This window comes from Brassica napus, chromosome C8 (assembly GCF_020379485.1).
Source record: "Brassica napus cultivar Da-Ae chromosome C8, Da-Ae, whole genome shotgun sequence".
Taxonomy (NCBI): domain Eukaryota; kingdom Viridiplantae; phylum Streptophyta; class Magnoliopsida; order Brassicales; family Brassicaceae; genus Brassica; species Brassica napus.
This window is the reverse complement of record NC_063451.1, coordinates 20,703,028-20,819,279: the sequence shown is the minus strand read 5'-3', so window position 1 is coordinate 20,819,279 and position 116,252 is coordinate 20,703,028. Positions and strand designations below refer to the sequence as shown.

The following is a 116,252-nucleotide window of genomic DNA, read 5'->3' as shown; positions in this document are numbered from 1 at the left end:
CCTGAGGTCACTGAAGCTGTCTTGGAATTCTTTACGTCAGGAAAGCTTTTGAAGCAATGGAACTCCGCAAATCTGGTTCTGATACCGAAGAAGACCAACGCCTCATTAACAACGGACTTCAGACCTATCTCTTGCCTTAATACTGTGTACAAAGTCATCTCCAATCTTTTGGCATCTCGTCTGAAAGAGATTCTCCCTCTCATGATATCCAAGTCACAGTCAGCGTTCCTGCCAGGACGCCTATTAGCGGAGAATGTGTTGCTTGCTACTGACCTTGTTAATGGCTACAACACCCAGTCGCTATCTCCAAGAGGCATGTTGAAAGTGGATCTTCGGAAAGCAATCGACTGTGTGCGCTGGGACTTTATTTTAGCCTCTCTTAAGGCTCTTGCGATACCGGACAGTTACATAAGACTCACATCAGAATGCTTATCAACAGCATCTTTCTCTGTCTCGTTTAACGGTGGGTCTGGCGGGTTCTTCAAGAGTACCAAGGGGATCCGACAAGGCGATCCCCTATCACCGTATCTATTTGTGCTAGCAATGGAATGTCTATCTCGACTGCTCTTCTCGCAGTATGAAGCAGGCACCATCGGCTACCACCCTAGAACGGCAGAGTTGGAGATCTCACACCTCATGTTCGCAGACGACGTCATGGTCTTCTTCGACGGAACTAGCAACAGTCTGCATGGAATCTCTGAATGTCTAGACGACTTCGCTTCCTGGTCTGGTCTCCACATGAACACAGCAAAAACGGAGCTATTCACCTCAGGAGTTGACCAGAGTGAAACCGCTGCTATCACTAGCTATGGTTTTCCATCTGGTCAGTTCCCGATCAGGTACCTAGGCCTTCCTCTAATGAGCCGGAAGCTAAAAATATCGGAGTATGCTCCTCTAATGACCAAGATTAATCAGAGAATCCAGTCCTGGTCAGCGAAACTACTTTCTTTTGCGGGGAGACTTCATCTTCTCAAGACGGTTATCCTTGGAACGGTTGATTTTTGGATCTCCGCCTTCGTGCTGCCTAAGGGTTGTATCGGGAACATTGAATCTCTCTGCTCCCGGTTTCTGTGGTCTGGTAACATAGAGAAGCGAAGCATAGCGAAAGTAGCCTGGAAAACTGTCTGTCTCCTTAAAGAAGAAGGCGGTCTAGGCCTTAGAAGCTTCTCCACCTGGAACCAGGTGCTATGCCTCAAGTTCATCTGGATTTTACTCTCTAGAGCTCCCTCTCTGTGGGCGGATTGGCACTGCATGGAGAAAGCTACTCGCCCTGAGACCCCTTGCGCTTCAGTTTTGTAAAACGAGACTGGGTAACGGCCGCAAAGAAAGCTTCTGGTATGATCAGTGGACTCCTATGGGCCAACTGATTGATCACATTGGTCCGACGGGGCCTAGAGCCTCGCGTGCTATGAGCAATGCCGTTGTCGCCGATGCTATAGCAGGATCTTCCTGATCCCTTCCTCACCCACGATCTCAAGAGGAAGTTGATTTACATGCTCACCTTACAACTATTGATTTGCCTTTAAATGTTGATGATTGTGATGAATATGAATGGGTGGCTGGTGATTCTTCTTTGCGTGTTTTCAGGTCTTCGACAACTTGGGAAATGCTCATGGCGCGACAACAGATCAAGAACTGGGTTGATGTGGTCTGGTTCAAAGGAGCCATCCCGAAACATAGCTTCACCATGTGGATCGCAAACTACGATAGGTTGCCTACACGATCAAGGCTTGCAGCATGGGGACTACTGGTCTCTGCCTCCTGCCCGTTCTGTTCCAACTATGAAGAGACTAGGGACCACCTCATGCTTTCATGCGAATACAGTCGAGACATGTGGTCTGGTTCAACTGCATCGTCGTCTTCATCGAAGATGATTCCAAACACATAGCCTGGGCCTCCTCTCAACTCATATACTCTCGTCAACTACAAAGTTTCTGAGCTGTGTTTCTTTTAAAAACACTGGGTCGAGCCCAATTCTAAACTTAGTCTCTTTAGGCTTGGAAGAGCAAGTCTATTGGTTAGAGACTATGGGCTCAAATAAATAAATTAATAGTTAATTTTGTGATTTGAAAAGTTTAGAACCATTTTCTCATCGTCCAATGGGAGAAAAAGTTCTTAATTTTTTTTTTTTTTGTAAGTTGAATTATTGAATTTCATATCATGAAAGAAAATCATACATAAAAATTCAAATAAAAATGACATAAAAGCATATTAAAAATACAAATACAAATCGTAAACGAGAAAAATCCGATTAGTTGAAATCTTGATTTGTTCCAAATTTTTGCCATATATTCTCAACCAAATCATCTTTCAATTGTTGATGTATTGTTTTATCACAAACTCGATTCCGAATGCTCATCATATTGCCGAAATTTGAAGGCATATCTGTAGAATACGTGAAATCCACTTGTGAACTTTGGTTTGATTCCAGTTGTGCGAAAATTGATACATCAATCTGAGTGTACCCATCTCGTTCGTCTTCTACTATCATATTATGCATAATGTTACATGCTCTCATTATCTTTCCAATTTTTATTTTATCCCATAAAAGAGCTGGATATTTTACTATGGCAAATCAAGCTTGCAAGACCCCAAAAGCACACTCGACATCTTTACGTACAACTTCTAACTTCTTGATATGTAGCGAATAAGGATGCTTTCGGATCTTGTGGAAGTGGAATAGATTGGACAAAAGTAGCCCATTTTGGTTAGCTACCATCCGTGAGATAGTAAGCCAAATGGTACTCGTGTCCGTTGACAATGTAATTCACTTTTAGAGCTCGACCTTGTAATATATCATCAAGGCGGAGTAATGGTTATAGCTAAAAAGAACTCAGATTTTGAATTTTGCTTTACATAGGTAAAATATTGTACATAGGGGAATATATAAACGTCCAAACTTGGCTCTTCGTGGAGATATTAAAGCTTTTTTTTTCTTAACTTTTCAAGGGATTACTTAATGTATTTGCATGCTGGGTTTTTGCCAAAGAATCAGTCTCTTTGGTAGTGACTGAAACAGAAAAAAAAAAAGATTAAAGAGCGCTAGAAAAACGAGAAACACCTCTAATGTAAAAAAAGACCGGCCTCTCTTTGCCTATACTAGAAAATAACCCGCGCTCCGCCGCGGGATGTTTTGGTTCTTTCAATTGTTTAAAAATATATATTATATCTTTGATAAAAGAAAAATAGATAAAATATATATTTAAATAAGATATAAATATAGTCAATTTGGTATTAAATATTAAAATAAATATTTAAAATGGATATCATCAAAGCTTAAATATATAGTTTATATGCTTCCATAACATCAAAATACATTTTTAATTATTTTGCATATGGTCTTAGCTTTTGTGTATATTTCTCTTTTATGTTTTCAAATTGAAAATACCACTTTACTTTTAAATTTATCTCATATATATTATATTATGTTTTATATTTATTATAAAGAACAGATATACACCCGACTTATTATAGTATTGATGTATGTTTTATATTTATTCTACTCTTTTGCTCGCTACTTTTTTTTTGTAACACCTAATTTTTTTTTGTGATCACTACCATTTTCCAACGTTTTGTCAGACCAATGGGAAATATTTGTTCCTTCGGATCCATTATTATTTTTGGCTGGGGGTTTTACCATTTTGTTAAAACTAAATGCTGAGTTTATATATATTTATATAAACTCAAACTTGTGTTCCAAAAAAAAACTTGTTATTAGTGGAAAAATAACAAAAGCCACACCGCTCCTTCTTGCTCTAGGTCTGCCACCTCTCTTTTCTAATCCTTATACCTTTGTAAGGTAACCATAGTTTGAAAAATTGTTGATAGTTTCATTTAAACCATTAAGTAATTTATTTATCTTGGGCTGACATTGAATGCAAAGTAAGTTTGAATAAATTATCCCCTCTCAACTTTTAATTTTAACCTAAGACACAATAATTCCAGCATATGCATTTTACATTGTTTGATCGGTTTAAAGCTTGACTAAGACACAAAAGGGGAGAAAGAAGAGCATGTGTGATGTATCTAACTATAACTAATGTTATTAGAGTTATTAACACTGCAAGGCAGTTTCCATGTTTTAATTAGACAGTGGGGCAGTTGTGGCTACTGAGGCAGTTTATGTGTGAAAAGTCTCAACTTGCCCCCGATAAAGTATAACTGATGGGGTAGTTTGGTAAAGGCGTTTTTTATTTCTGGTTACGCTTTTGAAAATTAAAATTCGGAGTGGCCCCTACAACATTTTTAGAGATTGTGTTAATTAACCGGAGGTAAAAAAATTATATTTCTTACTTTTTGTTGCTTTTACCGAGGTGAGAAAGGGAAACCCGAGAGGCGACGGAGAAGACGATAGCGACGAAGGCACGATTTCAAAAAAAGATGGCGAAGAAGTGCAACAGCCGTGGAAAAGATATATCAGACGGTGAGTTTTGATTTGAGGTGATAGACGATTGGCTGTTGTTGTTGTTTGTGGACTTATTTTCTTGGTTTTTTTATTGGGTTTTCAGAACAGCAGAGGTGGAGGATGTTAAAGCAGCGCTATCGGAGAGGCTTTTCGCGACTGACCGGTATCCATGCGAGAGGGTGAATATGTACTCGACCATTGACAATCTGTTGTGGGTGAGGAACAAACTTGATGGCACGCCGGAGATGGAGAAGTTAATGGGGTCCTGCTTTGGTAGTCTCTTCAAGATTCCGGTACGAAGACTTTTGATGGGAAAAGTTGTGTACATATTGTGTACATGTACATGTGTACATATTGTATGTGTACATGTACATGTGTTAAAAATTGTTTAAATGTTTCAGTATCATATTACAATGAGATATTTCAAATGGTTTCTATACTGATGGTGACGATGAAAAACACTTGTGATAGTTGTTGTATGTGAGAAATGAAACACATCGTGTTTGTGGTGAGGTTGTAAGCATGTGGGTGAATTAGCGGTTGTTAGATTAAAAGGGTATATGTTGGAAGTCATGTGTCTTTATCGTTGACATCAATAAGGTTTATGAGGGTAAGGGGATGGTTAGGAGAGCGAGGATTGTGTTTTAGTAATGTTGTACATCGAATATAGTGTACACGTGGATGGAGAAGTCTGTACACACAGGGGCGTATACATAGTAAAACACATTCTATACTTTTTAAACGTAAACATGTTTAAAAAAATAAAATTAAATTACATACTTGATTACATTAATGTAGATTTCTTCAGCTTAAAAAGTATTTTGATTTTCTACAAATTTCAATTATTCAATAGAAATAAGCATGAAAACATTTTGAGATGTTCTTCGGCATATGGAGTTGCTTCACAACTAGTTGAATGCATGTAATAAAAAATTTGACGTATACAATGGTTATTAAAATATCCAAAAATAGAATTGACATGTACACCTATTTCCTATGTTTAAAGGTAAATGTTTTAACGATGTCCACATGTACACCGTTGTAACGATAGCCATGTGTACACTATATCTGGGAATCTCCTCATGTCACAATTATTTTTGGTAAAGGTATGTTACTATACCAAGCAGCCGAACAAACTTTTTTTAAACTTGATTCAAGATCGAAACTTTACGAGAAGTATAAAGAGTTTTCAAGTATAAACTCAAAAGATGTGACAAACATCAATAGTATCATCTATCATATAAAAGAGGAATAACTTGATTACAATATCAAAATTTGTACACTTGTTTATGAATATTGACATGTACATTTTACCATGGTGTAACATTCAATTAGACATTTACGAATTTGTAACATGGATTTACAATTTTCAAAATTGTATAATTAATTGGTGAATATATGTACACAAAATTTATGCTACATAATAATTCAAAGCAAAGTCTAAATTATTTTAATTATGTAAATTTTGATTTTTTCAGATTGAGTTAGAGATGTATCATGTTCATGTTAAATTTTGATTCTTTCGGATAAAGTAAACAAACTCCATGTAGCATTTTTTGTTTTTATGTACATCAGGTTCTTGTACACGAGTATATTGAGTAACCATGTGGATATGTACGTCATGTACACTGCACACCAATTGTACACAGTTTTTAAACAACCATGTACTCTAACACACCCAAACTTGTACACAAATTAATGAACATCGTCAGTTAATATTATCTTTACTAATATGTCCCCATAATTTATGTACACAGCTCAGAAATACACATCGGTTATATTGTACACCGTTTAACACATAACCATGTACACCGATACACAAAATACATGTACACAGTTATGTATACTACACAACAAATGTACACCATTTCCCACGAAACCACTCTTCGGTTCTATTACATGTTCATTACATAGGCCATCACACCCCTTGTCATTTGTTAAACGATACATGTACCCATGGACGTCTTCATTAGTAGGTGTCATGTACACTGGATCACAACCTGCTTTTACGCACCCTGCCTACTAATTGTATACAATTTCTAATCAACCATGTACTCGCGTTCTCCCAAACTTGTCCACAATTTAATTAACATCATCGGTTAATAACGTTTTCACTAATGTGTACACGAGGATATTGAGTAACCACGTGGATATGTAGATGATCTTGGTTCGACATGTCCAGGTGTACACAATCTTGGTTTGACATGTACATCGGTTTTAAAAAAAATGTGTACACCGATTGCAAAACATCTACTTGGAAACTTCTTACAAACATTTTTATGAATACTTTTTACTAACGTCCAATTTACAAATCACATTCCAACCAAATCAACGATTTGTGTAATTCACAAAGACATATATCTATATTCAAAAATTACAAATTTTTACACTTTCATCATGAGACCTAACGCAAGAACAACCAAAGTCATTGTTCCATCACCAGCTATGTTATTAGTTTGAAAGCAGCTGGTCTCACTATCTTCTCTCCAATGTTCTCAATTGAATTCTCAACCTCAATCTAAACAAAGGACACAACAAATTCTTAAAATCTACTAAAGCAAAAAGAAATTAAAAAAAGAAGAAGAAAAAGGCTACCACAAAGACTACCACCATTACCTCTCTAAAATAATACACCGGCATGTCGCCATTTGCACCGCCGCACGGTTCCTTGTTATTCTATTAGGCTCCGTTGATATCTCAGGAGCTATACAAATTTTTGTGCTGTCTTATAATCAAACATTCATACCTCATCTTCGATGTCTTCATCCTCGTCGCCATCGTCTCTGTAATATCAGTGGCAATGCTTGAATTTGAAAAAAAAACTCAGCTAAGAAGAAAAAGATGATGAAATAGAAAAGAATAAGAAAATTAATAAAATTTTCTCAATCTGGAACGTTAAGCAGCAGTAATCCGAGAGAGATGAAGTTAAGAATGATTAGAATTTTTTAAAGTTTCGATTTCAGAACTCTTTCAGAACAACCGAGTAAAAACACAAAAAAATGAAATGATGAATTTGGCTTTATCCAATAGAGTAGATCTGGACCGTTAAAATAAAAAGTGTAAAAGCAAATCTAATGGGTAGGAAAAGAGACATATATAAGTCTTGTCAAGAGAGCCAAATTTAATCTGAGCCGTCAATTTAGATAAGGGATGTGTGGTGGAAGTTTATTCCCGCTTAAATAATGGTTTGGTTGGTCAGCTACTTAGTTACATGTCGACTAATTCATTATGAAAAAGGGAAGTTGTTGACAGAAAGTGTCTTAGTAGAAGAAAGTGATCTATCTTTATATATAAAGTTGAGTTTGATTCCCTCCTAGGCTGTCCACATAGGCGGACACGTCACTAATTCGAATCTTGAGAAGCCAACACGTGTCCGCATTTAAAACGAGGCGTTTCATTAACTTGGAGTTAAAGATCGTGTGGGCTTTTGGTGTAACTCATAAACATGCGGAAATATTATCGTGTGGGTCTAGATCAAATTAAAAATAATACTTTTAACAATATACTTTTATATTTTAGTAAACAAATAATGTCTTGTTCTTAGTCTTATGAATACATCATAAAAACAGCTCTTATGATATTGTTGATATTCAGTCCGATCATACCAGTATGACAAATTAATGTAAATCAACAGAACCGAGTACAATGATTTTAATTTGATTTACATGTGTCGAAAATACAATAAAATGTTTTTATTTATTTTAATGTGTAAAATAGCCCATAAAAACCAAAAAAACTAGATGAACCAATAGGTTTATAGTATATTAGTGAGCGTACATATAAAATGTATAATATTATATAGTGAATGCAAAATTGAATTTACTAATTTGATATACATATACTAAGCATTTAACATATGAATAATGTTTTAGCAAAAAAAACATATGAATAATTATTTTCTTTACCCATTTATATCAATTTATTTTTTAAAGTCCATAATTTCACGATAAATAGTGCTCCTATAATTATTTGCTTTACCCATTTACATCAATTTATTTTTTAAGGTCCATGATTTCACGATAAATAGTGCTCCTAACTTCTTCTTCTTTTTTCATACAATAGCGCAAACATATTATTATATATTACTCCTACTTAGCTATTTGAATAAACGAGCACTCTGATATTTGAAAATTTTGAATGATTCCTTTTGTACGGAAAACAGTTTTATTTCAAAGTATTAATACATCAATGCAAAAATATATTTTGCAAGATAATTACACGCATCTTCAGCATAAACTATTTATTACATACGAGCATGAAATCTATAAAAAAAGGTCCATGCAATATTATCATTTAATTTGAATATATTTTTAATTCATAGCGCAAGTTTCCACAACATTAATAACTTCTAAATTAATAGTAAAACCTATCTAATAAATTCTAAACTTATTTAATAACGATATACCATATTTAATTTAAAGAGTAACAAGGAAGTTGAAGTATGATTTTCATTAATAGAAAACTATCACATTTTAATTAAAACATATACATACCAAGCTACTCACATTAACAAAAGGTTGTTTTGGTTTAGATAATATAAGTTTTTCCTTAACATATTTCTTTGGGATGATCATTGCATAATTGTACGTGGACATCATTAATTTATTATATTAGTTTTTTCTTTATAGAATAATGAAAGTTACTGTCATTATAATTCAGTCCAAAATATTTATTAAAAAGAAGAACATGATCTCTGAATTCTATTTATTTATTTTTGTTTATAATATCGTTTTCAATCTACAATTTTTTTCAAAAATGCTTTATAAAATTAATGTAAATTCATATAAAATAGTTTTTTTAACTCCCGTCCGTAGGGCGGGCCGACCCTAGTTGTGTTATATATAAACATAAAACTGTTTTTCAGTGTAATTGTTTCTTATTACGACCAAATTTTTTCTTTAAAAACAATATGTGACGCGATACACTTTCTGTCTAGGAAAAGTTCTAACAGCAATGTGACGTGATACATCTTGTTAACTGCAAAAATAACTCGTTTTTTTTTCTTTATGCCATATGTGTAGAACCAAACTAGAAAATACATTTGTTGACTGCAAAAACAATTCATTATTTTTTCTTTATGCCAACTGTGTAGAACCAAGCTAGAATAATAATCCATGAAATCTCGAGAATCAGTAGATACACAACTGAACAACAACACCCAACCTTAAGTAACCTCTCAACTTTGATTCAAAAATCAAGCTTACGAAACTTGGATGTGTTTTCCTTCTCGTAGTTGATGATGAGACCACTAATATGGTAAGACCAAGTAGTAAAGATAGAACTCGATAAGTCATATTCATGGCTGATGAGTTATTTGTGACTTCAAGAACAGAAGTTGTTGGAGAATTAAACTCAGACGCAGTAGACGAAACAACCAATTGTTGAAAATGACGTGTAAGATGATATGTAAATTTAAAATGTTTTGATTGGTTTTTCTAACTTTTTTCATTTATTGACATGGCACTCTGTAGTCATCTAAAAATCTGATGTTTCAATCCGCGAAAATAACTTTGTGTTATTATTGTGTTGACTAGGGCCGGTCCGCCCTACGGACGGGATGAAGATTTGAAAATTATTTAAATAGTTAAAATAATTTTTCTAATATAAATTTTTATGAATTAAATATACATATTAGTTTATTTTGGAAGGGTTTTTTTTAAGACTAAAATAATCATGCAATCTTGATAATTAGTTTTTTTTCCTGGGGTGGCATTATTAGCATTTTAGATTAGGTAAATATATCTGAGAAAAGTTAGTATTTGGACGGTTTATTATTAGTCATATGTGAATAAGTTTGTACGATATATTCCATAGATATTTTTAACCGGTGGAACACATAATATACATATTTGAGTCTCTGTATTTGAAACCAATAATTTGACTTAAGTGTAAGTTTTACTATGATGTTTCTACGGGGAATATAAATCTCTAAGACAATGCTCTAAGATAAGATAGAGTAGTATGCTGACAAAATTTAAAATAAAACAGAATCAAGCGCCTTAAACTAATTAGCATTTGTAGTTTTGAAAACGATGTTTTCGTCGAAGCTTAAAGCAAATATTGGCTTGTTGATTTTTTTACGTTAATGTAAAGTGTTTTGTTTTTTTAAGTGAATAAATTAATTCCGTATTGGTAATATATACGAAGAAGACCGGTTTTATTGGTTCACAGACTAACCCATGACTTCTACATTTATATTCTACAATCGTGTTTTGCGTGTGTATGACGTAACCGACCCTAGACAAATTAAAATTAGCAAATAGCAACTTTATAAGCTTAAAACATTATTTAAACTTTAAAATAAAGTAATAAATTTTAAACTTTATAAGTTAACATAAAACTCACCAAATTCAATTGTCAAAACATAATTTTTAAAAATTTGACCAATACCAAAAATAATCTCACCGTTAATATCCCAAACACAAAGTGACTTGGTTGTTTAAGTAAGAAATGGTAGTCTTTAAATATGGTCAGTCAAATTATAACAGAATTTCACCTTCGTCGATAAGATCTGTATTAAGAACAATTTATACTGGAATGCTAAATAGACTTCATAATATAAAAGTGAATAAAGACTGAAACAAACTTAAAGTACCCATATAATTGGAAATATCTAAAACATAAATATACAAATACTTGAAATTAAACAAAGATGCGTAAGCATTATAAAAACTGAGATTCTGATCAAAAATTTGTTACTGCTACATCCTAAGCAACACGCGCCTTCTTGACCACCTTAGAGGATGAGACGTCCGGATTCTTACGCGCAGTACCGTATAGACCCATCTGATCCATTACCAGTGGCCCTTCCAGATGCAAACCCAACAGGAGCTGGCTTGCCATTAGGCATGTTGTCATCATCATCCTCGTTACCTCCCTGATCCATTGAGATTATTATACATATACGTATTTGTAAACATCGATAAGACAATGAGATAACGTATTACACATTATACTTACATTGTCATCCACGTCATCGTCTCGCACACGACCAAGCTCATCAACAATGCTGAATATCAATCTAAAGAAGTATACAAAACGTTAGTGGAATGCCGTCAATAAACTAACACTATTACACATTATACTTACATTGTTGTTTCTTTCTGAAACGTTGCTTCATATATAATGTTATGGTGAACGTCTTATGATTGCTGGTGAAGTTATAAGCAGTGACCCTCACCTGGAAAGTGTATGACTTTCCTTCCATATCTGCAATGAACGGAGGTATCCTAGAGTCGTCAGGGTTCACTCCATCTTCAGCCTAATTGACAGGAAACCAAATACAAATTAAGCTTTTACTTAATAGGCGATAAAAACGCAAGTAGACAGAGGTGTTTTTTACCAGCATCTGAACAGCCTCACTTGCTCTGAGATTATGTAGTTTCGTCATCACACCATCAAACCAAACAAATGTTCCTTCAGCAGTATCATCAGCAATAGCCATCTCAACACGATAGCTGAAAGGAGATGGTAATGAGGAAGCCAAATTATTACACTTGTATACGTCTAGATGTATTACATACATAGATATAGTAGGGACGTAACTCACCGAAGTTTGAAATATACGTCATAGATATATATATGGGTCACCTGAAACATAGTTTGAAATAGATCAGTGTTGATTAACAGAGGAAAGTTAACTGGAAATAAATATCAATGTTAATTAACAGAAAATCAAAATCAATGATAACAATCAGGATAAGTTTTACCAGAAAATAACTATCGGTGCTAATAAACAGGAAGAGGAACTATCAAAATCTGGAAAAAGGAACTTACATTCACGTCAACCATTAACATATCGACCCACACCAGTTCACCACCACGCTTAACATTTCTGGCCTCCCCAGAATCGAAACCGCCAGGGGCGGACGGAGGTGACGACCAACGGGGTCACGTGCCCCCTACTAAAACTTAATTTTTCATAGGTAATTAGCTCAGAATCTTAATTTTCTGTAAGAAATGAGTTCAAATTTTACACATGTGCTCCCAATTAATTTAAAATTTATGAAAGTGCCCCCGACAAAAAGTTATTCTAGATCCGCCCCTGGAAACCGCAGGAGCCTCGCCTCGACGACGGAGGAGCACTTGTCGAACTTCAGATCAGAGAAAAAAACCCTTGAGTTAGCCATAACACGATCTATTAGTATGAGATTTAAGAGACACGAAGATATGATGAGATCAACGAAAGGAAATCTCACACGTATTTATACCGAAACCACAACATCTCAGATCGTAAAGCATTGAAGAAGACGGAGTGGGGGTGTGAATCAATGGGACGGAGTGGGGGTGTGAATCAATGGGAGTAATCAAGTAGCCTTTACTCAGACCGTTTCAGATGGTGAGAAATCCCAAACATCGCCGCAGCACCGTCGCACGTAGAGGCTAGACAGACTTCGTTTCATCACTGCAGCGGATTAGGGTTAGAGGGTCTCCTTCACGCCGGGCCCGGATTATTTCCAATTTAAAGCCCAATTACACAATATTTACGAACTAAACCCAAGACGACAGATCTTTAAAGAACTGATGCGTTTACAAACGAACCTTTAATGAACCGCTGCGTTTTTGTTAAAGCAGCCACGTGTCGGCTCGACAGCATCTGAATTAGTGACATGGCATCATAGCTGGACATTGTGGGAGAGATTCAAGGTATACTTTATATATAAAGATTTACATTAAAAAAACTTCTAGAATCTGTACACAACAGCCAAAATCTTCTCTCATCTAAAACCGGTGATTCAGTACTTCGGTAGAGTATCATCTTCCCTGTTTTAAAAATGATAGTAAGAGTGAGAGAAGAAGCAAGAACAAGGGATTTGGATGTTGTATGGTTCAGAGAATATACCAAAACTCATGTTCGAAATGATCAGATGAATCATATTCCTCCTCTTCACGATCGTAGAACTGTGTGAAGTAGTAGCAAGATTTGTGAGTATTTACGCAAAAAGTGGAATACAAGGTTAAAAACAAGACACTGACCTTGTCAACATCATTTGAATCTGCCTCATCATCTGCCTGAAATTGGTTAATCACACAGATACGTGTTAAACAACCTCAGCAAGTTTTAAACTTTTGCAAAGGGTCGAGCTCATGATTCCCGAGAAGCTGGACACGAGGGTTCTGCGAAGCGAGAGGGAGCTACCGAGCATGAATAAGGACCAGCCAGGGAGGTTAAGGCACAAGGGTCTGGTCTAGGATCATTTGGGTTTGGGGATTAATAAAAGAGAATTGATGTATCATATAGCCTCTGGGACTTGGATCTCTGACTGAGTTTTAACTTTTTTAAGTAATTAAGGTCATTGCCGCAGCAACAATTCAGTATTCTGTATAACCCCTGAGTAGCCATATTATATATAATGAGAATCTGAAAGCACTCTTTCTTATCAGGTGAAGGCGAACAAACTGTAGGAACCGAAATTCGCACTGTCAATTTCCGTTTAAATAAGAAAATTAGGAAAACCCTAATTTCTCAGAGGTCCCGGATATTTGCTAATACCACACGCCAAGATATCAGAACACAATAATGACAACGATAAAGTATAAGAAATCGAAAAGAGAGCAAAGTAGATCTTATTCCGAATTCGCGTTTGAGCGTTACAACAAGGTAAGAGCCTGGGCTACGAGAGCTGTCGGCGAGATTCCTAGTTCTAAAACACTAAGACGGCAATAACCTAGTTGAGTCGCAGCTCGAATAACAAAAACGGAAATATGCCTAATTGCTCTAAGTGCTAAGTTTGCTCTGAAAAAAAGTCCTCCTCATGCCTCTCGCCTAGGACTCCTTATATACTGGCTCCTAGGTTGGTGTACGCTTTTCCTCTTCTGTCCTTAAGCCGCCATAGCATAAAAATGGAGATATTCCATTTTTTCTGATCTTCGTAATTATCTTCAAAATTTCGTATTTATCCGCGGAGACTTGAAATTTATCTTTCCTTGCGAACCAAGCGTAAACCGTCATGCGGCTTACGGGCTGTTGGTTTAGAAATCGTAAGTTGGACCTCGAGTCATGACTTAGGTCCCTTTGGGCCGTCTTCTGACTCGAAGCGTTTATTACGGCTTCTTTCGATAAAGAGTGAACTTTCCGCGGTTTTTACCGTAAAGTTTGATCGATGACTTAGAATGGCGGGAAACATGAAATGGGTTAGCTACGGTCTTCGGGAGATAGCATCGAAAGATAGACGAGAATGCATGGACTAATGTCGTGTCGACGTTTCGGAAGAGCTTGGTCGCTACATAGCGACCGAGCGGAATGGACGCTCGGTCGCTACGTAGCGACCGAGCGGAATTGACGCTTGGTCGCTACGTAGCGACCGAGCTTTTGCTCGAGCTCGGTCGCTACGTAGAAACCGAGCGGAACACGCGTTTGGTCGCTGTGTAGCGACCATTTTCGAGCTCTTGTCAGATGTCAAGTGTTTCCTCCGCAAAGCTTTTTGTAAGGAAAAATCTATTTAGAAAAAGTATTTGACGAAGAAGGTTTTTTGTTTTCATCTTCGGGGATTTGGACGTTAACTTCGTCGTAACCGTTTTCGACCCCAATAGTTAGCCCCCCAGCTCGTTAGGATCGGGGATCGTGGATTTGGACGTTAACTTCGTCTTAACCGTTTTCGATCCCAACTTGCGGTATGGCGAGTTCGGACGAGATTGGTGTATTTGGGCGAAGTTTGTGTCCGAAAATTCGCAAGTAAATAGTAATTTCTCATGCCTATAAGAAGGGACGTAATTTCTTCACAATCTTTACACTTACTCATTCTCATAGAGAGGTTTCTTGAAAAATTCTTTCTTCTTCTCTTTCTCTCTATCATTTCCTTCTTGATAAAAAAAAAAGAAAAACACGAGATGTCGAGTAAGAAGAGGAGTTCGAAGAAAGGGTCCTTGCCCGTGAACATTTCTGAAGAGCTCCGTGTGCCAAAGATGGAATTCGTTCCTCATTCGGTAGACCCGGCCGAGAACGAGGCATGGTAGGTGGCGTGTTATGGTTCGATCACGCTTCCCAAAGAGAAATCGTTCCCGATCATGAACCGTCGCCCGGTGGAGGAAGGTGCACCAAGTAGGAGTACTAGCGAATTCCTCGAGGTCATGCGGTTGTTCTACCATATTTTGGATGCAGTAGACTTCAGGGTTCCTCGTCAAGGAGAGCGCGCTAGTAGTCCCCCGGAGGGTTACTTTACTTGTTATGAAGCATTCGTAGTGCGCTGTCGTTTGTGGTTCCCGATTCCCAAAATTATCGTCCGTGTGTTGGATTGTTTCGGGGTGACGATAAGCCAACTGAATCCTCTTGGCATCCAGCACCTCATTGGAGTCCTGATCCTGAGCTACGAGCATGGTCTCTCCCTCACCGTCGATCACTTCGAAGCGCTTCTTCGGTTACAGATCATCAAGGATACGAACACGTACAGGCTGGTTCCTTGGAACTTCATGTCAGTGGTAAAGGGGTTTACTTCTAACTTCAACTCGTAGAAGAAGTTTTTCTTCTTCGTTCGTGCAGACGCCGCGTCCGTTGAGGAGAGTTGTATCCCATTGTTCTGGAGGTTGCCGAACGATCGTCCCTTCATCAATCCTCTTGCTCCGTTTCCTGAGGACATTATTGCGGTGAGGGATCTGCTCAATAATGGTCCTTTTTTCTGGACTTCCTTTACACCGAAGAGAGTTCGAAAGGCGCTGAGATTTGTGCATCCTAGTCCTGCTTTGGGCGGAGAAACAAGGAGTGATTCTGAGCCTTATGACCAGGGTCCCGACGCTGCTCCCACGATTGCGACGGGGCTGAACTCTTCGAAGGGGAACGATATTGACCTCGGTGACCTGGAGTTTTTGGTGGACGATTGCATGCATCCAGGATGGGATCCGGACCTTGCTTTCGGCGATGGAAGCGGTACGAGCGAGGTCCCTATTTTGGACTTCGATGATTTCTTCGCTGGTCTTCCGTCGGGCCTTGATGCTCCTCCAGCCACGAACGAGTCGGGGAGGCCGAAAGTCGTCGCGGAAGTATCTCGTATCATCAACGGGGTATAAGCTTTAAGAATTTTGACAATCGTTATTATTATTATTATTTTTTTTTTGCTTATAACGTGTCAATCGGTTTTACATGGCTTGAACTTGCTTGGAGCGGCCATTGAGGCGACCAAAGAGAGGCCATGATCTATCGCTTTAAAGCGGAGAAGGCGGAGAAGGATCTTGCTCGCATGCGAGACGAGATGCTGGCGCGAGATGCTCAACTCGCTCGTGATCATGCCAGGGCTGTTCGTAGGGCGGAACGGAAGGGCAAGAGGGAAATTGTCGAGGTGATGAAGACTCGCGCTTCTCAATTCCAGGTTGAGTATGGGAACCTCAAGGACGCTTTCAACTCGCTGGGCGACTTCCGTGAGTATCGCGGCTCAGTCGGGAGCCTTTGGAGTTAATGAAGGGTGGCATGAAGGATCATGCTCACGCTGAGATGCTCATTTCTCCGATCGATGGGAAGATTCAGGGATTTTGGGATCCCATCCCGGTTTCTCCTGATACCGTAGAAACTACGACTGATTTTGCCGGTGACGATGAGGAAGTGAACTATCCCGCGGATGCATTCAGAGCTTCCTTGTCCGAGAATTTTAACTTTGATTTGTGAGTGTTTGACGGGAAAAAGTTTTTCCTTTATCTAGTATTTTGCGGCCAAGTGTTGCCTTTGTTCATATATGTCCGGCCGAGTGTGGCCTTCGAACTTTGTATGGGCTTGTTTTGGCCGTTTTTATTTTTATCGGGACTGGCCGTTGGTAGCTTTGAACCCCTACCGCTATGCGGTTTATATAATGGATGTTTGTTTGAGTTACTTTGTTTCGAGTGGGTTTTGAAGTAAACATGAGTTGTCTTTTCATATTTAACTTCGTTGAGGCGTTCAATCTGTTAGGTTGTTCAAGAGTTTTTTCGCAAAAATTATTTATTCTTACGGACTTTCGGAAACGTCAAGATATAAACGGAGATACATGTTTTAAGATCTCTTATCGTTTAGATATCATGTCTTGAGATGTCTGAGACCAATGCGATGGGTTTAGGGCAAGACCTAGGTTTACTCTCGGTTTTAAGGTTTGTACGGTGACTAGCCGGCTATCGATTTTCCTGTTGCGATTTCTACCTGATTCGTACCGTTTTAAAGTCCGCAATAGGTTCTCGGCTTATATGACTTGTATGGCATGAACCGAGCATCTTTCGAGAGACAATTTTTAAGCCAACTGGAAGTGCTAGACCAAAATTTCAGATTTTTTTTTGTAGCGCGCTTTCGTCCTTGTGTTGGACGTTCGAAGATCAAAAGAGTGATCAAGTTGCGTTTATTTAAGATGGCTCATGTGTTCGTCGGGGCCAATCGACGAACGGAGTGTAAGGTTTTTGTGGTTGCGTTCGGACAATTTGTTCGTATCGTCTCGACTTTTAACTTGGTGACGTCTTGCAGTTATTTCGAAGACTATACGTATATTTTCAGTGCTGAAGAGAGATTCTTTTGCGATTTTGGGCCGTACGAGGCTGCTGACAAGAGTATTAACGTTTTTAGATTTTCTAAGCGTGTTCTGAGACTTTTGCGTTAATTGAAGCGCAAGTGTCTTAAAAAAGAGCGACGCATATTGTAGTAAAATTTTTCGAAATCTCTAAAAAACTCGATTACAATAACGCATCTTTTCCAATGTGGGAGTATACGAGTATACGCACCCACTCCCCCCCCCCCCTTTTGAGAGGGGAATAGCTGAACTCGTCTTTCGACGAGCTGCCTACGTACCTCTTTCGAGGATCAAGCCATCTCGTAGTTCTATTTTGTCGGGAGCGTTTTCACTCGGCGATGGTCGCCGTGCTGACCGTCTTGATCGTGATGACCGTGGCTGGGTCAGTGTTCTTTTCCGGATGTTCCGGTTGAGTCGTAGTGTCGGCATCGAACGCGTTCTGAGTTTCGACACCCGAAGTGTTTGCGTCAGCAGACGACGTTAAATCGCCTTTTCTTGAAACGTTTTTGGTCGAAGATTTATCTATCTTCGTGCATTTTCGATTTGCCGTTGCAGAGGTCGTCATCTGCCTTAACTTGTGCTCTGCGAGAAAGCACAGTCGCGACTGTTTCTGACATCCCCAGATAGCTGCGACTCCGTTTGGGGTCGGGAATTTGATACCCAGGTGATACGTTGATGGAATGGCATGCATGGAGTTGAGCCATGGGGTTCCCATGATCACGTTGTAGATGGCAGGATGATCGACTACCGCAAATTCGACGATTTTTGTGATCTCCTTGGCTATGACTGATAGCTGAATCTACCCGAGGGTCATCGATACTTCGCCTGAAAAGCCTGTGAGCGGTTTCGGCGTTGGAGTTACTTCTCCGAGTTTGATGCTCATCCGATTGAGAGTGTCGCGGAAGATTACATTGACCGTGCTACCCGTGTCAATGAGTACTCTTCCAACTTCCAGATCTCGTATGACGAGGTCTATGACGAGCGGATCGCAGTGAGGTTGATCGATCCCGCCGGCTTCCTCCTTCGTGAAGGTGATTGAGAAATTCTGATCATCTCGGGTAGGATTGCGCTCGACTCCGCCTTCCGCTGGTAAGCAATGATGGCCGAAACCGTATCGTTGCAGAATTGCGATCCTCCAATGATCATGTTGACTCTGCGACGATTGTTATCGTTCCCCTTGTCGTCTGGCCCCCTGCCGCGTTTATCCCCAGATTGGTTTCTTTGAGGAGATATCTCCGCGAGAGGATTTCTGTCCGGCTTCGAGGGGCGATCGGTTTCCAGGATGAGATCTTTCACGCTGGTCACTTCCGAGAGCTCTCCAGCTAGTAGCTTCGCGGCTAGCCTTGCTCCCAAGACTTTGCAGTTAGTCGTGGAGTGTCCTCGGGACTGGTGGAACTCGCAGAAGGTGTTTTCATCATATCCTTGGTTGTGAGTCCACGTATTACCCGTGGTTCGGCCCTGGTCCGAGCCGATCGCGTAATTGTACGCTCCTTGGAGATCTTCCCCCTCGTGATGGACGTACTTGTCGTTACGAGGGTTCTTCTTCTTTGTTTTTTGATCTACATCTTTCGAGGATGGCCTTGACGACATATGTTTTTGCGATAAGAGTTTCGTTTCTTCCTCGATCATGATGTAGTCCGTCGCCTTGTGGAGGGCGACCTGGATCGTCCGCAGTTTGTCGAGGGATATCCATTTTCTGAATTTCGACTTGTACCAGAGTGCCTTTCTGAGCGCATCGATGGCCACCTTGTCGCTTATCCTGCTGACCCTGGACATTACCAACTTGAATCGGCTGATGAACTCGCGGAGGGGTTCGTCTTCCCTCTGGGACAGACTCCAGAGATCGACATCGGAAGTTTCTCTATCTATGAACATAGAGTATTGCTTGAAAAATTCCGATGCGAGCTGTCGGAAACTTTCGATAGAGTTTCGCTTAAGGCGTGCGAACCATTTGAGGGCTGCTCCTTCTAGATTCTCGACGAACAGGCGGCAGTAGCCGGCGTCTTTTTCGCCGTCCTTCAGCTTCGCTCTTCCCATCGTGCTGTGGAAAGCCTGAAGGTGCGCTCTCGGATCGGTTGTACCATCATACTTTGGTACTTTGATTTTTCCTGGATCGGATACCCTCATATCTGAGATGCGAGTGGTGAAGGGGGTCTTCCGAGCCCCTTCCAGCAGCCTGTCGATCTCGGTGGCCGCGCTGGTAGCGTGATGGATTTGGGATTTTACGGCTCTTACTTCTGCCGCAGTCTTGGTGATATAGTCGCGAAGATCGCGGATATCCGACGTCTCGCCAGCAGATTTTCGTGCTTGTCGGCGTTTACTGCGAGTGAGCTCGGTTTGCTTTTCAGCCATCTCTTCTTGTTCGTTCCAATAGAGGATTTCCTCCTCTTCTGTCATTGGTTTGTCGAACGGAGAGCTTTCCCGAGCAAATCGGCTTCTGGTCCTCCTTGGATGTCTGTCGACGTCCTCATCAGTATCGTTGGAGACATCGCTAGGATCCAGGTCGACTTGCTCGACTCCGTTGCCTCCGAAGCCTTCATGGGAGGCGGAGGACTTTCAGGGTTTCCCTTTTCGTTAGGAAATTTCTCGCTAGGGTTTTGACCCGAAAGTCGTTCCTGCGCGGCTCCAGGCCTGTCGAGTGGGGTTGCGAAGTCGAGTCTTTTCCCGTGGACTTTGGTGGTTCCGCGGGGGGCGGATTGCTCGAGTCCTTGCTGTTAAAGTTTCAACTTGTTTGGTCAAGGTGCTCACGAGCTTATCCTGTTCTTCCGACCTTTTTTCGTAGGTGGCGAACATCTTTTTAAACTCCTCGAGCGCCGCGGCGTTGGCTGGTGCGTTGGCCGCGGATACGTCCGCTGCGGGAGTGTGGAGGTCAGTGCCACTGCTTCCGTTAAGAGGAGTTTGCACGTTATCCGCGTCGTCAGTTGACATGTCTGGTTGAGCGTGATGTGGTTGAGAGTTAGATTGATCCGTACCCCCCTCCTTCTAGCGCCAAACTGTGGGAACCGAAATTTGCACTGTCAATTTCCGTTTAAATAAGGAAATTAGGAAAACCCTAATTTTCCAGAGGTCCCGGATATCTGCTAATACCACACGCCAAGCAATCAGAACACAATAACGACAACGATAAAGTATAAGAAATCGAAAAGAGAGCAAAGTAGATCTTATTCCGAATTCGCATTTGAGCGTTACAACAAGGTAAGAGCCTAGGCTACGAGAGCTGTCGGCGAGATTCCTAGTTCTAAAACCCTAAGACGGCAATAACCTAGTTGAGTCGCAGCTCGAATAACAAAAATGAAAATATGCCTAATTGCTCTAAGTGCTAAGTTTGCTCTGAAAAAAATTCCTCCTCATGCCTCTCGCCTAGGACTCCTTATATTCTGGCTCCTAGGTCGGTTTACGCTTTTCCTCTTTTGTCCTTAAGCCGCCATAGCATAAAAAATGGAGATATTCCATTTTTTCCGATCTTCGTAATTATCTTCAAAATTTTGTATTTATCTGCGGAAACTTGAAATTTATCTTTCCTTACGAACCAAGCGTAAACCGTCATGCGGCTTACGAGCTGTTGGTTAAGAAATCGTAAGTTGGGCCTCGAGTCATGTCTTAGGTCCACTTGGGCCGTCTTCTGACTCGAAGCGTTTATTACGGCTTCTTTCGATAAAGAGTGAACTTTCCGCAGTTTTTACCGTAAAGTTTGATCGATGACTTAGAATGGCGGGAAACATGAAATGGGTTCGCTACGGTCTTCGGGAGATAGCATCGAAGGGTAGATGAGAATGCATGGACTAATGTCGTGTCGACGTTTCGGAAGAGCTCGGTCGCTACGTAGCAACCGAGCGGACGAACGCTCGGTCGCTACGTATTTCTTCAAACCAACTCAAATCAATTTCTTCAATGGTTTAATGTAAACCGTGTAGTTTACATATTATTAATACAGTACGCAACTTCCTCTTCTAAACCTAAGAACGTGTGCCATCAATGGAGACGCAGCCGTTATTCACCATCGTCTTCTACCTCTCCACCACGCCTTCAGACCCACCATGATCATCGCCAACCACCACGGCTCAAAGCCTTGAGTCATCTCAGTCCACCGGAGATCCATGCCTTGATCATCGCCGGTTCTTCACCACCGTCATGATCATCTCACCGGAGGAGGGTCTGAGATCCTTACCGCGCCAGAGCCGTCACGTTCATCACAACTAGCCACATATTTGCACCGCCATGATCCGCTTGCTGCCGTAGTTATCATAAACCACCGTCAGGATCCAAGCTAGAGAGATCGTGATCTCACACCTGCTTGCACCACTGTCGCTACTCACACCCGATCACCAACCGTTACCATCAGATACATGGCTAAAGAGTGGTTTTGCGAGAGGTTTCTAGTACGATCCAGAGGATTCTAGGGTGCGAGCCATGTCTCTTGGGATAGATCTGACTTCCAGGAATATGTATCAGCAAACGGAATCGAGATCAGAGTTGTGCAGCAAAAGTTATTGCTGTTGCTTCTTGTGCAAGAATAAGCTTAAGATGTTGCACTGCAGAGACAGTTCCGACCAGTCTCAGCGTAAAGGTGAAATGGTCGACCTAATCAAAATATTTCAGTCTGGAATTTTGTCAGTAAGTAGTTAACTCTTTTATCTATCATCTCCGAGTTATATTCTGAGTGTTTTGCTTGTTTTCGCGAGGGGATCTGCTGCAGTCTTTCTTTACGACCAGCCTGGACCTGCAGCCATTTTGGCAGATCAAATGACGTCCGATCAGAGTAAACTCAGTGGCTACGGACAGTGGACATATAGGACTACTTTCTGACCTGAAAATTTAAACGGTCGGTTCTTGAGTTATTCATCTGCTTTCTCTAGGGTTTAGTTTTGCCAGAATAATCATATTTATTTATTTTCAGAGAGTTCTGGAGTTGCTCTATTTTAGAGCCGTCAAGATCAATTAGGTGTTTTGTCAAATTATCTTCAGAACCCGTGACAAAGGTGAGGGTCTATTCCGTAAATCTCGTACCAGTGTAGAATTCTCTCTATCGTAGTTTAGATTTCGAATCATGATCCGTCTGTTTGAATTGAGTTTTGATTGTTAGTTAGTTCATTCATTGTAAACTGGAACTAGGGGTCTAGAGGATTCAACCTTTTATTGGATTGTGTGATGTTAAGAGATGTGATATATATATATATATATATATATATATATATATATATGTATGTATACATAGTTATTAGTAGGGACTATGCGCACGGGCGGGGGCTCAGAGATGTCTAGGCTAGCGACGCTACTTTGATTGTGCAGGCAGGGGTTCAGAGACGTCTGGACTTGCGATGCTACTTGTGTGGGCGTGTGGTGCAGAGACGTTTGTACCATAGACGCTACTTGAGAGGGCGGAGTACAGAGACAGAATGTACTAGCGATGCTACGTATTATATATCCATATGAGGAGATGCGGGGTGTATGGACTAACTATATGCTATCATTGCATTGTTTGGTTTGTGTGATGCGCTAGGCGTCGTGTGTGTTCATATTAAAGCTAAACTTCCATAGTGGGAGTTCTATTTACTCAAGCCAGTGGTTTGCGTGTTTAGCATCCCATACCTCACGGAGTAACTCCCCTGTTTATCACCCCTCCTATTCCTTCCTCTTTCAGATGAGAGTGACGAGCAGGAGTGATTGTTATCGGGCTGGTTCTTTGGGAGTTTTATTTCCTTTCTTTTTCAGACTTACGGTTTTTATGCTTTTACCGATATTTTCGAGACTTATTATGCTATTTGGAATTATGCCTATTTATTGGATTTACGACTTTGGAGTTGACTTTTGAGAAGTAATAAATGGAGATTTTATATTTTTTATTTATTTAAGTTATTTTGGAAAATACCGGTGTTACAGGCATATGGGTGGGAGAATTTTTTTTTAAGACAAAACAAAAGTTCATCAAAATGTAAGCTTTCACCTTTTTCTGTCCACTTGATATGTGTCTTCTCTCATGCTCTCGATCTCAGAGGGTAGTATGGTTTTCTGTCTAACCGTGTGGAGCCACATGATCGAAGACTGAGATGAACAAATTAGAAAAGTGTTGTGTAAAATAGTCAAGTAAATGGTATAGTATATGGCAGATACGTTTCCTTCACATCCCTCGCTTTTTTTCTTACTTGATGTATCAATGACCTCATGATCAAATCATCATTAGTACTGTTTTTATTGTAGATGCATGATGTGTTGCACCATATAGAAATGCGTGATGATACTTAAACATATTATATAGATATCGTATCATCAAAGAGACAAAGACACTGCACAAAACAATTTTTTTACAAGTTTGACTATAGGAAAAAATTGCAAACGCGCACGACAAGTTTTTTTTTAACCGAGCAAGTTATTTTTCTACTAACAATATGGAAAATATTGCAGTTTACCTTGATAACAACTTCTCCACTAACAATGCAAGTTTGAATATGATGAGTATATAACAAAGGGAAGAGTAATGGTGTTGGACCGTTGGTAATAAAGAACATAAAGAAAAGAGAGTAACCGTGTTTGGTGGGCCTCCATGATTATTGGTTATACATACTACGTCTCCTGCTCTTACGTAAGCGTTTCTTTTTGTGGGCCAGTGGCATCTCTACAAAGAAAAGGAACGACAATTGGTTTTCTTTCCATCGCATCGCATCATCATCTCCTTTACCCTTTTTACTTATTTTGAAAACGCAAGAAAGCAGGAGAAAAGGTTTTAAAAGGATTTGTTTCTATATTTATAGTTTGTTTCCTCACCTTTTATATGCCAAAACACAATCTGTTGGCATACTGATTTCCATGCAAATCACATAGATTTGTATCCATATCTCTTTTACTTTTTTTTTAACACTCATATCTCTCTTTCTATTTCTTTTTTTACATTAAGTGACTTAAACAAAACAAAATAAAAAAGTTAAAAGAGAAAAAGAAATGTGTCGGAGAGTGAGAGGAGATTGGGATGTTCCAGGAACTCCCTTGATCCCCTCGACCTTTTTCCTACGCATTGCGTGTGATGTGACGCAAACGCGTTCTCTTTTGCCCTTCACATTCGTCTTTTTTTGCTATTTTGCCATCACACCTCCGTACAAAGGATAAAATCCATTCGATCTGAATAATATTTTAAGAATTTTCTTACAAGTTGTGTAAAAACATCTAAGGAGATGTAACAAAAGTCCGCATGTTGAATATTAGTATGTAGTAGACGAATATGTATATTTACAAGACGAGTGAGTAGAAAAGCCAGTGCTACAAAAAAAAATGAGTAGAAAAGCCACCGCGAATCTCAATAAGAATGGCAAAAAGAATCAATGGTTTTGCTGTAGACTTGTAGTACACACTTTATTCTCTAAGGGCCAATGTCAACTATAAACCTAGATTTGATGCACATTCTATTTTGTTGCTCCCTTTTTTTCTCTTGGAAAGCTTGTTTCTCCCTTTTGCTTGCATTGCTGGTTACTCTTCATCCGTGTGATTTTTTTTTTTTTTTTAGGTTTTTAATATGTTTATGAAGATTTTCAAGCATTTTCCTTGCTATGCGACTTTACTTATGCATACATCTAACCTCTAACCGTCCATAGTTTATGGATTTTATGTCCGCTCTTTCGGCATGTAGATTTCATCTTGTGTAACGGGTAGAATATTAAGTTCGAGAAGTTCAAAAGATTTATTTACTTATACTACAATCACCCAGTGTTTTTTTTTTGTATTTTAGTCTGGAAAAACATTGAAAATGATTTTCCAATAAATCATCTATCTTTCTATTATTTCAGATTAATTAATCATGCTTAATTAATTCTAAATTTTTATGGAAAAATATTCAGAAAATAAATACATTAATAATATAAATAATCAAATAATTCTGGTAAAAACATTTTCAAGTACATAAAAACTCGGAATGTCACAAAATCTTGTCGAAGATCTCCAAAAATTTTTTATTTCTTTTGATATTTTTGTTTATTAAATTAGAGATATTTCAAATTTATAGAAAAATCCAAATTAATATCCATAATGAAGTATAATAAATAGATTCTTTCTCTAGATATTTGATGAGATTTATGGCTATAAGGGGTCAACTTTTCAACATTGTTTCCTTTTTTACTTACTCTTTCACGTCGTTTTGAGAAAAAATGCCTCTCCGATGGTGAAACAGCCATCTTGCGATGTAGCAGCCAAAGTCAAAGTTTCACTCTAGCGATGTTGCTTTCTTCTGCAGTTTCATATCAGCTTGTAGTAGTCAGTTTGGATAGATCCGGTTAACTTGGGTTTAGAGCTATGCTTGTATCAATTTTTTTAAAAATCGTGTATTCTTTATATATCATACATTTTAAATTAATAAGATCAGATTCTATAATTTGGCTATTTTCTTATCAATCATGAAACATACTTATTAGAAATTAATAAATTTACAATGGCAAAAGTGACAGATAGTAGATAAATAACATCAAAAGAGTAATAAAAAAAGACAGTGGTAAGTGCTAGCTACTACTGCCGTCCAAAAGTCAATGGTCAGAGTGGCATATTAAGTGAATAAAAGGAATAAAAGGGACATTTAATAGGTCCAAGAGGGTCATGACATTTTGCACTTTTTATATCCTCTTCTTCCTCATCAAGCCTTTGATTCTTGAGTATGCAATCAAACCTTCTGCTTCCTCTCTGTTCCCTTCCAGCAATATCCACCCCAATCCCTCCAGGGTCTCTCCTTAAGGTTAGCTTTTGTGGTAATCTATGCACAACCCCCTTTCTCCTTTATTTGTCATGCCAACACTTTTCAGTTCCATTTACTCTTTTTTTCTTCCTTATACCATGAAACTATTTTCTTCTTATCTATTTTAACTCTGTTTTAGGCCTTTGATCATAGGGTTTTTGAATCCTAGGTGTTATGTGCCTTTTGGTTGTTTTAGGTGTGAAGGATATGAGATTATATAAGTAGCCAAAATCAATTTGTCTATGTCTTGTCTTGTGTTATCAAAAGTGCAGAATGTATAAAAATCATGACTTTTAGCGTCAAATTTAATATTTTCAATCCAATAGTTGAATCCCTGATTTTAGGGTTTGACTCTTAACCTTCGAACTGATTTAATTTTTGTAGAGAGAGATTAGGCTTCTATTTTTGGTAATAGGGATCTTGAGGCAGTACCAAAAACCGAACTTTGTATTCCTGAAAGATGATAGATCTCTTTTTTTTTTTTTTTTATGACCCCTTTGATTGATTGATTTTGCAAATGGGTTTTTGACTTTTGACTACATTCTTGTCGGATACGTCTGGAAAAATTGTTCACAAGAACTGGACTCTTTATTTTCTTCTGTCACAAATAATATTGTCTGTATTTAAGTTGCTTGTACGCTGCTGTAGCCTCACTTGTCCTTCTCTTCCTTTCCATGGAGACAGGTCGGTTCAGTCAAACAAAAGAGACAGACTTAAAAGACTATCTACTAGAGGGTTATAATGCAAACATCTCAGAAACATCACAGTGCAGCTGGACTTCACATGCTGTATCCTCAACCACACTGTTCACCTCAGTTTCAAATGATAGACAACAACAACAACAATGGCTCCTCCAAAGAAAGCTTCTTCACCCTCGAATCATCAACTGCTTCCGGTACTACTCTTCCTTCCTATGACTCACCTTCTTCTGTGAGCATCACATCTGGTAGGAGCCCGTTTTCTCCTCAGGGCTCTCACTCATGCATCTCTGATCCACATCCTTCCCCTGAAAACGTCTATGAATCACCCTTGAGCGCAGCGTCTTCCTATGTCTACGACGAAGCCGGGGTCAAGAGCAAGATCCGTGAACTCGAGGAGACGCTGCTGAGTTCTGACCCCAAAGTTGAAGAATACTCAGGCTTCAGCCCAGCTGCTGGGAAGTCATGGAACTGGGACGAGCTCTTGGCGTTGACTCCACAGCTAGACTTGAAAGAGGTGCTACTAGAGGGAGCTCGTGCGGTCGCTGACGGGGACTTCGCTACAGCGTGTGGGTTCATCGACGTCTTGGAACAGATGGTGTCGGTCTCAGGAAGTCCTATCCAACGTCTTGGCGCTTACATGGCGGAAGGGCTTAGAGCGAGGCTTGAAGGCTCTGGAGGGAATATATACAGAGCCTTGAAGTGCAACGAGCCAACGGGAAGGGAGCTCATGTCTTACATGGGAGTTCTCTATGAGATCTGCCCTTATTGGAAGTTCGCGTACATGTCTGCAAACGCTGCTATCTTGGAAGCAACGGCTGGTGATAACAGAATCCACGTCATCGATTTCCAGATCGCGCAGGGATCGCAGTACATGTTCCTCATCCACGAGCTTGCTAAACGACCCGGTGGGCCCCCTTTGCTGCGTGTCACAGGCGTGGACGATTCGCAGTCTTACTACGCCCGTGGGGGAGGACTCACCTTGGTAGGTGAGAAGCTCGCCAACATGGCGAAGTCGTGCGGCGTGCCGTTTGAGTTTCACGACGCGATCATGTCCGGGTGCGAGGTCCACAGGGAACACTTAGGGGTGGAGCCTGGGTTCGCCGTCGTGGTGAACTTCCCTTTCGTGTTGCACCACATGCCCGACGAGAGCGTGAGCGTCGAGAATCATAGAGACAGGCTGCTCCATCTGATCAAGAGCCTCGGACCGAGGCTCGTGACGCTTGTGGAGCAAGAATCCAACACGAACACCTCGCCTTTCCTGTCGAGGTTTGTGCAGACGCTTGATTACTACACGGCGATGTTTGAGTCGATCGATGCGGCGAGGCCGAGGGATGAGAAGCAGAGGATCAGCGCGGAGCAGCACTGCGTGGCGAGGGATATAGTGAACATGATAGCGTGCGAGGAGAGGGAGAGGGTTGAGAGGCACGAGGTGCTGGGGAAGTGGAGGGTGAGAATGATGATGGCAGGGTTCGTGGGATGGCCGGTTGGCGGATCCGCGGCGTTTGCGGCGAGTGAGATGCTTAAAGGTTACGACAAAAACTATAAACTAGGAGGGAGTGAAGGAGCGTTGTATCTGTTCTGGAAGAGGAGACCCATGGCTACATGTTCCGCTTGGAAACCAAACCCAAATCAGATTGTGTAGGACATGGTGGTGAACTGAGAGTGGATGAAGCAGAAGAAGATGAGCACACAACACACATCTGCCAGCCTGTAAATTTTTGAGGATGTGTAATGATGTTTTAAGTTGTAACACATACTATAAGTCAACTAGTTTATATATTGTGTATTTGTATACAAAGCAAACCTGGTGGTGGTTGTTTTTTTTCCCTGTAATTTTGCTGTTGTTGTGGGGGTGGGTGCTACTGATGAAATATAACCAAAGCATTATTAGGTTATTGCTCTATAATCTTGTATAATAACTGTATGAGTCAACTGGCGGCTGAGCCAAAAGGTTTGAAGTAAAAGTATTAAGACCAAATCTACAGGTCAGATTGTGGTTGTGTCTGATAATCCTTAAAAGAAGTAACCAACCAACCCACAAAACCAAGTTATATCACCTTCACTTTATTTTTTTACTTTTATAAGGGTTCAAGATTTCCTTTGCCTTTTAAGTCTCCATAAAATAAAAATGTAGAACTCTTGCCAACTGTTGTTTGTTTGTCTAATGCTCTTGTCACTCTTTCTTGTTTCATCGAATAAGTTTATAAGAAGGCAAAAGGAAACATGAGGGAGATGGAAATGTAGATTCTGAAGAGGAGGTTTCAGGGTTTTTGTATGGACAGGCTTCAGAAGGAAGTAATTGCTCTAAGGAAGATTTGTGAGAGTGAAGACGGTATTATAATGCCAAAAAATGACGAAAGCAACGTAAGCTTCATCTCTTCAACTATAAAAAAACCTTACTTAATAAGTTAATATGACTATGTACACAGATGTTGTTGAAGAAAGTGGATAACGAAGGCCATTAAAGTGAAACAAGAATGCAAAGAGGGAAGCTGCAGCGAGAGAAAAGGAAAAAACGTGTTGGCAGTGTTGAACAAAGAGTCAAAAACGATGTAGAAAGGCAAACTTTCCGAGAAGGTTTGGTCATCGTTTCCTTTATTGTTTGTCTATGTCTTTTGAGAAAAATAATCAGTCAAACTTGAAGACAAATCTGCTATTTATATGTCTACTAATTCTATGATGTGCAGCCGCCTACATATTCACGTTGAAAATCCTGTCTAATAGAGGAAGAAGAAGAAGCTTATTAGAATGAAGATATTCAAGAACATTGGTCTTCGTTTAGGTGTACATATTGAGTAGGTGGGGGATTACAAGAACCTCGAACTCAAGAAGACGTCTGCGTGTGTTTATACCGTCTGGATTGCAAAATGTGTTTTAAATGTTGAAATAAAACTTGCATCTCTTAGCCTATCTTTTAGTTGAGATACTAGCAATTATCATGAGAATCTAAAGGTAAGTCAGAATCTGGTCAACACAAAAAAAAAAAAAACAGGGGAATACTAATGTTCTCTGTAGTAAGCAAAAAAGATATGAGCATGAAGTTAACATTTAAATACAAAAAGACTATCTCTCTCTTTCTCTCAGGAAGTGAGAAGGAACCGAACCATATAGCAAAATGAAAGGCATGGTTGATCTTCGTAGCAAGATCAATTTAAAGAGGGAGGATCTCCATGGTGCTCTATGTAAGATGATGTTTCCTGCTGTGTAGACGTGCAAGCGTTGGAGGAGGAAATGAGTTGAATACCTCTGTGAATGTTGGGAGAGCAATGATACGTATACATACCAAAAGGTAATATTAATTTTGCTATCTATCAATATTACTTTTCCTGTCAGTTTCAAAAAAAAAAAAATGTATTGCTTTTGGTGTATTCAAAAAAATAATATTATTTATAAATACTTTTAAGGTTTCTCATATCAGGATTTGATGTCTAAAGATAGAAGAATGGATTTAGAGTTGACAAAAGACAAGAGAGCGCAAAACATGGCGACCCTCTGGTCCATTATTTGGAAGACCAAAGATCCACAGGATCAACATCAAACCCTCTCTATCTGCTTAATCACGTAAAACAAGACAAAAACATATGGCGAAGAACCGAGCGGATGCTCCGGTGGAGACTCCTCCTCGGATGAGTGAGGTGGTGGGAGAGATTGACACTCGTTCTCCCTTCCAATCCGTTAGAGACGCCGTTAGTTTATTCCGTCAAGCTAGCTTCTCTAAGCAACAACAACAACCGCGTCTCTCCTCTCCATCCTCCTCACAGGTACATTCATTCATTCTTCTCTCATTCCCAACTCTTCATTTCTCTGAAATAGCTTCCCTTTCTTAAGGACGCAACGGATGTGTCGGAGAAAGAGACGCAGCTTCTGTTAGCAGAACAAGAAATGGACAGAGTCCAGCTCTGTCTCGATACCTCTGTCAAAGCCAAAGCAAGAGCTCTCTCTGATCTCGACTCTGCTCAGCGAAAGGCCTTTGACTTGAGGGCTAAACTAGAAGCCACCAAACATTCCAAAAAATCTGCCATCCTAACCAAACACACAATGAACCAACGGTTAGAAAAACTCCAATCTCGAAGCCAAGAAACAGAGCGCGCAAGAGAGAACTACATTTTAGCTACCGCGGGGCTACTCATGGCGAGGCAAAAGCTCGCGGAGATAAAACAAGAATTCAGCATTTCCGTGGAAGAGAGGCTATCAGAGCTTCATAGAGCAGAGGAAGCAGAGTGCGCAACAGTGGTTAACTCCCAAAAGATCAGAGACATGACACATGAGATATCCGAGATGCGTGACGCTGCTGAGAGGCTGAAGTCAGGTGCTGATAGGATAAAAAAAGAAGAGGAAAAGATCAACGAGGAGAGAGTGGACATGGGAGAAACTTACGGGGATATGAAACAAGAGGCTGAGCTGAGGCTGGAGGATCTGAGACGAGGTTGTGACCCTGAGCTGAGGAAAGATATAGATGAGCTGGAGGAGATATCTGCAGAGAACGAGCTTTTACAAGAGGAGATCAAACTTGCTAGGGAGCTCAAAGAGGCCAAGAGCGCGATGCGTGAGATTTTTGATGAAGAAAGATCATACAAAAGCTTGGTGGGATCTCTCACGGTGGAGTTGGACGGTGTGCAGAGAGAGAACAGAGATCTGAAGGGAAAGGAAAACGAGAGAAAAGCTTTTGAAGAAGTAGAATGGGTTGAAGTGAGTCGAAAGGTCGATGAAATCATCAGTGAAGCTGAGAGGACAAGACAAGAAGCGGAAGAGATGAGGATGCAGGTGGATGAACTCAGGAGAGAAGCAGCAGGCAGGCGTACAGTGATGGGTGAAGCAGTGAAGCAGCTAGAGATAGTTGGAAGAGCTGTGGTGAAGGCGAAAACCGCAGAGAGGAGAGCTGTAGAAGACATGAGAGTACTTACTGATAAGAAGGAGAGTTTGACTCACGATGAGCCTGATAAGAAGATTAGAATATCATTGAAAGAGTACGAGGAGTTGAGAGGGAAGCATGAAGAGTCAGAGAGAATGGTTCAGTACAAGGCCAAAACGGTTGCTGTTCAGCTGGAAGAGATCAAGGAGAGCAGAGTAGAAGGGGAGATAATGCTGGAGGAGAAGATGAAAGAGATGGAAGAAGTAGAGGAGGCTATTGATTCTGCGTTGAGAAACGCAGAGATCGCAGAGGAAGCACACTGCATCGTCGATGCTGAACTTAGAAAATGGAAACCACAAGAGTTGTAGCATATGCTATTGATGTTTAGGTATTTAGAGAAGTACTAGAATATGTCCATATATGTTTTTTTGGATAAATTGATAATTACTCAGAGTTGTTCATTAGTGCTATAACACTGGAACAAAGACTTGAAAGATAGATTTTCAAGGGCATCTTTGTTTTCTTCATGTCAGAATGTGAAACTGGACACCATACCATAGTGGACAACCACATGCATACATGATACAACCGTCATTTCTAGGTTAATTTTTTTTTTTCATATGTTCATTTCTAATTTTTCAGATTCCATTTTGCATGGTTTGAACGTAAACATTTAGAAAAATGTTTAGATGGGATTTAAACCATTACATCACAACTAACATCTAAAACTTGATATAGCTAATTTTATTATAAAGTATATTTAGCACATTGAACAATTGTTTATGGAATTTAAATTGGTCCTAGTCGTGTAACATTAAAATCATATCCTCAAAATCTTGCAAAAATTGGTCTCTTAATCTTTTACAAATGTAAATAATACGTTTATATTGATGTAGCTCTCTTTGTTCTCAAATGTAACAACAATTTGTGTATTATTTACGTATAAAGGAAGTTTAATTAGCGGTGAAAATTACAAAACTTTGATCTAGTATAGTGTGAGAGCTTTAAACCTTACACACTGATGAAGGTAATGTGACGTTCACAAAAAGATGACTTCTCGGATGCAAGATTGTATATATGAAAGATGTTTTTAACTTGCTAACGGTAAGATATACTGACACAATTAACCAAAAGAAAATAGAAAACATGATTGTGTATTATATCACAATAGAGATGTACATGCATTGCACACTTAAGGAACATGATTGTGGGCTTGGATGAGCATGATAATGACTAGATGTTAAGGCTTAAACGTGAAGCAAGGTTGATGAAGATTGCAGCTAAGTAGCTGGCTATGCTGATGACTCGGAGAGTAGTCAGAGCAATGAAGAAATTAAGCCAAAGAGGTGAATGGTTAGTATTTACACTGGTTAGTTCTTATGTAATGCTTCTTTTATGTTCTTTTTAGATATGACAAGGTTGAATTAAGAAGTTTTAGGCTGACTTCGATAAATAAGATTTGGTTGGCAACTTGTTTACTTCAACATTTCTTTAACTAAAGAGCTTACTATGTGTTGAAAAAATGGTTTATAAAATAATTTAAAAGAGTATAAAAGTTTAAATAATTTTAGCAATAACCATTTCATTCTCCAATACAAAACCATGATGAAGCTGAAGCCTTTGTGTAATCATTATTATGGTGGCCGCGGGATATCTTATATATTAAAACAGAAGTCACAACTTTGATTCATGTGTGATTTTTTTTAAAAATAGACTCTCACTAGAAATCAGTTATCATTCATTTATTACTAATAATATGGATTAATAATATATCATTCATAATATAACATCGACTCCTAAAAATCCGGATTGGTTAACAAACTCACTTTGATTCATGTGTGATATTTTTATTTGGATCATCATTTAAATTTTTTATTAAATGTATTTCCTTAATGCTAATATATAATTTTTTAACTACTTAAATCATAATATAATTTGATATCTTTTAATTTAAAATATAAATATATATATTTAATTTTCTTAACAAATGTGTTGAAAAACATTATAACAATATCTTAATTATCAAAAATTGTATATAAATATTTTCACTAATTTTGTAATTAGTAATGAAATTAATGTTATTATACATTAATATATATATATACTCAATTATCTTTTATAAACATTATATTTAACTAATTTTACTATTTTATAGTTATATCTATCATTTTAAAATAAAACATTGTATTTAACTAAATATGATAAAATTATTTAAACTGATAAATTAATATATTTTATTTTCACAAACATTAAAATTTATGCTAGAAATATAATACATTAGTAAATTAGATAATTTATGCATAAAATTAACTTATCTTAAATTTTTTTATATATATAGTTATCTTAAATGAATAAACATAAAAAATATTGATAAAAAATAATCTAGCGCTTTGAATTGCGGATCAGGATCATAATAATTGAATAAAAAATAATTTTAAAATATATATAATAAAAATACCAAATATATGTGATGATTTGAAATAATCAATTAATTGAAAACTATTAAATTGTTATATTTAAAATAATTATATATAAGCATTTAAATATGTAAGTAACTTAAAAAATATATTCTAATTATGTAAAATATATATAAACATAAAAATTAATACCCGCACGGTTGTGCGAATCCAAATCTAGTGTCTATTATTACAGTAAAGGATATGTCTAAAGGGAGACTTATTTGATTTTAGTCACAATGAATATCTCTTTCGCAGCCGGGAAAACGAAGCATGTAATACCGATCTCTTCATGTCTTCTGTGGGTGGTGACGCAGGCTTGTAGAGCTTTCAAGAGCACTATGTCGGAGTACCGTCGCAGGAGAATCACGGTGCATTCTCAAAAAAAATGCACAGCTTAGGTAAGGATGAGCATAGAAAATCTCAAACAATTCAGAATTAATATCTTCATCAAAGTCGGAGTTCAAGCGCTTAATTCCATGTAGTGTCTTCACATGTATCAATAGAAAATAATTAAAATATATATCTTATATACTAAAACAGAAGTAACAACATTGATTTGTGTGATTTTTTAAAAAATAGATCTAATGGACATATTCCTAAAAAATCATGTTACATTTAATCTCTAATCTTATCATTTAAATTTTGGGTCTACCAGAAATTTTTATGGGCTTTTTGCAAAATTAACCTACAACTTAAAGTCAAACACAAAACTAACCTCCTTTTTTTTTGAAAATTGGTTTTGCCCTATTCACTCCACAAGTTCATATAATTTACGAAAATGTCATTAATTTTTTTTATTTTTTTTTTTCGAAAATGACATTTTTACTCTCTCACCCTCATCATCTTCAAGTAATTACAAGATTGTCATTGTCATCAATACCACAACCACCATGAACAACCAATTTGAAGCTCTTAATGCTCCCAAAATCGATTCCTCATCATCTTCAAGTAATTACAAGATTGTCATTGTCATCAATACCACAACCACCATGAACAACCAATTTGAAGCTCTTAATGCTCCCAAAATCGATTTACCCTTCTTCTTTTTCCATTCTTGTGAACTAAACACAACATATCTCTCACTTTCTCTCCACAATGAGCTAAAAAAATCCAAGATTTTGATTCTAAAATTTTTATGGTTCATAGAGTCATAGAAGCTAACGATTCTAGGTGGGTGACTTTCGTTTGTGATTCTGTGTGCTTGGAGAAGCCTTATGTATGCTAAGGAACTTATCTCACCAATTTAAGGTATGACATCGAGTTTTTTTCCAGATCTGTTCATCAGACGACTTACTTGGGAAGTCGTCTGGCTGTAGACGACTTACCTGGAAGTCGTCTGGCTGTAGACGACTTACCTGGAAGTCGTCTGGTCAACGCAAAGGTTATTTTTGCAATTGACTTTGAAATCTGTAACCTGAGACGACTGAAAGTTAAGTCGTCTACTATTGTTTGGTTTCAAAAAAAATTCCAAAGAACCTAGACGACTTACATTTCAGTCGTCATAGGTTAGTTTTGCATTTGACTGGATAATTACAGAAGTTTGACTTCCCCAGACGACTTACATTTCAGTCGTCTGTCAAAAATTAAAATAATAATATTTTTTTAAAAGTAAACGACTTACAATTAAGTAGTCATAGGTTAGTTTTGCAATTGAAAAAAAAAACTTCAAGATTTAATTATACACAAACGACTTATAATTCAGTCGTCCACCAGACGACTTACTTGTAAGTCGTCGAGGATTTTTTTCCGAGATTCTAGTCAAACCTCGTAAATCCTGGACGACTTACATTTCAGTCGTCTCGTGGACGACTGAATTATAAGTCGTCTGTATATAATTAAATCTTGAAGTTTTTTTTTTCAATTGCAAAACCAACCTATGACAACTTAACTGTAAGTCGTCTACTTTTAAAAAAATATTATTATTTTAATTTTCACTAGACGACTGAAATGTAAGTCGTCCAGAAAAGTCAAACTTCTGAAATAATCCAGTCAAATGCAAAACTAACCTATGACGACTGAAATGTAAGTCGTCTAGCTTTTTTGGAGTTTTTTTTTAACCAAACAATTGTAGACGACTTATTTTTCAGTCGTCCGAAATAACAGATTTCAAAGTCAATTGCAAAAATAACCTCTGCGTTGACCAGACGACGTATAGTTTAGTCGTCTCGACAACTTAGATTGAAGTCGTCCGCGTCTTCTCCGCTAGTTTTTAAGTCTTCTACATTAGTTTTTGAATAACTTGTATTTTTAAGAGTGATAAGTAACTTCAAGATATGTAAAACTCATATTTACAAAATATGTTCTCTCCCTTAGTTTTACTAAATTTGACTAAGTTTTTCAACACAAACTTATAAAAAATATGATATGCTTTGACTAGTTACTATTGTTTGTTTCCATCTCTTAAGTATTATTGTTATAGACAATAATGATAACTATTGTTATGAGTTGGAAGAAGGGTTAAATGCTTCTTAAAATGTTGTATCAATATGAAGCTACCAACATTCTTGTTTATTAAGATGAGAAAAGGCCACTGGAGTTTATTATTGCATATGAGAGATCCAAAGATAAGAAAAAGGCTACTGAAGTCTATTATTTCATTGATTTGTAAATATGTAAACACATTGTTAGCACATTTAATACATCTTGGAAAACATTATTACTGATTTTACAAAAAATTCACAACTAAAAGAGTAGACATGCAATTCACAAAACAGACCACAAACAAAACTATTATAGATCATTCCTCTACAAAGACAAGCTTGGATTCCACTTGAGTAGACAAGACCAGACGACTTTTAAGAAGTCCAGACGACTTCTAAGAAGTCCAGACGACTTCCAGGAAGTTCAGACGACTTTGTCAGAAGACTTTTAGGAAGTTCAGACGACTTCCAGACGACTTTACAGGAAGTCCAGACGACTTTTAGGAAGTCCAGACGACTTTCAGACGACTTCCAGAAGACTTCCAGACGACTAACAAGTAAGTCGTCCCAGAAGTCTTCCAGATCTGAAAAACCTGCATATTAAATCCAGATCTGAAAAACCTGCATATTCAAAAACGTTCAAATGGCTTAAAAACAGAAAAAATGAGTGGAAGATTAGATAAATCTACCTTTACAGAACACACAAAAATACATATCTAAAAATAATAGATCTACCTTTAAATTAGTGGAAGATGAGTACCATCTAATTAAAAACCTGCAAAAAAGATAGATTAGTAAGAAATACATGAGACAAAACTGAAAAATTCATATAAAGTTTGGTGTTTTCAAGTCAAAGAGATTAGAGTGGGTTTGGAGAGTTTTAGTTTGGGAAAAAAGTAAGAACTTTATACAACAAGAAGTTACCAAATGAAGAAAAATCAGACATAAGAACTTACCAAAACGCTCAGAAAAATCCAGACGACTTCCTGGAAGTCCAGACGACTTCCTGGAAGTCCAGACGACTTCCTGGAAGTCCAGACGACTTCCTGGAAGTCCAGACGACTTTGTCATAAGACTTCCAAGAAGTCCAGACGACTTCCAGACGACTAACAAGTAAGTCGTCTCAGAAGTCTTCCAGATCTGAAAAACCTGCATATCAAATCCAGATCTGAAAAACCTGCATATCCAAAAACATTCAAATGACTTAAAAATAGAGAAAATGAGTGGAAGATTAGATAAATCTACATTTATAGAACACACAAAAATACATATCTAAAATTAATAGATCTACCTTTAAATTAGTGGAAGATGAGTAACATTTGATTAAAAACCTGCAAAAGAGATATATTAGTAAGAAATACATGAGACAAAACTGAAAAATTCATATAAAGTTTAGTGTTTTCAAGTCAAAGAGATTAGAGAGAGGTTGGAGAGTTTTAGAATGATGAACATTACATTTTTGTTGCAGCCATTTGAGAGGAGGAGAGAGAATGTGTAAATTTTTCTTTATATAGGGAGACAAAAAATCCAATTAGGTTAAATATTTTTGACTCAGACGACTTACATTTCACTCGTCTGTTGAAGAAATTAAAACAGACGACTTACATGTAAGTCGTCCAGAAGAGTTTAATATTTTTAGTGGGAAATTAAATATTTTTAGCGGGAAACTAAAATAGAAGTGGTTTAAATTATTTAAGCGGGAAAATAATTTTTTTAAAAAAAATTAGGCGGGAATATTTGGACTACTTACATGTAAGTCGTCTGTTTTAATTTCTTCACCAGACGACTGAAATGTAAGTCGTCCGAGTAAAATGATCCGGTTAGGTTAAAACGTACATTGGTAAAATTAAAGGTTCGGTACGATGTGGACGACTGAAATATACGTCGTCCGGGTAAATTATTCAACAGACGACTGAAATATAAGTCGTCCACACCCTAAACATAACCCCTAAACTTAATTATCTAATTAAATACTTCATAAAACCAAATCAAACTTGAAAAGTGTTTACTATACACAGAAATAAACACATATAGTTGAAAACTAATTTTTGAAAAAAACATTTTAGTTTTCCAAAATCTAACCCTAACAATACATACAATACTACAACATATGTTTGTCAAACTCCTAAACCAAAGTATTTCATGATTCACTACTTCCACTCATCTATCTTCAAAACAAATCAATTTTATCATATCTTAATTTATATCACTTAAAACTGTTTATAATTACTTGATTTTTATTTTTCACGCATCAAAATATTTTTTTAAAAGATTTATAAATTATTTTTAAAATAAACTGGTACCAGACGACTTACACTTCAGTCGTCCAGACGACTTCCAACATCTCAGACGACTCAGACGATTTACTGGGGCTATATTCGTAAAAATGGCTTCTGTTTTTTTGTTTGGTCACAAGGGGTTGAGCTGTAATTTCACTAGGCTTTTAGGTTAGTTTTGCATTTGATTCAAGTTTGGGTATAGGTTTGGGATTAAAATCAAGTTGTGGGTTAGTTTTGGCAAAAACCTCAATTTTTATTGGGCTATCAATAATTAGATTTAAAGATTAAATGATCCATTAGATTTATAGATAGTATAAAATAAATATATATAATTTAATATTGTAATACTATACCACCATATTTTAAATATTTAAATATTGTTGATGTTAACTTTCAAAATTATAAAGATTTTTTTTTAAATAGCAAAAATAATATTATCTAACAATGATTAATCTTTACTACCTTAAACCAATGAAAACAAATTTTAAACTATATATTTTGTTTTAAAAAATTAACAAAAACTAAATGTTTACTTATTTACTCGATAATATAAATCTATGAAGCGAAAAGTTTATTTTTTTAAAAACTTTCTAAATTTGTGAAATGTTACAGTATCTTTGAATATGACAATAAAACAATATTTTACTAATCTTTATATATATAGTTACGATTTTAATAATTAAATAATAATCTGAAAATATATATATAGAAGATGATACAACTACATGTGAAAGTTTAAGACAATCTATTCAATGAAGAAAATATACCGTAAACTTATTATGTTTTAAAATTGATAGACACATATATTATAATATATACTAATTTAGAATTGAAAACAAAATATTTATATAAAAATAAATGAAAACAAAAATCTGCGCGGTTGCGCGGTTCGAGATATAGTTTATATTAATAAGAAAAGAATAGAAAACATATTGTACTGAGATGTGTCCGCATCATCTCGCAACTGGAATGACCATGTTTCATTAATATTTGGACCCATTCTTCTAGTTGTATATTATATCTCAAATAGAGAAGTACAAGCATTACACACTTCATATTTTCAAAGTCCGGAACATTATTATCGGATTAGATGAGCATGATAATGAGGAGATGTTGAGGCTTAAACGTGAAGCGAGGCTTAGGAAGATTGCAACTAAGCAGTTGGTTATACTGTATTGAGATGTGTTCGCATCATTTCGCAACTGGAATGACCATGTTTCATTAATACTTGGACTCATTCTTCTAGTTGTATATTATTATCAAAGTATACAAGCATTGCACACTTCATATTTTCAAATTAAGTTAGGAACATTATATCGGTTTAGGTGAGCATGATAAGGAGGAGATGTTGAGGCTTAAACGTGAAGTGAGGCTGAGGAAGATTGCAACTAAGCAGTTGGTCATACTGTATTGAGATGTGTCCGCATCATCTCGCAACTGGAATGACCATGTTTCATTAATATCTGGACCCATACTTCTAGTTGTATATTATATCTCAAATAGAGAAGTACAAGCATTACACACTTCATATTTTCAAAGCCAGGAACATTATTATCGGCTTAAGTGAGCATGATAAGGAGGAGATGTTGAGGCTTAAACGTGAGAGAGGTTGAGGAAGATTGCAACTAAGCGGTTGGTTATGCCGATAACTCACTTGGAGGGAAGTCAGAGCAATGAAGAAGGGTAAGCCAAAGGAGGTGAGCGATTAGTTTATTGTGTGTTAAAAAAAATGGTTTATAAAACAATTAAAAAGAGTATAGATAAATTCATATATGTTATTTTTTCTATTTTTTTTAAAAGGGTGCACTACACTATTCACTTATAATATGATTGCACCAAGTTACCAATTACAATTTCTATGAACCCACATCAATCGACTTGAGCTCACTGCATTATGCACCAATGAAAAATCCAATTCTACAATCTGAATTCTTAAAAGATAACTGCATAAAGCTTCAACGCAAACAATTCACCATTTTACGTGCATCTAATCTATTAATTTAGGGATCTATTTTTATCTACTACTTGAAGTTGTCATTTAAGTTTTGGTCTCTTTCATAAATGTTACTAGAATATATCACACTACTTTATAAATGAAACATACCTACTTAAACTTAACTGAAATAATCAGTATCATATTTAAAAAAGTTATTCTTAGGTTCACCCCCTAGGGTAAACCTAGAGGTTCACCAACCAATAGGATTTCATTATTTTAAATTCGATATCTTTTAAAAAAGAAAACAAAATATTGTCAAGTTATATTATGTTTTTAAAATAAAAAAATAAAAAAATGGTAGTTACAGAAAAAAAAATTAAAAAAAAATTTTTTAACGTCGTCAGCGAAACACTAAACCCTAAATCCTAATTCCTAAACCCTAAACCCTTGGATAAACCCTAAATCCTTGGGTAAACTCTAAACCCTTGGGTAAACCCTAAATCCTTGGATAAATCTTAAACTCTAAATAAAAACACTAAACCCTAAAACTCTAAACCCTAAACCTCTAAACCCTAAATCCTAAACGCTAAACCCTGAGTGTTTTAATGTTTAGTGATTTTTATTTAGAGTTTAAGATTTACCCTAGAATTTAGGGTTTACCCAATGATTTAGGGTTTAGGATTTAGGGTTTTAGGGATTAGGATTTAGGGTTTAATGTTTTGCTGACGACGTTAAAAATATTTTTTTTTGTAATTACTACTATTTTTATTTATTTTTACCTTTTAATTTTAAAAAGATAATATAATTTGACAATATTTTGTTTTTTTTTTAAAAGATATCGAATATGAAATAACATAATATTGGTTGGTGAACCGAGAAGTTCACCCTAGGGGGTGAACCCAAAAATAAGTCTATTTAAAATAACTTTGGTTCTCTTAATAACAATTAGGGCTGAGCAAAAAACTCGGATCCGAAAAACCGAACCGAATCTAATCTCAAAAAGTAGTATCGAACCCGAACCGAAATTGATTAAATATCCGAATGAGTTCAAAATTTTGGTATTTAGAGAACTGAAACCGAACCCGATCCGAACCGAAATATTTCGGGTACCCGATTATATCTGAAATTGATTTATATACCTATATATATTAATTATTTTTAGGCTTAATATATATTAAAAACATCAAAATATATAAAATACTTTTAAGTTGTCCAAAATACTTATAAATATATACAAATAGTCAAAAGTACATGTCTAAAATAGTTAAAGTATACTCAAAACACCAACAATACTTAAAATATCTATTGATTCGCAATCCAAATATTCAAACCAAACCAATTTATATGTTAGTTTTAGGTACTTTGACATATGCTGTTCAAATTTATATGTATGATATTGTTTTGTTTATAGATTTTGAAAAAAATAAATTATATAATGAATTTTAGAAATTTTAAAATAATTTAAATGGGTTATCCGAACCCAAACCGAATCCGAAAAGATCCGAACCGAACCCGAACCGAAATTTAGAAATACCCGAATGAGACTGAAATCTTTGAACCCGAAAATCCGAAACCCGAATAGACCCGAACCGAACCCGAATGCCCACCCTAATAGAGGGATATCATACAAAACAGAACCACCCTTATACTAATCAATACACGACTAATTTATAATTGTGTCTTCAGTACAAAACCGTGTATGCTTATGTTCATATCACTAATTTCACCTGCATCTAGCCTTTAGTCATATATATTAGATGTTTTTTCAATACTCATTCTATATGGACGTCATGTTTGTAGACAAAACTGTGTTTGCTTCTATTCATATCATATCACTAACTTCACTTTCATCTAAAATTGAATCATTAATACTCTTCACATGCATCATATCACAGAATACGATTCATACATGTATACAATTCATACATGTTTCTCCAAGATTACGTGTCTTGCAAACAAGAAATCCACCAAGAACAACATATTTTTTGTTACTTTTCCTTAATCTATTTTTTTTAATAGATGATATTCTCTAACAAATATCATGTTATTTCGACCTTAATATCTATCAACTTCCCAACCACATTCAGATTCCATATCTATTATTCAAATCATATATAGATTAGATTTAATCAAATCTATATGTATATGTTAATATTCTTAACAAACTAATTATGATTAGTATAAGCATATCGTATAAAGTTGTTAAAATTATATATAATTTTTTTAAAAAAAAAAATTGAATATTTTAAATTTAACAAATGTAAGTTTAAAGTGATCCAAGTCAAACTATTATACTAAAAATGACACAAGATTCAATACAAGCTAACAACATGTACAACACAAATTATAACACCATTAAGAAATTAGATATACTATATATATAAACATTGCACAAAAAAAATATATATATAAATTATATACACATATATGTACAAAAAAATAAAAATAAAAATTTTACAAATCAATTTCCGCGCTTTAGCGCATGTTAGAATCTAGACTTAGTTTAAACTACGCTTTTTCCTTGAGAGTTTTATATTTTTGACCTGTGAGTGTTTGACCCCTCACAGCTTCTATTCAACCCTCAAAATTCTTTTCTTTTCTTTTTTTTGGTGAAGAGACTGCATGATGTCTTTCATTCAAAATAACGTCACGCAGTGCGATTACTAAATTCGGAAACGCTATAAAGTTTGTATAGAGCGGGTAATACACAGGTTGATGCTTCGTTGGATTTGCTGGAAATTTAACAAATTCCCGTCTGTACAGAGAGAGAAGAAAGAGATTCTCTACAACTCTCGTCTTCATCGGGATCTTAGGGGTTTCGATTTATTGAGCTCCAATGTCTTACGCTTATCTCTTCAAGTATATCATCATCGGCGATACTGGTAACGTAACTCCTTCGTCTTCCTTTCGTTTCAAATCCATTGAGATGACTGTGACCTATTCAATGATTGATCTGAATCTAGTTGAATAGGAATTGAGATGAAGAGTGATTGATTGATTTTTGATTTTAAAAAACAAAATATCAGGAGTAGGGAAATCATGCCTTCTGCTTCAGTTCACGGACAAGAGGTTTCAGCCGGTGCATGATCTCACCATCGGTGTTGAGTTTGGGGCTAGGATGATCACCATCGACAACAAGCCCCTCAAACTCCAGATCTGGGACACGGTCTCTCTCTCCTCTTTAAGCCTTGAATCTCGTTTTCATGAAATATCATTGGTGTTTGATTTGTTCCCATCATCTAATATCGCTATTGCAGGCTGGTCAAGAATCCTTTAGGTCTATTACAAGGTCCTACTACAGAGGTGCTGCAGGGGCATTGCTTGTCTACGATATCACTAGGTCAGTTTTTAATCTTCTTCTTATCATGAACTGACTTGATTATGAAAGCATTTTTGTACTAACTACAAGTTGAGCATGATCTCTTGACATAATAATGACTTCAGCTGTATTTTTTGGAACCTATTATAACTTCTCTGTAACGCCTAAAGATAGGAACTAGATTTGTGTTTTGTCTAGTGTGTGACAAAATACAATATTGTTCTTCGTTTGTTTTGCAGGAGGGAGACATTTAACCATCTAGCCAGCTGGCTAGAGGATGCAAGGCAGCATGCTAACGCTAATATGACCATTATGCTCATTGGGAATAAGTGTGATCTTTCCAGCCGAAGGGCAGTCACCACAGAGGAAGGTGAGCAGTTTGCAAAGGAGCACGGTCTTATTTTCATGGAGGCCTCTGCCAAGACTGCTCAGAACGTCGAAGAGGTAAACATATACGAGCGTTTTGTGACCCACATGCTTTCTCTAGTGTCCAATGTAACCTTCTCATATATGAGAAATATCAACTGGGTTACAAATTGAACATTTAATACCAGAATTAGATTTAGGCATAACTTATAGAATAACGCTCCCTACTTGTCCTACTATTCACACACGAGTAGAACTACTAATCATGATTTGTTGTGCTTTTAAAATTTTGCCAGGCATTTATTAAGACAGCGGCAACAATATACAAGAAGATTGAAGATGGTGTGTTTGATGTGTCAAATGAGTCGTATGGAATAAAAGTGGGATACGGAGGAATCCCTGGGCCATCAGGTGGTAGAGACGGTTCCACACCGCAAGGAGGTTGCTGCGGCTAATATATTAATAATGGTGTCTATATCATCACGTAAAAAACAATCATCACATGATGATTTAAGCAAAAACTTCTCTGATTCTTTTTTCTACAGTTGTAAATCCATTTTGATGTTTGATTTGGTGACTTGTGTTCTGGTGAATCTCGGAACGGATTATTAATTTATCTAAAAGAAGTGTGTTTGATTATCTAAGGATATGATTAGGAATGTAGTCCATTTGCATTGACAATCGATACAGTAGTACAGATATGATTTGCTGCATGTGTACATGGCAAGATGCAGAGAACATATACAACAAAATTATTGTATTTTCTTGAACTTTGTTGTTAAGGTTGCGAAGAACGGTGTCTTCCATGGTTTACTCGCTTTATGATGCCAAGCCTGAGTCTTTTGCTGAAAGCCTCTAACCTTTCCAGTTTCTCTCGTTTAGGCTTCTTTGCATCTGTTTCAACTCCTTTCTTCATTTTCTTCTCCTTCCTCTCTTCTTTTTCTTCTTGTTGTTGTCTAGTGGACTCTATTGGCTTATGTTCTGTGTCTCCAATATCAGCTTTCTCGACCTGGAAGGCATGAATCAGAAACTATCCAAACATCTAACAGTTTCGTATAAGATTCAAAGAACATTAACCTGATCACCCTCGCCGACAGTCAAGCTCTCATCTTCTTCAGAGCCTCCTAGTGAAGAGCATCTACCCCAGCTTTCCCGGTTAGAGCTTGTAAATGAACATCCTTCTTCAAACTGATCAATAGGCATCCCCTGCCAAATAACAACAGTCGAAACCTATAATGTCAGCAAGGCTCATAAAGGCTAACACTTGAGGGACTCCATTTAAATGGAGCTCAAAGTCATCATATATATTTAATGTATGTTTCCACATGCTCCAGTTACCTCAGGTTCATCAATGCTCTGATCATTGTCTGCTACAAGCAAGTCATCCTGTTTCATTAATGATTTGATTTATCAAAAGGAACAATCCAAGAAACAGAAAATAAAAATTCATGCGAGGAGATATACAGTATCCATAATGGGCATGGCTTCTGAAATGAGCTCATTAGTTGGCTTTGTGGTTAGAGAGGCGGGAGGTGCAGAAGAAGAAGAACTTGCAACATCTATACATGCCGAACGAAGCCCAGAGATGATCTCATACAGAAAATTCTGGCAGTACAAAGGAAAAACCCAAGCAGTTAGATTCGTGTGCATCATATTTCACCATGCTAACTGTAATTGAGACTAATCCATAATGCCGTGTGACCACAAGTTCTTAACCCTCATCTATTTTGAGCTACCTTGTAAGTGACTCGAGTAGAATGTCTAGGTAAGATCTTTATGTTTATATACTATCTAAGTGTAGACACATAAACAGACATGATATTTGGATTACTTGATCCAGGGGAGTGCAAACTACCTCGTCCAAACCAGCACCGCTATAACTTTCAAGTTTAGATGAGCAAGCTGAAGAAACTTGAGGCGGGCGAAGAACATTGTAGAAGAATATTAACACTGAATCATAATAAAACTGCGGCCGTGAGGAGTTGTGATCACCATCAAACTTGATGATGTTTTTGTCTCCCTGCATTATAAGATTACTACATAACATTAAAAACAACACTGACATGAATGCAAAAAAGATAGCAACTTTGTTCTAACCGCATAGCACTTGAGAATGTGGTCAGAGTGATGAGGTTGGATGAATTTGTCTCCGCTTGCATGCCCAAACAAAGCTGGAATAAAAGTCTTTGGTGAAACCTGGGGGAACAAAAATCGAAAGGCTCATGCTAAGATTATTTGGAGGAATAAGAATATAGAAAGAGGTAACTAAATAACACCTTGAGACAATTGAGATCCATGATATTAAACTTGGCCTTTTTCTGAATTACTCGCCGCATGTACTGTACAGCCACTTTAACCTGATTGAAAAGTGAGATTAGAGTTTCAGAATGTCTACAGTATGCTATCATCATTGGAAGGGATAAGAGAGGGAACTATCTTCTTGGACTCTTGTAGCCATGTGAAGATATAAGCAATGAAGAATATGACAGACTTGGGGGAAAAAGAGAGCATACTGTGAATTTAGGAAGTCGGATCTTGTAGACATCCACTAGTTCCATCATGAGATCAAATAAGTTTGAGAATGCACTGTCTAAGACCATTCCAGCAATTGAAGGATCTTCTGCTCCATAAAGAAGGCTGCACATTGTATTAACCACTTCGTTAAATGACAAAAGAGAACAACATGAAGAATGTGGGAGAGGTGACACACATTCCAGATCACAGACATTAAGAGCTAGTTCAAGAAGTAACCTGGTAACTGCGCCCATAGATCGTCCCCAAAGTCCAATACGAGACACCTGATTGCTGCTTCTCAGGTAAGAAACCACAGTCTTGAGATCATCTTTCTAGCTTAAGTTTAACACGCAAAAGGTTAGTGTAACTATTTGGAAGAGAAATAGAAGGCTATGAAAGTAAGTAAGAACAAGGAAAACACACCTCATGCCAGCCAAGGCTAACATAATCCCCATCAGATAAGCCAGAGCCGGAGAAGTCAAGTGTGAAAACAGTAATGTTAGATGGAAGAAGAACCATAGCTGCCTCATTTGCGTCTGCCCTACATCCACTGATTCAGATGGAAGTTCTTATTCATCAAATATTAATTCATTTCCAAGAAGAGGAGTGTGCAAAGTCTGTAGTTATGTACCTATTACCATGGCAGTATATAACACAAGGAAGAGGAGTAGTATTCTCCAAAGAAGATGAAGGAATGTAGTGACTGCAACGCAAGGTGTGACCCCTTGAATTTGTAAGCTACTTCAGAGAAAAACATAAGACCCTGTAAGATTAGCCACATGAGGAAACCACTAATTGAAGAGGACAGTAACTGGTTTTGCCCATCATACTTGCCTCCAAGTCTTGTCTTTTACACTTAGTGCCACCGATGCTAAACTCCTTCTCCCACAAATACTGATCAGGATCATACTCAGCCCTGTTCCAACAGCTATCAATCAGTTGAATGCAAGAAAAGGTTGAGACTTTAGAGAAGTAAAAGGTACCTGGGAGGGCGAATAACAAAGTTGATGAACTGATCAATCATCTTGAGTCCTCCAAGTACCAATGAACTCATGAGCTACCTAACTATGACTACTCTGCATCCTACCTACACATTGATTCGTCTTCAGCGAAATCACTAAGAGATTACAAGTGGCAGCGAAAGCATCATGCTTTCGAGAAACCCATTTCCTATATAAGCTTCTGAGATGCTCAGATCCCCAAAGACAAGAAGAAAGTTGACAGCTTTTTTTGCTGAAAAGCAAGTAAGACCACCCAAAAGTTACCTACTACGGTAGTACTAGCTGGAAGGGATTAAAAAAGAAAGAAAGAAGAAAGCTTTATAAAGGGAATGACATCATAAGCCAGATCTTGAAATGAGTCAACATTTGAGAGAGGAACACTATTCAAAGGCCGCGACTTTTGAGAAGGGGAAATAAAAAAGGTAAATAAAGGATCAGGTTTCAGATCTCGAGATGTTGTCGAGAAAGTAACAAAGAAACGATGTTTATTTTGAGGGATTTCGAACACGGGTCCTTCTGGTCACTGCCACTAATGCGTGCCTTTCGTCTCCAGCTCATCATAAGTGATGTGTGGATCTGTAAAGCTTAGATTATGTGTTTAGGAAAAGTCGTCGTGAGGTTGCTGCTCCTTTCCTCCCCAGCTCACTAAGTGACAGTGATATATGGACATGTCTCTTGCTCTATAAATGTTTAATCAAATTAAGAAAGTATCTAATTTTTTTTTAAGTTTAGGGGTGATATTAATGTGACGACGTCTAACAATCAAATATACATCATTTTAAGCCTCATGTAATAATCATCTATATTTGAGTTCTGAGATAACCATCTAAATCGTATTTCACAGTTACTAAATATATAGCTCCAAAATAATTCTTCTTGTAGATAAATAGTGGCGGAGCCATAATGTTTTCGTACAGGGGTCGGTCATAAACCTATATATATATAATTATTTATAAATAGCTAAAATAATATTACAAAAATTATTTTCTATAGCTTAAAATATTTTTGTTATGATTTAATTTTAAATCTTTAAATATTTTTTAACCAAAAAAATGAGAGAATCATTTAAAAAATAGTCACCGACATAATTTTGTAATACTATTTTCATAATTTTATTTCTATCAAATTTTCACAGTTATTTAATAAAATTTTAAATTAAAACTCTCCAAAATCTTTAAAAAATAAATAATTTACAAAAGCTTGTGAATACATTAGTAGCTTTCATGTTTTATCAAATTCTAAATAAAATCCAAAGCAAAATATACAAAATTAAATTAATGTAAAAGAAAATAACTTGAACATACATGATGTTTTATATTTTCTACCTCACAAAAAGCAGAGATGAAACAGTAGGCTAAGGAAGAGTTTTTGCCTATTTCAAAATCTGATTTTTATGTTTTGCTAAAAATAACTAATAATTATATAACTTTTTAAAATTGTAATTATTACTTGCTTAATTAAATTAAGCTTTCCTTTTCATTGTTTTCATTTTTGTGGGGTCAACCCATAAAATTTGGTGGGATCATTATATTTTTTCTTGAAAAACAAAACTTGTATTTTATAAATAAGGTGGGGTCAGCTGACCCCCCTCCAACCTCTATGGCTCCGCTCCTGTAGATAAATCAGCTGACCCTAAACTAAACTCATGAACACCGGATTTATGCGTCAACATTTATAAAATAATATTAAAAATATAAAAACATCAAAATCTATTTGAGTAGTTCATGAGCAATTTTTTGTTTTTGTGTATGCGATCAAAACACAAGACTGGATCATAAATGAAAGAGATTATTATTATTATTTCACTAAAGGATTTTATTCTAAAAAACGTAGAATTAGTATATAATTTGGTGAATCTACACCTTGTCATTTTAACTCTAAAAATCTACTATTTAATTAATTAATTAATTAATAGAATCATTATTTTATCTATTGTTGACAAATTATAAATGAAAGAGATATTATTATTATTTCACTAAAATAGAATCGCTATTTTTATCTATTGTTGACAAGTCACAGTAGAACTATTTAATTAATTAATCAATATGACATATTTGATTGTTTATATTAATCAATCAAATATATAATCATTTTAAAAAATATTAATAATCAAAAAGATATTAATATCAAATCAATTTTAATTATAGATTTGAATTTCATTTTTAGTTATAACAAAACTTGTGCATTCTTGAGCACTATCTTTGACTACCTCAGCATGAGAATCACTGTGCATTCTTTCTTGACTTTGACTTTGGAAGATAATTTGTGCATTCTTGAGCATTATCTCCGACTACCTCCGCATGAGAATCACAGTGGATTATTTCTTGACTTTGGCAGATGCAGCCCAACTCAGTCATCTTACCCACCGTAGCTAACAATTTTAAATCGAAATACCCTCACAGTTTTTGTGAGCTCTCTTTTGCCATTGAGCGATCTGAAAAAAAAAACAGAAGCAGATATTCAAGCAAGAAAAAAGCCTAACGATAATTTTCAAATTTGTATGTGTTCATTGTTTAGATAACCAAAACATTAAAGGAGAATGCTCCAGGAATTTGCTGAAAGTCCTAACGATAATTTTCAAATTTGTATGTGTTCATTGTTTAGATAGCCAGAACATTAAAGGAGAATGCTCCAGGAATTTGCTGAAAGTCGATACCACTTCAGAGACCACAAAGTACACTGGTAACTTCAAATCCGATTTGTATGTGTTTATCATGGGTTCAATGTTAACTCGGCCAGAACATTAACATTTATCCTATCTCAGAGGAAGGAGATTGTGATTGCTCCAAAAATCTGCTGAAAGGAGAATATAAAATTATTAAAAACATCAAAATTTATTCGAATAGCTTATGAGCAATTTTTTGTTTTTGTGTATGCGATCAAATACACAAGACTAGATCATAAAAAAGATTATTATTATTATTTCACTAAACAAGTTTATTCTAAAAAATGTAAAATTGATATTATATAATTTCGCAAATCCACGCCTCTTTTCCGCAACTTGTCATTTTAACTGTAAAGAATAACATTGTTAAATCACCAACTTAGACAAAATGATGGCATAGTGATTCCCACTCGAAGATATACCGAAGTTATGACATGTGAAGCTGATATTGGTGCACGAGAGGCTGCATACGTCATTAATATCCTTCATGTTACAGAGGAAAGGAAATTGGATTATATATATTTTCTTAAAAAGATCTTGGTATTATTATTCTAGCTGGAGAAAATTTTAGGAGAAGAGACGAAGAGAACGATGTATATGTAAGATTTGCAATGTATAAAAAGAAGATTTTGAAGAGAAATCAAACGAAAAAATCTACTGCAAACAAGACTAATAAAAAGAATGCAAATAGGAAGTAAACTTGCAAAGTAATTAGTAATCAGCCACAACAAACTCTGAATCTAAAAAAACTAAGGCGAGCAACCAAGAGCATTAATAGTCTTTGAGCTGAGTCTAAAATCAGCTATAAAGTGGAATCATATCCTAGAAAAATTCTCTTCCTAAAGAGGAAACATTGCACACATACCTGTCATATGTGGAATATCTGTAGTTCCATATCATGGAGTTGAAAGACACTCTTGTACTTCGGCAAGTACATTTATCCATGATATTTTGGTTCAGAATTTATTTTGTTAAAAAAATAATCTTTTAAAACAGATTATATGTATTTTAATAAGACTAATAATATATAGAATCTTTGAACTACTTTAATTATAATATCTGTTGATATCTTTTCATTTAATAATATCTTAAAATTTTGAAAAAATTGCTTAAGAAGATTTTTAAAAAATCTTAATTTTCAAAATTATATGTAAATATTCTCACTAATTTTGTAATTAGTTTTGAAATATTATTATACATTAATATATTCAGTTATCGTTTATAAAATAAAAATAAAATTATATCATATTCTTATCTATTATATAATCACAATCAATCATATTAAAAAAAATATTATTATGTTGATCTAAATATTTTAACAATATCTTAATTTTCAAAAAATTTATATAAATATTTTCATTAATTTCATAATTAGCAATGAACTATTATTATGCATTAATATGTATTCAGTTATTGTTTATAAAATTAAAGATAAAATTATATCTTACTTTTATCTATTCTATAATGATAATCAATCATGTTAAATTATTATATTGAACTAAATATGATAAATTATATTAAATTGATAAATTTTATTTTCATATTTATGTTAAAAATCTAATATGATGACAAAACGACTTAGCATTAGCATAATATATAATATATGTATAAAAATTAACATATATTAGATGTTAGTATATACAATAATATATTATGTAAAATGAATAAACGTAAGAAATATTGCTAAAAAGAAATCCATTTTGAAGGGGGGGGGGGTAAAAATAAAACATAAATTAAATAAAAAATAATTTTCAAATATGATTTTTTCAGGCACATATTATTTTGTTTAATAACTTAATGCAAATACAATACGATAAATATATAATAAAAACAACAATTACATGTGAAGATTTTAAACAATCAGTTATTTACAACATGTAAACTATAAATTATTGTATTTGAAATAGTTTTAAAAACATTTAAGTATATGATTAAAATTAAAAATGTATACCACTAATTATCTAAAATAAATAAATATATATATATATATATATATGCATATAAAACTTACAATAACACCCGTGTGGTTGCGCGGGTCAAGATCTAGTAACACTGTTAAATCACCAACTTAGACAAAAATGATGGCATAGTGGTTCCCACTCGAAGATATACCGAAGTTATGACCTGTGAAGCTGATATTGGTGCACGAGGGGCTGCATACGTCGTCATTAATATCCTTCATGTTATAGAGGAACGGACATTGGATTATATATGTTTTTTTTTAAGATCCTGGTATTATCATTCTAGCTGGAGAAAATTTTAGGAGAAGAGACGAAGAAAACGATGCATATGTAAGATTTGCAGTGTATAAAAAGAAGATTTTGAAGATAAATCAAACGGAAAAACCTACTGCAAACCAGACTAATAAAAAGAATGCAAATAGGAAGTGAACTTGCAAAGTAAGGAAAACAACCAAGAACGTTAATAGTCTTTGAGCTAAGTCTAAAATCAGCTAAGTGGGATCATACTTTGGAAAAACTCTTTTCCTAAAGAGCAAACATTGCACACACATATGTCATATGTGGAGTATTTGTAGTTCCATATCATGGAGTTGGAAAGACACTCTTGTACTTCAGCAAGTATATTTATCCAACAAGTAAGAACCACTTAGTTAGTGTACACTAAAACTAAGATAGTACAAAGATTTTTTTTTTTGTTTTTTGAAACACAAAAGAGTTTAAACTACAATGCTCGTTAGAAAATGTGACAAAAGTTAGATATTTATGTTAGGATAAATAAACAATGCAAGTTTCACATCTCTTATTGAAACATAAACATTCCTTTGTACCTAACGTTTTTGGCAAATATGACCCATAGCTTGATTTTAAACACAAAAGTATATCCCAATTTGAATCGAATGCAAAACTAACCCAAAAGACTAGTGAAATTAAAAATAGCTCCTTATGACAAAAAAAAACAGAATGTACTTTTACGAATATAACCCATGTAAGTTTTATGGGGCTTTGTAAGTCTTTTGGGAGAAGACTTCCACGAAGTTGAAATGACTAAAAATTCAATCAATAATTTATACAAAATAACTTCAATCAGTATCAAATCAATGAAATTGATGGATTATTTTATTCATATTTTCATAAATAAATAATTACATTCATATAAATTTAAATAAACTTTTATATGAAATTAAATCTATATAAATAAGATGCAATACATTGACATAAAATAAGTGTTAGAATCATTTTTCATATTTATCATACAATTAATCAAATAAATTACAGAGGTTTTATTAAATATTCATAACAAAACGAGTTGAAATGACTAAAAATTAAATTAAATGATATCTCATACAATTTAATATTTAACAAAAACAAAATAATATAATTATATATATATATCTTTAAATACACTAAAATAAAATGTTTAAACATTTTGATTTCGTAAATCATATTTTGTTAAAAGATATTTTAGCGCTTTAAAAGTTTATCAAAACAGTTTATGATTGTAACAACAAATATTCAAATGGTCGTGCGGATCCGACATAAACAAAAATAACACAAAAGAATTATACGAACGTTTATTTGTTGTTCCAGGTTAAAAATTTGTTAGACGTTGGGTTTCAATTTAGAAATGAATAATTAACAAAACCCATTGAGCCAAATATCTACTTATGTTCATATATGTTTTTTTGGGTCAGTTCTTTAAAATAAATCAGAAAGATTTTTTAAAACAAAATTGTATACGAAAATAAAGCTATAAAATATTATATAGCTAACTGAACAAAATTTACATACATTTTAATCAATTAAAAATCTTAATTTTGAGATTTAATTGAAAAATATATAGAGCATCATAGTATCTATATGAAGTGTAATTAATATGATATATATGAACACAAAAATGTATTCATATTCATATTTTTCATAAAAAAAAAAGTATTCATATTTGTATATGTTAGCAACATCAGTTATTTTTGTATACACTAATCTACAATCTAATAAAACATTATATAATTTATTTAAGTAACATAATTATTCCATAATATCCATTACATAAAAATATAAATATATACAAAACATTATACGCTGAAAATAACTACACTGTATAGTAAATATAAGAACAAAAATAATTATGAAAATGTTCAAAATATATATTATTTGAAGATAAATGCTTAACACTAATTATAAACAACAAATTTAAACAGATTATAATATGAACCAAATTATCACTAAGATAAAAATTACACAAATAAAAATTATACAACTAAAATCTCCTGACTGTAGACAATATTTAATTAATTTATAAAATTTTTTTGATCAATTTAAAATAAAGTCTGCGTTTTTGCGCGGATCATGATCTAGTTAGTTTTTAGAAAAAAATTAATATTTAAGGTCTCAGCTTCATTTTATATGAAATATTTTGGAGAATAACCGACCCAAAAATAAATCCGTGAGTGATTAGGTCCACAAAAAATAATATCATATTGTGTGAGGAGATGGATATATCTGCTGATGTCCAACTCCATTTAGAATAATTTTTTTTGGGAAGCAACCAACCCAAAAACATATTTACGAAGACTTAGTTCCAAAGCAAATCTATATATATAAAAATATGTTCGCCTCCCTCCCTTATGGGAGTGACACGTATCCCATTTTATATTTGGGGCTAAAATAAAACAAAAAGCTGTCAGGGGTAATTGAACCCAGCACCTCCACCACTGGTAATTTTTCTTAGAACAACTAGACTAAAGTCACTTTTTATAAATATGTGGCCGCAAAAATACTTATTATCGTGTTGGCTGGAAGTCCATGCTTCTTCTGTTTGTGGGCAGGGCCGGCACTGAACTGACGTCAAGATGAAGATTATGAAGTTAAAAGCTTTGCTCCAAACAGTTTTGCAATGTTTCCAGCCTTTATAACTTGATGCATATAATATATATCAAAATACATTTGTTGTACACGCTTTTATTAGTTTTGCTTTTAAAAGAAGGTATTTGCAGTTATAAATATTTTGTGTCAGTGAAGTAATGGTTGAAAAACCTCTATACATATGTCATTTTAAAATAACACTCAACTTCTATATATAGTCAATACATATATCCATGTTATATTCTAGACTAAATATTTTCTCTTTTAAAAATATAGAAAATAATTTTTTTAGTCTACAAACAAATGTTGTAGAGCAAGTATGCATTATACAAAATAATAAATATATATATTTATAATTCATACGCAAAAACATAAAAGTTGATATTGACCTCTTTCTTACACATGCACACTCCACTATGAATAAGAATTAAAAAAAACAGTATTGTCATCAAACTTTATCACAAATCCACATTTGTACATCTATAATTATGAGTTGGACAATTAGTTAATTTGATACAATACCAAAGCAAGAATAATCGAAAAACAACTATACCACCGCATACTAATAAGTAACACATAACAGATAACTAAATTCTTGAATCTTAAAACAAATTTCAACTCAAGCATTTAGTGAATATCAAATTAACTAATATCCCGCCTGTAGAGCGGACCGACCCTAGTAATAATATAATAAATACAGGATTGGACATCTGTTCTAGTAGAGCGTTTGACCCGAAAGGGCATTTGGTCTATCACAACAACAAGGCATCTAAGGTGCAAATGTGAACATCATGCCACACAAACACATCTACGATGAGTCTCCGAAGGCTACAACAAGAGCCATCATAGACAGGCGAACGCGCACGATGTAAATTGGGTGGGACCATACATGCAAGACATTCCATGTGGCATGTACCCAAGAACAAGTTAATGAAACCACACTGTACACAGGCCCGCAACAATTGGATCTGAAGCGTTACAGCGTGCAGTTATACACGTGCAAATGTGTGCGTTTCCTCTTCATCGTTAATATAAGGCATTGACTTATGGACTATGGTTTTCAGTCTTGGTCTGAACCATAAGAATATTTTATTTTGTTTGGGTTCAGATATAAATAAAATAACATAATAAAGTTAAAAATAATTTGAAAATAATTTTAGCTTAGAAATTTGATTAGTTATTAAAAGTTAGTCTATATAAAGTAATTTGAAATTCGAATCATAGATTTTTTTCCATCTAACATTTATTTTGTTTTTTTGGGTGTAAAACATTTATTTTGTTGTTTAAAAGAATTTTATATAAATGTATTATATAACCATAATGGAAGATACAATTTCGAAGAATGAAAACTTACAGTTTGATCATTTTACTTAGCTTAATATACTGGAGAACCGTGAAGTAACTCTTTACTCTCCACACATAGATTAATGAAAAAGTTTTATAACTTTTAACATCATATGAATAAAATTATCGGACATATATTTTTAATTTTTGTGACACACATAAAGTTATTGATTGAAAATTCATCGAAATATTATTTTTATAATCTATACTATTATTTGAGAATTGAATTTTCTTTTTGCTTATTTTTCATGTACTCCATAATTTTAGTCTGAGTCATTAGTTTTAATAATAAATTTAATTAGACTGATTAAAGTCTTAGTACATGATTATATAATTTATTATTTGACTGATTAAAAATTAATATTATAAAAATTATCTCAGAAAATAAATGGAGAACATGTTTGAAAAAAGAAAAGATAATTCCATGTATTTATTTTGTGTTTTTATACATATTTATTTCTTATATATTAATTTTTATAATTAGGTAGTACAGTATATATACATATAATAATTTGATTTATCATTATATTAAAATAATAAAAAATAGTTTTATGAAGAAAAAAATATTTATATTTGTTTGTAAATGTAATATGTCATGTCATATATTTTTTTAAATATTAAAATTTATTTTAGTACTAAAATAGGTATGTAACCAATAACAATAAATTTGATTTATATTTGTTTGTTAACGTGATTTTTGTGGTATTTTTATTTTTATTCTTATTATTCAGTTGCAAGAATAACATTTATTTGTTATTTAAGTTGAAAAAACTAATATTTATTTGTTTTTGTTGTTCTAAATATTTTTTTTATTGGGAATGGAATTATCATTTTTAAATAGTTCCAAATATCTGCTTCCAAAAGTGAATATTTTCAAAATATTAATTTTATATTACAACAAGTATCTTATATTTATAATTTTTTTTAAATTAACTCTGTTTACTTTTAATTTTTTCAAGAGTTTCAGAGAATTATAACTTTTTAAATTAAAATTTGTTTAAAAGACTATAAAGTAAAAAAAAAATGTGATTTTTATATTATCAAAACTGTATTTTCTAAAATGATATGTCTTATTTATAATTATTAAAGTTTGAAAGTTAAAAGACGATTTGAAAATAACAAATTATAATTTTATAATAAGAGGAATACTATTTTATAGAGAAATAGCAATATCTACTTCAAAGTAAAAAAATATAGATCGACTATAGCTTATTTTTTCTCTATTATAATATTTAGAAATGAAGATAAAAATAGATTGGAAATGTTTTTGTCTTATACATTATTAATATTTTGTTTGACAACATCATTGATATGTTTGAATGTTTATTTAGTTATTATGGAAGATACTTTACAATATAACTATACATATATCCATAGTTTTATTTACTTTGATTAATATAATATTTAATTAATATAATATGTAAAGTTGAGTTCAGTTTAACATTCTTGTGCTTTTGATTTATTTTGAGATTTTGTAGGTTTTGGTAATTTCAAAAATTTAGTTTAACAATATCACTTTATATTAACAATTATGTATTTGTTTATTTAATTAGATCATTGTGTATAAATTAATATAATAAAAACTGGTTAAAAATAACAACATATTTTAAAATAAAATATTAATGTTGTTATCTAAAATAATGTTTTAAATCAATAAAAATTAAAATTAAGAAATTGAAAGATTCATAAAATAATATAAATATAATGTTTACCCCTTTATTTTATTTTTTTGATCTTTAAACTAATAATACACTTATTAATAATTATCTATAAAAGAATTATGTCCACATGTGCAGACAAAACACCTAGTTTATATTAATTTAAGGGCAATTCTCTCAAATATTCATTTTTAAGTTTTTATCACAAAAAGCCTTAAAAAATGACCAAAATAGCCATTTTTGTTTTGAAAATTTTAATTTTTAATTTTTTGAAATTTGAAACGCATCCCCAAAATCCACCATTTAACTCTAAACCCTAAGTCAAGATTAGTTAACCCAAGGAGTATAAATGCATATTTTACCTTTTTTGTTCACTTTTCTCCTTGATAGGCTATTTTTGTGAAAATAAACTAAAAATGGTTATCCATTGGAATTTCTCCTAATTTAATGTTCATAACTAGATCTCGACCCGCGCAACCGCGCAAATTTTTGTTTTCATTTATTTTTATATAAATATTTTATTTTCAATTCTAAATTTGTATATATTATAATATATATGTGTCTATCAATTTTTAAAACATAATAAGTTTACGGTATATTTTTTCATTGAATAGATTGTTTCAAAATTTCACATGTATTTGTATCTTCTTCTATATATATATTTCTGGATTATTATTCCTTTGTTAAAATCGTAACTATATATATAAAGAATAGTAAAATATTGTGTTATTGTCATATTCAAAGATATTGTAACATTTCACAAATTTAGAAAGTTTTTAAAAAGTTAAACTTTTCGCTTCATAGATTTATATTATCGAGTAAATAATTAAACATTTAGTTTTTGTTTAATTTTTAAAATAAACTATATAGTTTAAAATTTGTTTTCATTGGTTTAAAGTAGTAAAGATTAATCATTGTTAGATAATATAATTTTTGTTATTTAAAAAAAATTCTTTATAATTTTAAAAGTTAACATCGATAAATATTTAACATAAGGAGGTATTACAACATTAAATTATATATATTTAATTTATACTATCTATAAATCCAATGGATCATCTATTGTTTAAATCCAATTATTGATAGCCCAATAAAAATTTTTGGTAGGCCCAAAATTTAAATGATAAGATTAAATATTAAATGTAACATAATTTTCTAAGAATAGATCCATTAGGTATTTTTAAAAAAAATCACACATAAATCAAAGTTGTGACTTCTGTTTTAATATATAAAGATATTAAAGAAAATATTCAGAATATTGTTTTTGTAAATTTGAATGTATGATGACAAAAATATATTTGGTACATATATCGAATTAAAAATGTTTTAATTTTCTTGTTTAGGCAACAATTGATAAGCAGCACCGCCAAGAATCGGAGAGGATATTTTTAATACTCCATTTAACGGAGCCGTAACTCCTCTCCAAGTCATGACTAATTCACAATTCCAACTCCTCCTTGCGTGTTCTTGAGGAAAAGATCATCTTCCTCCTCATGTGCCTCCTCCTCTTTTCAATCCGCTCTCTACTCCGATCCAAATCGAACCCACTCCACGCGTTTTCTTCTCTATTCACGCATCGTCTCCGATAGATTGCTTGATTTTGTTTTTTTCCCAGTTTTTGATTTGTAGGATACGAAGATGTTGGAAGATCAAGTAGCCTACTTGTTGCAGCGGTACTTGGGGAACTACGTTAGGGGATTGAGTAAGGAAGCCCTTAAGATCAGTGTCTGGCAAGGTCAGATTGGTTTCTTAAACTTTCTCGTTTAATTTGTGTTAGTCTCAACTGTGTAGCGAATTTGATTGATTGAGCTGGTTAGGTTTTGTGTTGTGTTGTAGTTGGATAAACATAGTTTCGACTATTCGAAGAGCTTTAATATTCGTATAGCTCTATTAAACGGCAAAGTCAATACCCAATAGTCATGCTTCTTTGATTTTGGAACACGGGTGGGAGTATTTTTTTACTTGGTTGGAACTCTTCAAAGATGATCGAGAATATCGGCTTGCTTGCATTCTTCATCGTTTACATTGATTGTTCACTTCGTAAATGCTTAGTTGGTTTTCCCATTTGCCACTAAGAACAGATCGAGTGAATAAAAGGAAGGATTTTTAGTTTTCTCATTTGTTAATTAGCTCTTGGCTCTACTTAATTTCGCAGGAGATGTGGAGCTGAAGAATATGCAACTAAAGCCAGAAGCGCTTAATGCTTTGAAATTACCTGTCAAGGTTAAAGCTGGATTTCTTGGATCAGTCAAACTCAAGGTGTGTTGTGTTTTTTCTTCTGTCTATTGTATCTAAGCTAAAGTATGTCTGCTTGAGTGCGTTAATCTTCTTCCCGTTTTTCTACACATTTGCTCACAAATTGTATTTCAACTGCTGTGGTAGTCTCTGTAAGTGACGCAATATCATACATTAGTATATATTTTTTTTCGGGGTGATATCGATTTTTTTTTTCTGGGCATGGATCTTCTCAGTGAATTTACCTTCCTGTTTACAGATTTTTCTACACTCGGTTACACCCATTTACTGATACGTTTCAAATCATTTTAGGTACCATGGAGCAGGCTTGGCCAGGAACCTGTAGTGGTTTATCTTGACCGAATTTTTTTATTAGCCGAACCCGCAACTGATGTTGAAGGATGTAGTGAGGATTCTATCCAAGAGAAAAAAAGAAAGCTAATACTGGTGAGATAGGTCGCTCATGTTATGATTATTTTCATTATCTGATTTGAGTCATTGAATCACTTTTATGTTTGCAATATACAGGAAATGGAAACGAAACTAGTAGAAAGAGCTCGTCGACTACATACGGAAATGGTGTGGCTAGTGCTACTCATCAAAGTAGATAGTGTGTGTTCAGAAATTGTATTAAACTAACTACCATATTTTTCGTGTTCTCTTATAAGAACAAATCATGGGTAGGATCATTGGTCGACACAGTCATGGGAAACTTGAAGCTGTCAATATCAAATATTCACATAAGATACGAGGATCTAGAGAGGTAAATAGAATATGACAATTTTGTTCTTCTTGTTTTTGATTGTCTTCCCATTGTGATTAAAGCTTACATTATAAGTGCAGCAATCCCGGCCACCCATTTTCAGCTGGTTTTACACTAGAAAAACTCTTAGCTGTAACAGTTGATGAGAATGGGAAGGAGACCTTTATTACTGGCGGCACTCTGGCTTCCATCCAAAAGGTATAAATTTGTTCATTAATATCTTTCTGGCACAAGCTTTTCTGGTCTTATGGAAAACATTGTATAAAGGTCTCTGTCCCTCGGTTTTATACTTTTGGGAAGGTGTTTTGTTAAGATCTTTGCGCTTATGCTTGCTTGTAGTAAGTAGCTAGGTAGTTTGTTTTTAATAATCTAGTTCAAATAGTTATGTGGGTATTGTAAGAAGCACCCGAGGAAGATTGACTTAGGGTGCTCTCCAGAAGGGTTAGTGATATAGAGCAAAACTTTATGTGGAATTCATATATGGATTAATTGCATGGTGAAAGGAACACCCCTGCCAAGAAAGAAAACAAAGGCACTTTACATTCCTGTTATAATTATGTTTGCCTTTTTGCAGTCTGTTGAACTTGATCGGCTTGCATTCTATCTTGATTCTGACATGTCTCCGTGGTATATTGACAAACCATGGGAGGATTTACTTCCTTCTGAGTGGGATCAGGTATTCATAAGCAAAGTTATGTATATAGTGGAACATAATTTGTCTCTTACCCCAAAATCTAATTTTTTGGTGCATGCATATTTCTAGATTTTTAGATTCGGAACCAAAGATGGTAAGCCAGCTGAAGACCTCACGAGAAAACATTTCTATATTCTGCAACCTGTCTCAGGGAATGCAAAGTACATTAAGTCCCAAGCAAATGGTTCTTCCAATACTGATCAACCTTTGCAGAAGGCATATGTTAACTTGGACGATGTGACACTTTGTTTATCAAAGGTTAAGCCAAAATTTGAGGCTCCTGCTCTTTCTTTTTTTATTTGGATGTCTGCGGAGGTCTTGATTGTGTGTGTGTGTTTTTTTTTGTCTCAGGGAGGATACAGGGATGTCATGAAACTTGCTGATAATTTTTCTGCTTTTAATCAGCGTTTGAAATATGCACATTACCGTCCATCTGTTTCAGTTAAAAGTGACGCACGGTCTTGGTGGAATTATGCTTTCAGAGTTGTTTCAGAACAAATTAAGATAGCAAGGTATCGAATTAGAAATATTCGTTTCTGTCGTCTTGCTACTGCCGTATTTCTCTATAATTTGCATTCGTTTTGGAAACCGTTTCCTTGCGGTTCCTAACTTCACTTCTCTTCTGTTTACGTTTTCTGAGATTGTTACCTTTATGACAGCGGGAGAATGTCATGGGAGCACGTTTTAAAGTACACTAGTTTACGCAAGAGATACATTACGCGTTATGCTTCGTTGCTGAAATCTGATGTCAGTAAGACAGTGGTTGATGATGATGAAGAAATCAAGGCCCTTGATCGGGGACTTGATACCGAAGTCATTTTGCAATGGAGGTAAAATATTATTGTTTAGTTGCATCTTAGCAGATCAATTAGCTTTCTCAAACGTTTGGTCTTGTGTAGTTCTATAAATTTTCATTAGGACTAATTCGTTATTTCTTTCTCTATTTGTATCTATGATGCTTCTCTGTTTTCTTTTCATTTGTCGATACATGAGTAGGATGTCGAAAGTAAGGGTAATTTACAAACCATTTCTAATTGTGAATATTATCCTTGATTTTATTATGAAGGATGTTGGCCCACAAGTTTGTTGAGAGATCGGTGCAAGCAGAAAATTACTCGAAGGCACAACAGGCTAAAAGTTCATGGTGGCCGTTTGGAGGGTGAATGCTCCCCTGGTTGCTTCCAAATTCCCAACTCCTTTTCCCAATTTTTTTCTAAAGTATTTTGTATGTATGCCTTCAGGAAGAGTCAAGTGTCTGAAGGTGAAGGAGAATCTGTTCAATTCACTGATGAAGATTGGGAACGGTTAAATAAAGTCATAGGGTACAAAGAAGGTGATGAGCAGTCAATTATCAACAATGCAAAACCTGATGCTCTCCATACATTCTTGGATGTACACATGAGGCGTAATGCTTCAAAACTTTATGATGGGGATAAGGAATGCCTTGCTGAGTTATCATGTGAAGATCTTAATTGCTCCATTAAGCTTTTCCCCGAGACAAAGATTGCCGACATTAAATTGGGAAGATATCGCTTGTCATCGCCAAGTGGTCCGCTTGCTGAGGTTTGTTGGTGGAATTTGTTTTTTCAGGCTACAAAACATTGTCAGTGATTTCTTAAAATCCCTTAAAAATGTCTCTTCTCTTGCAGAGTGCCCCTGCCTCTCACTCTGTACTTGCGTCCTTCTGTTATAAGCCTTTTGATGCTAAAGTTGACTGGAGTCTTGTTGCAAAAGCTTCTCCGTGTTATATGACTGTGCGTGCCCTCTCTCTAAGAAAATTTTGTATAAGCAGTTCTTTCTAAAAATTATGTGGCTTATTGCGGTGCCGCCTGCAGTATCTGAAGGACTCTATTGATGGAATTGTCAACTTCTTCGAAAGCAGTACTGCTGTGAGCCAGACAATAGCTTTAGAGACTGCAGCTGCTGTACAGGTGTGTCTAATATTTGCTGTGGTGTGAAAAGTTGACAAAAATGAGTGCATATTGAGTTTATATAGCCTGGTAATGGTATCTCATTATTAACTGTATATCTAATCTAAGGAATGGTAATATGGGATCTAATAAGTATGCATTTCTGTTTGTTGTCAGTATTTCTGTTCGAACTTTCCAATTTGTAGAGCTTGATCCTTGCAGTGTATTCAAAAATTGTTCGAATTAGGTTTCTGTTCCTTACTTATATTCAACTGCCCGTGGGAACCACTTTAATCATTATAATTCACTTGCTTACCGTCTCAGTCAACTATTAATGAAGTTAGACGCACTGCTCAACAAGGAATGAATAGAGCATTGAAAGATCATGCAAGGTCTGTTCGTACTCTCATGAGCTCGTGGTCAAATTTATGCCCATGCTTGTTTTAGTAAATGACGTTTTACAAAACAACCAGGTTTCTGCTCGACTTAGACCTTGCAGCACCCAAAATCACAATTCCAACCGAATTTCGTCCTGATAACCATCGTTGTACAAAGCTTCTTCTGGACTTGGGTAACCTGGTCATCCGTTCCCAGGTAAATAGAAAAGTGTCAGCTGTCAACTTTTTTAACAATATGATTTGAATTTTCTAAATGCACATTCCCTAAATTCTATGCATGCAAATTTTGCAGGACGACTATAAGCGTGAACTGTCAGAGGAAATGGATATGTATCTACAGTTTGATTTAGTTTTGAGTGATGTGTCTGCATTACTTGTTGATGGTGACTACTCCTGGAAACAGTTATCCTCGAAAAGATCTTCTGGTAAGGAAAGCAGTGTTACTTTCTTGCCAGTTATTGACAAGTGTGGGGTACTCTTAAAACTACAACAGGTAAAATTCTGGACATCTGGCATTTACATTTTGGTAAAAGAGTTATGCTTCAAACTATAGATATTTAGCACTATTGTTTCCTGTTTTGGTTTGTAGATTCGTCGGCCAAACCCATCGTACCCGTCAACCAGACTTGCCGTGCGGCTACCGTCACTAGGTTTTCACTTCTCACCAGCTCGATATCATAGGTTGATGCAAGTTGCACAGATCTTTCAAACTAAGGATGATGAGGGCTCTCACATTCTTCGTCCATGGGAAGAAGCTGATTTTGAGGGTTGGTTGTCTTTACTTAGCTGGAAGGTCAGTACCGTTCTACGTACCATAATCACTTTTGTGGTTGCAAGCTCTCTTATCTTCTTGGACACTAGTTATTTATTCGATTGTCAAATCCATGAATAGGGCAGAGAAGCTACATGGCAGCGGCGGTACTTATGTTTAGTTGGTCCTTTTATATACGTGCTGGAAAGTCCTAACTCAAAATCTTATAAGCAGTATACCAGGTATGATTCGAACTCTTGCAATTTCGTTATAGTAGTGATAGGCTTTATAGATTAGACTTTAGATAAAATGGATGAGGCTTTATGGATTAGACTTTAGATAAAATGGATGGTCTGTACAAACTCGATGAAGTGCAGTACTCTTATATGTAATGTTTGCGTGTGTTTACAATGAATAAGATACGAGGATTGACATGTGGAAAGACTTTGGCAAGACTGCCTTTTTTGCTCAATGTTTATGTTATCGTAGCCATTTGTAAATTAAACCAATGCTATGCATTGTATTATATAACTAGTGAAGTCACGGTGAAAAAGACACGGAAGAAATGAATTTCTCTCGGTTGTGCTATTTAAGGGGCTTATTAAGTTTCATTGTCTAACTAAAGACCCACTAAAAGTCCAGTTATCTAGGTTCATAAATCTAGTGTAAGAATTCATTACCTAAAATTTTATGCTGTTTCGCCCAGTAGTTAAAGTTACTAGTTGTTTTGATATTTTCCTATATCTGTTCGTTCTAGTTGGTATTTGTCATATATCTAAGGATTTGTATCTTTTGTAGCTTACGTGGGAAGCATATATACAAAGTCCCTGTAGAACTCGCGGGAGGAGTAGAGCACGTCTTGTCCATTCGCAATGCTTCTCGAATCAATGAGAAGGTTTACATCTCATTTAGTTGAATTAATAAATGTAGGCGGAGTTTGGTCGTGACTTTTATGTTTTTATTGTGTGTTCATCAATGAGGGTTCAAGGATCTTGATTGTAAACTTCAATGAATTTTGGCGCTGAATATTTTAATTTTATGGTCTCTAGGTTATGGAGGATGTGAATGCACTCATATTAATGTTTGATTCTGAAGAGTCCAGAAAGACTTGGCACAGCCGTTTGCAGAGCGCTGTCTACCGGGCCTCGGTAAATTTAATTTTGAACCTTGCTTCCAGTTATTAATAGGACGTCTTACCGTGAGACAGTTCCATTGATGATCTACCTGTTTATATAGATGATTTAAGTTTAAATTTCACTTTAATGTACAGGGTTCTGCTCCCATAGCCGGTCTTTCTGATACGTCATCTGACAGTGAGGAATCAGAAACAGAACATAAAGACGATATTTGGGATTTGTCTAAGTTGGAGAGTTTATATGTAACCGGTGTGCTTGATGAACTCAAAATATGTTTCAGCTATGGTCAACAGGTAAATATAGATTATTTCTGCGTGTGAAATTCCACTGCTTGTTGTTATTTTGGGACATGCTTTGACTGAGTATATTTTAATATAGCACGATGCTTCCTTCATGGCGGTGCTTCTTGCAAGAGAGAGTAAACTGTTTGAATTTAGGGCCATAGGTGGGAAGGTAAATGATCTGCTTCTTAATTATCTTTGTCATTTCTTATTCCTTTTTATGAATGTCTGTTTGTCTTTGTCGAACCAGGTTGAAGTCTCGGTGAGAGGGAGTGATATGTTTATTGGGACTGTTCTAAAATCTTTGGAAATAGAAGATTTGGTGAGCCGTTCTGGTTCAAATGAATCTTGTTATTTAGCAAGATCTTTTATTCAGTCTTCTGTGGTGCTTCCATCCTTTAAAGATGCTGAGATTAAGAACCCTGAAGGAAATGATCTTTCTTCTAGCGAAGGGGAGGAAAAATTTTATGAAGCACCAGAGATCTTGGTTGACTCCGTTGACTATACATCTCTTAGGACCCCCAGTTTTAGTCGAATGGATGGATTGCTCCCTGTCGACAACAGGAATATCACTATGCCAAGCAGTGAGAGAATTGAGTCTCTGGATAGTTTTGTTAAGGCTCAAATAGTCATATACCATCAGACGTCACCTCAATATAATAATATTGATAATCAGGTCAAGAGATTTCTGTTTATACATCTTTCAGTCCGGAGATGTTAGTTTTTTTCGTTGTTTTAAAGTCAAGGCTTACTATCTTTTGTGGCTGATGTTTCACACATTGTAGGTGACCGTAAGCCTAGCCACATTATCATTTTACTGCCGGAGGCCAACAATTCTTGCTATTTTGGAGTTTGTAAATGCTATCAATGTTGAAGATCCAAGCTGTGAATCTTTTGAGGACAGCTCTCCTGTCGCTGGAGAGCAAAGTTCACCGAAAAGAAATGGATTTGAAGATTCCAGGGATGCAGCTGTTAAGGGTTTGTTAGGGAAGGGGAAATCTAGAATCATTTTCAACTTGGCATTGAACATGGCTCGGGCGCAGATATTCCTAATGAATGAGAATGGAACTAAGTTTGCGACATTGTCACAAGACAATTTGCTAACAGATATTAAGGTTAGATTATACTTTTTGAATTGCATTCCAAACTTTATTTATGATTCTCTTTGCTTCAGAACTATCAATATCCAAGGTATTCCGTACTGATTCCCATTTGTTTGAAGGTCTTCCCGAACTCGTTCAGTATTACAGCAAGTCTTGGAAATTTACGAATCAGTGATGACAGCCTCCCAGACAACCATATGTACTTTTGGATCTGTGATATGCGAGACCCTGGAGGAACTTCTTTTGTTGAGGTATTCGTTGTTTGTTTCTTTTTTTCGTTGAATATGAATTGATGTGTAGATGAGATGCATGAGTTTTTTTCCGTATTAATTTAATTTCTTTGATTCCGTTCCTAGTTGGCATTCACATCATTCAGTGTCATTGATGAAGACCATGAGGGTTTTGACTACTGCCTCTCTGGACAACTTTCTGAAGTGCGCATTGTTTATCTGAATCGCTTTATTCAAGAGGTAGTTCATTCTCTCTGCATAGATGCGAGTAAATTTGTCTTGCTTCCTACAATCAGTCTCTGCAATGTAGGTTGCTGAATACTTTATGGGGCTTGTGCCAAGCGATTCAAAAGGGGTTGTCAAGATGAAGGATCAAATTACGGACTCCGAGAAGTGGTTTACGACTAGCGAAATTGAAGGATCTCCTGCTCTTAAGTTGGATCTATCTCTTAAGAAGCCTATAATTGTTATGCCTCGACATACTGAGAGCCCTGAGTAAGTTCATGCTTGGATTTTGATTTCGCCCTCCCCACCCATTTTTTTTCTCCATGACACATTTTTGTTATATTAGTTACTGGTCCCATGAATTCTCTGGACTTATCAGAGTAGTTGATTTACCCTTCTCTACTTTTCGGGTTTTCTTTTCTTTGCAGTTACCTGAAGCTTGATGTTGTGCATATAACTGTGAACAATACCTTTCAGTGGTTTGCTGGAGATAAAAACGAGCTGAATGCAGTTCACATGGAGACTATGAAAGTGATGGTGAGAACTCTCGTTGTTTGGCTGTTGGGTTGAGCATATTTCATTCTGGTTGATATCACTTTAAATTCATACTACCTTATCGTACAATTAGTTTTTTTCTACGACCTTTTGACGAAAACAACCTTAACTTAGGTCATGGATATCAACCTTAATGTTGGTTCTGGAGCTGAAATAGGTGAAAGCATAATTCAAGATGTGAATGGGGTTTCTGTAACCATTAACAGGTCTCTGCGAGACTTGTTGCATCAGATACCGAGCATTGAAGCCTCTGTAGAGGTAAAGGATAATGTCTTATATCCAGTCTGTAGCATGATACTTTCTTACTCATACGTTCTTTAAATTTCTGCTTTATCAGATAGACGAACTAAGAGCAGCCCTCTCGAATAGGGAATACCAGATCTTGACAGAGTGTGCACAGTCTAATATTTCTGAGATTCCGCATACCGTGCCACCATTGAGTGGTGATATTGTGGCATCGTCAAGAAACTTACCTGAAACTCTTACTTCTGAGGATCCTAATGCTGCTCAAACTGAAAAAAGTGATGCTTGGATATCAATGAAGGTTTCTGTTGTCATCAATCTGGTTGAGTTGTGTTTGTATGCTGGGACAGCAAGAGATGCGCCGTTGGCTGCTGTACAGGTCCGCTTTCCATGTACCATTCATTTCAATTGTCATGGACTCATATTTATCTAGGAGTATATAGTATTCTTATGTCCCTTGGACCTGTCATAACTGATAGATTTTGGGGATAAAAGTGATTGACCAAATATTGTTTGATGTCAAACTTCTGACTAAGAATTTGGGCCTATGCATTTGTGAAGTTTAATCTTGAATAAGACTTTGACTCAGTCCGGAATTGGTTCTCCAGAAAGACTTCAGTAATTTGATTTCTGCTTTATTGTAATTTCTCTTTAACATTATCAAATCAGGCTTCTGTTTAAATTCCTTTCTAGTTCTGTGGATCAGCAATTTTATTGTTCTTATAGGACTCTACTCTTCCCCCTCTTTGTTCCCACTTTTTCTTCTCATGTTTGTTGCTTCGTAGAGATTTTATGTTACAATCTCAATGGGAATTTTACAGCAGAGTTAACATCTTAAATTTATGTTAACAATCTCATGGCACATTGAGTTAACATCTCTTAAATTTATGTTAACAATCTCATGGCACATTGAGTTAACATCTTAAACCTATCGTGTTTGGTTTACAGATCTCTGGTGGCTGGCTTCTCTACAAATCCAATACACACGATGAGGGTTTCCTTACAGCAACGTTGAAGGGATTTAGTGTTATTGACAACCGTGAAGGAACTGAAAAAGAGTTTAGACTTGCTGTAGGAAGACCTGCAGACTTAGATTTTGGTGACTCACATTCTCTGACTGATGGAGATCAGGGATTAACTCACTCCCGTGTAACCAAAGGGAGTGATGTTAGGCCGCTTCCTTCGATGCTCACTCTTGATGCACAATTCGGTCAGTCGTCAACTTTTATTTCCGTCTGTATCCAAAGGCCACAGCTGCTTGTAGCTTTGGATTTTCTACTGGCCGTAGTAGAGTTTTTTGTCCCTACTATTGGAAGTGTCCTATCAAGTGAAGAGGATAAAAACCTTAATATGGTCGACGCAATCATCATGGATCAGTCTATCTACAAGCAACAAACTGCTGAAGCGTTTCTTTCTCCTCTGGGTCCTTTAATTGTTGAAGATGAGAAATTTGATGATTTTGTTTATGATGGTAATGGTGGAACGTTGTACCTGAAAGATAGACATGGAGGCATCCTTTCTTCTCCCAGTAAAGAGCCTGTTATATATGTGGGAAGTGGAAAAAAGTTGCATTTCAGAAATGTAATCTTCAAGGTACAACAGAAGTCCTTACATTATTTCTTTGTCAAATCTGAACTTTATTATTTCTGTCGTCCTTATAATTTCTCACTTTTCTTTCTATTATGATCAAGAATGGCCAATTTTTGGATTCCTGTATCTCTTTGGGAGCCTACAGCAGCTATTCTGTTTCGAGAGAGGAAGGGGTTGTGTTGGAAGTATATCATAAAGCCCCCAAACAAGACTCTGAGAGCAAGGAAGATCCGGTTTCCCAATCTCCTAGCATCACAACGGAGAAGTCCACGGAAATGATCATTGAGTTTCAGGTTCTTATTGTTGCTAACATTCTTCTTTGTATGGGCATGATAAGCCAAGAAAAGTTCCATTTTAAATGTTCGAAGCTCGTTTCCGCTGCTGCAGGCTATCGGCCCAGAACTTACATTCTACAACACATCAAAAGACGTTGTTAAAACGCCACTACTCTCCAACAAACTTTTGCATGCTCAGCTGGATGCTTATGGCAGGTCAATGGCTTCTCCGTGATATTACTGTTAGAGCTGAAATTTAAGCATATGATTCGTTGCTTAAAGCTTGATGAAGTTTTTGCACATCTGTTGTTCATAGTTTTATCGTCTTTCCTTCTGTTTTTTTTTTTCTGGTGCAGGGTAATCATAAAGAATGATGAAATTGAAATGAGTGCTCATACATTGGGTCTGACCATGGAGAGTAATGGAGTGAAAATTCTGGAACCGTTCGACACCTCTGTAAAGTATTCAAGTGTTTCTGGGACGACTAACATAGAGCTTTCAGTTTCAAACATATTTATGAACTTCTCATTCAGCATCTTGAGATTGTTTATAGCTGTTGAAGAAGACATTTTATCATTTCTAAGGATGACATCCAGAAAAATGACTGTCGTCTGCACAGAGTTTGATAAAGTCGGGATCATCAGAAGTATGTCCAATTATTGCTGAAATTTATCGGTTCATTTAAGGTTTGTTACGTGGTACTTACTTACATTTCATGCAGATCCCTGTACAGATCAAAAATATGCATTCTGGAGACCCCATCCGCCTCCTGGTTTTGCAAGTCTTGGCGACTATTTGACACCATTGTTAGTCATCCATCCTAAATTATACTTTTAAATAGGTTGCGCAAGAGCCTTTGTGAATCAACTAATTTATTTTGACATGGCAGGGACAAACCACCTACTAAAGGGGTTCTTGTTGTCAACACCAATTTGATGAGAGTGAAGAGGCCTTTATCTTTCAGATTGATTTGGTCACCTTTAGCTTCCAACGGGTTAGGTGATCCTTCAACGGATGACAAAGATGAAAGAGACAATTTGTGTTCCATTTGGTTCCCTGAAGCACCAAAGGGTTATGTGGCGTTAAGCTGTGTTGTATCCAGTGGATGTACACCGCCTCCACTGGCCTCTGTCTTCTGCATTCTAGCTTCTTCCGTCTCCCCTTGTTCTCTCAGAGATTGTGTAGCAATCAGCTCAACAGATATGTATGCTGCAACGAACCTCTCACTTTTAGTAGTTGCTCACTTTCTGAATACATGGATACAATGCTGCATGTTCCCTTGTGTAGAGATGTGCCAACATGCTTAATGTCTTTTTTCCTGACATTTCGTATGTGTTTTGCCATGTGTCTATGTGATTTATATTGGTTTCATGCGCTTGTTTCAAACGAACTGGAATTTAGTTGGTAGTATCCGTTTTTGCAGATGCAGAAATTTGTTTTTTTTTTGTCAGATTTTGGTTAATATTAATAAATGATTCCATTTTAGTACTTCAGTGTACGTCTGTGCTGGTCACCTCAGTGTGGTTTATCTTCCTTCATTGATGATTTGACATTTTAGGCTTGCTTTTGTATTCAATGCAGTTCTCAATCAAGTTTAGCATTCTGGCGGGTGGATAATTCTGTTGGCAGTTTCTTACCTGCGGATCCGTCTTCTCTCAGCTTATCAGGAAGACCATACGAGCTACGTCATATATTATTTGGATCCACTGGAGTCTTGCCAAAAGAATCCAGCTACGTGGATGTTCGTACTACTGATAATATTCAGCCTATACAGCGACAGTCACAGCCACTGAGTTCTGTTAGATCTGGTCAGCGATTTGAAGCTGTTGCTTCCTTTCAGTTGATATGGTGGAATAGGGGCTCAGGCTCGCAGAAGAAAGTTTCAGTATGGAGACCAATCATTACTGAGGGGATGGCGTATTTCGGAGACATTGCTGTTAGTGGGTAAGTCATAATGATGTACTATATCATTTTAGTATATTCTATTCTGGTGGCAAGGCGCATGTTAATTACTTTCGGGGGTTAATTTGTAGGTATGAACCTCCAAACTCTTGTGTGGTTCTTCGTGATGATGGTGAGCAAGATATCCTTAAAGCCGCTGTTGATTTCCAACTTGTTGGACGTGTCAAGAAACACAGAGGAGTAGAAAGTATATCTTTCTGGATGCCTCAAGCTCCACCGGGTTTTGTTTCCTTGGGTTGTGTTGCATCTAAAGGCTCAGCAAAACCATACGAATTAACCAAATTGAAATGCGCTCGTAGCGATATGGTAGCTGGTGATCGTTTTGCTGAAGATAGTTTGTGGGATACCTCTGATGTGTGGCAGAGGGTAGAACCGTTTAGTATATGGGGCATAGGCAATGAGTTGAAGACCTTTATCGTCCGTAGTGGTTTGAAAAAACCACCAAGGAGATTTGCTTTAAAGCTAGCAGACCAGGATTTGCCTGGGGGAATTGATAACATGGTCATTCGTGCAGAAATTGGGACATTTTCTGCTGCGCTTTTTGATGACTACGGGGGACTGGTAAGAAAAAACAAATAAACGTATGTGGCGTACTTATCTGCGTGAAAATAATGGCGTATCTATGTACTTTGCAGATGGTTCCATTGGTTAATGTATCTTTGAGTAATATATGTTTTGGATTACTTGGCAAAACCAACTACACAAAGTCAACCATCAACTTCTCCTTAGCGGCAAGGTCATACAATGATAAGTATGAAGCGTGGGAGCCTCTCATCGAGCCTGCAGATGGATTCTTAAGGTATTTTTTTTGTTCTAATTTTGTGTTACTTTAAAGCTCATTATTACAGAAATGTGTAGGTCTAAACACCTGTGGCTGCGGGTGATTTGCTCTGTTTATTTTGTTTGTTATTTACTCCAACTAATGTCGAGCATATTCTATATAATGGCTACGCTCCATTGGGCTGTAGGTACCAGTTCAACCCTAGATCCTTTGGTGCGGTTTCTGAGTTACGCTTGACATCTACAACGGACTTGAATGTGAATTTCTCAGTTTCAAATGCTAATACAATTATCCAGGCGTACTCTAGTTGGAACAACCTTAGCAACGTCCATGAATACCATAAAGAGAGAGTGAGAACTTCTCCTTTGGTTCCTATGTGCCACATGGTGACGCAGTCTTCTTTCTCTCTTGATTTATGTTTGCTACGTCTTACAGGGCGCATTTCCTCTAGTTGACAATGGAAAATCTGTCATTGAGGTGCATCAGAAGAAAACCTATTTCATAATTCCACAAAACAAGCTTGGGCAGGATATATATATTAGACCCACCGAAATCAAAGGATTTAAAGATATTGTAAAGATGCCATCTGGGGACATGAGACCTGTAAAAGTTCCCGTCTTGACCAATATGTTGGATTCTCACCTCAGAGGAGAACTATGCAGTAACCCTAGAATAATGGTTACAGTTATTGTGGTGGATGCACAGGTACCTTTCTGCCTAAAACAAAGGTCACATTTTTCGTGATGCCTTTTCTTTCATATACTTCTACCGCTCAGGCTCTCATGCATCTCCTTTTATTTCCTTTTTTTTTTAACTTTTCTATGGTAATAAAGCAAGGAAGTGATTTCATTTGATGCCATGCGACTCTTTCTACTAAGTTTATGATATTCGTTTTTCATAGACTCTTTGGAGAATGTATTATATGGAATAACCTTTTTTTGTAGCTTCCAAGAATTTCTGGATTGTCTTCTCATCAATACACTGGAGTTATACGTCTCTCTCCCAAACAGACCTCCCGAACGGAGCCAGTGCTTTGCCAGCAATGTGCACGTACTTGTGGAAGTGTTTCAAATATGTTTTCCTCTGAGCTGGAAGTCGTTGACTGGAGTGAAATATTTTTCTTCAAAATTGACTCGCTGGTATTCTCTCTTTTCCACTATGTCTAACATTCTTTTGTTGGCCTAACGTTTATTTTATCCCCTGAATACTGCTGGCAGTTCTGTTTCTTTTCAAACGAGCGTGTTCCTAGTCTCTGTGGATTCTTATGTCCATCACCATTTTATTTGTATCTCTACTACTTAAGTTCTTCAGATTGATTCAGAAACAGTTTATGCATTGCTATAACTTTGGCAAATCTTAGTTACTAATCTTGGTGCATGTACCTCTCTTGCACAAGAACTTAAGAATAAATTGTATTAAGAGCATTTCTTTCTCTTTGTTATTTTTTGGTCTTCAAGATCAAGGTTGCTGCGGCTTTGATATTTTATTGTTTTTTTATTTTTCCAGGATGACTATCTCTTGGAATTAATAGTGTCGGACGTCGGAAATGGTTTGTTTCCTTCATTCTTTCGTCCTATCTCAAGCACTAATAAATCTGAGTTAAGTGTTTCTTTCATTTTTGGTATATAAATTAGGTGCACCTGTTGGCGCATTTTCAGCTCCATTGAAGCAGGTAGCACGATATATGAAGGACAACCAATACGAGCACAATTATGCCAATGACCTTGTCTGGTTAGACTTGTCTACCATGGTAAAAAACCTCAACTTGAATGCCTTTCGCCTATGTAGACTTCATTGTCCAAATATGATATTAAAAATGCAAATGTCACGGCTTTTTGGGTTCAAAGATTGCAAAAGATAAATGCAATAGTTTTCTTACCTTTTTCAGTTTTCTTACCTTTTTCATGTTTTCTGCAGAGCATGAACCAAGGGGATCAAAGAAAGAACTGTGGAAAAATAAGATGTGCTGTGCTGTTGCCAGCTAAATCGAAAATGGTGGAGCAAGGAAAATCCTCAAGTGAAAAGAAATCTGGATTTATTCAAGTAAGTCCTAGTATTGAGGGTCCTTGGACGACGGTGAGGCTGAATTACGCTTCACCTGCTGCTTGCTGGCGGTTGGGAAATGATGTTGTTGCTAGTGAAGTTAGTATGGAGGATGGAAACAGATACGTAAATGTCAGGTCTCTAGTTTCGGTGGAAAACAATACTGAGTACCTTCTTGACCTCTGCCTGGAGGCTAAAGTACACTCGTTTCCAAATATATCAATTGGGTTGCTGAAGCCTGGCGATATATTACCGGTTCCCTTGGCAGGATTGACACAGTCTGCATCGTATGTCCTGAAGCTGAAGTGTGTAATGATTGATGGTTCTGAATATTCTTGGAGTTGTGTGGTGTCAAGGCCTGGGGAACCAGAGGTTGCTTGTGAATCAGAGTCTGAAATATGTATATCGTCTCTTACTGAATCTGAGCACTTGCTATGCTGTACTCAGATAAGCAGTACTTCTCCCGGACATAATAAAATTTATTGGTTCTGTTTGAAAACCCAAGCAACAGAGATCGCTAAAGATATACGTTCGGACCCTATTCAGGATTGGACTCTTGTGGTCAAATCACCGTTTTCTATAGCAAATTATCTTCCATTTGGAGCTGAGTACTCAGTGCTAGAGAAGCAAGACAATGGTGATTTGATTTGTCATTCTCAGAGCAGAGAATTCATTGGTTCTGGAGAAACTGTGAAGGTGCATACTGTCGATATAAGGAAGCCTTTATACTTTTCCTTGCTGCCGCAAAGAGTATGGCTACCAATGCGTGTAAGTTTGGAAATCGAACCTAGATTCACATCAGCTAGGAACACATTTTGTTCCATTTCTTTTATTCTCCCTTGTTTAGTTATTTGGTTTATCGAATTTGGCAGGAAGCTGTCCTTGTATCTCACCCAAATGGTGTCCCTGCGAAGACAATTGATCTGAGAAGTTCTGCCACTGGAAGGTCTTCTTCTTTCTGCTAAAGTGTTACAATTTTTTAGCTGTTCTGGTTTATTTGGTCTCATACTGTTGAATGTATGCGAACAGGGTTGCTCAAATAACACTGGAGCAAACTTATGATGACCAGCAGAAAGTTTTGACGAAGATGATCAGAATCTATGCTCCGTTCTGGTTTTCGATTGCAAGATGTCCCTCGCTTACACTTAGACTTTTAGATCTGCCAGGGAATAAGAAAACAAAAAAGTTTGGTCTTCCATTTCGAAATAAGAAAAATGACGAAGTAGTCCGGGAGATAACTGAAGAAGATATATATGAAGGTCATACAATTGCTTCTACTTTGAATTTCAAACTTATGGGCATGTCAGTGTCTATATCTCAGTTTGGCAATCAGCAACATGGTCCTGCAAAAGATCTTTCTGCCCTTGGTGACATGGTCAGTTGTATGCTATTTTATTTGTTCGATAGACTAGTTTCCTCTAAAATTGAGCTTTGCTTACCCTATCATTCATATGATTCGTACTTATTTTGATAGGATGGATCTTTGGATGTTGATGCGTATGATCCCGATGGAAAATGCATGCGGCTATTTCTGTCTACAAAACCTTGCGGTTATCAGTCAGTTCCTACAAAGGTAATAAGCAGTTTATTTTCTACACCTTCTCTATTATTACTTGCTGACTCGAATTTACTTCGCAGATCATATCTGTTCGACCATTCATGACTTTCACCAACAGGATCGGTGAAGATATATATATTAAATTTAACAGTGACGATGAACCAAAAGTACTCAATGCATATGATTCGCGGGTCTCCTTTGTTTTCCAACCAAGTGGGAGAGATGAACTCCAGGTGAGCTGTTAATGTTGCAGATTTTTTTTAATTTTTATTCCTATTATCTTTGCTTTAGTCAATGAGTTGCAAAACTGCGAGAGAAAAAAATGAATAAGGCTGTTGTTTAGGATGTCCACTGGAAGCATGTAGTATGATATGTTCTCAGTCAAACCAGTGACACTTCTTGAAGTGAGCAGTGAATTAAAGTTTGAATGCAAATCGATTATGTTTTATATTGTTAAATTGTTTGGCATGTGGATGCTTCCCCCTGGCCACCACGTATGTTTTCATTTGAGAGGTAAGAGCATCTCTGTTATTATCTAATGATGTATAATTTTTATTCCCTGGCCTATTTTCAGGTTCGGTTAAGAGAAACAGAGTGGTCATTTCCTGTTCAAGTTGCTCGAGAAGACACAATTGTTCTTGTATTAAGGAGTCAAAATGGTGCTCGTAGATTTTTGAAAGCAGAGATACGGGGATTTGAAGAAGGGTCACGCTTTATTGTTGTATTTCGACTTGGACCAAGCAATGGTCCTATGAGGTATCTTCTCTAGAATTTATAAATACATATTTGTGAAACCATCATTAATTTCCTTATTTCTTTCTTTTCTGTTTTAAACTTCTTAAACAAGGGTTGAGAATAGAACAGCTGTCAAAAGAATCAGTGTCCGCCAATCTGGTTTTGGTGAAGATTCGTGGGTTTTGTTGGAACCTCTTACGACAGTAAATTTTGCTTGGGAAGATCCTTATGGTCAGAAATTCTTGGATGCTAAGGTTGAAAATGATCACCGCTCTGGGGTTTTCAGACTAGACATGGAAAATGGTGTTGTGGATTCTGAATTGTGTAGGGACTTAGAGGTGAACTTTCATGTTAAAGAAATTGGTGACATCAAGATTGCTAGATTCACTGATGATGACAGTACTTCACAGAGTCCTCATGAAATCATATCTTTAACATCGGTTGGGAATAATAGATATTCTACTCGTCAGACACCTTCAGAACAAAAGACCACCACTCTGGAGTTCATAATTGAAATGGGACTAGTGGGGATCTCTCTTGTAGATCACGTGCCAAAAGAGTTATCATATTTTTACCTTGAGAAAGTTTTCGTATCTTACTCCACTGGGTATGATGAGGGAAGAACTAGCAGGTAAACTCAAATATTGCAGTATTGTTTTGTTTTTTTTTATGTCTGTTTTCACGTATAAATGGGTTACAATATGAATATACTTCATGTTCTTTCCTATGCTTGGAAAATACGAATCAAAATGTGCTAATTTTAGGCAACATGTTGTTATCAACAAACATGGTGTTATCAACAAACTTGTGGTCTTTAGGTTGCACATTCGTGTAAATTTCTCGTATTAGGAGGCGATGCAACCGCATGAAATACCTCCGGAAATCTGAACAAGCAATTCTTTTCTATGGTTTACAGGTTCAAAGTCATTCTGGGCAATTTACAGATTGATAACCAGCTACCTCTAACTCTAATGCCAGTTCTACTGGCACCAGATAACACTGGAGACAGTCATCAACCAGTGCTGAAGATGACAATTACTATGTGTAATGAAGAAACTGATGGCATTCAAGTGTATCCATATGTATATGTACGGGTATGTATTCTAGTCAGGTTTATCTTTAATGTACTCAAACATATAAGATACTATTTGAAGTGCATGATGGATTTGCTATTTGATTGATAGGTGACAGATAATACTTGGCGAGTAAACATTCACGAGCCTATCATTTGGGCTTCGGCTGACTTCTGCAATAAGCTCCAGATGGATCGTCTCCCGAAAAGTACTAGTGTCGCGCAAGTTGATCCTGAGATACATATAAAGTATTCTTGCCTTTTATAAAATTTTACCATTTTTCGGGGATTAAATTTAATAGTATCTGGCCATTTTGGCATGCAAATCGAGCAAATTTTAAATCTAATTTTGTTTTTGATTTTCAGCCTCATAGATGTTTCAGAGGTAAGGCTAAAGGTCTCACTGGAAACAGCGCCAGCTCAGAGGCCTCATGGAATTCTTGGTGTTTGGAGCCCGATATTGTCTGCTGTTGGAAATGCATTCAAAATTCAGGTAATTGATTTTCTTTGAAGTTATTACCATAAATGAAATGAAATAGTGAACTACAATCATTCTCTTAGCGTTACATCCTGCACGGTCTATTAATAGAACTAACTATGGATACGTGGTTCCGTTTCATGGTAGATTAGCTGGCTATATATTGTGCGAACTGAAAACTAGTTGTAAATTAAGAACTGTTGAAGCATGAGCTGGTTTCAGTCATGTTCCTTTTTGACTCCTAACATGGGATAAGTAGCTCAGAAGATCTTACGACATCATAGGAGAGTTTTTTTTACTTGGATTGTCATGGAACAACATGTGGCTAGAAAGCCTTTCTACTTCCTGGCACCACAAGCTAATTCATCATTTTGCTATACTCGGAATATTTACTGCTGAAAAAAGAGAGCGAGAATGTTGCTAATGTTTCAAAAAAATATCTACGTTTAGGTCCATCTAAGGAGAGTAATGCACAGAGATCGGTTCATACGGAAAAGTTCAATACTTCCAGCCATCGGAAATCGCATATGGAGAGATCTGATCCACAATCCCTTACATTTGATTTTCTCAGTGGATGTTTTGGGTATGACTAGCTCAACATTGGCTTCTCTTAGTAGAGGATTTGCGGCGCTTTCAACTGATGGTCAATTCCTACATCTGAGGGAAAGACAGGTACATATTTCTTGCAACAAAATTAAGTTGATTACTTTGGCAGTTTGCCTAATAGAGGGCTCAAAAATTGATCAGGTTTGGTCGAGGCGGATCACTGGTGTAGGTGATGCTTTTGTTCAAGGAACTGAAGCCCTAGCACAGGGTGTTGCCTTCGGGGTATCAGGAGTTGTTACGAAGCCTGTAGAGAGTGCCCGACAAAATGGTATCTTAGGGTTTGCCCATGGGGTAGGACGGGCTTTCCTAGGATTTTTCGTACAACCAATGAGTGGTGCATTAGATTTTTTCTCATTGACTGTTGATGGAATTGGAGCAAGTTGCACCCGTTGTTTGGAGGTTTTGAGCAACAGGACCGCTTTGGAGAGAATTAGAAATCCCCGTGCAGTTCATGCTGATGGTATACTCAGGGAATATGATGAGAAGGAAGCTATAGGCCAGGTACTTCCTCACTTTCTTTTTATTGTCTATTAGTGAGACTGCATATTGAGAAATTTTGGAAGCTTTAGTCTACGACCAAATCCAAAATTTCTAACTACAAGTCGGCTATTCTAGCATGCATTAGTTAAATATAATTGTTGTTAATGTTACCAGAAAGCTATTAATTTGCATTCTTCTAGTCAAGCTTACCATTCATGCTCAAACTTCCAAGCTGGTTCTGATTTCTGTTTGTTATCTGTTTTTGCAGATGCTCCTGCACCTAGCGGAAGCAAGTCGGCATTTTGGCTGTACAGAGATATTCAGGGAACCCTCAAAATTCGCTTTATCTGATTGCTATGAAGAACATTTCCTTGTTCCATACAAACGCATTGTCATTGTGACCAACAAGAGAGTTGTGTTATTACAGGTCAGACCGACTACCATACCATTTCGCCAGGAGATTTTTCATTTGCATCTTAAAATTATTTTATTTGCTGAGTTGTTGCCTTCCATTTAGTGCTCTGATCTGGATAAGATGGATAAGAAACCCAGCAAGATTATGTGGGATGTGCCTTGGGAGGAACTTATGGCGTTGGAATTGGCAAAGGCAGGTGGCCAAAGGCCCTCGCATCTCATACTGCATCTGAAGACCTTTCAGAAGTCAGAGAGCTTTGCTCAGGTTATTAAGTGCAGCGTGTCGGAAGAATCAGATGTACTAGAACCCCAAGCTGTTCGAATTTGTTCAGCAGTGCGCAAAATGTGGAAAGCATATCAGTCTAACATGAAAAATCATGTTCTCAAGGTCATTGCTATTCCTTATCTCATCATAGTTATTACTTATTAGATTAATATTTGAAACAGATGAATTGATTTTGAATAAAAGGAGATCTTCATTCGAAATGACCATTCTCAAGATGTTTTGGTCTTCTGTGTTATAATAATATCGACTTGACCATAAACGATGTTTTACATTGGCAAGCCTAGAAGCTCGTGCGAATGCAACGCACCTAATAGACTTTATATCTTCTTGTCGCAGGTTCCTTCAAGCCAGCGACATGTGTATTTTGCTTGGAACGAGGCTGATGGAAGAGACTCGAAATCGTACAGCAACAAGGCTATTATAAAATCAAGAGACCTTTCTTCTTCCTCAAGTTCTGTCTCAGATGATAGAAAGTTTGTCAAACATAGTATCAATTTCTCAAAAATCTGGAGTAGTGAGCGAGAATCCAAAGGTCGATGTACTCTGTGCAAAAAGCAGGTAATTTTCGAATTTCTTCCATGGACCTCACACCCTTGTCATCAATAGATGTCAAATAAGAATCCTTATGAGACGAAACCTTAGGAATTCACCTAAAGATCAACCGTTTCGAAGTTTGCCTTACAATAATTATGTTTTTCTTTGCTTTCAGGTTTCTGAAGATGGAGGAGTGTGCACTATCTGGAGACCCAGTTGTCCAGAGGGGTAAGTATTATTTGTTGCGATAATGATGATACTGTAGTTGCGCTGGATTGTTCTTGAAACTCAAGCAGTTTTGTCATTCTTTTTTTCCCAGATTTGTGTCAGTGGGTGATGTAGCTCATGTTGGTAGCCATCCGCCAAATGTTGCTGCTGTTTACAATAACACTGAGGGAGTGTTTGCACTTCCAGTGGGTTATGACCTCGTAAGTATCTCTCATCAATTAGTTTGACCCCTTAATCCATTGAATTTTTCTCAACCGTGAACTTGTAGCGATGCAAATAAGTGTGTCTTTTGACTAGTGATACATGCTGTTATTCACTCGTCAGGTGTGGAGGAACTGCTTAGATGATTACGTAAGTCCTGTATCGATCTGGCATCCGCGGGCTCCTGAAGGATTCGTATCTCCTGGATGCGTTGCAGTTGCTAGTTTCAAGGAGCCAGAGCCCAACACAGTGTATTGCATGCCGACGTCTCTGGCTGAGCAGACAGAGTTTGAGGAACAGAAGGTTTGGTCGTCACCTGACTCGTATCCGTGGGCATGCCACATATACCAGGTTAGAAGTGACGCACTGCACTTCATGGCTCTGAGGCAGACCAAAGAAGAGTCTGACTGGAGAGCCATTAGAGTTCGAGATGATTACAGATCCATGGAATCTGAATCTGCAAGGAATTTGCGTATAGAATGATCTTTTCTTCTTATTTTTTGCTTTTGGGAAGATATTACATTATTGTAAAGAACTAGACTTTGCAAAGAGTGAGTTTTTTTATGTGTTTTTTGGTTTTCCCAAAGAGAGCTTTTAAGTTGATCTGTGTAACATTTGTGTATAACAGAGTTAGGCATTCTGGGAGGATACTTTGCTTGGTTACAAAACCCAAATGTTTAGTTTCTTCTCAAACATAAATGTTTTTATCTTTTACAATTGAGTTTCTTTCAATAAAATTGTAAAAGAATCCTTTATTATTGTCCTTGTTTTTACCAAATAACACAAGAGACTTTTTCTATCTTTCTTTTTATCACCAATATTTGTTTATAGGTTTAACGATCTTCTTCATGAAAACTTTCGTATAGCATCAAGTCCACACGAAGTTAAGGTTTGATTCTATGTACCCATCAAATGAATGTCAAATCACTACAAGAAAACATGAGCTTAACGACGGCGGTATTCCTCGTGAGTTCGTCGTAAAAGAGGCTTTACGAAGGATTAGCGAGGAAACACGTTTCGTCGTTACTCGTTCGTCGTAACGCATATTTCCTCGCCAATTCGTCGTAACTTAGCGAGGAAAACATTTCGTCGTAAAGACTACGTAATCATTCCATGTAAGGAGGTCACTATATTTCTTCGTAAATACTTCGAAAGGAGTTCCTCATAAATTACACGTAAATATTTCGAAAGTATTTCCTCGTAAAATTCACGTAAATAGCTCGAAAGTATTTCCTCGTAAAATACTCGTTTAACCTTCCTCGTCATTTCCTCGTAAATTTTCCACGTAAATAAGTCGTAATTTAGCTACGAATTTACTTCGTTTTTTTTATTTTACAGAATTTAAAAATATAATTAAAAAAATAATTAAAATTATTTAATTTATTAATAAAATTATAATTTAAAGTAAAAATCAATACGAAAATATTTTATATATAAATAAGTTTTGAATTTATAATACAACCGGAAAAAAAAGAATTAAGGGTCGTTCATCGCCTGGTAGAAATCCTCACTCCTCCTCGCAACATCCGCCTCGTTATGTGTGTCGGATGACTCGCCTGGAATGGGATGTTGTCGCATGTTCCTCAACATGGACTCCCATTCCGGATTTGTGGCCGCTATAACGTCCAAGAAGCCCTCGACTCCACCCATACGAGCTTTTGTCGAGGCCAACTCGTTACGCAGCTGAGTGACTTCATCATCCCGTCGCTGACCATAAGACGATGTTGCTCTCGGAACATCGTTGACGGAACCAATCTCCAACGTCCGTCCCTTTTTTTTAGGGACAACCTTAAAAACAAAAAATAAATATTGTTAGTAAAAATTGAAAGTTAAATTAAATGAATAATAAAAAATTAAAATTTTAGAAAATTTACTTCCTCGTAAATCTTATCCACTTCAAGTGTGGATAAGATGACAGGTAATCCGTCGGTAGACTGTTGGGTCAGCTGGGTCTGGCGGTCTTCAACCCGAGCAACCACGTCGTTTTAGATTTGCTCGGACTTGCCATCTACAAATACGTCCGCCTTGTTCTTGTGGGTCCTCTCGTAAAGTTCCATAAGAGACGGGAGATGTCCCGTGTCTTTGGCCTAAAAAACATTTAAGAAAGTTATAATAAAAATATATATATTAAAAAATTTATTTAATATTTAATTACCATTTCCATAAGGACACCGGCGTGGGGTTTTTGGCCCGTAGTGTGAAGCATCGGCCCGTTCCCGTGCTCATCGACCGTGTTACGGGAGTTAGAGCAAGACTGGGCAATTCTAATGGAATCAGGAAGACGCCAATAACGGATGAGGCCATCCCACACATCCGTGGTGAGCTCAGCGGGTTTGCCACGCTCATACCCTTTCACGATCCAGTCACCCTTCCAGTTGGAGACCGTGTCCAACAAGCGAACTTTCGCCTTCGCGTTAAACGCTTTCCTCACCCTCTCAGTGACCCCCAAGGTCCAATGATATTTTTGCTGTGGAAAAAATTAAATAAATAATTAGTTTATTTAAAAGAAATATATATAAATCATGAAAAAATTAAAGTATATATAACTAATTAATAGAAACTTACCGCATAAATTTTGAACCACGTCTTTTTGACGTAGTGAGGCGTCTTACTCTAGTTCGGATGTGGCATGGAGAAGTAACATTTGATCGTGTCGGTTACGTCCGATGCAAGACATCCGTCAACCCCAAACCTGAAAAAAAAACAAATTTAAAATATAAATTATTTTTTAATGTTATAAAAGAATTTTAAACGAATGAAAAAAAAATTAATGTAGCATACCACAAAGTTCCGTCCGGTCGGTCGGGGTCGATGACTGGTAAACCTTCTCTGCCTGGTAGACTAAGAATGTCCTCGACAGTGTACTGCGAGTAAGGAGCACGGAGGCACCATCAAATCGGGATGAACATCGGCGGGCATCGGAGGAGCCATCGGAGGAGGCACAGGAGGAGGCATCATCGGAGGAGGCACAGGAGGAACCGATGGTGCACTAGAAGAAGGCGACTGAGAGACTCTCTGAGAAGGCTGAGTCTCGGGGACAATCTCCGGACCCGAAGAACCGGGAGCTGAAGAAGAACCGGGAGCTGAAGAAGACGACGGGTCTAAACGACTACCAGGCTCACCGAACATCTGTCTGTAATGGGGAGTAAGTCTGTTCTTTCGAATCGTCTGGAAAAAAAAATTAATTTTTAAAATTAACATCAACAGTATAATTTCCTACATTATCCACCTAATCAACACTAATTAACATAAAACCCGTAAACCTTTCTAAATTCCCTATACTAACCACCTAATCTATCCTAAACTAATCAAATTATAGAGGAATTAGAGAGACTTACCATTGCTACGAAATAGAAAGGAAGTGGAGAGGAAGTGGAGAGGAAAGAAAGAGTGAGCGCTCGGGAGTATATATAAGATTACTTATCCGCGTTATTTCCTCGTAAAGTTACGAGGAATTACAAAGGCCCGTGTTTAGCTTTACGAGAAATTACAAAGGCCCGTGTTTTATTGTGCGAGGAAGTAGCGAGGAATTACAAAGGCCCGCGTTTAGGTTTACGAGTTTTTTACGGCGATTAAGCTTACGTGGAATTACGAGTCAACCTTTTACGAGGAATTAGCGAGCCCCGCTTTTCTATAAATACCCGCAACTTTCCTTCTCAAACCACACACAAACTCACAAATCACACCCTATCTCAAATCACACAACTCAGCAAAATGCTTTTCAAATTAGAAATATTTGAAAAAAAAAAGAAGAGAAGAAAGATATTGGAACACATGTGGGCTAGACTTAAGTAAGTCTCGCCACATGTGATTCCAGTATCTTTCTTCTCTTCTCTTCTTTTTTTTCTAGTTTTTATTCTACGAGGAATTAGCAAGGCCAGCTTTCTTTTTTTTGGTTACGAGGTATTTACGACGATTTGCGCTTATGTGTAATTAACGAGCCCTGCTTTCTTTCTTTTTTCGTCGTTATTTCCTCGTTGGCTTACGAGGGCTTTACGACGATTTCTTCTTACGTGGAATTAACGAGCCCCGCGTTCTTTATTTTTATATTTCGTCATAATTTCCACGTTTATTTACGAGGAATTAACGAGTATTATGTTTAAATCCCTAAAATCCGAAACCCCAAACCCCATATTCCTTATCTTCTACTTCATATATTCCAAACCCCAAACCCATCTACCCTTTAAACTCAATATATTCTTTCACCTCAATCTATTCTTTCCATTCAAAACCCCATTCCTTAACTTAGTATCTCAATATCTTATTTATAAAACAAACTCCCACATTACCTTACACAAAATCAAATACATCAATCCGATACATCAACATTCTCGTCATCACTAGAAACATCATCATTTTCATTAAACTCGTCTTCAACAGCTTCCTCTGTGGCATCGTCGGTAAGATCTTCGTACTCATGATTATGCGGATCAATGAGAAGGATGTCATCAATTTCTTGTTCAGGTTCCTCGACTTCATTTATCTGTTCTTCTTGCAAAGGTGGTTCTTCTCCGCTGATGATTCGTCCTCGAGGTGTAACTTTGATCACGGCTAACCAATTTATACCCGAATCTCTTATCCGTGGGTATGGAAGGAAACTAACTTGGTCTGCTTGTGAAGCTAAGATGAAAGGCTCGAATTTGTTGTACCTTCGTCCACTGTTGACATCAACTACACCGAATTTGTTAAACCGAACACCTCTGTTGATGACGGGGTCGAACCATTCACATTTGAAGAGGACGCATATCAGCTTCAATATCCCTGAAAATTCGACTTCAATAATCTCCGTCAAGATCCCGTAGAAATATGTTTCCCCTTTCACACATATTCCATAGTTATTGGTCGCCCGCTGTCTGCCATACTCATATGTGTGAAAAGTATAGCCTCGTGTGAAATACATCTGTGATGTGGTGACCTTTACAAGTGGAGATTGAATTACTTCGTGTAACCACTTAGGATAGTCTGCATCGTCGTCATAATCAACCTGCAAAAATAAAGAGAACGTTGAAATACAGATAATGTATGAAAAAAGAGTTTGAGTTAATTAATATCTGATTCCTCAACCACTTAATAAAGTGTTGATGTTTCCTTTTGTCGACGTCACTTGTGGATATACCAGGAAATGTTTCTTCGACTTGAGAAACAAATAGGCTGTAAAATCACATTTTATATGAATGAATCTCTCGCAATTATATAATTTATACTTATATGTGTTTAGAAGTGTCCATATATGTTACCTTTCAAAATAACGTATCAATGGATCCTCGCAATTGAGTAGAATATAAGTGTGTGCACTATGAGCGTCTTTTTCACTCGACCACCAAACCTCTTTTGACTTCCCTCCGAGTCGCCCAATCTGGCTAAAGAGATCTGGAACACCAGCAACTGCATATGTTGACGCAACACCACCATCATCATATCTTTTTGGAGCTCTTCTCCGGGTACGTACTTTTGACGCAAAGTAGTACGATGTGAAGTGAGAAACTTCTTCCGTCAAACTTCCAGCAATTATAGAACCTTCAACTTTCGCGAGGTTCTTTGCTTTTCTCTTCAAATATTTCATGGCTCGCTCATACTGATACATCCATCCGTAATGTACAGGTGCACGAAGCAACGCCTCATATGGGAGGTGGACAGCTAGATGCTCCATGACGTCAAAAAATCTGGGAGGAAATATCTTCTCCAAGTTGCATAATAAGATGGGAATGTTCTCCTGAAGCTATTCCACAACTTCTTCTTTAAGAGTGTGTGTGCCCAGATCCCTGAAAAATGCTACAATGCCTTTTATATTCCAAAAACAATTAAACACATTGTTAGTCATATATTATTTTGCAAACTAAACCGTTATAAAATTATTGCGCTATAAAACACTACCTGCAAGTACTTCATGTACGTTTGTTGGAAGTAGCTCCGCAAATGCAAAGGGCAGTAGTCGTTGCATAAAGACATGACAATCATGACTCTTCATCCCAGAGAACTTTTGACCCTTTTCAACACATCTAGAGAGATTTGAAACATACCCATCGGGGAACTTCACTTCTGATGCCACCCAGTTGAACAACACCGACTTTTTTTCGAAGACAATCTGAATATCGGAACTGGAACTTGTCCATTGCTTTTTACATGTAACTCGCTTCTTGAACAAATATCCGGCAAGTCCAACCTTGATTTTATGTTGTCTTTTGTCTTCCCTGGACATTCAAAATTGTATTCATGATGTTCTCAAAGACATTATTCTCTATATGCATCACATCGAGGTTGTGGTGCAGAAGAAGATCCTTCCAATAAAATATACTTTTCTTATGCCAGTTGTGATGAACACCGTAAGAATCAGGCATATTGCGAGGGACATGCCAATTACCACCCCAACGAACTGTTTCGTTAGCTCCGTAGTAGTCGATTTGCGCTTCAATTTGTTCTCCAGTTAGATATGGAGGAGGAGTGTCTCTCACAACCCTTTTGTGCCTAAAAAATTCTTGTTTCTTCGGTACGGATGGCCAATGGGAAGAAATCGACGGTGACAATCAAACCAACTTGTCTTCCTACCATTCTTCAGTTGAAACACATCAGTCGTTCTATTACAATATGGACAAGCTAATCTCCCATGTGTAGTCCATCCAGACAACATCCCATAGGCAGGAAAGTCACTTATGGTCCATAAAAGCATCGCTCGCATCGTAAAATTTGTCTTCGTTGAATAGTCATACGTCCTCACCCCTATTGACCACAAATCCTTCAACTCTTTTATCAGTGGTTGTAGGAAAACATCCAGGGACCTTTTTGGATGGTTCGGACCAGGTATTAATATGGTCAAGAATAGCAACTCCCGTTGCATGCACATCTCTGGTGGCATGTTGTATGGCGTAAGAAAGACTGGCCACAATGAATATTGTCTCCCAGACATTCCGAACGGACTAAATCCATCTGTGCATAATCCGAGATACACATTTCGGCTATTGCTAGCGAAATCCGGATGTACTTTGTTAAAATGTTTCCAGGCTCTTGCATTCTATGGATGAGTCATCTCACCATCCGTCTGAGTATGCTCGGCATGCCATCTCATCTTTCCAGCTGTCTGCTCTGATTGGTACAATATTTTCAATCTGTCTGTAATTAGTAGGTACCACATCCTTTGGTACGGTACCCTATTACGTCCCCGTCCTTGCGGTTTGAATCATGGCTTCTTGCAGAATCGACATTCTTCTAACTTCTCATCGTCTTCCGAGTAGATCATGCAGTTGTCGATGCAAATATCTATCATATCTGAAGGCAACCCAAGACTATAAACCAGTTTCTGAATCTCATAATAAGAATCAGCAGACACATTGTCTTCCGGCAAATACTCTTTAAACAAGTCTGCCCATTCGTTCATGCAACTTTCAGATAGATTGTGATCAGTTTTAATATTCATCATTCTAGCAGCCAACGACAAATTAGAGAGACCTTCTCTACAACCACTGTAAAGTGGTTGATTTGCCGCGTTTAACATGTCGTAAAACTTTTTTGCATCTATATTAGGTTCTTCGTCTTCATCATGAGCTACGAATGCATCAACTACCATATCATGAACTCTATCATAACCTACCATCTCCTCCTGATGGTAACTATGTTCATTATGCAAATGATGATCAACCGGTTCTTCCTGAAAATTGCTATTACTACTACTAGCTTCATTCTGATCATAATTATAACCTTCTCCATGTTGAAACCAGATATAGTAATTTGGCGTGAAACCTCTATTTATTAAATGCTTCCAAACATTTTCACGGTTTGCCAATTTCGAATTGTTTCATTTCTGACAAGGACAGAACATCTTACCACTTTTTTGGGCGAGCGGTGTTGAATCTGCTTGATGCATAAATGTCTCCAGCCCCGCAAGGTATTCTTTCGTCACTCTTCCGTTAGCATCTCTATGCATATACATCCACTTCCGCAACTCGAAAATATTCTCGGAGCCAGCCATTTTTTTTTCTTTCACGTTTTTTTTGTTGGTGTGTTTAGAATGATGTTCAAACGTCCCTATTTATAGAAAATTTTCGAATCTAGTAATTGTATTTTTCCTACGAATTTACGACGAAAATTAGTTAGGTGGCTAAAAAAAAAACGTGTAACAAACAAAGTTGGTGGATTCAAAATTTCGTCGCTAAGTAGACGTAAATTATTTCCTCGTAAAGACCACGCTAAGTTTACGTGGAATGTACGAGGAAATACGATTTCCTCATAAAAGTCACGTCACTTTACATCGACTTTACGACGAAACTGTTTTGTCGTTACTTTACGAGGAAATAACGCTGATTTTATTTTTCCGCGTAATTTTCTCGTAAAGTCGACGTAAATTAACGAGGAAAAATATTCCTCGTTAATTTTCTTCGTTAATCTTGTGTTTTCTTGTAGTGAATACATGTTTTTCATGAATTCAAAGTTTAAAATTTATTCACCTTTAAACCATGATTTAAATTTGGTTTAATGTGTACCAATTATATTCTTAACCAAGAAAATTCCTTATTAAAGCGATTAATCTCACACTCACCAGAAATAAAACCCAAGACTTAAAAGGTAAAAATCCCCAAATCATTAAAACCAGTAGGGATAAAATAATCCGATTCTTCTCGATTTTGACGATTTGGGAATTTTGATTCTTTGATTTTCAAATTTTTGGTTTTTTCGGATGAGTGTAAAATTAATAACTTTTCTAGAGTATTTTCTTGGTTTAATTTGAGTTTGGCCAGGTGATTGGTGTTTAATGGTTAAACATATGTTGGTACACATTAAGCCAAGCTTAATCATGGTTTATGGTGAATAGATTTCGAATTTTTAATTCGGAGGTAAATAAGATTCTAACTTTGAATTTTCCAAAGTGGTATTTAATATTCTTTTGATGGGTATATAGAATGAAGCATTAACTTTGTGTGGACATAGTACTATATAATAGTTACGAGAGAGAAATAGATCGTAACAAAATTGTTTTATGGTTTTCATGATTTAGGCGTCCAACTACATAGGATTATGATTGATTATTATGAGCATTGTTTATCTGCATACGAAGAGTGTAGAGACGACTAGTGAAATATTCCTTAGATATCAAATATCTTACGATACATACTACACAAATCATATCTTACATTATATATCAGAGTTAGGCCATGATTGGTAGAACATTAGCATTAGCATTATGCTCTACATTATCCGATCAACAATTGTTAGAAAAACATTTAGAGAAACATTTACTAAATGCAAATGCTCTCCAAATGCTCTTTGGCCAATGCTTTCACATGAAGCTTTTAGAAGAGCATTAGCATACATAATTTATAAAATTAAGGAAAATATATAATTAATTCTTTTATTTTATTTTATAATATCAAAAAATTATTTTTATATCCCAAAAATAAAATTTTGATTTCTAAAATTAATTTATAATAAAAATATTTTTTAAATAGTTTTTCACATTTAAAATATATAATTTAATTTATATATTTAATTTATTTTAAAAGTGAAAATATTATTTTAAAATATAGATATTTTAATTAAAAATTTTATTTTTAAATAATATTTTCGATATAAACATAATTTTTAAATTTTTAAATAAAATAAATTAATTTTATATCTTTTTAATTTTATATGTTAATATATATATATATATATTCATTAAAAATAATATATTAATATATTAATAAAAATAAAATATATTATATATTAATTTTTATAATAATTTTAAATAGCATATTCATACTGCTCTACCAATCATCCTATTAAACAGTTTAGCAAAAGCATACAGCTCCTGCAGCATACTGCTTCTATAGCATACTGCTACTATAGCATACTGCTACTGCTAATGCTAATGCTCTGACAATTACGTGTGGTGTGTAATGTAAGATATAACTTGTGTTGTATGTATTGTAAGATATTAAAGTTCTAAAGGATATTGCAAGAAATATTCTTTAGACAGTAGACTATAAATAAAGGTTTGGAATGTGTTGTAATACAAGTGAGTTGAGTGATCTAAATCATAAAGAATCTCTAGAGCTCTTTGTACTGAGTGTTCTTAATAAAGTAAAGATCCTTTGTAATATTTTAAAACATTTTATCAATATAATTTTAATTCTAAACACTTCTTTTGTGATTGCACCTACTATATATATATTCGTAAATTTGCATGCTATGAGTCAACTATCTCGTTCCGGTAGAAAATAGGAACATATTTTTGATATTTCTACCAATTACAATACCTCCACAAATACTTAACATTTGTTACTTTAATTACGAAATTTACTGAAAAAGAACACATTTTATGGCACTATCGTATATAAGCCATTATCTTTTTCTTTTCATTTGTACTTGTAAAATTAAAATCAACTAACTGTGGGCGGCAAGTACAAATTAAACGAGCGTTATTAATTATAAATGTCCCACGTAAAAATACGAGGTGAAAGTCCTCTTGTTTATATATTATATGTTGAAGTAATAAAATGGTTCATCACCATATAAATATACTATTGTATATTAGTAAAAAGATATAGTCCATTAAAATGTGTTCGCACATTAAACCGAGTTAACCAAATTAAATTTGGAATAGACTGGTTTGGAATTAAAAATTAATTTGATAAATAGACAACTAGTCTAATACCCTAGTAATGCTTTGGGTCAAAATCAAATTAATTTTATGATTCAGAAATATCTTTGCTATTGATTGTAAAAGACGTTGCCATTGACTCTCATAATGATCGGTTGAAATTTAATTATTTGAGTTAATGTGTACGTTTTATTTTCAAGTTATTGCTTTTGGAATAAAGCATTTCTCCTATATATACAGAGATTCATACGATCAAAATCATGGTGGAGAAAACCCACTTAGAATAGTTATGCTAGTATTTTTTTTATTTTAAGTCTGAGAGTACATAACAAAATTAGGTTCGATAGATTCTGTTTTTCGGTGATGGTAAACAGAAACAATGCTGCAATTGTATCCTGGGAATCTGAGCATTATGAAACCGTCACACTACAGGGCGTTTAAAGATTTAAGGAAATAGATTAATCATCTCGACTCTGCAATTCTTCTATTACTTTATTTCGGTATTGTAATTTTGATTTATGTTCTTATTATTCTTTACAAATATCAGCTGTCTTATGGTAGTGAAATAAGGTTCTTACACTTTTAAGTTTCGCTTTTCACTCAGAACCTAAAGGAGTTTCGGGAGATTTAGCTGAAAAGAACACAATACGTAGAAGCTTTTTTTTTGCTTAAACTTTGCTAATAAACTAATACGTAGAATTTAGAAAGCTTTTTATTGTCAGTTAAAATTCAAGTGACATCATCACCGGTGCCCATAACGGTCAAGCTTTATATATAATGTCACCACAGGAGAATCAGTGGGGGAACCAAAAGAAAGAATGTCCATAAGGCATTCACACATGGTTTGGGATCTAAAACATTTCAACATTTGAGTTTGGTACCTCTGGCATGTCTTTGTAGGTGAGATCAAACAATCTGGTGCGGAACAAGTTTCTGGCTTCAGGTACAACCCTTTTTCTTTCTTTCTTGCCAAATAAAATCATTAAAATCTTCAAATCCTTAAATGTAGTTTTACCTGGAGGAAGCCAAAGGAACATTAGATTATCAAGGCTATATAGATTTCCCCGGTGAAATTGTTAAAGTAACATACTTTTCATTCAACACATAATGTTTCCTCCAATATACATACTAGGAAACATGCAGGTGTTTAACTGAGATATCACACTTATGATTCCGTTACAGCCTGATTCATGAGCATCAGCTGCTAACGATCCAGAGTTCGAGTTGGCTCTCTACACAATGTGTTTTATTCGTGTGAAGTCTTCACAGTGAAGAGAAGAAAGCCATATTCAGCTGGGTCCATACAATGTTAATGTCAAATGTTACCTACTTGGCAACAACCGTATAGGCTCAGTTTTCCCCATTGCAGAATCTTGAAAACCTCTCTCTTGATGACTCCTAATCAAAATATCTTTGCATTGCGCAGAGCTGTGTATTGAATTATGAGAAACTATGTCTTGTCATGCTTCAAACATAAAAGGAGAGTGGGAGAGTATATCTTGTGCTAATGCGAAAAGATATTTATTTGATTTTGGGAAAATACAAACTCGTTAACTTTCTCGCATATCTATTGTATGAACACTTATCACATTTCACAAAGCAGAAAAATATCGAAGCAAGACAATGACACTATAAAGCTTAATTGTCAAGGGTTCTATTTTTTGATAACCCAGGATAAACCCCAAGGCTTGATTAATTCCCAGGGCCGGTCCACCGACGACAGGCAAACCCAGTTGCTCTACATGGGAGTTAAATACATATGCTATCTGGCCACGCAAATAGGCAAGTAAATTTAAGTGGTAGGTTTCGAACTCGGGGCGCTTAACAACTTTCTGAACCCGATGCACCACCCGATGTTAAGGTTCTGACTTGTTTAGTTTAACAACTTAAGCCTATGATGAATTGGTGACAAAACTATATGACCAAACCATATAGTCTGCTTTAGCCACTATATGCTTCTGTCTACGAAGATTAGCGACATTCACTCAAGCTCAGCCCCAGCAAATACACACATGAATGAATTTACCATTATTTCAACTGTATCAAACTCCCTAAAGTCAATAAAACAAGTCACCATCCCACGATTTTTAACTCACACACTAGATTTTTCTAACCAATGTCAAGACACAAAGCACTAATCAGATGTAGACCAAATTAGATCAAGCAATGAAGATCAAAGTCAGAAACTATGTATGTGGGGAGGCTAAGCAAGTAGGTGTATGTGGAAAGAAGATATCAACTCATTTTACTCATTATTTTTTTTATTGATTCTTGCAGATGCATGTATGAACAGATCCATAACCTCGACCATCGGTCCATAATAAAGCTCAAAACTTTGCATGTACATAATATTACTCGTCACAATCATGTTTGTCCTACAATGCTGCGTACCGTAGACTTCCGATACAAAGAGTCACACTAAAGCGTCCGTAGAGGTCATAAGACTCACAACATGCATATTATCATTGTTAACCGAACAAAACCAGAAACTGAGCTCATGTATGTATATACTTGGCAAGAATACATCACTATTGTCTTTAAATTAACATAAGGAATCATGATAGAGAATGGGGGATGTATGTTCTATAGTTTATACTATCAGTTCTTGTAACAAATTTGTTTCTTAACTACGAAATGAGGGTTCGAAGAGTGTACCTGTTTGAGGCAGTAGTGTAATGGTTTATGCTTGGTGGGGATTGATTGAGAAAGATGGACCTATGAAGTATAACTTGAAGGCTATGCTGAGCTTATACAGATGGTTCAGAAAGATGGACCTATGAAGTATAATGTGGAAGAAACGTTGGAGACTCTTGCAGGTAATGAAAGCAACTTTAGTTTCTCCCTTTTGAACAAGATCTCTGTCTCTCACTTCTAGCCTAGCTAATGTTTGTCTCTTTTTACAATCTAGTATTCCCTTGCCACCATGGGTGCTTGAAGAAATAGCAAGAACCCTGATCTTGTCTACACAGACAAATCTGTGAGAAGGAATCCAGAGTATATATCCTTGGGATGTGATTAATGTGCATGTCCTTAAGAGGAAGAACACCTATCCAGGTCAATTCAGATTTTATAAGGAGTTTCCGTGAAAGATTCAGTAATTACATAGAAGTTGTCATTTGCGGTAAGCAAGCATCTAGACTCTTTTAAAGAAAAAAAGAATCAACTTCATATAAGACATGGGCAGTATATATACAGTGACCTAATCACATCATTTCTTCATGTATTGCAGGAAATTCAAGTAGGAATGGGACCTTGTGGAGAGTTGAGATACCCATCATACCCTGAGAGCAATGGGACCCGGAAGTTCTCGGGAATTGGAGAGTTTCAGTGCTATGAAAAGGTATGTTAAGCTAGTGACATATTGTATAGTGTACAGTTAACTGCACCAATATTCTACATAACTATACACTTCTTGATTTGCAGTATTTGAGATCGTCGCTTCAAGCATATGCTGAATCAGTCGAGAAGACTAACTGGGGAACAAGTGGGCCTCATGATGCTGGCGAGTACAAGAACCTACCAGAAGATACTGAGTTTTTTCAGGAGAGATGGAACAGTAAATATATATGGAAAGTTTTTCATGGATTGGTATTCAGGGAAGCTACTGGAACACGGACACAAACTTCTAACTTTGGCGAAAGCAATCTTTCAAGGAACCGGGGCAAAGCTATCAGGAAAAATAGCCGGAATATACTGGCACTACAACACCAGGTCAAACGCTGCTGAGCTAACCGCTGGGTATTACAAATTTACAACACAATCCAATAGTAAGCTGTTCAACACACATGGTATTGTGTTCAGCTTCACTGGCATGGAGAACAACCTGAGTACGCAAACTGCTCGCCGGAAGGCTGGTTAAACAAGTCCAGAGCGCAACGAGGCAGGCTAGCAGGGGAGAATGCATTAGAGAGATGACTTGACCTGAGACAAGTGGTTGCAGACATCATTTACTTACCTAAGAATGAACAAGAGGTGGTTTGAGGGACAAAACTGGCAGCAGTTAGTGGAGAGTTTGTTAAGAACATGAAGGAAGGTGGTCATGGCAGGAGGAGACGACTCTCTGAAGAAGACACAAACAGGAAGTGAGATTTCTGTGGGATTTGTCAGAGGCAGGAGGATCGTTGAGATGGTTGAAGAGACTTCTCTAGTTTAATTTCTCACATATGTTGTATACATGGCCGATGTTGAACATAATGAAATAACACATATGTATTGATCATTTAGACTCAAATAACCAACGCTGCCCTGATTGTAAAGTTCATGTTCTTGATGTCTGATACATAATAAACATTGGAGATGAAAGAGTAGAGTGTTACAATCCTTATGATCTTAATCAATGTGGTTTACACTGATAGTAAATGTCTAGTGATTTTTCATATAACTCCAAGGATCTGAGATTACATCAGTTTATACAATAATAATTGCTCAAACAAGAGTGCAAAAAGAGCTATCGTCACCTAACTCAAGAAAGGGGGAGGAGAACCAGAGTCCGAACCTCCGCGACGGAGATCTTCGATCAAACCGCCCAGCTCTTTTCTCGCCGATTCTCTACCGAACATGAATCCATACCTTGAAAATTAACACACGACTTATTATTATGAACCCTAAATTGAAGAAATGGAAACGAGAAATCAGAGTTAAGGGGGCGGGAGGAGAATAATTACTCACCAGCAAGAGACGGCGGAGAATACGCCGGAGATTGCCACCGTTTGGATCAACGAGAACGATTTCTGCATCTCTTCTCTTATTCTAGTTTTTTTTGGGGAGTTCTCCGGTCATGTTAGACTAAAACGGGGACCTGAGAGCGGGCGAGAATCGTCTCATGGGCCTGGGCCCATTTAACTATGTGACACAAGCTCTGTTTTTCACTTTTTTTGTAAAGCTCGGGTTATGCTATGCCACCTACAAGAAACCAGTTGCTTAATTCTTCTAATTTGTGGTTAGTTTTTTCATAGTTCTGGTTCATTAATTTTGTCTGAATGGTTATGACTTATGACAGCACTGATCGTACCATCAAGAGGCTGGGAGCTGGATGAAGACCATAACCATTTACAAGATCAGATGAATCTGTTGGCACTTGTCATTGGCCATTATATATGTAATCTTCTGTCAATTCATTATACATTATCTTGATTGATCGTGTCAAGTTGATTATAACTTGTCGTTTTCTGTTGAAAAGAAATCTAGTAGGAAGAGATGTTTGTTATTCACACGTTGAAAACGTAAAAGACAATGTTTTGTTGCTTCTCTACATGGGTTACGCTTGTTACAAAGATCTTTTGTTAACACACATTGCTTACTCTTCAACAACCTATGTACAGCTTATAAACCAGCCTGCTCATAACAAAGAAAAGAGCTGGGAGAAAAGAAGAAAAATGTAAACCTGCATTGCTTGCTCCATAGCCAGATCTCTTATTTAATACTTATATGAGATCTCGACATTGGTTCCAAGTGGTTCCACCTTCAAGATAATCTCATCGGAGATGCAAATTTTGACTGCCATTCTCTAGATGTCTCTATTTTTCTCTCTCATGTCACCGAAGAAGTTCGAGGTGAGATTCATGACTGTGACTATATCAAAAGCTTTGACACACGAACTCATAAGGGATCATCGCCGCCACTACTGTAATATGTTTTGGTTTGAACAGCCTTTGTTGCAGCAACTCTAGCAGAATTTGCTGCTCGGTTTGCTACCATCACTGCTCTGTTCACTCTCTCTTCCACTTTCACAACTTCATGTGCTTTCTCGGCTGCTTCCCTAGCTTGCTGTTGATTGAAGAAAGAAAAAGATAAGGACCAAACCTAATGTGGGTATTCCATTTGTACCAATCACACACATGTGAAAATTAAAACTATTTTTACAAATTGGTCTCTTAACTCCTCGAGAGATGAACAAAATTCAAAGTACCTAAACTTGTATGTATTAGTAGGAGTACGATAAGCTTATAAGTTACCTGGACAGTGTCGAGAACCTTGGAATGACTGATGGAAAAGGATGAACCAGGACGGGTGGTCTGCTCGGTAGGACAGCTGAGAACACCGTCATCCCAATGGCCTGCCTGTGTCTCACCATTCCTGAATGTGTACATACCAAGCCCTTGCCTTCTCCCCTCATGCCAGGCTCCTTCATACCGATGCCCGTTTCCAAATTGGTAAACTCCAAAACCATGCATCCTGTCTGCAAAATACTCTCCAGCATATGTATCACCATTTCTGCAACAGAGGTATCGTTTCAAGTTAGTTAGGCAGGTATCACTAGACAAGAAAACACGGTAACTGATTCGAATTATTTTAAGGTAAGTAACGCCACAAAAAAAGCGTATATGCAGCCTAACACAGACATAGGCCTAACTCAGCATCCTAAGTCAAAACACAACTAGAGGCTTAACTAGAAAGTTCAGATGGGAAGCCAGAAACTATCAGAAACCACATTAATTTCAGTTCCACACTGGTTAATAGTTGGCCCTTATACAGAAACTTCACCATTTCTACAAAAGTTAAACGACTCTTCAGTGTTCAAACCCACACCACCTCACCTTGGCATGTTAATTAATGAGAACGCACAAAGTTAACAAACGACTTTTTTACCTGAAATGGTAATGACCAAGGCCATGTTTGACACCCCATTTAAACTCTCCAACAAAACGACTACCATCCTCAGAGGTATACACACCACATCCATGGCTCTGTCCATTAGACCACTCACCAGCATACACATCCCCTGTATAAAACCTGTAGATCCCAGCTCCATGTCTCATCCCTTGCCTGTACTGACCTCTGTACCTGCTTCCTTTAGCCCACGTCTCTACTCCATATCCATCATACTTCCCATCAACCCAATCCCCTTCGTATTTACCCTTCATCGAATAGTAATAAACCCCACTCCCTGAACACTTCCCTATATGAAACTCTCCCTCGTACACATCCCCAGAGCTGTACTTCTGAACCCAAGACCCTGAACTGGTCTTCTTCTCTGTAACAGGCTTTGACCCGATTGACCAAACAACCTGGGAGGAGGAAGAGGGAGATGATCTCGCAGGGGTGAGCTTGAGGGATAGCAAGCGAGCGATGATCAGGCGAATCGATGGAAGGTGAGGAAGAGCGAGTTTGAGAGAGATGGAAAGGATGAAGGAGAAGGTGAGAATCGAGAAGACGAAGAGAAGGAAGAAGCGGAAACTGATCAAGAGGAAGAAGACGTAGAGAGGAGGGACGGAGAGGAGAAGCAGGAAACGGAGGTGGAAGCATATCAAACGGACTCGAAGGACTTGGCGGAGGAGCTTCTGATTCGTCGCGGAGGGGATCGACGGAAGAGATGATGACAGAAACGACAAAATCGAGCCCAGGCTTGCGCGGCTGCTTCCTCCTCCCCCTCGGCGGAGATCAAACGGGTGAGAAGACTGAGGCGGAGACGATGAATCAGCAATTTCAACGGTCAGATGGCTCTGAGATTGCGCAGTTTCGGGCACCTGAAGAGGACGATGATGTTTGATCTTAGGTTTGGGATCTGAATCGGAGGAAGGTAAACAAGCGGCGGCTTCTTTTCCGATGAACCGCCGTTCTGCTACAGATGAAGTCTTCAGATGCATTTACATACAGAAATTTTGAGATTAGGGTTCTTCGCGAATTAGGGTTTCTGTTGCTTTTTTTTGTTCTTCCTTTAAAACTGTGTTCGTTCCGAGATGATACAAGAGGAAGGAGCTGAGTTTTGAAGCTAAAAGGTAAAGAGGATTAGTTAAATTAAGGCCCCTGTATTTCGTTTTATTTACCTGTATACAGTGTTTTTAAAACCGGACCGGAAGCTGAACCGGAAATATTTTGGGTCACGGTTCAATATGGTTCGACCGGGTCAAACCTTATTCAATAATATGGTTTAATATTTTTTTAGCATGTAAATATAAAAGTAATATTAGTAAACATGATGCATAGTTAAAATATAAATCAATTTTGAACATAAAATATTATAAATATAAATTAGTTTTTTGTTTATATGGATGATTTACAGATTTTCGATAGTTTTAGTGGTTTTTATTGGTTTAATAATTTTGAAATATAATCAGGCTATGTAGCCGGTTCATGGTCGAACCAATTACTAGACCAACCCGGCTATATAACCGGTTCATGGTCGAACCCGGTCCAACCATCGGGTCGGTCCGGTTTTAAAAACACTGCCTGTATGCCATTGATCATTGGCTTTTGTTTAATGTGATTAGTTAAAAACCTCACGTCATTAATCATACAGAGCACGAGTAATTAAATGCTTAGCGATTTATTCTTCAAACATTAATGCCGTACATACCATACCATTTTAGAATTCGGGTTGGTGAATTAACTCTCTCCTATTAAAGACTATTTTAGGTAATAGTTGTGTCAATAACTTGTAAAAGTGGCAAGAAAAATGAAATTTTCCTTTTATCGTGGATGGTTTTGTTGAATTGTGTGACTTAATACAATGATTTTGACTTGTACGGTCTTTACGTGTCTGCCATTAGCGTAACAAACATGATCATTTTCATTTTTTTAGTTATTCTAAATTATGTTGCTAACCAAATAAGTATAACACATAATCTATTAATAACGGGACTTATAAAAATGATGTTGATCAAATTGGTTAAATCCGATTGTAGGGTATTAATGCAACTTCCAATATAGTTTAATGAATAATATTCGTATAATAATAAAAGTGTTCTTAAACATATAATTTAACAGCTAAAATGAAAATCATTACTCATAGACTCATCCCTAAACTAAAAAGTCCAATAATGATTTAAATGAAATTTCAACTCCTAATATTTATAATCATTATATTGTGTTGAAATTAATATTTCTTCTATTAAAAAAATGTTTGAACTTTTATTTGTTGTAAGGTTGCGTTTTACATTTATATGTAAATTTTATCAGTTAAGAATGATAAATTTTAAATTTTAAAAAATTAAGTTACACTTATTCAAGTACTATTTGTTAAATTTCAGAAAATAGTTAGTTATATAAAATGATATATTTATAATCAGTTTTTAATATGTATTAAATACAAAAATATGCAATTTAAAAAACACAGAGAATCTAAACACTTACAAATAACAAGAATACTTTTCAAAGAATAGAATAATTATCAATCTAGTCATAAATATTGAACTTTGTGTCTTGTGTTATTTAGATTCATCATAGATTAGCGGTTAGGTATGATAATTACTTTTTTCTTCCAGTGCAAGTAAAGGAAGATTAGCAACATGGGCAGTATTGTATGTAACAAGATGATAGAGGAAATATGCTAATCTACTACCACGTGTCAGATATAAAGCGGCTATCGACAATGCCTCGAGGTGATAGGAATGACACCATTCGATACCGATCGAGTGGAGGGATGGATAGGTTTAGCGACTTGGCGCTCTAGTTTCTATATTCAGCTATCATCCAAAAGTGCATGTCTCTCTATCCTTTATTATGGGCTCCCAAACGCATCTGTCCACTGCAGATAAATATCTATATTCGGACAAAGTCTTGTAAATAAATATAAAATGTGATTGGAAAGGTAATAAGAGCACAGCAAATACAAGGTGACATATGCTTTCAAAGCAAATGGGGTAGTATAGTAAGTCCGTAAAAAATATCCCACTCAAAACTTATTTAGAAAGCATTTTAAAATATGTTGCTCAACGGTTTGTTCCATATTTCATTTTCAATACAAAAAATATTACACCTAATTGAAAAAGTTGATCAAAGGTTTTCCTTGAAGGCTTGAACCTAGCTTATATAGTGGTGAGTTCTTTTAGGCAGATGGCTCTTCAACTATGCTTATTTATGGTTCCACTAGTGCTTCCTTCGTTGATGGTGCTACTAGAGATTAATGTTCCTCTTCAAGATTTTTTCTGGTGGAGTTTTGTTTTGATTTCTTTTTTCTGATGCTCTCGTTGGTTGGTTCAACTTCGGTTTTAATTTTCCATTTCTATGGTACCCACGTGGAAACACTACAATGTGTAGTTTTGTTATATTATTTTCAGAGTATTTGCACATTGACGTATCTAGGTGGAAGAAGAAGGGTGCAGCCGCCCCCTGTAAAAATTACAACTAAAATTAAATACACCAGAATTTATATATATCTTGCAATTTAGTTGGTTAAATTCTTTTATTTGCACCCACTAAAACCAATGTTCGAACAATCATATATCTTTTTTCACTGTTTTTGCCTCCATTCATTATATTTTCTAGATTCGCTATGTATTTGCATCTCATACCTTAATATTATCCCATAATTAGCTATATACCTAAAGACACTATTATTCACTCTTTTCAGAGTATTTGCATCTCATACCTTAATATTATCTCATAATTAGCTATATACCTAAAGACACTATTATTCACTGTTCGACAGAGATAATTTGTAGTATGACATGTATACTGTGCATCTACTAGTTTCAATGTATTGGACATTTTCCTAATTTCACACTTTATTTTGGTTTTCTAACAAATTCACTAGTTTATTACGATACTGCAAATTATTATAAATATTATATAACATGTTTTATGATAATTTACATTTAACTATACCGTTTTATCCATGTTATGAAAATATACGATTTGACGGTTATACAAGAAAGCACGCCTGTTGCAAGGGAAATTTGCGGGGGAAATATTTCCTCGCAAATTCGCAACGGATCCGTAAGGGAATTGCGACAAAAAAAAATTTCCTCGCAAAACGCTCGTAAATTTGCGTCAAAATATTTTCCTCGCAAAATTGCAACCAATTTGCGAGACTTTTCCGCAAACTCACGCAAAACCGTCGCAAATTTGCGATAGAATCTGTAGTCGCAAATCCGTTACAAATTTGCAAGGAATTTGCGTGTGAATTGCAATACCATATACGTTCGTTGCAATTCCGTCACAAAAAAACATATAGGTTGGTGATACACGTATTTAATTTTGTGTAACTATTTTATGAAAGACATTTAATATCGGAAAAAAACGGATAGTTTGGTGATACACGTTTTTTCTAAGTGTAACTAATATTTTCAAGGGACAAATCTCTCTCGCTAATCCCTTGTAAAGGGGAATGGCATCGCAATTCCGTTGCAATTCCGTTGCAATATTCGTCGCAATTCCCTTGCAAGTGTCTTGCAAATATTTTTCATATGTCTATATATAGCAGCTGTGAGAAGTGAGCGACCATTGAAAAAAAAACGAAAGAAAAAAGAAAAAAAATGATAAAAAAAGAAAAATAAAATAACAAAAAGTTGAGATAAATATATTGCCGTGAGTTGTGAGTAAGAAAAAAATAGAAAGTTGAGAGAAAAATGGCGGCGTCCGGACATGAAATATACGCGCTACGGGCGTGGATGTACAATCATAAAGATCCGGAGACTGGTGAAGTAACGAAAGAGTATCGTGCTGGACTACGAGGATTCTTACAACAGGCAACTAACCAACCATTCGCAAGGGAACATGGTAAAATCTTTTGTCCCTGTAGAAAATGCAAGAACGAGCCATATTTAGAAATAGATACTGTGAAGAGGCATTTATATAATAGAGGATTTAGACCAAACTACTACATATGGTTTTTGCATGGGGAAGGTGCATCAAGTAGTAGTACGGGTTAGGGATTTGAACTGCCAAATTATAATGCGGGTGATGGATGTGAGCAAAATATGTTTGGAAATAATGCGGGGGATATGTATGAGCAAAATATGTTTGGAAACAATGTGGGGGATGGGTATGAGCAACAGGGAAATAGGTATCATGATATGGTTACAGATGCATTGCATGAAGCTGCTATTCCTGATAGTAGTAGGGAAGAACCTAACATAGACGCACAACGATTTTATAATATGTTAGACGCTGCCAATGAACCCATCTACGAAGGATGTAGAGAAGGGCTTTCTAGATTATCACTAGCATCTAGGATGATGACCATTAAAAGTGATCATAATCTAAATGAGAAGTGCATGGATTCGTGGGCTCAACTCATTAATGAGTATTTACCAGAAGGTAATCTTGCTGCGGATAATTTCTATGAAATTCAGAAGCTAGTTGCCGGTCTTGGTCTATCATCTGAAATGATTGATGTATGCGTTGACAACTGCATGATTTACTGGAAAGATGATGAAAAACTGACGGAGTGTCGATTTTGTCAAAAGCCAAGATATCAAGAAACCACAGGAAGGAATCCTGTGCCGTAAAAACGTATGTGGTACTTACCGATCACAGATAGATTGAAGCGTTTATACCACTCAGAAAGGACAGCCGCGTCGATGAGATGGCATGCCCAACATTCGGTGAAAGATGGCGAGATTACACATCCCTCAGATGCAAAGGCATGGAAACACTTTCAAACCGTATATTCCGACTTTGCGAGTGAGTTTAGAAACGTTTATCTTGGCTTATGCACGGATGGATTTAGTCTATTTGGTATGTCTGGAAGGCAATGCTCTTTATGGCCTGTCATCTTGACGCCATACAATCTCCCTCCGGAGATGTGCATGCAAAGAGAATTTTTGTTCTTGAGTATTCTAGTGCCTGGTCCAAAACATCCAAAGCGAGCACTTGATGTTTTTTTGCAACCTTTGATCCATGAGCTGAAGATGTTGTGGCATTATGGCGTGCAGACATGGGATTACTCGCCGCAACAGAACTTTAATATGCGTGCAGTGCTTATGTGGACCATTAGTGACTTCCCCGCATATGGAATGTTATCGGGTTGGACCACACATGGAAGATTATCATGTCCATATTGTATGGATAGGACAGATGCTTTTCAGCTGAAAAATGGGAGGAAGTCATGTTGGTTTGATTGCCACCGTAGGTTTCTTCCGCCGCATCATACATATCGTAAGAACAAGAAATTGTTTAGGAAAAACAAGGTAGTGCATGTTCCTCCCCCAGTAATGCAATCAGGAGCATCTTTGTTAGAGCAGATTGATTATTACGATGCTAAGGAAACATGTAAAGTTGGAGGAAATTGGCACACTCCACCTAACATGCCAGACGGGTATACGGCATCTCATAATTGGCATAAGAAGAGCATATTTTGGGAACTTCCATATTGGAAGGATTATCTCTTAAGGCACAACCTTGATGTGATGCACATAGAGAAAAATGTTTTTGAGAATATCATGAACACTCTTTTGGATGTGAAGGGAAAGAGTAAAGATAATTTGAAATCGAGGTTGGATTTGCCAGAGTTATGTGCAAGACCAGAGCTGCATGTGACAAGAGAAGGAAAATTACCAGTTCCGAATTTTAGATTGCCTGGGGTGGCGAAGCAAAAGTTGTTTGACTGGGTAAATTCTGATGTAATGTTTCCAGATGGATATGTGTCAAAATTCTCAAGATGCATCGAGCAAGGAAAAAAAATTTCTGGTATGAAGAGTCACGACTGTCACGTTTTCATGCAGCGGCTCCTACCGTTCGCAATGACGGAGATATTAGCAAAACATGTCCATGAAGCAATAGCCGGTAATAAAAGTGACTTTTAAAATTATATATAAATTTATTGTCTTTGTTAATTGTAATAATATTTTTGTTTGATGATGAATTTGTAGGAGTTGGAGCATTTTTTAGGGATTTATGCACTCGGACATTGACTGAGGATGGGATCGAGTTGTTAGCCAAGAATATTCCGGTTTTGCTTTGCAATCTGGAAAAAGTCTTCCCCCCCATCTTTTTTTGACGTAATGGAACATCTCATGATTCATCTACCTCTTGAAGCAGCTCTTGGGGGCCCTGTGCAATTTCGATGGATGTATGTATTTGAGAGATTCATGGGATATCTCAAAAAGTTTGCCAAAAATCTGGCCAAAGTCGAGGGCTCGATAGTTGCAGAAAGTTTGACGGTGGAAACTTCGCACTTTACATCCTACTACTTTAGCCCAACCGTTAGAACGAAGAAGACCGCTCCTAGACGATATGACGACGGAGGAGTTGCGCCTTCATATCTTGTTACAGACGTTCCTGACATATTTTGTCAGATTGGAAGACTTGCTGGCAAAGTGAGAGAAGTTTGGTGGGAAGATCATGCACATGCTCATGCGGCTCACATTTATATTATGCGAAACATTGACTACTTGCAGGAATTTGAAAGGTACTCATACAAATTGAACATATATAAATTTTATTGATTACTTTGGTTTTATATTTACATATATGCCTAACAAATAACATTTCTTATATGCAGCATATTCAACTTACAAATTCGAGAACACTATCCTAATTTAGAAGAAAAGGATTATGAGCAGTTGAACGAACGAGATTATCCTGGGTGGTTAGAATACTATGTACGTACAATCTTTAGACTTTTAAAAATTAAAATGAGTACTTATTTTAATATTTATATATTTTGAGCAGGTGAAAAATGGATGTCATGACAAACCAATTCCGCGATGGTTGTATGAATTTGTTGACAAACCGGTTGCTAAGATCACTACTGCTCCAATGTACTTCACTCGTGGATACGCTTTTCATACGTACACACACGGTTCGAAGAGATCAACCGCAAATTTTGGAATCCAACTCCAAGGTGAAACTGACTTCTACGGTGTATTGCAACAGATCATAGAAGTCACTTACCCGGGAACCATCAACGTAAAATGCGTATTATTTAAGTGTGATTGGTATGATCCAACGAGTGGCCGTGGGGTCCGAAAAAATAACCTTGGGGTCATTGATGTTAATGCAAATAGACGTTATACAAAATTCGAACCATATTGCCTTGCATCACAAGCAGATCAAGTGTGTTTTCTTCCATATCCAAGGATTAGAGAAAGGCGTGAAAGGTGGTTATCAGTGATTAAAGTGAATCCGCGAGGGCGTATAATCATCGGAGAAATTGCCGATGTCGCTATGCAGGCCGAAAGAGTTGCTGAAATGTCTGTCCCAACCGAATCGACTGAGAATATCGTACACATCGATCCAGATAACCAAGAAGCAGAAGTCATTGTTGATGATTCCACCGAAGGGTCTATTTCAGAAGAAGACAAGTTTGATGCTGAAACTGACGAAGATGAAATCACAAATGATGAGGCTGAAAATAGAGACAATGAAAATGTATCTGAAAATGAGTCTTATTAGACAAAATTTCACATTTATGCTGTATTGTCTTGTATTTGAATTTTTTTTTTTAAAAAAATAAAACAAAATGCGACGGAATTGCGACGGATTTGCATGATTCGCTCGCAACTCCCTCACAAATTTGCGACGGATTTGCAAGGCGATCCTCGCAATTCCGTCGCAACTCTTCGACCACTAGCCAAAACCCTAAATGAATCCCTAAAACACATTCGTTGCAATTCGCTCGCAAATTTGCAAGGGATTTGCGTCGGAGATTAGGTTAATATATAAGGACAGTTAACCCTTCTTCTCCATTAATCTCTGCCGTCAAAGGAAAAAAAAGAATCGAAAGCTCTCTGATCTCTCCTCTCTGCGTCTCCTCTCCGCGTCTCCTCTTCGTGCTCTCTCTCCCCGCAGCCTGACGTCTCCTGTCAAGTCTCGCCGGATTCTCCCGCCTCTCCTCTCCGCCGTATCTCTCTCTTTGTGCCTCTCTTTACGTAGCCGACGTCTCAGTCTTGCCGGACTCTCCCGCCTCTCCTCTCCGCCGTATCTCCCTCTCTGTGCCTCTCCTCTCCGATGTCTCAGTCTCGCCAGATCTCATTCTCTCCACTCTCTCCTCGCTGATCCACTTCGATCTAGGTCTCCTCGCCGGATCTCCTTCTCTCAACCCGTCCCTCGTCGGATCTCTCTCCTCACGGTCGCCCTCATCTGCCGTCATACTCGCCGGACTTCCTGTCATGTCCCCGATCCTGGATAGGATCGTCCGGACGGACTGCGGTGCGAGGAAACGCACCAGTCAGGTCATATGACCTAAAGACAAGTATATCATGGCCTGAAGGTAAGGTTAAGGGCATCAGGAAGCTAAGGCATAGCTAATCCAAGAAGGAGACAAGCTCAAAGGAGCTGGACAAGCGAGCTGGTAGCTGGACAAGATCTAGGTGAACCTCGATGAAGTGAGTGATCAGAATGGATCATGGGAAAACTAAGTCTAGGTCTGGAAATTGACCAAGGGACTTAGAAGGATTGAAGAAGATAAAGGAAGCAAGCTGGACACAGTGTATAACAGCTGGGCGATGCAGTAAGCAAGCTCGACCAGTTAGATGAAGTGTAGTGCAGCTCGGTATAGCTCACTGAAGTATAGGTCAGCTCCCTGAGCTGGATATACTAGCTCACTCAGCTGGGTCAGCTGGGGATCAGCTCAACTCAGCTGGACTGAGTGTTCAGGTCTCGGGCAGTTGGGCCGGGTCTGGACAGTGGCCGGGCCATATGGGTGACCCGTGTGTGTCGATGGGCTGGTGAACTCTTGGGATTGAGCCAGGAGCATGGGAAATCCATGTGGGCTTGCTTTGGACATGTCCAGGAGTGGTTTGACAGTTCCAGGACGTCTGGTAACTGCCAGAGGCGAAAGGGTGTGATCTGGACCATTGATTAAATCAATGGCCAGGATTGAAACCGAAGGGATGCAATGGTTAAAAAGTAACCACCCCTTCTTCTATAAAAGGCAGGCAAGTAAAGGCACGCCAGAGCTTCCTCCTACATCCTGAAACACAAAGAAACACAGAGAAAAGATAGAGAGTTGGTCGGATTCCCAATCCAAGACCCATGGTTGTGTGAAGGCCATAAAGAGGCAGTTTTGGGAGAGATCAAGGGGGGGAAGTTATGAACGACTTTCTGGTGGCTTTGATCCGTGATGTTATCACCTAAAGCATCCTACAGGGCCTGAGAACACACGTAAATGGTGAGGAAAGAAGGTAGATGACCGGAACTCATTCCCAAAGGCCAAGACAGCCTTAAGGGCAGATGTGTGTAGAAAGGCAGTTTCATGGGCACTGAAGGGGGAAGTGATGGACGACCCTGTGATGATGTTTGATCATGGATGATCACATCCTGGGCTTCTTCTGTGTCTTGGGAACACACGCAGATAACCAGGAGAGAAGGGAGAAGGCCAGACTCCACTCTTACAGGCCAAGACAGCCTTGAAGGTAGATTTAGTGTAGAAAGTGGTTTCATGGGAGTTCCATGGAAGGGAGGATGGGTGCGACCCATGAATGGAACTTATCAATACTGGAAGTATATGATAAGGATTGATAGAGGCGTGCACTGGAGGAGCATGGCCGAACATAATAAGGAATGACACATGATCTAATCAGATCATGTATAAGGTAACCGGTTTTATGATTACCTTTTGAATTACAATTCTGTTTACTGTGGAATTGATCATGGCCAAGTATGGCACGTCCTTGAGGAATATATATATTATGAATGATTATGGTGTAGTCTGTTGGATCAGACTTGATGACATTAAACCATGGCTTTGGCCGGTTCAGGAATGGTGCCCATGGCCTTGGCCGGGCTGTTCTTGATCAAGATCTATATGGTCTGGTTTGATTCTTTGGAATCTGATTATGGGATTCTCTTAGTTGGGAATTATCATGAATTTACATGAATTTTATTTAGTTTTTGGATCACATTTGAAATCGGCCAGATTTGGGTTTAATGAGAAAATGATCGATTAGTTATGGAACCAGCCATGCAATGATAGATCCTTGTGTTAGGTTGTCGGATCATATGCTTGTGTATTGTGAAATGTTTGTCACTTATGATTATTGATCATAAGGAATGTTAGTTATCAACCTTGGGTTGGTAAGCTATGTGCAAAGCATTGGCTATGAGCCATAAGGAAGAGTCTAGCTTGTACTTGGTGGCGTGGACCATAAGTACTGAGCTTGGTGTTATTACTCAAGGAAGGCCGTGTGTGATCTGATCATGGGTAAGGATGGACGACCTGATCCATAGATGATGGATCAAGGTGTCTGATCTGATTGATCAAAAGATGCACCGGTTGTAAGAGCAGGACTGATCGGCTTCGTTGGGGCATGGTTCCATGGCCGGTTAGGTATGTGTGAAGACTCATCAGTTCTGGGTCATGTGGGGGGGAGGGGGGGTGGTTGGTTGATTGACTTAGGATCTGATGGGCATTACTAGTCCATGAGAGGACTTGACATTGTTAATCCATGAGCTGGACTTGGTGTCATAAGCTGATAAGCTAAAGGATGTTGAATGAAGCATGAGCCGGGAAGGGCCAAATGCATGTCCTTAGCTGTTTGAAGACTTCTCAAGGGTTACTTAAGTAAGTGGGGATGGTTGGCTGAATGACTAAGTACCTAGGGGAGTTGTTTTATGTGTAAAGGAGCTGGACGCAGTATATGGCAGCTGGCCATAGCTCGGTCTTAGCTCAGTTCGAGTGTGACAGCTCGATCAGCTGGTTTACGAGTTCATTCAGCTAGAGCAGCTGGGCCGATGAGCTAACAAGCTCCGTAGATGTGGCTAAGGTATGATCTAGTAACTCTTGCTTAGTTCTAGATAGAATGGACTAGGGGAATGGAACCTCTGATTGTATGACTTGGTCTAGGTTCAGGATCGACCTTGGAGCTAGCTGGCAGTTGTGTTTACTGACCAGTAGCTGAGGTGATCTGACCAGACAGGTGTTAGATTGGATGTAGTCCAATGGATGATAGATGTTATTCCGCTGTGCATAAGGTGAAATGATCTAAGCTAGGGAATGACTAAGGTAGTCTTGAGCTAAGATCTGAGTTAGCCCTCGCTTATGGGAGATATTTTTAAATAAAGGGCAAAATTTTTAGAGGTTCGGTCAGCGTATAGACCGAGCGACGTAAGGCATCGACCGCGGCCTAGTTGGTCGGGATCGTGTCTTACAAGTTGGTATCAGAGCATGCTTGATCCTGTTACGGACAGTGCTCAAAGATGTTGAGTTCCAAACCGAAATTATTTCTGAAAACTGAGATGACTTGGAACCTTAGTTGTGGTGAGCCAAGTGAGAGTTAAGGTAAGTTTGGGTTTCATGCTTGTGAACGGGGAAGTTCCAAGATGAGCCGGCTTAGCCAAGATACACTCTTCCACGGCAAGACCCTGAAAACATAAAGATTAGTTTATCTAGTTATTTGGGAATAATGGACGGATTGGATGATGCACGCAATGCAAGATCTTTGTATGGACGACCTGGACAAGGGAAGTAACATGGACCAGAGAGTGGCTTAGGTTGAAAGAAACGTGCAGCACTCTCTTGGAGGTAAATGTTATCCCTTGGTGGCCGTTCAAAACAAGTGAGCATATGCAATGTTCATGTTAGTCTAAGGGAGACGCTACATGGCTAGTACATGAGTGGGCTTGTGATCAGATGGATCAGCTTGGACTCAGTGTAAGTCAAGGTAGGATTCCTTAAGATTGAGTGAATGGAATGGATCAATTCCAAGAGGAATTGGAAACACGATGTTAAGTATCTTAGTATGATGAGGATTGAGGTATACTATAAACACTTTTGTGAATGGTATGGGACGTTCACAGATGTGTGATGCTTTGGAGAATGGTATGGGACATTTTCCAAATGTGTGATCAAACCGAGATCCTACTCATCTAAGTACTTAATGATCGGTGGTGTGGAAACACATTATTTGATACTGGAGCTACACATAGTTTTGTGAGTCCAAGTATGATTGGAAAAGGTTTGTTCCAGTATGGAACATGGGATGGTCCTGAACGAGTGAGTGCGGCCGGAGAGCAAGTTAGGAACTCACTCGGTCTGGTTAAGGACATCCCTGTGGTGATCTTGGATAGGCCGATGCCTATAGATCCGATTGTGGTCCCCCTCAAGCATCATGAAGTGATCTTGGGCATGGACTGGTTGGGAAAGTATCGGGCAACTCTAGATTGTCACCGGGGAAGGGTGCAACTTGAGAACGAGTTTGGACCCCCGATTAAGTACCAAGGAATCAAGCCAACCTCTTGTAGTTTTGTGGTTTCAGCAGTCCAAGTAGAACGGATGCTTGGAAATGGTTGTGAGGCCTTTTTGGCTACCATTTACACTGATGAGGTTGTAGGGGCCTGTGACCCAGAGGGTATACCGTTGGTTCGGGAATTTCAGGATGTGTTTGGGGCACTACAGGGCATTCCCCCTGATAGGACTGACCCATTCATCATTGAATTGGAACATGGAACGGCCCCATTATCTAAAAGTCCATATAGAATGGCACCAGCTCAGATGGCAGAGCTGAAGAAGCAACTTGAGGAGTTGCTTGAGAAGGGGTTCATACGCCCTAGTGTATTGCCTTGGGGAGCACCAGTTCTTTTTGTGAAACAGAAAGATGGTAGCTTCAGGCTGTGTATTGATTGAGACGGTTGAGTCCCTGAGTGGACCAGAACCGTAATATGATCAAGTCCGGTAAGGGACGAGGATCAGGACACGACCTACTCGGAGATGGACCTATGGTCGGAATGCACGGTCGAGTCCTTGAGTGGACCAGGACCGGAATATGATCACGTCCTAAATGGACCAGGATCGAAATATGACAAAGTCCAGTGATGGACAGAAGTAAAGATAAGGCGGTTTAGTCTAGTAGGGACTAAGATCGCAATATGGCCAAGATGGAAAAGGTTGTGGCTGGTTAAGGAATGATCCAATAATTTCTGGCTGGAATCATAAACCTTAGTGTCCGGGAAAGACTTAAGGAAACAGAACAATCTGTTAGGACTCATGGTAGAGTGAGCAGCCTAAAGATTGGGACATGTTCGCTAGGACTTGGCTGGTGCATCGAGTGGCTTGGAGATTGGTTAAATCTACTAAGACTTGAGTACGCAGTATGTTCCTAGGGACTGAATTTGATCTAGTCATGGACTAAGATCTGAAAAAGAATCAAGTCTAGAGTAGACGACATTCTAAAGAAAGACACGGACTTGGTGTCTACTAAAACCGTAACCTGGAGAGTTGGGTCAGTGACACAAGTCATGTCTTTGTATGAGTGCTTGACGGACCCTCGACTGTGGTCGAAGTAGCCAAGTAAGGGTGCCATAAGCAAAACCAGATGGACCCCTTGATAAGATTTTGGGTTAAATCTCTATCAAGTGGGGGACACTTTTATATATGATGATCAAGACGTGATCATTCAGAAGGAACAAGGAGGGAGATGCAATAATAAATTGGTTAGGAAGAACCAAACGAGCATGCTCCATGTTCTGGGTACAAAGGAGTTCGGATTGAACCTTTGTCATGAGACAAGAGGTTAACACCACTGGATTCGAGGAAGAATCCTTCGTAAGTGGGGGAGACTTGTCATGTCCCTGATCCTGGATAGGATCGTCCGGATGGACTGCGGTGCGAGGAAACGCACCAGTCAGGTCATATGACCTAAAGACAAGTATATCATGGCCTGAAGGTAAGGTTAAGGGTATCAGGAAGCTAAGGCATAGCTAATCCAAGAAGGAGACAAGCTCAAAGGAGCTGGACAAGCGAGCTGGTAGCTGGACAAGATCCAGGTGAAGCTCGATGAAGTGAGTGATCAGAATGTATCATGGGAAAACTAAGTCTAGGTCTGGAAATTGACCAAGGGACTTAGAAGGATTGAAGAAGATAAAGGAAGCAAGCTGGACACAGTGTATAACAGCTGGGCGATGCAGTAAGCAAGCTCGACCAGCTAGGTGAAGTGTAGTGCAGCTCGGTGTAGCTCACTGAAGTATAGGTCAGCTCCCTGAGATGGATGGTCTAGCTCACTCAGCTGGGGATCAGCTCAACTCAGCTGGACTGAGTGTTCAGGTCTCGGGCAGTTGGGCCGGGTCTGGACAGTGGCCGGGCCATATGGGTAACCCGTGTGTGCCGATGGGCTGGTGGGCTCTTGGGATTGAGCCAGGAGCATGGGCAATCCGTGTGGGCTTGCTTTGGACATGTCCAGGAGTGGTTTGACAGTTCCAGGACGTCTGGTAACTACCAGAGGCGAAAGGGTGTGATCTGGACCATTGATTAAATCAATGGCCAGGATTGAAACCGAAGGGATGCAATGGTTAAAAAGTAACCACCCCTTCTTCTATAAAAGGCAGGCAAGTCCGTGCCTTTGCAGGCACGCCAGAGCTTACAACTACATCCTGAAACACAAAGAAACACAGAGAAAAGATAGAGAGTTGGTCGGATTCCTAATCCAAGACCCATGGTTGTGTGAAGGCCATAAAGAGGCGGTTTTGGGAGAGATCAAGGGGGGGAAGTTATGAACGACTCTCTGGTGGCTTTGATCCGTGATGTTATTACCCAAAGCATCCTCCAGGGCCTGAGAACACACGCAAATGGTGAGGAAAGAAGGTAGATGACCGGAACTCATTCCCAAAGGCCAAGACAGCCTTAAGGGCAGATGTGTGTAGAAAGGCAGTTTCATGGGCACTGAAGGGGGAAGTGATGGACGACCCTGTGATGATGTTTGATCATGGATGATCACATCCTGGGCTTCTTCTGTGTCTTGGGAACACACGCAGATAACCAGGAGAGAAGGGAGAAGGCCAGACTCCACTCTTACAGGCCAAGACAGCCTTGAAGGTAGATGCAGTGTAGAAAGTGGTTTCATGGGAGTTCCATGGAAGGGAGGATGGGTGCGACCCATGAATGGAACTTATCAATACTGGAAGTATATGATAAGGATTGATAGAGGCGTGCACTAGAGGAGCATGGCCGAACATAATAAGGAATGGCACATGATCTAATTAGATCATGTATAAGGTAACCGGTTTTATGATTACCTTTTGAATTACAATTCTGTTTACTGTGGAATTGATCATGGCCAAGTATGGCACGTCCTTGAGGAATATATATATTATGAATGATTATGGTGTAGTCTGTTGGATCAGACTTGATGACATTAAACCATGGCTTTGGCCGGTTCAGGAATGGTGCCCATGGCCTTGGCCGGGCTGTTCTTGATCAAGATCTATATGGTCTGGTTTGATTCTTTGGAATCTGATTATGGGATTCTCTTAGTTGGGAATTATCATGAATTTACATGAATTTTATTTAGTTTTTGGATCACATTTGAAATCGGCCAGATTTGGGTTTAATGAGAAAATGATCGATTAGTTATGGAACCAGCCATGCAATGATAGATCCTTGTGTTAGGTTGTCGGATCATATGCTTGTG

At 37.1% G+C, this 116,252-nt stretch overlaps 6 protein-coding genes and 1 pseudogene across 9 annotated transcripts; 5 read left to right on the top strand and 2 right to left on the bottom strand.

Annotated features, from left to right (window-relative positions):
• Nucleotides 1-26,417: 26,417 nt before the first annotated feature.
• Nucleotides 26,418-29,168, top strand: LOC106360708 (scarecrow-like protein 13). Of its 2 annotated transcripts, none has more exons than XM_048766144.1 (2): nucleotides 26,418-26,572; nucleotides 27,257-29,168. In XM_048766144.1, exon 2 carries the CDS (start codon nucleotides 27,314-27,316, stop codon nucleotides 28,913-28,915), a length of 1,602 nt encoding a protein of 533 aa, XP_048622101.1. In that variant the 5' UTR covers nucleotides 26,418-26,572; nucleotides 27,257-27,313; the 3' UTR covers nucleotides 28,916-29,168. The 2 variants fall into 2 exon arrangements, with proteins under 2 accessions (XP_048622101.1, XP_048622102.1); XM_048766145.1 differs by having other exon boundaries at nucleotides 26,432-26,585.
• A 210-nt stretch (nucleotides 29,169-29,378) lies between these two features.
• Nucleotides 29,379-32,637, top strand: LOC106359614 (putative WEB family protein At4g17210). The gene is made up of 2 exons (XM_013799282.3): nucleotides 29,379-31,034; nucleotides 31,102-32,637. Exons 1-2 carry the CDS (start codon nucleotides 30,855-30,857, stop codon nucleotides 32,491-32,493), a joined length of 1,572 nt encoding a protein of 523 aa, XP_013654736.2. The 5' UTR covers nucleotides 29,379-30,854; the 3' UTR covers nucleotides 32,494-32,637.
• Nucleotides 32,638-43,848: 11,211 nt separating this feature from the next.
• LOC111211993 (ras-related protein RABB1c) lies at nucleotides 43,849-45,543 on the top strand. The gene is made up of 5 exons (XM_022713357.2): nucleotides 43,849-44,101; nucleotides 44,246-44,385; nucleotides 44,477-44,559; nucleotides 44,778-44,982; nucleotides 45,201-45,543. The coding sequence occupies exons 1-5, from the start codon at nucleotides 44,056-44,058 to the stop codon at nucleotides 45,357-45,359; spliced, it is 633 nt and encodes a 210-aa protein (XP_022569078.1). The 5' UTR covers nucleotides 43,849-44,055; the 3' UTR covers nucleotides 45,360-45,543.
• A 10-nt stretch (nucleotides 45,544-45,553) lies between these two features.
• LOC111197925 lies at nucleotides 45,554-49,268 on the bottom strand. 2 transcript variants are annotated; one of them, XM_022713356.2, is made up of 13 exons: nucleotides 48,402-49,268; nucleotides 48,249-48,334; nucleotides 48,050-48,156; nucleotides 47,842-47,968; nucleotides 47,656-47,750; nucleotides 47,418-47,541; nucleotides 47,181-47,261; nucleotides 47,002-47,100; nucleotides 46,760-46,924; nucleotides 46,369-46,509; nucleotides 46,243-46,290; nucleotides 45,982-46,110; nucleotides 45,554-45,913 (listed from the first exon to the last, which is right to left on the bottom strand). In XM_022713356.2, exons 2-13 carry the CDS (start codon nucleotides 48,324-48,326, stop codon nucleotides 45,683-45,685), a joined length of 1,425 nt encoding a protein of 474 aa, XP_022569077.1. In that variant the 5' UTR covers nucleotides 48,327-48,334; nucleotides 48,402-49,268; the 3' UTR covers nucleotides 45,554-45,682. The 2 variants fall into 2 exon arrangements, with proteins under 2 accessions (XP_022569077.1, XP_022569076.1); XM_022713355.2 differs by having other exon boundaries at nucleotides 48,253-48,334.
• Nucleotides 49,269-60,244: 10,976 nt separating this feature from the next.
• Nucleotides 60,245-83,434, top strand: LOC111211994. 2 transcript variants are annotated; one of them, XM_022713359.2, is made up of 63 exons: nucleotides 60,245-60,644; nucleotides 61,065-61,168; nucleotides 61,457-61,591; nucleotides 61,673-61,723; nucleotides 61,813-61,907; nucleotides 61,988-62,105; nucleotides 62,482-62,583; nucleotides 62,671-62,859; nucleotides 62,953-63,113; nucleotides 63,261-63,431; nucleotides 63,668-63,760; nucleotides 63,843-64,164; nucleotides 64,251-64,355; nucleotides 64,437-64,532; nucleotides 64,836-64,903; nucleotides 64,985-65,105; nucleotides 65,202-65,402; nucleotides 65,499-65,702; nucleotides 65,802-65,902; nucleotides 66,459-66,555; nucleotides 66,710-66,808; nucleotides 66,931-67,089; nucleotides 67,175-67,249; nucleotides 67,328-67,753; nucleotides 67,863-68,192; nucleotides 68,300-68,431; nucleotides 68,537-68,650; nucleotides 68,721-68,905; nucleotides 69,064-69,172; nucleotides 69,305-69,448; nucleotides 69,528-69,812; nucleotides 70,382-71,026; nucleotides 71,125-71,316; nucleotides 71,411-71,514; nucleotides 71,655-71,944; nucleotides 72,020-72,104; nucleotides 72,188-72,502; nucleotides 72,880-73,242; nucleotides 73,332-73,821; nucleotides 73,896-74,059; nucleotides 74,229-74,391; nucleotides 74,477-74,746; nucleotides 74,986-75,180; nucleotides 75,548-75,590; nucleotides 75,676-75,791; nucleotides 75,959-76,852; nucleotides 76,957-77,030; nucleotides 77,114-77,459; nucleotides 77,559-77,657; nucleotides 77,723-77,875; nucleotides 78,217-78,398; nucleotides 78,490-79,008; nucleotides 79,294-79,471; nucleotides 79,562-79,698; nucleotides 79,816-79,942; nucleotides 80,378-80,599; nucleotides 80,675-81,034; nucleotides 81,282-81,440; nucleotides 81,531-81,815; nucleotides 82,050-82,271; nucleotides 82,423-82,475; nucleotides 82,567-82,675; nucleotides 82,800-83,434. In XM_022713359.2, exons 1-63 carry the CDS (start codon nucleotides 60,548-60,550, stop codon nucleotides 83,157-83,159), a joined length of 12,603 nt encoding a protein of 4,200 aa, XP_022569080.1. In that variant the 5' UTR covers nucleotides 60,245-60,547; the 3' UTR covers nucleotides 83,160-83,434. The 2 variants fall into 2 exon arrangements, with proteins under 2 accessions (XP_022569080.1, XP_022569081.1); XM_022713360.2 differs by lacking the exons at nucleotides 60,245-60,644; nucleotides 61,065-61,168; nucleotides 61,457-61,591; ... (5 more) ...; nucleotides 62,953-63,113; nucleotides 63,261-63,431 and having other exon boundaries at nucleotides 63,668-63,775.
• Nucleotides 83,435-96,490: 13,056 nt separating this feature from the next.
• LOC106398299 lies at nucleotides 96,491-98,236 on the top strand (annotated as a pseudogene).
• A 194-nt stretch (nucleotides 98,237-98,430) lies between these two features.
• Nucleotides 98,431-100,957, bottom strand: LOC106397048. The gene is made up of 3 exons (XM_013837589.3): nucleotides 99,835-100,957; nucleotides 99,201-99,459; nucleotides 98,431-99,012 (listed from the first exon to the last, which is right to left on the bottom strand). Exons 1-3 carry the CDS (start codon nucleotides 100,830-100,832, stop codon nucleotides 98,845-98,847), a joined length of 1,425 nt encoding a protein of 474 aa, XP_013693043.1. The 5' UTR covers nucleotides 100,833-100,957; the 3' UTR covers nucleotides 98,431-98,844.
• Between the last annotated feature and the right edge of the window lie 15,295 nt (nucleotides 100,958-116,252).

Coding starts and splice junctions, on each gene's coding strand:
- LOC106360708 (XM_048766144.1), top strand. CDS start 27,314: ATGCAAACATCTCAGAAACATCACAGTGCAGCTGGACTTCACATGCTG.
- LOC106359614 (XM_013799282.3), top strand. CDS start 30,855: ATGGCGAAGAACCGAGCGGATGCTCCGGTGGAGACTCCTCCTCGGATG. Junction 31,035..31,101: donor CCTCTCCATCCTCCTCACAG/GTACATTCATTC, acceptor CCCTTTCTTAAG/GACGCAACGGATGTGTCGGA.
- LOC111211993 (XM_022713357.2), top strand. CDS start 44,056: ATGTCTTACGCTTATCTCTTCAAGTATATCATCATCGGCGATACTG. Junction 44,102..44,245: donor TATCATCATCGGCGATACTG/GTAACGTAACTC, acceptor ACAAAATATCAG/GAGTAGGGAAATCATGCCTT. Junction 44,560..44,777: donor CTTGTCTACGATATCACTAG/GTCAGTTTTTAA, acceptor TTTGTTTTGCAG/GAGGGAGACATTTAACCATC.
- LOC111197925 (XM_022713355.2), bottom strand. CDS start 48,472: ATGAGTTCATTGGTACTTGGAGGACTCAAGATGATTGATCAGTTCATC. Junction 48,335..48,401: donor TTTGTTATTCGCCCTCCCAG/GTACCTTTTACT, acceptor CTGTTGGAACAG/GGCTGAGTATGATCCTGATC. Junction 47,751..47,841: donor TTAGCCTTGGCTGGCATGAG/GTGTGTTTTCCT, acceptor AACTTAAGCTAG/AAAGATGATCTCAAGACTGT.
- LOC111211994 (XM_022713359.2), top strand. CDS start 60,548: ATGTTGGAAGATCAAGTAGCCTACTTGTTGCAGCGGTACTTGGGGAAC. Junction 61,908..61,987: donor AGATACGAGGATCTAGAGAG/GTAAATAGAATA, acceptor TTATAAGTGCAG/CAATCCCGGCCACCCATTTT. Junction 64,356..64,436: donor CTTCTCCGTGTTATATGACT/GTGCGTGCCCTC, acceptor TGCCGCCTGCAG/TATCTGAAGGACTCTATTGA.
- LOC106397048 (XM_013837589.3), bottom strand. CDS start 100,832: ATGCATCTGAAGACTTCATCTGTAGCAGAACGGCGGTTCATCGGAAAA. Junction 99,460..99,834: donor CTTGGTCATTACCATTTCAG/GTAAAAAAGTCG, acceptor CCTCTGTTGCAG/AAATGGTGATACATATGCTG. Junction 99,013..99,200: donor AGGTTCTCGACACTGTCCAG/GTAACTTATAAG, acceptor TTCAATCAACAG/CAAGCTAGGGAAGCAGCCGA.